Source organism: Phalacrocorax aristotelis, chromosome Z (assembly GCF_949628215.1).
Source record: "Phalacrocorax aristotelis chromosome Z, bGulAri2.1, whole genome shotgun sequence".
NCBI lineage: Eukaryota > Metazoa > Chordata > Aves > Suliformes > Phalacrocoracidae > Phalacrocorax > Phalacrocorax aristotelis.
This window is the reverse complement of record NC_134311.1, coordinates 55,879,409-56,023,587: the sequence shown is the minus strand read 5'-3', so window position 1 is coordinate 56,023,587 and position 144,179 is coordinate 55,879,409. Positions and strand designations below refer to the sequence as shown.

Below are 144,179 nucleotides of genomic sequence, written 5' to 3'. Positions count from 1 at the left end.
CAAGTCTCTACCAATATACAAATCTCTTCTTTCCATTAATTGCACTGCTCTCATCCTGGCCACCTTTGACATCGGAGTTCCCAGTCATTCTACAAGTGTTCTTTCTACCAAGCCACAAAGTTCCACCTCAACTTTAAATCTCATCTTGATCTTTGTATTTTACCTCTAGCTTCAGAATGACTTTATGAGTAAAGCAGTTTGGGATCCTCCACATGAAAAATTATCTACCTTTGTGCTCCTGCTTTCACCAAAGCCTCTAGGATTTTGACACATCACATACTCTTCTGATTACCTGTGTGAATCACATGAGGTGAAAAACGATTTAGTACATTATTCCTGGCTGTGCCTTTTGCCCTCACCTTCTGCCATCATCATGTGTGCCACTCCACTGGTGAACCTCTGTGAAATGTCTTTGATACATCCGGGTCACATCTAGGTCTTTCATTTCCAAACTGGCAGAAAAAAAATCAAATGAGCTGGTACTTGACCCATCAGAAAATAGTTCGGTGACAAAAGGCTTCCTTACTCTACATACTCAGGGCAGTTTTAATTGATCTTGCCTCATATCAGGGTCTGTGCAGCAGCAGAAAATCCTGGAGGAGTCCTGATTGCCTCAGTACAAGTTTCTTGAGGCTCCGAGGGAAGCAGCTTGCATGGCAGATGTAGTCAGAGTCCTGTTTGCACTCTAGCTGAGCTATGGTGGCCAGAACAGCTGTGCATGGGGCTAGGTCATTGCTTCCACACCTTTCAAGAGACTAACATTGTTTTGGGAGTACCTGGATGGGATGCCTCTACCTATGGCTGAGTCTGCTCTGCCTTGCACAAGGACACAACATATGAAAATTTCTCTCAGTTTTGCATTCCTGTGGAGAAATAGCCATAATGCAGAACATTGTGGAGACTTATGCAGGCAGCTGAGATGTTGGCAGCTAGAGTGTTTCTGACTTGTTGAGTTGCTCTTTGACTGCTCTGCTTTACAGCCTTATCCTAGAGAACAAGTGGTTCTCACTTTCTGTGGCTTTACTGAGGGTTACAGCAGTACTCCTGCATTTGCTAAAGGTAGGTTTGTGTTTTCACACATTCCCAGTTGGTTTGTGTGCCTGCATCAATGCAGTTGGGGCTGATTTTCAAGGTGGTGGTACCTGAAACTCCTCAAGCCTTCTGCTGGAGTTGTTGGTGCCCAGGCTCCCTAAATACCAGATTCTCAGGTTGTTGCATGGGTCATTGGACCCTGGAGGCACACAGAAAATCTTCACATACTGTTGAAGGTTATGCTTACAAGCTGAATTCAGGCTGCAGTTTATAGTCATTTGGGGAGAGGTCGATAGGCACAAGGGATGGATGAAAGGCTTTCACAGCACGGTGAAGAGACCCCGTTCCTCTCTGTTGCCGAAGTGGGGACCAGGCTGCAGCAGGCTTGCTCCAAATCACTCCTTGCTGACTTCAGTTTAGATACCATAGTGCATTCAAATGTCCTAAATTTCACCAGTATCCCTGTGCTCACTCGGGGCATATATCTGAGGATTCTAAAGAGTGACAAGAATAAGCCAACAGGAACTAAAAAGCACTGGGCTTATGCTGGATTTAGGTGTCTGTAGATGGCTGGGGTGTGACTCAGGTGCCACTGTGGGACTTTGTCTTGCATACTGGGATCCAGTGCCAGGGCTTGGAGTCCAAAATGCCATCCCAGACATGATTCGCTGGCCTGGGGTTGTACTGGTGAGTGGTAATATCAATTCTAGAATCTTACTATGGTTTATTTACAGGTCATATTAGATATGAGCTGTTTCACATTGCCACAGAAAACCTTTGCTTGCATATGAATGTTATTATGCTATCAACAGCTCCTGATACCTCACAGATTTTTTTTCTATTTTCTCCCTCCTAATCTATTTTTTTTTAGGCCAACAACCCTGCTTCGATACCAGCATCTGCCTTTCTAATAATGTAACTATTTCCTGCATCATTGTGCTCTACTCTCGTTTCATGTTGTCATACTTTCCACGACATTATTTGAAAATTGTCAAAACCCTCAGTGAGAAATTTCTACCAGAGGGAAAATGAGAAACGCAAACAGTGGAGCCTGGTTACCATGAAAAGGCATGGAGACTGAAGTCACGCCATGCCTCTCCAGTGTGACCTCCTTCTGGGCTCAGGCTGAGACACTCAGACTGCATATGCTAGAAAAGCTGATGCTGGTTTTATCTTGTCAAGTGTGCTTTCAGTATAGATGTTGAAGATTGCTCTGAGTCCCTCTGGACAGCTCTGCTCTGTGTTTCCATCATCATCTTTTGTGTCTTTCAGTCGACAGAGTTCACTTCTTTCTTCAGCAACAAATGCCCACGCAGTGATCAGTAAATTATTATAAAAACAGAAATTGCTTGTATTGAGTTATATCTCCAGGACTGAGCTAGCCTGACTTAGGCTAAGTGGCTTTAACTGAATCAAATGCACTAGATAAACGACAAGTGAAAATAACCGAGTGAGTATGATGAATGGAGTGATTGTTATCAGCAGCCATCAAATGTTTCCCTGAGCTTGGTCCCCAGACATGTCTACCTACAACTGCTCTCAGTTGCTTTGTCCTTGTGAAGGTGGTCCTTAGGACTAAAGAAACAGGCAGTTTGTGGTGCTTTGTCAGAGCCCTCCCACTGGGTGGCCTCTGCAGGCTGTGGCAGTCCAGGACATGCTACAGCCATCATGCTCAGGGTAGGGAAGAAAAGGCATTTTAGGAAGAATGGTACTGTTTTCTGGCTTATACCTCACGTGCCCAGAACTCCAGCAAAGTTAGCCCTGAACTACACCATGTTTCAGAACCCCTGAAGGTTGCTGATGAGCGGCTCAGCCACTCTGGTATGGAGAGGTGTGCCTGGCACCATTGTGTCCCTGCCTCCCCCAGTGGCAACATGTATCTCAATTTCCACGAGCTGACTCCATCTGGAATGGATAGATCAGGCGTTAGGCCATTCCATTCACACACCCGGAGGTCAGAAACACTCATCTTCAGGTGTCACACCAGGGTTGTTCACAGCATAGCAGATGCTGCAGAAGATGCCATCACAGAAGGGAGCAGCTCAACCATTGCCAGGATGGCTGACACACGCAAGTATTTGCTTCTCCATGTGCTAGTAGTACATGGACAATATCTTCTGCAATCTGGGAAACAAGATGACTCCAAAACAAGAGGTCTGGAGCTTTGCTTTGTAACCAAACAGTTTAAGATTGACTCAGACAGAATGTTCCTCAGTTGTTCTACAAGATTCTGAGTAGAACAAGGTCATTTATTTCTGGAACCAGCACTGAAAGTACCTGAGGACTATCTGCAGTTAAAAAAAAATTGTAGTGGCACACATTTAAAGTCTCCCTTCTCCTTAAACAAGCCAAATACAAACTGGTACTATAGGCTTATGAGGCACAAAATTGCTGGGTGTCTGCATGTCTTGCTCTGTGTAATAAATATGAAATTATGTCATGCTTTTTGTCCTGTAGTTTGAAAATTTTGCCCATAAAGCTACATATTGTCCTGTATCTGACATGGCTGTATGGAGGGCTTTTCCTAGTGCTGGTAAGAAAAATGTGTATTACTAAAAAATAAACACCACTCCCATCTCCCCCTGCAAAATACACAGCATTTAAAGCTGAATCAATCATCCGAATGTCTTCAGAATAAAGCTGGAGTTATTTTCTATGTTTTGTTTGGCTAATCCACTGAGGCTACTAAATATTGCCAAATATAAAGGATGTGAAGTAAAAAGCTTTTTTTTTCAGCTTAGCTGTGCTGAATGGCAATTGCACATTCTGAACAATCATACAACTTCTTTAATCAAATGAGGTAATATGAAATTGGCTAGATTTTCTTCAATACTTTCAACTTCAGTGAAAAATACAATAATTAAACTCTCGGTACAATGACTTTCAAACCTCTGTGCACTCTCAGCAACCCCCCCCCCTTCTTCTGTCTCTGGATAATAAATCCTTATGAAAGCTGCCACCACGACTGAGACAGGTTGTGAAATTGTTTAATAATGTTGACTCAAGTAGTGACATAATTTGGAGACTTTTGGTTTTCTTGCAACATCTTTAAAGACAACTGTGAACTGCCGGATGTGACAGAGCAGACAGAGCCTCCAGCAGCAGGAAGAAAGGAGGCTGCAGCAACTGGGGCTCTATATCTCCCATGGAGATGGAGGTGAGTCAGCTTTAGGGGGAGGAAAGCCCCTGCGTTGTCTCTTTCTCCTTCCCTGGTGGCCCATCTTACAAGCCTTTCTTTGAAACACTTCTCTTAGGAGAGGGACAGAGACAGGTGAGTTAATGCCACATATTTTGGAGACTCGGGAGGGTGCCCAAGCCACTCTTGACAGCCCAAGCAAAACACTTTAACATGCCTGGAAAATGAAAACGTCTAGTGGAAAGTAAACCCCGCAGAACCAATTGCTTTCTCCATTCTGAGAAGCAACTACCACATCAGGCCCCAGGCACTGGGTGAACCATGCGGAGTTGGCAGCTGGACTCTGGGAACATTTGTTTTACGAAACTGATCATTTCACCAGGGACACAAATCTTCTTTAAGAAGGAGATAAAGAACGAGCTCATGATGTTCCTTCCCACTCTTTTGCTTTTCCATCTGTAGATACCATTAGTTTAAGCCCAGCAAAAATTATCAAGGTGTATCTCAACTGGCTGTATATTGGGAAAAAAAAATTTTGTTTTCCATGCACGGGACACGTCATGAGTCTGATCACCCTGGCTCCAGTGTGAGAACCACACTGTGTTTCAAACAGCAGTTCAACTCTCATAAAGTACTGCAAAATAATAACATGCTCCCCAAATACCTTGTGGTTTAAAAAGTATGTATCAAATAAATCTGAACATTATCTGTTTAAATGGATGCAAAATGTCTGTCTCTCAAAAGCTGGGCTGTAATTCTAAGGACGCCATGGAAAGAAGAAAAAAAATTACTAGCACTAGTAACAGATGTGAAATTACATTAGATAAATATAATCATTAGTTTCAGTCTCACCCTGGTTAATTTGTTTGTGGAAATGTGCAACCCATTATTCATTAGGTAATTTTTCACACATTGATTAGAAAGCCATGTCGAATTGTGACCCAGCACATTGGGGTTTGCCTGTCTTGCAGTGAACTACATCGCTTACAATAGTGGAAATGGGGGACAAAATGTTTATCTCAGGCTGATTTTGTGCCAATAAATAAAGTAAATCAATAGCCAGTGAAGTGTGAACGACATTTCTCTGCTGTATAATATGGTTTTGGGGGCAATTTGACATGCTACAAGGGGAAACAAGGGTCTTGAACAGAAAGGTAATAAAAGCAAATCATGCTGGTAACTGTTACTGAAGTCCTGTATTTTTCTCTACACAGGCAGCTTTAAGATGAGAAAAATAATGCACATAACAGTCTAAAACCACAGAGACACACCCGAGCTTTGTAAACATTGGGGATCAAATTCAGATGTGGTCAAGGGACAAGCAGGTTTCTGGGAAATCAATGATCCCACGGATGCCGGCTCTGCATTTAGATGGGACCCTGAACAGTGTTGGGAGTGCTGGCACTTGCCTGACAGTTTTTGCTGCCAGTGACTTCTTCCCTCTGGTAGTTTTCTTTGTAGGGGGTTAAATTCTGAAGCTATAAATAGTTTTGCATCAAATCTCATTATTCCCATATACCCATGAGACTACTGCAGCACGGATGCAGCTTATTTTAAGTGGCATTTGCAGCCAGTGTGAACTGGTGGAACTTTATCAGCTTCGGCATGTTACACTGGTTTGCACCAGCAAAGAAGCTGACCCTTCATTACTGTTATTCAACTTTGATATTTTGCCTTTGCAAATTTCAGATAAGTAGAAAATGGAGAGGAGAGAATTACTCATTCGTGGCTAGCACTGTTACACCCCGCTCAAATTATTCTTCCCAAAAGACAGTTTGGGCAACACAGGTACATGATCAGTGGTTTTACCCAAGCATCAGTTGTGGGGTATCTCGTTTCATCCACACTGCTTCTTGTCTCAGCTAAATGCAAATGAGAATAAACCATATTTTTTTTTAAATGGCATTTTTATAAAGAAGGAGTGGAAGGGATGTTGTGGTATAGCTCAAGCCAGTCTTCAGTGACATCTCAGAAATTAGTCTTAGATATCACTGTGGCTCACATCAGGACAAAAAAATGAACACATGGCAAACACAGGGAAAATAGCTCCTTTAGCAGATTCCAACACCTTCAATGCATTCTATGGTTGAGTCCCTACAATGCCCTGCACAAACCGTCACAGCATTTGCAGTAGTCCATGTAAGCCAAAGAACAATAATAAACTCAGTCGGGAAGAAATGCAGTGTAATAAACTCAGCCAAGCCCAGCCAGGAACCTTTCTCACCTCTGTGCCCACAGCTTTTTGTGGGTCTTGGCTTCCTCTTATGGACACCCAAGGAGCCACATCTGCCCTGCAGGTGGGGGCAGTGCAAAGGCTGTAGTGAGCCATCTGATTTCATGGCTCTAAAAGCTGGTTAATAATGCTCAGGCTCTATCAGCTAGTAAACTGAATTTTAGTCAGTGCAAACGGGTAGGGAGAGGTTGTTTTTGTATCACCCCAAAGAGGATTTTGTGCTTTCTTGTTCCTTCCTCTTCACTCCAGTCTCAGGGATAGAAAGGCTCTGCAGAGCTTTGGTCAAGCCAGCATAAAAACTGCAGGTAATTAACTGGCTGTGATAACAATGTCTCTTTGCCCAGGTGCTAAGTAGTTCAAGAGAATGTGAGTTGTCTAAGCAGCATGTTGCAGGAGGGAGACAGGTTGCTCTTGAGAAACCCTTGGAGCTGGGAAGTGGGCAGACCCATTTCCTTGGGGGTCCTGGCAGTGATTCACATGTGGCACGTCCCCTCTGAGGATGGTTGCACAAACATCTGCCCACCACAGAGTGGGCAGTACAAAGGTGTTCATGGGTGTCCAGGCATCAAGATCCTTAGATCAAATCACCCATTCTGTCTACTGAAATTAGAAAGGAACTGGCTTCTGATGTATTTTAAAATAACAATAAATAATTGATGTAATAAAAATATTAATAAATCTTAATATAATTTAAAATTGGCTATTAATGCTGCATTTGTGGTTTTCACAGAAATCAAATTAAATTGTCTGAAACAGTTGCTACCTGAATGTCTGCAAAATAATAGAACAACATATCTATTAAACCCACAGGAGTCTCTTCTAACACCAAAGGGCAGGAGCAATATATATCTGTCGATTTATAAGGTGGCTCTGCCTGGCATTTTAAGCCTCAGATGTTTTCTTTAAAATACAGATTAAAATAACTTGCATTTTTCCACATAATGCAGACTGCATTAAGGCAATTAACATTTAATTAACAGCAGGTTTTCCTCGGCAGGTCAGATTGCAAAGGGCTTACTGTTGTTGCCATAGAAAGTGGAAGGCTGGGCTGTTTGGTTTCCAGAAAAGGAACAGCTGTGTTTGAGCCCTGACAGTCTGAAATTCTCCTGCATAGGCTATAATGCTCTAAAGGACAGTGAGAGGAGGAGGCTGTCACTGTCATAGAGATCATCTCAGGCTGCTGGGGAATGTCATCTGCTTTAGAAATCAGTGTGCTGTTGTTAGGGTATTTTTTTCAATTGAACTGACAGTAGAGCTTTAAAACTCCTGTAAGCACTCAGTAAGTTAATTTAACTGTTTTCCTGATATGCTTCTTAATTGCATGAACAGAGCAGTGCAATTATTTCTTACAGTTTTTCTTTTCATCTTTTTTTTTTTGCTGCTTCTCTTCCCTTCAGATTCTTCACTCTTTCTCTTGGTAGCCATTTGGGGCTCGTTATGAATATTATACAAGAATAGATAGACGCTCACATTTCATTAAGAAGTCACATTGTTGCTCTGAATTGAAAGCTGCTATCAAGACGGCGCAAACAGTATTTGTAAAGGGATCTTTAAAAAGGAAAGAAATGCTGAAATGAAGATAACAAGATAGATGTAGTGAATCTGTAGTAACACAGACTAATATCTCCTGGGAAAAAAGAAGAAAAAAAAAAAGCAATCTCAAAGAGAACTTAGAAGAGCATGGGGGCTCCCAGAAGGCTGGTGGAGCTTGCCTTTTCTCTTCAGTAGGTGCAAGACAAGCCTCTAAATGACAACATCTGTGAAATGCAATAGCCATAACAACAACCAACAGTATTTTTCAACAGCATAATTCAAGGCTTCATGTTGCGGAGGTTGTCCTGGTCTGCTCTTAGACTTTGGCAACTGCAGGCAGAGTGACTCCTCTGTCCAGGGCAGACAGAAAAAAATCCCCACAAATGGTTTAGGCTGTGGTTTTACTCTTCACTCCTCTCTAGAGGAAAGCAATAGATCATTCTTCCCTCTTTTGGTAGCAGATTTTAACCATCAAAAGTTACCCATCTGTCCTGGTGAATTCATTAATCCCCATGCCAGCATATATTTGCTAAAGAGTCTGGTGAGGAAGAACTGTGATGTAGAGACGGACCTTAGGGAAATCATGATTCCAAGAATAATATGATATGTATAATACATATTACATAAGTATAATCCCAGTAAGGGCTATGAATCCGGATGGCGATTTAAAATGAGTAGCTTGGCAACTGCTGTGTTGATGCTGTTCCTCAGATTGTAGAGGATACTTAAAGAAACACAAAGTACATGAAGAAACTGGTCTGCTGAGGGCATAGGCAGGAGCAACAGCTTTGCTAGCTCTGAGTAGTGCATCCAGCCTGTCCTGGCATGGCCCTTCAATGGTTTTAGCTAACACTATGGGATGCACTGGCCCAGGATGCCCAAGGCATGTGGCTTACATAGAAGCAGGTAAGAAACCCAGAGATGGCAAGAAGCTGGTGCACTCTGCCTTCATATATTGGTGCCAGGAACTGCAATAAGGAACTGAACCCAGTCTACGGGGACAATTTTGGGCTGCTTCTCCTTGGGAGGCTCTTGGGTGCACAGCAGGGCTGTGGGCATCCTCCTCCCTTGCCCCAGAGGTGCAGCTGAGAGCTGGGACGGGGGCACCACTGTGTTCCTGGGAGCCTTCCAGCTCCTCTCTCTCCACATGAGGGGTTCTTCTTAGTGGAAAAAAGAAAAAGAGGACCAAAGTTATTTAGCACTATATGTCTCTTCACAAATAGCACAGGGTCTGTGTAGCTTCAGCTGAGGGCAGTTAAAAGCGGTGGCTTTGAGTGCCAGTGTGATTGCCTGCAAAGATAGGGCGATAGGGCTATCAAAGCACATGAGGAGTACAACACAGAGATGGAGAGACAGTGGGCTTATTTAGGTTTGTTACTGGTAACTGAAAGATGGTGGGATCCTGTTTACTTAGGGAGATCAGTGCAGAGCCATCAGAAGTGAGGTTTTCTGGAGCAATAGCTCCCCAATGCTCACTTGTGTTAGGCTACTGACTAGAGGAAAAGAGCTTTGGAAATCTTCCTGTTTGGACAGAGAAACCATGCCAAAACTACCCTCTGTGGAAACACCCTTTACCAGGAGGAGAAGGAGGATCGTTGAGATTTCCTGATACCTAGATTTCCTAGTGTCTGCCCTCCCCCTGGGGTTACAGTGGGGTTGTGTCCAGGGTGTAGGGCTCCAGGGCACCCCCAGGGTGTGTAGGGCTCCGGGGCACTCTGCATGGAAGTGAGCCACTGAAAAGAGTGCAAACTGCTCCTAGACAGGTTGAGTTGCTTCTGAGCTGGCTGTGTAGGGCCCAGATGTTGTAAATTGGTTGCCATGCCTTGTCTCTCACCTTCCCATTTTTCTTTTGTTTCACCGTTATTATAAAAAATTGGTAGACAGCTAATATTACAAGTCCAGGGAAAAACTACTCATACGTTTAGTGTAAGGACATTTAAATATTTAAAGCAGATGGTTCCCAATGACCTTACATGTCTCCTTTATAAATGTATGTACTGTCTTATAGAACCATCTGCAACCCAATATGCAGCTCATATGTTTCTAAGTGTTTCCTCGTTAACCAGCAGAAAACTTCATCTTCTGTCCAACATGAGATAAAGGTTCAAGCTCAGTTACAGTCATGCAAAGCAGCACTCCAGTGGGAGCTGTATTTAGTCCAGGGCAGTGAGGTGTTGATGCCTTACACTTTGCATGCCTGGTGGATCCACAAGGGTGGGGTTTGGAGCATGTCGGCAGGCTTCCTCACATGAGCTGAGCCTGGGAAGTCCAACAGGAGGACAAATGATTTGCAAATGCATAGCCACTGGTAATGACAGGGCATAAACATCGCTTGATGTGACTGCATTGCCTCAGTGAGGCTTTTTGTGAACTGCAAAGCAATGCAGAGCAACGCATGGTTTCTTGTCCCCCTAGATCAGTCTTGCTGTACAGTTCTTGTACAGAAGAGCAGAGCCAAACTAGTAAAAGTGTTTTTCCACTCTCTGAGGGACACAGGAGAGATGAGTTCTGATCTTGTGCATGTCTCACACTACCTTGATTCCCTGTACTGGTAGCATTCCTGTGCGAATCTCCACTGTGCAGAGCTGCTCTGTCATTACAGCAGTATGGTTGCCTCACTTCTTTCAAAGAAAAACCCTTTAATTTTTTTTCAGACTCATCCTGTGATTGGCCGTGTGCTACATGCACTTTTTTGGTAGGAAATCATCTTAAAGAATTGTTCATAAAACATATATAAGTGGCAGGTAGATGGGAACTGGCATGCCTCTAATTTAAATTTTGATTAGAAAAAAAATACAGAAATGTATTACATGAGGAACTGTTAAGAGTTGTATGGAATATTGTGTTTTAAGACCTACTGTAGATCTATGTCGGTGCCTGTGAAAGAGAGGATAATTAGTGCCCGTACTCTCAGTCATATCAGACTAAAGGTAATGGGGTGTAAGAAATGGTTCATTAGGCTCTCTCAAGTACTTTTACTGTGTCCATACTATTTATACCAGCAGAAAAAATTCAATGTCTTTAAAATCAAGTCAAAGCATTCGCCTTAGATTCTTCAGTTTAAGAAATAACATTGAGTGATGATCTCTTAAAGTCAAATGGAAAAAAAAATGTACATTAAAAATCCCCTTAAACCAGTTTTATTAGCATTCTGTGTCACTCTAAAGCAGTCTTCATGCCTATGCAAATCCTGCCTTCTTCATTTGCGCTTCCTTCTATATGTTTAGCTTGCAAAGGGGAAAATTTGTGGACACAGGAAGCAAGCAGGCAAATGCATAGTATTTATTTTCAAGAGAAACATGCATATGGAATATAATTTGCTTTCTGGTCTGAACAAAAGAGCAAACTTTGTGGCGAACAGCAACATATGTGAGTAAAGGAATAGAACCAATGACTGATAAAAAAGGGTTAAAAACCCAAAATATGTGTAGCTTGACTAAGTGGGGAGGACAGGATGGCATGCTACAAATGTTTGAAGGGTACAGCTATCAAATGAGGGTGGGAAAGTTATTTAGGCTGACAAAGGAGATATAAGTAGGAGTAATAGGATGAAGTTAACAAAGGAAAAATTTAGGTTAAGAATCAGGAAAAGCTTCCTGACAGCAAAATATATAATACACCTCTGGAGCAATTTCTCATGGGAAGCAGAGAAGCCCCATCACATGAAGCCCTATGCATTTAAATCTAAATTGGAAAAGCATTAGAAAATATAAGGAGAATAAAATATAAGGCACTTTTCTCCTCACCAGAGGCCAGAGTGGATAACTGGGGGCTGCTCCCCCCACCCTCTATTTCCACTTTTTTCTGGTTCTTTGCTAACAGTGTGCCATTTGTACTTTCTAGAAAAGTAACTAGCACAGCAAGGGTAAATTTGGGAGTCAGTCTATTAGCATAAATTACACTATATATCTACAAGATAATAAGGGCATAGCAAAGACACATTGTACTAATACTGCATGCAATTCTTGAACCTCATTTTTTGATTTGCAGTCTTGGGCAACTCTGTTTTGAGAATTTGGCCCTAGGTGCTTATTCTAGTACCCTTGCAGCCCCTGGCAAGAATTAAATGACCTGCATTTGACACCTAACGCTCCACATGTGGAGTGAAAGACACCGCTGAAAACAGGTGTGGAGCACCCACAGCTCCCATTGGCTGGAATGGGGAGCAGCAGTCCTCAGCATCCTTCGGTGGCAGGTCCTTCCCATGGCTTTTAGGTCAGTTTGTTTTGCACCGGGCTACAGAAACACAAGCTCAGGATTTTGAGCTCTGCGTGGCAGGCAAACATTTCACAGGGACAGAAAGTGTGAGTAGGACTGCATGATGCTGTGGTGGGCTAAACTTGTATCTCTTTGCTTTTGGGCACCAGGAAGGGCCTGCATTAATCATTCCCATTCCCCTGGGATGCTATGTTTTTCAATTGACCTATCTAGGGCACAGATTGGCCCAGTGGCTCTATTGTATAAGGACAGGTAGGACACTCAACTCTTTAACATACAGACAATGAATACCTGCACCCAGAGAGAATACACAATTAAGGCATCCTGATTAATCTGATATCACAGAACAGACATACAAGGGGGAATAGGCATAACCTGAAAGAGGTAATTATCTACCTATGCAAAATATATACCATGTGCATTTAAGTGCCAATTTAAACTTGGGCTGTTGCCACCTGTTCTAAAATCGCCCTGTGAAAGGAAAAGCTTCTAACTGCAAAATATTATTGGGAGATTTAGTTATACTAGCATCATAAATTGCCTTTGCATACATTTTAGAAGATGTGATATCTTGGCCTGAGGAGATTATGGTTTCCCTTACACAAAAGAACAACTGCATCTTGGCTAAAAATAGTTTGACATGAAGGTTGAAGTATTTGGAGACTTTTGTCTTTATATATACAGACAAACAAATGTTCAGTAACCCACAGCCTCTATCCAGGCAAGTGTTTATCACAGCATCACAGAATGGTAGCGACCATTTGAAGGGACCTCTGGAGATCATATTGTCCAACCTGCCTGCTTGGGTAGGTACACCTAGAGCAGGGGGCACAGGACCGCATACGGGCGGGTTTTGAACATATCCAGAATAGATGCATAACTTTAAGTTAAATACCATTCAAATTGCAGGGAATAGTTCATATGTTTCAGGTAAGCTTGTCCCCCAGAGTTTCCTGGGTACAGAAGCTTGAGTGTTAGAAGCCAGTGAATCAGAATGTATACTGAGCTCTCACAGGGTGTTGCACAAAGGTGATGAAGATTTTGTGATTGTCATAAGCACGTGTAGGCTTCTGTGATGAGGAAGCCTGACATTTTCCTGCATGCAAATATTGTTCCTTTGCCTCCACAGAAAGAATTTTTGTTTATCCTGAGAATTTAGATTTATTAAAATCACCTTTACAGTCCTTACAGAGACAGAAGAAATGCTGAAAAGCCTAATAACTTCAATGTTTGTTGGATTTCTTTTTTTCTCCTGCATGAGGACCACAGGACTACGCCATAATTACTCTGTGAGCTGAGTATTGAGCTTCCAGCACTCCCTAAGTTTCATGTTTGCTCCTGGAAGACAAACTGAAAATGGTTCTTATGTTTTATATTCATTTAGAAAGCAACAACATCTCCTCTATGCAGAATGCAGAACGAAAGCTGCCCTCATCTGTTAACATGAAAAACATTTATCAAATGTTTAGTGACACTCCAGTGTACACTTGCTTTACCTCAAAACTGTTCTGTAAATCAGCCTGAATTCATATTGCTTTTTTAAAAAAATTATCGTCCATACTGTAGAAGTGCTTAGGGGGACCAGTAATGAGCCATGATCCTGCTGTGCCAGGCCCTGTGCAAAGACAGAACTGAAAGATGATGCCTGTAGGGAGGACTTGACACTGATTACACGTGAGAGCACTAAATGATACTTGCATGGTGTTTACCGTACGAGTTGAAAACTCTGGGGTAATTCTTGCTGGCATCAGGTTTAGCAAAGGTAAGTCAGGTGCCCAGTAAGCTGAAAAAGCAAGGAAAATGCCAATTCAGATGCTGCGCCTTGCGCAGAGGTACAGCATATCTCCCTTCCCAGGAAGCTGTGAGGAGCACAGTACTCTTGTAATCACTTGCACCTGCATTTACAGACATCTTCCTTGCCCTGCCATAACTCATTTCAGTAGAGTGAGGTACTTCTGCACAGAAATGCCCTTTGTAGTAAACTTTTGGACCATTTCTCAATTTCACACAGGACACCTTTGAAAATAAATCACTTCTCATATGCTACTTTGTGGCTTTCTCTAGTTACACTCCCCACCCCCCTCCAAAATTCAGGGGAATTCCAGAACATTTTGCAATTAGCTAAGGATTATATTTCCTTATTTTTATTAATTTTATGTAAAGTGGGATTTATCAGTGGAGCATTCATTGACACTGACTTCAATTTATTCTGATGAAACTGACTGACATCTGTGTGTGCTGTTCATCAGTCATAATTTAAACCATTCTTAATTGCATTAAATGTAAATTAAGACATTCAATTTCAGCCATTATTTTTCATAAAACACTGTGAACTGAATTTTAGTGGGTCATGAGATCTTACATTCAAAATAAATAGGGTAAATTCGAAACTTACCATTGATGTTCATATTTCACCCTTTGTCGGCTGTGTTTCTTTTGTAGCTTACTAGATTGGAACAATTAATTTTCTCTCTGAAGGGAACATGAATGGCTAAAGATGATGTAGCTGAGTTTTTAACAAATGACTTTATCATTTCTAGAGCTTGCTTGTTACCTCAATGTATTAAATATATTAAAAGAAAACACAATTAGCCTTTCATCTAAACCAAATGACAAATTAAAATAGAAAACGCAAACCATGCCAGAATCAGCCCTCTGATTTTGAATTCACAAGGCTACGCTGCTGGATTTATTTGTCGAGCTTCCTCAAGGAGGTTTTGTGAAACCAAAGTGAAACCTGTTCAGCAATGAGGGCTTGGATCCGGCAACGGTCGAAATAACAGGAGGATGAGCAAGCTGCCTTTGCCGTAAGGGAGGGTGGTGTTCAGTGAGTGGGTTGGGGGGCTGTCCAGGAAAGTTTGCATACCTCATATTTGGAAGTTAAGACCAAAGCTCCAGCTTTGTCCAGTGGATCTGGTCCCAAGTGACTAACACAGCAACCAGCAAACCCCAACAGTAAGGACCTGATTTTTAAAAACGAGTGTGTTTTGCTCCAGATCAAGGGACTGACTGAACGCTGTGTGGCTTAGCAGAGGGAGCATCCCTGCCAAGATCCCTTTTCACTGGAGTGCAGCAGGACTTAGCTTGTCCCCAGCCTAATGTGGTGACCTTGGCTATGCTGAACTCATGGCAGGGAAAGCTGTGGCTGCCCCAGGAGCAGTCCTGCCTGACTCAGCCTTTGCTTAGGGGATCATCCCCAGGGTGAGAGACAGATTTTGCCTGTGGAGCTCACTCTGAAAAAGTCCAGAAAGCCAGATCCTGTCACCCAGGCTACTGAGCTGGTTTGCAGCATGGGGCTCTTGGGGAAGGGCTGCAGAGCTTCTCTCTCTTGTTCCTTGCTGTGGATTTGGATGGGCAGTTACCCAGCTGCTTGCCATTTTATGTTGCAGGACTGCTAGTCTGGGGGTGGGTGGCATATTGGTGTACGTGAGTGTCTGCACTGGTTTAAACCAAACGATACACCCATATGGCAAATTTTTCAAGCTCAGATTTAGCTCCTGCCTTGTTGCATCTCTAGATAGTGTGCTCAGAGGGTGAGGAACCCACCCAGTTCCAGCTTTCCTCCCAGCCCACCATTAACGAAGTCCCTGTTACATAGCCAAAGCCCTGGCATGCCCCAAATCGGGGCTCTGGTCCCAGGATTCACCCTTACAAGTCACTGAGTAAAGGCTACTCTTGTGGCTATAGCTTTTCAGGATGGGGCCAACATAAGTGGGTAACAGACCTCTCCTTACACATGTAGTAGTTTTGTATAACTGCTACATACAATATTTCTATTCCCATGCCAGTTCACCTGTTGGAGAATGAAGTGTTGCAGTAAGTCTGGAAACAGGTAGTGATGCAATCATTCTCCCAGTTTCTTGCTATTAATATATGTCTCTTACTCATTTTTAAAGATAGCATAAATGAGAGTACTGAATATAAATGGCTTTTGTAAGTCATTGAGGTCAGTGAAGCATGTCATTGTTTGCAACTTGAATTCCATGAAAGCACTGGCTGGCTGAGAGGCACACTATATATTTTTCTCATAAACAAAAACCACAAACAATATTCAGTATGTTTAATGATAATTATAAAATAATACTGTGTACAATGAGTTTCCAAAGCCAGAACTTGTTGTAAGTGCTTAATAATATGACCTTATGGTGTCATCTTTAGTGTACGTGATGACTATATGCCAGCAATGTATAAATTATTTCTCTGGCTGTACGTTAGCAAACATTTGATTATGATTTATTTTGATTATGATTCTCTGAAAGATGAAGTAAGTTCTTTAATATTAGCATTACTAATGATTTTAATGAGGCATTAAAATGTTGCAGTATTGTAGGAACATTTTTCTTTTTTAATATTATTTCATTAATAGTTTACATGAATGTTAATGTTAAATTGATTATGGAACCTGAAAGAGTAATCCACAAAATGTCAAAGTGCCATTAGCACAGTGAAAGAGCCCTCCAAAGGCAGGGATCTGGTAAAAGCTAATGAGATATCTCTGTACCACATAACACTGAAGCAGCTTTTTCTAAAATTAAGACTGAAAATTAGGTTTTAATATCCTTCACTTTGGGACTCTCCAGCCATCTCAGCGACTGAGTGTTCAGCCTCATGCACGCAAAAAGCCAGCTCAGACCCTGGGCCCAGAGACTCCCACAGAATTTGGTCTTATGTATGTGAGCCTTGGTTAAAAACTTAAAGCCAACTGCAAAAGGATTAAAACAAAAAAAAAAGGTCTTTCATAGGATACAATGACTGCATTACCCATCTATCGACACCTCTGCAGAGTGGATCAGCCATAGGGAATTATGGTTCACATGCAGTAAGTACTGTATTTATCACTCTTCAGATGAAAAAGAAAAAGCATGAGGAACACTTCCAGTAAATTTTGCCAAGCAAGCTTTTCGCTAATGCTCTGTTTTCTCATCCCAGAAGGTAAGTGTGTTCAGGGGAACATGTGGAAATATGCTGTGTTAGAAAATCTAAATGGCAGTAGGGGATAAGGAGGGCTGGAGAAGGATCTGACACACATTTGTGAGGTTCTCCTCTGGTTCACAGATTTGGGAGGTTGGAATGTTTCGAGAGACTTGTCCCACAGCAGCTCTCGCTTAAGCAACTGGTACTTACACAGCAGATGAACCAAGGTCTCACCGACCTTGGCAGCTTTACAGCTGAAAACCTAATGTAAAGATGAAGTGTTCTTGAAAAATTTCATCTATGATGTGTTAGGTAAATCCATGCTATTATGTGCTGCCTGTATATGTCTTGAATTTCCAATGATGGTTTCATTGTGGCTGGGGCAAATAAAATTTACTCTCAAGATCTGATTTCTTTTTATGTTATAAGAAGAAATTAAGAGATGAACTGGGTCATTTTATGGTTTCCCCCTAACTTAGTCCCATGCTATGGAATATATAAGAGTATCCAGGGATACTAATTTGTGTAAAAGCACCATGTTCACACAACAGCGAAAGGTACATTGTCTTTTAAGTATGACCATTAATAAGCATGCCTGCCTGCAGTCTTCTAACAGCCCAACAGCTGCTATGATATTCCACATCAAGCCTTTCCCACAGCAGTTATTTCCAGGATTCCAGTTTCACCACCAGGACCAGCCTTCTCCCAGCACCTTTCAAACAGGCATGGCCAGAGGTTTGGAAATCTCGGGGTCCCAGGCCCATGGGGACAGCCCCAGGACAAGGTCTCAGGGCAGGGGAGGTGGACCTCCTATCTTCAGCCTGAAGCACATTGGAAGTGGGGCAGGGCTTTGGCCCAACACAGCATGCTTTTCTTATTTGAACTGCATCCTAAAAATACTAACTCCTTGCATCTCCAGAGCCAAAACTGTGAGGTGCTGAACTTCTTGTGGTGTCTAAGTTCAAGTGGAGAGGAGGAATTCAGACTTTCTGTGTTATGGGGCTGCCAGACACTGGCTCACTTATGGGCAGTGCAGGGAGCTGAGTGCCCAGCAGCAATCTGGATGTAGGCAAGGTGCCAGCCTGGCAGCTCTGGGTGATGTATGATTTGAACAGCACCAGGTGTCCTTCTTCAAGGTCTTCCAAACAACCACAAAGCTCAATCTAGCCCCAGGCAGCAGCAGGTGCAGGAGGGAAACCCCGGTCCTCCACAGCCCAAATCAGTACTGTGCCACCCTCCTCCCTCCAAATCATCTTCCTCAGAACCGAGGCTCATGCTGAAGCAGAGCAGGGAGCTCAGCCCCAGGTGGGATTGATCTCTCTCTTTCTCTCATCCCTGTAAGACTCTTGTTGCAGTCTGGTAATGTTAATTAATTAGACCAACAACACCCTTAGGAAAAGCACTTCTTTGTCGCAGATGAGGAAACTGAGGCTTCACAGCCTATAGCCTGATGCTGCTTAGCCTCTGTTGGTCAAAACCAGTGAAAATACTTTCCCGGGCTAAATGAGAGGACTACAGTATTTGCCCAAAGGAAGAAATGGTTCCTACAGACAAAACTTAAGAAGTACTTACTATTGCTTGAAACAAAAGGGCTTGGGGAAATTACTCCAAACCCTTGTGTTACAAAATTCCATAGGGGGTGTTGGTTCCTCTACCTTTCCCATAAAATTTCCTTGGTTGATTTAATAATTTATATACTCAGAATATCTTAATTCAATTATTTTTTTTTTTTTGTAAGTAGGAAAACTGGGTTGAAAAGGAGTTGAGTCATTTCCTTCTACCACAGGTTGTTTGTGTCCCTTTGGTTGGAAAACTGGCTTAATATACATTTGCCCAGTAATGGACTAAAGTCAGCAAAGCTGGTCCTGACAATTGTTCCATGGCCAGTTCTTCTGGGTTTCAATTAACCCTTGCTTCTCTAGGGGGCAATGGGCAACAAAACACAGTTTCGAGTAGCCTTGAGAATGCACTTAGCTGTCAAGAGGTAGAATAAGGAGGCAGTGGTCTCTTTCCTTTCCCCTCCCACCTTAGAAATTAGTGGTGGCAACATTAACAGTTGAACCAACAACTTAAAAAGAAGTCAAGTAGTTCATAAAAACATCATTTTTCAATAACAAGAGGAGAGGCAACTGGCTGAGAAAGAGAGGGTTCTGGCTTGTAAGCAGAATTCCTCATTTCTCTCCAAGTCCAGGCCGAGCTCTTCTTCATTTTGATTTCACTTGGGAGTTCTGCGCAGAAGCTGATGGTATGATCTGGTCCATTATACTTAAAAGGGCACGTATTTATTATACCATTTGTTTATGTAATCTGAATATTCAGACTTGCATCTAATATATGGAAATTACAAGTCAGCTCAATATGATGTTCTGAGTGCAAGGAGTATGTTTATCCTGTAAAGATCTGTTTTATTAAAAATGAGCTATAAGATTAATATCACACTAAGCTACATATTGTTACTCCCTATACTGTTGAAGCAAACCTAATGGCCTCTCCCTGAACTTGTATGCAGAAGAAACTTGCACCGACCTTAGTAGGAGATTTTCCCTATGTAGACACCATAGGCTTGGCCCTTCATCTGTTCCTAACATTGGTGAATAAGCAGAGGTAACGTGGAATCCTTTGCCGTTTGCAATCCAGTGTGCTGCTTTCATGCTAGGGAGAGCTTGGGGTGAATTAATTTTCAGCTGAATATATCATTAAGGAACAGGATTTATTAATGACCTATTAATGCAGACAGAGTCAAACTGAGCTCTCGTGTAATTCCTCTAGGATTCAAAGGAAATACACAACTGCTCAGGGGGCACATGGTCTGGATATGGTTATTTCCTGCCATCAGATGTGGATATATAGGCAATATTAGATATTCAGTTTAACACTGTACACTTATTACCACTCAGAATAATAAAAACTTCCCATTTTACCATGACATTTATTTACACCAGGCATCAGCCCAGGCAGAAGAACTCCCAGTTCACTCCTGTATATAATCTCAGGGTTTGCCATTCACATGTAGAAAACTCAGCTCTCTATTTAGCACAGTGTTGGTGAAAGATAGACATTTACAGGGCCCCTCTGCCCTTGAGCTGTTCCATTAGTGCATGGAAAGCACCTTGCAGCCTGTGACAAGCGCAGCAGATCGGCACTAAATCAAAAATCAGTGCCAGCCAGGGATCTAAGCCACCATGAAGGTCACAGCCATCAGCTGCATGCCATCTCAATCCAAACAAAACATGCTGGATACAGGGGGATTTTCACTACTCACAATAGGAGACAAACACATCATGTCAGAGTAATCCCCTGATAGCAGTGAAATGGGTAACTGACCTTTTAAATACTTTTGAGTATTTAATAAAACTTTGAGAAGAGAGAAAGGAGGTGTTGATAATTTTTGGGTGCTTTTTATAGTGTAACTGAAACGTCGGCTCTGTGCCACAGCAACCCAAAATGTTAACAAAAAATTTCTCTCCCTGTGCTGGAAAAGCTTGTATGTTTTAAAGAGCTCATGAATTAATTCTCTATATTCAGTTTTTTCCCCTAAATAAATACTTCCTGTTCAGAATAATTTTCTCTATTGAATGCTAAGAAACTTACCCAAGTGTCCTTAAGTGGTCAATTAATCTGAAAGAGATTTAAGTGAAGATACAGTTGTGCACAGATTCTTTGCTAAAATTGTAATCCAAAGCAATGTCCAGAGTTGCATATTGTAGTAGCAACACAAAGCTAAATGAGGGGAAAATGGAGGGATGGGAGATTAAGAGGCTTAAGTAAGGCAGTCAAGGTAGTCTACTGCCTGAGTTGAAAGGAGATGAAGAGAGATCCAATGGCAGGATCTGAACTGACCAATCTCTGTGCCGTCTCTCAGGCAGGCTGCAGGAGGGAAAACAGGTGTCCAGCAGTGCTATGTATGAACCCTGACACTGGTTTGGACATGTATGGGCTGATCTTCTCAATGGGGTCTGTGCAGGAGGTGCCTGTGTCATATATATCTCTCCATCCTCCCTCCACAGAAAGTAGCATCAAAAACTGTTTCCCTCTACAGGAGTCCTTAGCGTCAAGAGGACAGAGAAGGAAGAACAGCGATGGAGGTGAAAAAAGAAATACTTCCTTCCTGTGTGGCCACCAGTGGCTGATCTCTCTGCCCAGCTCTGGGGGTTGGAGCTCCAGGTCTCCTCTCCTCCCATGAGAGCTTGATCACTGGGGCAGTAGGTTGACCCACAGTGGACCTAAGCACACAGGTTCTGTTTGGGGTGCCCTGGCCTTCTGCAAGTTTCCCCTGGATTCACAGAGAGCTTGGGGAAATTTGGGGGTTTAGGAGCTAAATCCCAGCATCACTCCACTGATTCAGCCGCTTCTCTTTGGACATATTTTGGAGCAAACTCCCTAAGCTAACACTGGAGAAAAATGCCTTCCCTTTCCAAGGTCCCTTCCCTCAGGTTTTCCTCAAGGGGAGCCCGGTCTATTCCCTCAGGGTGAACTATGTGCTCTGATGGACAGAGTCTTTATTTCCCCAACTCTACAGTAACTTATGTTCTGCAGCTAAAAAGGTAAAAATACAAATATACTGCCTGTGTGTCTTTGTGTGTGGCATACAGGGCATGGGGGAGGGCAGGCTGGTTTCCCTTCCTTTGCTATCCTGAATTGCAAAACTCATGTACAACTGTGTGAGGGAAGAATGAGGCCCCCTTGGAAATAAAATGACCAGAAGAGGGAAGGCAGAACTGCTTCTCCTTGGGGGTGTCTACCTTCCGCTTTAGGAAGGACGATCCCTGTTAGAAATGTAGAATGTGTAAAACAAAAAGAAAGGCTCTGAATGTGTGGTATAGAAATAACCTTTATTTCATCTACATGAACAGATCTATTGCAGTATCCAAGCTTATTTTAGCCATGGTATTCCAGCCTTTGACAGACTAATTGGCTGCATCATTAATTATACAGAAAGCTAATTTAAATAAGATACAAACCAATGCACTGGGTCAGATTACAAGTTCGTTGGTACCCAGCAGTGGATACATTTTCTTAAGCAAAGAGTATAAGAAGCAAGGCATGTACAGAAGTAATCCCTCCTGTACCATACTTCCATGGCTGTGGGAATAAGCTTCAGCCAGATGTTGAACTGCACTGTTTAAAAGACACCGATGGACCTACCTTTCATGAGATTGCCTATTCCTTTCCTGAAACTATTTCAATGTACTTTCCTAAATAAAGACAAAAGACCTGCCAATGTGTTTTTGGGAAATAAAGGTTTCTCTTGGAGGATAATATTTGTAAGCAAGAATAGCATTTTGGCATCCCATTGCTGCTGTTAAAAAACCATGTGCATCCATGTACATGTGGCTGACTAACAGATCATTTTATACAAGTTATGTACATCTCATTTGTGTGTCAAAATTACGTATGTCACCTATATACTTGCACACACAAGCACACACAAAGACACACAAGAACTCTGCAACCTGTAGTAGGGTGTTCCAACTACCAGCTGCCAACTAAAGGCAGTGTGTTTGGAAACCAGGTGCTGTGAGGGCATTGCGGACAGAGGGAAACACGACGGCGTTTTCACCCATCCCGAGAAGTTCCCCCGGATGGTGGAAAAACCCAAAACAGTGTCGGGAAAACGTGCGTTGTGGGCGGCTGCCACCTGGTGGCACGGGGGGACGAGCCCGAGGCGGTGGTGGTGGGAGGCGGGACACGAGGGTCCTGGGGCAGGTTATTCCTCCTTTTGGCTGGGACCCAGGGTGAAGATTTTGTCTTCGCTGGGCCAGAGCTTTCGGTAAACCCATGCGCATCTCTGAAGGACATTATTCGATTTAAATTCTCCTTAACGGCAGTTTTCTAGGCTCTCAAGCGAGGGAGGTGCTTGAAAAGGAGCCAGTGTGAAGTGTCCTTTTCTTTCCTTTTTCTTGTTAGTTAACAAAGTTTTTGTATTCATCATTCATCTGCAGTCAGCCTGGGAGTGTGCTCTGTTTAAACGCTCTGGCTTTTCACTTAATGCATCCCATCTGTTTCTGAAATAAATTGCAATAATCCGTGTTTAATGTTAATCAATGTATTACTAAATATGCAAATTATATTAAAAGACGTGGTTTGAAAAAGCTTTCATTTGTAAATATGGTAGCTTAAAACAGGAAGCATATCTAAAAGCCATTTAGATACAGTAGCCTAACTCTAACAGTGTGGCTGATTTATAAAGCGGTTTGCAAGTTGATCTTTCTCCCACAAGGGGATATGTAAAACTGTTGCATATCAGATTTTGTTAACATCTGATGGGTTACTGCTAACAGTGTGTAAGCCTAATATTCACAACCATGTCTCTTATTTAAATTAAAGCAATCTTATTCCAGCTTTCTAATTTTTGTGCTCATCCTAACATATGAATTTGCATGAAGAGTTTATAAATCACAGTGAAAGCAATTTGAACAAGCTTTTTAATCAGTGCTACATCTTAGTGCCTGATTTAGATAATTCATTGTCTAAGGGGCCCTTCTGGCCTCTCCTCCTTTTTGGGGGGCCTGGTCCATCAAACTGGATGTCCCTGATGGTGCAGCCACAGTCTCTCCACTCCAGCACGTCACTTCACAGAAGGGTCCTATGCAAGGCCCTTGTGATGCTGCTTCTATCACCAATGCAGCTCCACGCCGCAGCTCACAGAGGCCCTACAGCATTGCTTGTGCTGCTGTTAGACTTACAGGAGAGGATTGTCTGCACTTCTTGGCTTTCCATGGGGCAGTGGTATTGCACATCATGGAAGTCCATGTGCACAAAGTTTGTAGGCAGGACGACCCCTGTGTCCAGCCTCATGGCCCTCAATGCAGGGAAAGAACCACTAGTGAGGAGCATTGGAGATAAGATCCATCTGGGAAGACGAATGTGCTGAGATGTTCTGCAAACAGAGGTGGCCCTTTGTGGTCTTGGGCCAAGGTTAGCTGTTGCCTCTCTTGTCCCTTTTTGCCTTGTTTTCTCATTCACACTTCTGCTGCCCTCACTGGAAAGACTGATAAAACCATCCCTTCTCCATGGTGGAGCAGCCCTACCTGGAAGCCCTGGGTACTGCAGGCAAGGACAGGTGGGAGAGGGAGCTGTAGCCACTACAGCAATTGTTCACAATAAGGCAGGGGAGAGCCCAGGAGGTGCTTATCTCCACGGCTAGGGCTGCCTGTGTGGGAGCAACTACTGCAAATCCCATCCTTCCCTACAAAATTGAAACTATCTTTTGACAGTTTTTTAGTTTTCCCTTAGCTGGCTGCATTTGCTCAGTCTGTGTTCAGTTTGAAACACATTTTTTTACTTTCCCCATGTGGTACTATGGAAAGTCCTTGATGTTTCAGGATGTAAGTCAACCTCTAAACACAGTTGCTTGAAAGACAACTTACCCCTTACCCTGGGAAATGATCAAGTCATAAATGTGTGTGAGGCAGTTTCTGGTTTGCTTTTCTTTTTGCAGCCAGTGAAATTTACTGAGACATCCCAGAGTAGAAGGACCAGAAGACCTATTTATTGTAAACTCACCTGAGCTTCCTGGGGATCTCTTGGATCCTCTCATATTTGCTGTGATTTCCACACCTTTTGGAAATGTAGGCACCATTTTGAAAGAATTTGGGACCAAGAAGGTGCAAATATGGGACAGTTTTGACTGAACCTTTTTCATATGACCATTTGATGACATAGTATTACGTTTGATGGCTTTGCCACAGCCTCCACAAGAAATTGAGCACAGATGACTTAGTAGCTAAGTTTTGCTAACATTTTAGAGGTCCTGAAACTCAGACCTGGTCTTGTCTATATATGTGAGGAAACCTCTCAGGAGCTAAAAGTGGGAGCAAGGTTAACACAAACCCTGTGAACCCAAATTGTTGAATTTCACATGGCTCTATTTGTGACACCACTGCTACAGCTCAGTAGTCCTGTAACACCACATATCAGGCAGACAAGGAGAGAGAGTGACCACTACTGATATGGTGTTATGCATTTACATTCAAATATACGGAAACATTCCCCTTTTTGACCTGTAAGTTTAATAAAAGTATTTTGGGAAATGAAAAGCTGAGAAATGAATAAAACCTCCTACTTTCTCCTGGAGAAGAAAAAAGAGGGACATGTGTACAAACAAGAGGATACAAACCTGTTAGAGAGACAGCTGGATTATATGGTTGAGGCTATACTTGCCCACATGGCATGGACGTCTGAGGGAAGGTTAAACTGATGAACTAGTCTTGATTTCCCTGTTGGTTCCTTTTGTGTGGCACTTAGGGGATTGATAGCACAGGTTTATGCACTCCTGGGGGTACCCTGGGCAGGGTGACACAGCCCCCTGCCCCTCTTGGTGGGCAGAAGCCATGTGTGAGCTTCTCCCAGGAGCCACTTTTCACTGCCATACCCTATAAGTTGAATGCCCACTTCTGGGTCTGAAGTAGCAGCTTGGTTTGTCTACTTCTTTGCAAAGCAGTGCTCTTCCTTCACGTCACGAAGCCTGGGGTTTGCCCTCAGCCCTCCGGGGATTTCAGTGATGGCACTGTGTTTGGTGACTGAGATTGCCCTTAAGGATTTTTTTTTAAACTTGTCTAATCAAATCAGAAAAGTTAAAGTAACAACTAGGTCTGGAATGAAGATCCCTATTCATAGAGGATTTATTGACAGTACCTTTGAAAGTACTGTTTAATATGCAAGGTAAACAAATTAAAAATCCCAGCTCATGGTCCAAGGGCATTCACAAATTAGAAATGACCCCCTGCCTGCCCTGAGAGTGCTAATGATGTAAAAGCTGAGAGAAGCTGAAGCCTCTCGGGAGAAGAGAGTGGGTCAGAGGGGCTTGTGTTGAATGTACCAATCTGTTTGGCTTTGACAGGCTTTTTGTCTAACTTGGGAGATGACAAAAGGAGCTGAGCTGCCTGGCAAAGGTAGAGATGTCTGTCTGCACGAAGCCACAAGTTTTATGTATTTGTCATTTTGTATTCACTTAACTGCTAGTACCTTTTGACTGCTTGAGACCAGCGAAAACACTCCCCATTGCCTGCAGCTACAGGGAGACAGAAGCAGCAGCCCAAGCTGGTATCAAAAAGGTGACATAAGAAGGGTCTTAAATCACAAATCCTGTAACTCTGTTTTGCTTCCTAGCTGCTTTTATCACAAAGGTGGTCTCTAACCCAGAGCTAAGAAAGCAAAAAGGTCATCATGTAAACTGTGTGTCTACATCTCACTCAAAGGCTGTCATGGGGAGTGCAGTGTAAGTGGTGGCAGTGTTGGAATTCACTGCAGCAATGCATTGGTGAGGTCTGAAGGCTGAACTGGGTGTCTTGGCGCTGCCAAGGACCACATGTAGAAGCCAGTCTTTTCTCCAACACACACTGACTCTTGACCTCCAACCCACATTGCTGCTCAGGAAGGGCTATCCTGCTCTTTTTTTTTTCCCCTCAGCTGGGCTGTTTTGGGGGACATGCAAATCCACTGGGGATTTTTATACCTTGCACAAGAAGGCAAATATCTGTCCCCAGGGATGCATTCACAGTTTTCCTTGACTCTGTCAAGAATCTGCATGAAGTTCTTGCCCAACTGAAATAAAAAAATGCTGCACCATCAATGGCAGATAATGCCAAAATGGATGTCCAAAGGGTTACCCAGATGGATATCTAGGAATTGCAGACAAGGGAGCCTGGTCATTCTTTGGCTGTTGTATGAAGGAAAAAGAAGGATTTCCCTCTTCCTTTTCCTTGGCTTCTCTTGAATTCTTGCTTCGATACAGAGCTGATCCAGCTATGATGCCATGTGGACACAACCGCTGCTACAGGAAAAAAAGAGGTAGTAGTTCCAAGCCCATATTCACAATGTTGCACTTGCAGAAATTGCAATGAATAAAATTGATCAACAATCAAAAGTGATTTAAAAAACTGCTGCTGAAGAAGGCCTTACTGGCAATGCAGCAAGTTGGCTGGATAGTGGCAGAGCTGCTTCAGCTGCTTTGGAAGCCTCCACATTTCAAAAGCTGTTCCTGACTTTTTGATACCTTGTTAGAATCCCCTGGAGATACATTTTTCAGAGGCACTGAGCATTGACAGCTGTGGAGAACCCTCCTTTTGTGGGCAGTGCTCAGCACTTATGAAATTGGACCTAAAGCCTGGCACCCCTAATCAAAGCACACCAAAATGTGTTCATTTAAGACGGAAGCTACTGAGCTTTGTTCTGGAAAGGTCCACTAGTATTTAGAGCTTTGGCAGCTCTTGGTGGGAAACACGTCTAACTGCTCAAGAAGTCTCTAGCAGATGAGAACAAGAGATTGACCAAAGATTTTCCTTTTTAAGCTCTTAATTGAATGAGTCCTTTCTCCTCTCCACCCTTTCCCTAGCTCATGCTCAGGACATTCCCCTTGAGCCTTCCAGGGTGCTGAACATGGGTCAAAACCGCTGGGCCACAGCACCACCTCGTTTGGATCTGCCCAAGAGCACCACTCCTTCTCCATTAGTTTTGAAGGGCCTCAGAGCAGGGAGAGGAGATATAGGCCTGATATTTCCCCATCCCTGGACAACAAGTGATGGGAGCTGTGGCTAGCCCCAGGGTAGGAGCCTTTGTCCCCCAATTCTTTCAGTCAGGTTGGGGCTGCCTGTCTGGTGGTTCTCTGTAAAGAAGCAGCTAGTGTCTATGAACAGGGATAACTGGGCTTTTTCATTTCTTTGGCTGCATGCTTCAAGGCAAAATGCTAAAACCATCTCACTCGGAACAGAAGTATCCGCAAATGTTTCTTGACGGTTTTAACGTAGGTGTCATCATCTGAACTGGGTTATGCTTTACCATGGCTGAGTTCTCACAGCTGAAACAGGAGCCATATTATCTCCTGGTGAATTAATGATATGCAAGGGTCTACCAAAGCAGCTGATCATTGTTTTTTAAAAACTTGTGTTCAGCTGAGATATGAGCTTTAATCTTTATCAGCTGGGCTCAGCAGTCCTCAGAGTCTACATTTTGGTCATCTCAGAAACAGAAGTGGGTTTTTACTTACTTGTATTCCCTCAAGTACAATCCTTTCACAAAATTTCACATGGGTCTGGTAGACATCATCCTCTTGAGTCCTTATTTAATTGAAGATGAGTAGTGAGACAAAGTGAGTCTACGCCACAGGACTTGTGCTCTCACAAGTTTGTGGACAAAAAAGGAGGTATAAACAGGTGTGCAAGCTCATGGTATTAGCATAGTAAAGATGTGAGAAAGGAGAGCCCAGCTGTTGAGGTGGAGAACAAGAATATATCTGGGAAAGAACAAAAAAATATTTGGAAGTACAGGAAAGAACATAGAAGTACAGGAAAGCACTTAGTTGCTCACTTTGCTGACTTGACTAGGAATTAATGAATTAGCAATTGAAATGTAGCAGAAAAAGACACACCATAATCCTGGCGCTGGTGTTATAGTCAGATAAATTTTAAGGTGCTTTTAAACATTTTTAAACAGTGAGGTGAATTGAACTATGGAGTAGCTTAATGGCATACGTGCCAGATTCTGACACATGAGATCCCTACATGGAGCCACTGTCTTCATGAAGACCTGCTGCAGTTTGCATGGAAGCTTGCTGTAGAAAAGGTTGGGTGAAGTTTTCTGGTTTGTGTTTCATGGAAGATGAGAGTTACAGGACATAATAGCTCCTTCTGGATTAAAACTTATTTCTGAAGAGTTGGACTTTTGTAGGAAGAACGCCTAGGAGGAAAGAAGAGGAAATACTTAGAAAGGACTGAAATCCTATTGAAATGTCCTTCAAGCCAGGACACCAGGGAGACCAGTGCACTCCTCAGGAAAGAAGTATTGAAAAAAAAGATAACCTGGCCCAGTGTTGGTATCAACACAACCTATCCTATTCCAAGAGGAAAGCAAGAGAGGAGGAGTATGATTCTGAGGATCTCATTTTAGACAGGGGAACTGATTCTCGTGAAGTTCCTGTTGCTGTTACTTTGGCTTTGTTCTTTTGACCAAGGCTCCCAGTCCTACTGGTCACCCATCTTAACTGTTTTTATGCCCTTTTAAAACCATTATTTTCATCATAAGAACAGTGTAAGAGAAGTCTCTGGGGAATCATTTGTGCATTAAGCAGAAGAGTGCAGCTCTCACCTAACCTTCCTTACAGCCCAGATACAGCATCTGCCTGTACTTGCTCTGGAAAATAACCAAGGCAAATTTCATACTGGAGGAGGCAAGGAAAGACAGCACAGCAACAGGACAAATGACACAGCTGGTTAGCTGGCACTCAAACACACTATGCTACACCATCCAGACTCTTCTGCCACAGAATTAGCCTTGAGAGCAACATTCTTAAGCTTCCAGCTGTACATTGTGCAAGGATTTATGAGATCAAGGCCAAAGAAAATGGGGCCCTCTCCTGACTTAACCTTACTCTTTACTTCAAGGGGGAATTTGTAGGAAAAGAGAGCAAAGGATATGGCCTAAGACTGCTGTCCTTTTGTGGCATTTCAGTAGTTGCATACGGAGAAGGGAGTCAGAATTAGAAAACCATTTTATTTAATGACAGAGTGTGAATTAATATAGTAATATCTTTTAACCATGGTACATGTAGAAAAGAACTGTTCCCTAGCTAATCTTCTAAATCATTATGGCTCATCAATTATAATTTTTGTTTGAACTTATTATGTAAAGTTGAATGACATTTTATTTCAAACTGTGCAGACTGAAACGTGAAAGAAAAAACTCAGTATATGGTGCTCATGTAACCCACACACCAGTGTGTTTCTTAACTGGAGTGCTGGACTTTATAGTCAGACTCAGATATCACCTTTTATGACTGAGCCTTTTCTCCTTCAGATATGTAGTTGCCTGCTTCCCAGCAACTTGACTGGAATGAATGAATGGAATAATGAAATATTTTCAAGGATTTGGCTTTAATCTGTTTTTCTGAGTGGGAAGATTCCTTTTGAATAAGAGAATGGTTATGCCACATGGAAAGCAGTTACCAGCATGTGGCCCACATAGCATTTGGGCAATGTACTTCAACACAAACTTGCCTTTTATTATTTTGGCGAGTCAGTTCAAATGGTGCACATTGGAAATGTGATGGAAGTACTTTGCCAGATTGGACCTTGGCAAATAAACAATAGAATTTCCTCACCAATGCCCCCCTCAGGGAGCAGAACAAGGTATATGCATCTTTTAATCCCATCTAATTGTATAGCTGAAGTTGGTCCCTAGTAGCCTTGCGCCAGCCTGGTGAACCAAGACAGGAGTATAAGAAGACATTTCTCAGAGCAACTACCACCACTGTCCCTACAGGCGCTTTCTGAGGCTGCCTTTCTATGTCATTGCACAGCCACTTAGGGCTTTTCCTGGCAAAACCTCACTTTTAATCAAAAATCATTCTCATTTCCCAGCCACCTTCCAGTAAGTGTCTCCGTAATACACTAGGGAGAGCAGTTCTCCCACTTCCACTTGTGTTTGGTTGAGCTGAATTTCTGGTGTTACCCGGTGAGATCAGCCTTGAGGGTTATGGTGACTGCTCCCTGCTTACATATGGGTGTGAATTAATCTTTTGTGTTTGGGGGACCAGAATTAGACAATTAACAGTAGAGGACATTCAGCAACTTCTTTGGCAAGGCCCCAGAGGACACCAAGAAGTGACATGTCCTCTCACTGTAGTGACTTACTGTGCTGTAGGTATTGAAGGCTTCTGCTGTAGCCACCAGAGTATTCACTACAGCTAAAGCAGTGAGGCTTTTTCTATTTTGGACCTCTTTGCTGCATGCATGAAACTTTACTGTGATCACCTGGCAGGCTATATTTTTTCTCTTAAGAGGAATATTTTGTAAGGGCAAAGGAATCTCTCAACCATTTCTGAATTAAGGAAGAAAGGAATGCCCTGTGACCATTATGAACTTACTGTGAAGGGGACAGGCTGTTAAAGTCTATGGTTAACACTTAACTCATACCTAAATGCCACTAGAAAACACACAATGAAAACTGTGATTGACAGATAGGAAGATAACTAAACAGAAATATGTCGTGTGCACAGTACAAGACAGTCTAAAAAGGGTTATTCTTAAGTCTTTGTGCACAAATATACACCGCTTTGTTTCAAAATCTGTTTAAATTCAGAGTTTTTCATTTGTCCAGCCCAAAGCCCAGTGATACCTCCTGCAAGTGATTCATATGAGATACAGCTTCATAGCTAAAAATATAGTGAAATGACTTTTCAGATGTGTTGTTGAGAGTTTTAGGGCTGAAACAGAACAGGACAGACGAAAATTTGAACTCTAAACTCTTTCTCTGTGTCTTCTGGCTACCCATGGCCTTACATTTCTGCAGCAATTTGGGTTTTGTTCTTTTAGGAAGTGTGGTTGATGATGCTTTCTGACTTTCTGTGTCCTCCTAAAGTACACTCTGAAATATATCCAGGGCACTGTGTAGGTATGTTTTTTATTTATGACCTATTACATACCAATGTATTTTAAGCAGTAATTTAAATTAGCTCTGTTTGCTTTATTAAATATGATTACTGTGTATTTGTGCTGCTGTATCCCACTGGAATCCTAAAGAGGGACAAAGATCCCATTTGTCTGAGTGCTGCACAAATACAAACTAAAACGGTCCACTTTTCAAAGAGGTTGTAATCCAAATAAAAGAGAAGAGATTGTAAGGAGATACAGGTGGGGTGGCCCATGGTGCACATGATTAGGTGACAGTTTTGGTCAGTCCCATAAGGACAACTTGCAGCACATCAGCCCAGTGTTTTCTAAGGGAGTTGTGGGTTTTGTTGCAAAGGCAAGTTGGAAGAAGGGATTCGAGGTGCGGGGCATGAGTTTTTTTGTGGGCATTCTTCTCATACAGTCAATACAGCATGGGATAAAAGCACATTGGCATTCATGAGCAAAATAGCGACTGGGCATGAGATGGCTGAAAGCAAAAAAACACAGAAGTGACACTAGGTCCCAGCCTTTGAACTGTAAGCTGATGAGGGTGAGAAAATACTTCAGCAGGGAGCAACTCGGATGAGGAGCTACCTGGGGTAGTCCCAGTCAATCTTCGTAGGAGCCATTCCGCCTCTGTTGACTGAGAGAGCTAAAGATGAACCATCAGCACCCTCAGCATCTAAACTGGGTGCCTAAGTTAGGAGGTGCAAGTCGTGCTCTTTGCAAAGGGCTGCCTTTTTTACTCCTGGAAGGGAATGGAAATCCACCAGAACCCTGTAGATTTCATGTAGCCATAATTCACATTCTGCCTGGATTTCATTGTGACCCAGCATCAGTTACTACCCATGTGTTGTAAAGTATTAGACATAATTTGGTTTATACTTTTCTCATAAATTTTTTGAAATGTAACTAACTTTACTGTAATTGTGATCTTTAAAATTTGAATGGTATTTTTTATTGAATAACTGTTGCAGGGCATCATCAACTTATGGACTTTAATATCTGGAGTATAGTATAATTTACCTGATTCCATTAAATCCCTATCAGATTTCAAGCTGGGTTTGAGGCTACTGCATTTGAATTACCAAAAAGTATACAAATTGGAAACTGAAAAAAAAATGGGTCAGAGTATGGCTGTAATTTCTTTGTTCAAATCTACCATGAGGGTGAGGAAAATTTATTTTTAAACAAAAGCATCAGATCCATTCCTTATGAAAACAAATAATTTAGAAAAACAAGGTTAGAATGCCACCTGGGGGTTTGTATTGCCATCACAGTTCACTTAAGATCAGAGCAGCTTGTGATTTGTACTGTCAGATTAAAAAAAAAAAGTTCACTCCATTTTCTTCACAAAGTACAGTCAGACTTTTAGGAACTCATGAAACTGTTATTCCATTTTACAGTACCTGTTTCCTTAGTCCTGTAGCAAGAATATAATAGAAGAAATGGGCACTGAAGAAGCAAACCAATTTGCTTTGCAAAGGGGATCATAGCACTACGACTCAATGTAGGATACTCTGCTTCTTTCTACAAATAAATGAAAGCCAAACACAAGACACACAAACACAGTTATTCCAACATGCAGTATAAAAAAAAGAAAAAAAACCCACTAGATTACATCAGTCATATGACAGAGAAAGTGACAGAGTTCGTGGAGGCAGAAAAGTGACCATTCAAGCACAAAACAACTGTGTAATGCAGCAGATCAAAGCATTAGAAATGGAAATATATAGACCACATTTCTAATCCATTAAATTAGTATAAAACTAAGTCTTTCCCTGACTTTAAATGAGGGATTGTGAACCCAGTGTTGCAAAAGTGAGAACTGACCCAAATCTTTGCCAGAAATTACAATTAAACACAAATTCTTGTTGTTAGGAACATGTGGGTGGCCTCTCCCCACTATCAGTATTCATCTGCACTTTTGGTGAGCTTTTATGATTCAGACCAGGCAGGAGAACTTAATACACATTTTGCACAGCTAGATGTTAAACATAAAGCCTAGGGGAGAAAGGGGATCCCATTTCCCTGAGAATTTTTCAAGTTACCATTTACTTTTCCCTCAGCCAGGAACAATGTGATACCCTTCTTCACTCCTCCCCAGTCTCTTGAAATTCTCCATGAAGGGGCACATGGGAGCACTGCACTATCAGACTCCATCTCAGCTTATATGATGAGCTGTGTCACAGGTACCCACTGCTGAATCCTTCCATTGAGCGAGCTGCTCCAGTGCCAAAGACCTGGGAACTTGGCTGTCCTACTCCACATGGTCCTTGCGGCAAGGTGGACTGTGAAGGATGCCTGTCTCTAGGGGCAGAGCTATTGTGTATTTGCTCACATCATGGATCACCTGATCAGCAGGGAAACAAGGCAGCGTGCAATGGGGATCCCAAATAGTTGAGCAACACATGAGTTTCTAGTGTGGCTTCAAGTGTAGCTGAAGATGTTGACTGGTAAGAGTGACAAAGCCTTTTCTTGCATCCACAAAAATCTAGTAAAATGCAAAATTATTTATTTGCATTTATGAATCTGAATCCATGCATTTCTTTGGTCCACGGGCAACTCCAGCTACTCTTGATGGAAGCAGCCAATCACTTCTTCAGGGGAGAAACATTTCTGCTCTCAGAGACAATGCTGTGACTGGCACTGCAGAAACCCTCTCAGGATACATAGAGTCAAGTTAGTTACAACCCAGTGGTTGAACTTTCATTCCCTAACAAGTTCCTAGGGGAGTTTAGATCCAGGCTCACCTAGACCAAGATAATATCCCAGGCCTGATGCAACCTTGACTCAGGATGGGAGGGGGAACACAATGTGCTCTGTTGGCATTGCTGGATGATCTCCTGCCCTACTCCTAAACCTCTGTATGCTGATGGTTAGAGGTCAGATCAGCGGTGATGTGACAAAATGCATCAAATCCTTGAAGGAATGCCCCCGGCTTGCTCTGGTCTACCACAGCAACTTTGAGCTGGTGGGAGATACAGGATCCATTTCTTCCTCAGCCCTTTTCATCACCTTTCAGTGACTAAGAGAGCTGGTTAGGCATCATGGCCTCAAGCAGCAGAACAATGCAAGTGACACTTAGCTGTGTTATCCCCCATCACCCAGGGCCAGGTTGTACCTCTAAGAGGACCTATGGATTGAAAGGGATAACTCCTCTGCAGAAATAATGGATGTCTGAGCATTTGTTTCACTCACCTGACCTGCGGTATGCAACATCATGGCCTGTTAGACATTTCCTAAGAGGATCAGTTTAACAGCTGTTGAATACAAGGAAGAGCAGAATGGGTTTTTAAGGCACATATGCTGGTTGTAGAGGAGTATAATGTAGGCTGTCCATTGAAAAATCATCTGTTGGCTGGACTACTCTGCTTCTAACTGTGTTTAGGCTGTGAAATGTTTTGGGCTGTATTTTATCCTGGCAGAGTGAAATCCTTGCAGGCACTTTTCAAATGATATATTTATTAGTCATAAGGGAAAATACTGTCTGGATTAGGCATAGACTTTGAAACTGAATCACAGCTAACTATATCTCAAAGGTATATAGCCTGATTTAGGGAAGTCATCTTTAAAATAGCATTTTCTAGTACCTTCTTTGTAAAAATCTCTCTAAATAATTATTAAAATAAGGTATTCTATACTGTTTACTTGTTGCTAGCTACTTTATTCGATGAATAAAATCTATAGAAAAATCTGAATGTGTGAGTTGAGGAAACTGTAATAGACTTCAGCAATTTGTAAACAGAGAAGGAATGTCAATGAATTAATCAGCTTTTCTCTCTCTTATATAAAATGAAATTTTTATGTACATATATGTTAGCTACACAGATCTATACCTGTGTGTTGTATGTGTGTGTATACAGACAGATACCTATGCATACATATATGCAAGTTCATGCAGCAAAAGAATTGGTCCGTTTGTTTAAGTGTCTTGATGCTTACAGTAAACTAAGGCATTCTGCAGTTCGCTGGTAGGACTGCAGATGACTCTGAGAAAAGCTTCTTATTGCTAATTACTATTTCAGGGGTAACGTGAGGGGAAAACGAAAATGCCATATATGACTGTGACACAAAAGTGATAGTGTCTGGGGGAGAGTTACAAATGTTAAGCATCCAAACCCCAAACACTGCTGCACAGTATTTTTGCTATGCAAAGCTCATAGGAGCATTGATGTTACCAGTCTAACAAGGTGACTGTGAAATGACTGTTTCTGAAGACTTGGGATTTTTAGAGGTTTATGTTGGTGTATTTGGTTGGTCTAAAAGAACAAGCCAGGCAAGAGCTATACAATTAAAGTGACATATTGGAGAGCACAGAGAGTAAGAGTTAACCTAGTGACGATTTCTGTGCCCAATTGTAACAGCAGAGGCCAGGATCTCATCAGGACTAGTTAAAAGGGAAGCCACCATGCTAGAAGCTAGAAAGAGAAAGTATTTCTCCATTCAGCTACAAAGGCCCAGGGACAAGAAATGCCAAGTTTGTGGAAGCGAGTGTCCTTTTGCAAGTGTACTCATAATATGTGCTGCAAATTTCCTGCAGTGACAGTTATCCTCAAACAAACCTACCATTTTGTTCAGAGCCTTAATGCAACCCTTTGCCAATGGCCAACAGTTGACAGTAACAAGCCATTACATTGCAGAAGGCACTGCATCTTGGCCTGGCAACTGGAAGACTGTGGTGGATTGGACTCTACCTAGAAATCACAACAAACATAGCACCTGTACAAACTATGCTGGGAAATAGAGAAGTTGTTTCTGCTTCCAGGAAGTGTACAATACATTAGATGTTTGGAATAACAACAACAACAAAAACAACTGGGTTTTTTTTTAAAATACAAGATTTCAGTATTTAAGATTCTTCTTTAAAGAAGTATACAGAAATTCACACAACATACAAAGGTAGGGAAATGGAAAATGGAGTAAAAGAGCCAGAAGCAGACTTCATTGTTAGTTTAAAGAAGGAATTCAAAGATGCTCAGAAGCAGAATTTTGAACTGAGGTCTAATTAGCAAGACAAAAGGCACACTCCTGAAGTGCATCAAAGCCATGCAAGGCTCCACATACACCATGCAGGGACCTGCTGAATTTTTAGCTCCTGTTTTGGAGAATCCATTCCAGCACAGTCTTACAAAGACAGTACACCACCTACAGCCTTCCAGACGCTGCCATGAGGTCAAAACTCTAGTTATCTACAAAGATGCTGTTCAGTGTAGTACTGCAGTGCATTTTTTCTATCCTGTCTCTTCCAGATGTGTCAATTGTGCTACAGCAGCACAGGTTAAAGTAAGTAGGTATGGCAGGAAAGGAGAGGTAAAGTCGCAGAGTGTATTTTCCTCACTGCATTAAAGAAGAAAGAAGATCCTTACTCACGTTGCTATGTTGAGTAAGCAACATTCCCTGTCCCCACATCTGGTGTAGTAAGTGCTGTCTCCTCTCTTTTTCATTTTTGCAGGGGATATTAACTATGGATACTGTATCTGAGGATTACAGGTCATACAACTGTAAGTAGTGTTACACTGTGCCGTACTTCCTTCCAATAAATGAGATGCAATGACACCAGTGAACGCTTGCCAGTTTGGAGAAGATACCATATTATTTAAGCAGACTGCCGAAGAGCAGATTGGTGATAACAAAATATTACCATGGAAACTCTAGCAGATGTAGCTACATGCACAAAGTAATCCCACTGGCTGTGCCCTTAGTCTTCAGGAAGAGCACCTCTGAGCTGGGAATCTAGCACAGCTGAACTGAAATGGAAAAGTAGGAGTATGCTAAAATAGAAGTAAACATCTGCTACTTTAAAACTGGTTTATGGTTGTCATCAACTTTAGCTTGCTGAGAAGCTGTAAGAATTCACAGAAGTTAATAAATGGCAATATTCAGGTTGCACACTACCAATATTTGTCGAACTTATGTCAATACAGCAGCATTCATCCTAGACCTAGGACGCATCCCATACTTTCCACACACAGTTTGATTCTACTAGAAGTTCAGGTTTTAGCAAACCACCATTATCTCCTGCTCTGGGAGTGTGAGAAGTCTCAGGTATGCCTCACAATACCATATGGTGTTGATTACTTGAAACATGGTGGGTGAAAGGGCAACAGGACAAGTGAAATATGTAGATTCACATGTATAGAGCAGTGCCTGTTGGACAGGTTTACACACATTAGTGGTTTCTTTGTTACCTGTGCCTGCTCAGGAATGGGGTTTGTGTGGCCTTTTGGGTTGGGTTTTGTAATCTTGCTCCATGTGCACTTAGAATTCAAAAAGGCTGCCAAGATCATTGCATTAAGGACAGAGGAGGAGCTGGACTGAGAATTACTTGAGGCTGTTGTTTAGCCTGATGGTGCAGCCACAATTTGAAGATGGTGTATTTGTACAGTATTTGTTACTCCATCCAGACAAGGGCATCACAGGCGTAAAGGAGGTTCAGTGAAGGATGATGAAAACAGTCACAACCAAGAGAAATCTGTTATAGACAGAGAATTTTGGTTGTTTACTTCAGGAACCACGTAAGATGGTCACAATAAAACGGTAAGTATTCTTTTGTTGTAGCATAAATTTCCTCTGAAATTGGGAAACAGCAAATAAAAAGCTAGTAAGCGTTTTATCTGTGCAATGTGCGGAATTAACATCAATTAATAACACGGAATTAGTTGGAAGTTGATCTGCAGAACCCGCCCACATGCTGACCCGGGCCAGCCGGGGGCTCCCGCCGCCGCCTCGCGCTTCCTGCCTCCCCGCCGCCCCCTCGCAGCGCCACCCGGCGGCGGCACGGCACACACTCGGCGATCGATTGCTCAGGCCCCTCTCGGCCCGGCCCCGCCCGCTGGAGGGCCGCTCTCCGCGAGGAGCTCGATTACGAAGGCCTTTCCCTCAGCGGGAGCTTTTGTCCCGCCGTCCCGCCGGGCGCAGCAGCCGGGGAGGGGCGGCCGTTCTGCCGCAGCCACCCGCCCGTGGCGGGGACGCAGGTACCGCTCCCGATGCTGCGGTGGCTGATCGGCGGTGGCCGGGAGCCGCAGGGCCTGGCAGAGGTAAGGCAAGGCGGCAGGCGGGCGTGGCGGAGGAGGAGGGCAGAGCGGCTCGCCGCGGGAGGCGGGGCCGGGAGGCGCGTTAGGGCCGTTGGCGGGGGGGGTGAGGACCGCTGTCCCCTCAGCCGCCGGCCGGGGCGGGGCGGGGGGGCTGCCTGGTGGGGTCAGCCGCCCTCCCGCAGCGCGACGGCGGCGTCCGTGGGGAGCTTTAGTGGAGCGCTGTGAGCAAGGGGCGTTGGGCGGTGGGCTCTCAGGCGGGCCGGGCCTGCTGTCCCCGTGCAGCGCGGCTGGGCCCTGCGCGGGCGCTGCGGGACGAGAGGCCGGCAGGGATAGCTCGCAGCCCGAGGGGCTTCACGGCTGTTGGAAAGGGATGCAAGTTGCGTTGAAGAGAAAAAGGGGAGGGGGGAAAACACAAAAGCAAACAGCAAAACCCCCAAGCTGAGCTTCTCTAGCATCTGAAGGGCTTGGGAACCGTGCCTGTCAGGCGCATCGCGGCTTCCTTCCTCCTGCTCAACGCGTCCTGGGCAAGCGGGGGTTATGTTATATAGCTTGCAAGCCTATGGAGTCCTGCCTTCGGGGCTCCCCGGTCGATAATGTAAGTTGCAGGCAGTAGCTTACTAGTTATGTGGCCTAGTTGTAGTTTGTACTAGTCTTCCAGCATTTCTTCTCAGTTTCTCATCCATAAGATAAACTAGGCCTATGTAGTGTACTGAACACCGACATCCTTCCTGTTCCCTTACACGGGAAAAGAGTTTTGCTGGATTTGAGGGAGAGATTATTGGGGTTTTCTTGTCCTTAAGACTCTGCTGAAGTTCTTAGCCTGGACATCACAAAACTTAATTAGCACTATTACTGGGCTCCCAACACGCAGTGCTTTTGGAATTTAGACAAATATGAGGAAGGAATTATTTTTCAGCTGCTGTACCTGAGCAAGCCATGACAGTATCATGGTTGATTTAAAATACTGGTAGTTATTTTGGTGGAAATTTGAGTCTGTACCAATTTGGAATGACGATGTCTGGGAGTGCATCTGACCTCTGTCATCAGCCAAAATAATGGTTGCATTGCAGTCATATTTAGTAGGTTTGTGTGCAGTTTTTAAAAGGACGATGGGAAATACACAACAGCTTTCTAAGATGTGCTAGAAAACTATGTTCGTGTGTGCCCGTCTCCATGATTTCATAAAGCACGAGCATGAGTCAAGGTGTGGTCCAGTTCTTCCATTCTTCCATTTGTGGCTTGGTTAAACCCAATCCACAGGACTTCTGTTCCCATTGCTGCCACTGGTTTGCTGAATCATGGTGCTAATTTTGCTCCTCTGTGGAAAAACTGAATAACAAATACAGATAAGGGTTAGTCCCTAAACTCTTTTTGTTCTTTCTTCCTGCATAATGTAATGTTGCTTAATGTAAAGATCATCTTCATAACCATTAATTCCCTCCTTAAATTGATAAGGAAGTCCATAGCGGGGTGTGGGCTATGGACATACTGTGTTTGTTTCATGTGCTGTGGCTTCAGCCAGTCACAAAAAGGACAGATGCGTTAGAGTGACAGTGCACTGGATGAAAAGGGAAAGCCTCTGGCAAAGCTGTCCTAAATTCATGTAATGTAGATTTCTCCTTACCCATTTCTTTCTTTTTTTTTTTTTTTACTATGGCATTGAAAATTATTTGGGCTTAAGCTCCTGTATCTCTTCAGTTGATGGCCATGGTGTACATGTTAAGCGGGGTGGCTCTGGTAATGGGAGCAGTCTGACTGCAGTAGCATCACGGTCCATATAAGCTAATGTGTCATGCTCCATGATACATACTTAAGTGTGCCTGTGTACTCTTGTATACATATTTTTGGTGAATTGCTTTTGAAAATCTGACTTTTAAGTGCTTCAGATCACAGGGGTTGTAGGAAGTTCTGACGCTGAGATGAACGTTGTGGGTTTTTTTACTGATTATCGGGGTGATGCTTACAGGTCCTTCATAAAAACATGCAAGTTGGGAATGGGTTCCATTAGCATCTGCGTCTAGCATTATCTTCTCAAAATTTGGTGTTGCTACAAGAGAGTTCAATTAATAGTTCATATGACAAATAGATTTCTTCAGACAAAGAATGCACGTGTAACCCAGCACTTCAGTAAATACTAATGAATATCTGAATAGAGCATAGCTTGTTGTACGACAGTACTGGGGGAAAGCTGTTATTTTGTTGTTACCTATAGCCCTCATCAGCACTGTACCTTTCAATATGCACAGGCATTCTTAGAATTAAGAAAAAATAACATGAGACGCATTGTTCAAAAGACGTAACAGTGTCTTGTACTCTATAGGAAGCAATAACAGAATGTAGAATTGGGTCATTAATGTTATAAATTCTGACTTTCTGAAAGTGGTGTTAATAATTGTTCTGGGAATGAATGTTTCTATTAGTAAATAAAAACGGATTTCTTCTCACTACAGTATCGCAGTAGTCACCATACAGCAAAGTATGGTGAGATCTGCTTAGGATTCTTAGAACTCTCAATTTTTTTTTAAAGAAATATTTTGATTATCTTTTGGCACCTGAACTCCAAGATTCCATATTTGTCTAACTTTTCTTCATAACCATGCAGATGCTACTTGCAATATTTTAAGTGGGAGTTGCTCTTCTCACATAATCGCATAAAATGAGGAACAGTTCCTTCATGAAATGCATCAGGTAGCACAAAACCAAGATAGAATCACAAGAACTAGCATTTTGACAACCTCTTATTTTTAAAAATAAACACAGATTTCTTTCCCTATTTATTAACTATGTCATTCTTAAATTCTGAAGAATAGCGTCATAGTTCCAATACAGAAGTAATAGAAAATAAATCATTATTCCAGCAAGAAAATGTTGATGTTTCTGAGGACAATGCTTATCTTTCATGTAGGGTTACCTGTCATGTATGCTGCATGTTGTACAGTGTTCAGTAATTACTGTTTTACTAGGTCCTGTTGAAGCCTTCAAAGAAGAGACAGTCCTGGAAGTAAGAAAATGTTGACTGTTGTGTAAAATAAATCTAGAAAGAGGAGAGTGCTGTCAGTGAGTTACTACTGAGCTATTTAGACTTTTTTTTTTTTTTTTAAGTAATGTCTAAGAGCCAGTTATTCCAGAACGTGGAAGATCTTAACCACAAAAAAGTTGTCTTCTATTGAAACAAACTGATGACTGAGGTTAGCAGAACTATTGTGCCTTGAAACTGCAGACCTATGCAATATTTTATTGACCCTGCCTGGTGATCGGCTTGCTCTGAGTGATTGATTGTTCTTTTAATTAATAGTTTAGTTGGGGGTAATTGCAGATGCTGTTCTATAGAATGATTAATCATTATTTATGGTTTTTTAAGTGGTTTGTTTTGGTATTTTGTGAGCAGAGTCCCAGCAGATGATTTATGTATTATGTAACAGAACCGCATTTATTCTTATTTATTTTAAATATGTCATCTTTATATAGGATTTTAAAATTGAATCTTAGATGAGAGGTATGAGAAGTTCACAGACCTCTTGGAAGAGGTATAATCTAATGAAAGAAATGAATGTGTAGTGAATGGAGTCATGAAGCTGGCTCCACATCACAGCTCATGACTAAACTGGGTTTTCATCTTCGTGTGTCGGTGATTAAAGCAGTACCAAATGTTTTTGTTAACAGAAAATGCTATATTATAATTTAAAAAACATGCTTTAGAAAGAAAAATATTTACTTGAAGTAATAAGAAATGCTCTTTTGCAATGATTTTCATTAGAGCAAAATGATATTTCAGAAACTTAATTTAACTTCAAATATAACTACGTTCACACATTAGTCTATATGTAGGTTGTTAGACACTGCAAAGACCTGATGAAAATAATTTTGTTGGTACAAAATAAATTTTATTCCTTTTTTATGAATTTTAGAAATCATCTGTACAGACAATTGGTGAAGAGCAAATACAGAATCCTTACACGGAGCTCCTTGTATTGAAAGGTCATCAAGATATAGTACGATTTCTGGTGCAAATAGATGATCACAGGTATGAAATTGCATTTCAAATTGTTTCACAACATCCTTGGCAATAATTCAGAGAAAATGTAGTAGTATTTTTAATCCAGTCTTTTTATTTTTGGTGGGGAAGTGCAGAAAAATATTGGAGTTAAAAAAGGCAAGGGATGAGCACTCCCTTTTCTTGGTGTGTTACTACCCCTTTTGGCTTCTCTTGTAAGTTATACTTTCCTGAGAAAATAATGGTGATAGAGTTATGTTTCTTGGTACAAATTAATTTGTTGAAAGAAATACCTTCAGCTATTACAGGTCTTCTCTTTCAGGCACTTCCTGCGTTGAACATTCCCTTGTGTACATGCATGCACACAGTTTGTCCCAGGACAAGATGCAGTAGTGTCTGCTTCTGTTCTGAGTGGATGCGTGTGTTTTATGTTTTTGAATTGAGGACAGCTGTCATTTCACCTTTTGGTTCTACAGAATAACGCAATAGACTCCTACAAACAAACTGTAGCAATTGAACATGACATTCTCATCAAGATTGAATGTTGCTGTCCTTTCTTTCCATTTTTTGTTACACTTCCTTGTGAGACTCTAGTGCTTAATTCACTTGAGATTTGGTTAATGCAACTTTTTCATGAACTTCTCAAATTCTGAAAATTTCACCACTTTATTCAGAATGACTACTTAGTAATATTCAACGTATGCCTAATCTTTACATTACATATCTCCTCCATTTTGATCTTGTTCAACTTGCTATACTTCTTCTTTGAAACCTGACAGTATTTCTCCCTTCCAATTTTTAGCTTTGTGGGCTATTTTCATATATGACTTGACAACCTTTAGCTGTTCTGTTCCTTGTAGCTATGTAGGTCCAACTTAATTGTGAACTCTGAGGACAGAGTTATCTGAAAACTGGAAAACTGATTATGAAGCAGAGATGAAGTCACCACATTTACTATTGTCACTTTGGAAGCGTGACTGAAAGAATGAATTGTGATAATTTCATGTTATGACCTGGTTTCTATCCTAGCTTTGTCTAAATTAACCTTGCATGTTCTCAAATTTAACTTAATCCTGCAAGAGAGGAAATATTTATCTGCCTTAAACGTAAGGTTGTGAAGCCTTTAGTCAATAATAAGTGTAGTGACGCTTGGCTGATGTGGAGAATTGAATAGAAAACCTTTAAAACTAAGAATGTAAGTAATAGGCAAGAGTCTGTCTGTTAAGGAGCTGTGGTAATTTATATATTTTATGGATTAGGTACAGAAGGGGATTTCTGATATATTCATCAATACACTACACAAAGTTAACATGGGTAAGAGTTTGGTTTATATCCTTGCAGTGTACAGCAGGTGTTCTGGGAAGGAAGGTTCTCTTCTTCCCCGTGCACATTGATTGGGCAGGTGGTCTCTTTCAAATTTGGAATGCCTGCAGAATCTTATTTTCTAGTAATTTTTTTTGTGTGTGTATATATGTATATAAATTTCAAAGAAGACTCCATGGAGAATTTTTAGTTTGTCAGTTTTCATTCTTTTAATGACATAAATATATATATTAGAAAAGATACATGCATTACCATAAAATTTATTTTGCTATATTATAGTAATCCACCAGAACATTCATATAAAAATAGAAGAATCTTGTGAGGTTTTTTTCAGTCCCTTTTTTTTCCCAGACAGACTACTAAAATAACCTTTCCTCAAAGTACATTTTTCCCAAAAGACATACTCAATAACGGTAATTGTTCTTTATAGAAATACCAGAGTATTCTTAGATTGCACACTCCGTCTGATGCAGAGAATTCTTTTACCATTTTGGGCTTCATTGTATGGTAGCAGGTAAATCGTGGAAGCTAAACTGATGACAATCAGTGTAAAACTGAAGTCTGGATGACCGCACTGAAGTATGTTATGAAATAGCATATGGATAAGGAGTAAGTTATATAGCTGGTTAATATTCTGAGAGTTTGAAGAGTTTAATAGAGTTGCTTCACTGGACAGTAATTCTAAGGCTTTATGTATCAAGAATATGGTAGTTTCTGGATTGTTAATCAGCTGATAATATTTTTTACTTGATTCTTTTCAGTAAAATTACTATTGTTACTCAGCTTCTAAAATGTTTTTATTTAGTTTCTGCAGCTATTCCATTGTGTGCTTTTTGTCAACTATTGTAAGCCAAGTTTCACGCTTCAGGTCTTTAGATAATATCATCTTATTGAGAATTTTGCAGAGGGATTTTCTTGTTTTCTCAGTGGCTCAGCTAAAACCAGCGAGTGGAAAATTTTCTCAGATTGGTTTTTGAAGATACTAAATAAATCCTGTATAAATGTAACAGAAGGCTGGATTTTTTCTTTTCTCTTGTACTTTTTGAACATGAAGTAAGGGTCATATTGATTGGAAGATCACTAAAGAAGGCTAAGCCTCAGCAAGAGTCTTCCAAAAAATGGACTGAGATAAAATTGCATGTAATACTCTAGCATTTGACACATTAAACTAAACAGAGTTCATAACACATTTTAAGAACAGCTTTTTTTTATTGCTCATTTGACCATTCCTTGCTCCTCCAGGAAACAGACAAGGTTATAGGTGATGGTTATCATGACTGGAAAAGAATTAGGTGACCCTTGAATCTCTGCATGGGTGAACAGAATGTAACTGTAGGATAACTGACTCTATGATATACCTTTATATTTAAACAGAAGTCCTGGTTAGAAGATGAGGAGGAAAATACACAAAACAGCACTCTGTTGAATTTCTGTGTTGATTAATTACAGTCATGCCTTCTTTCAAACACCAGTTTTCTTCTGAGAATTTTGTTCAAGTGCCACACAGCTCCAGTATTACTCAAGAATGGAATGGAATTTAAAGGGTTATAGCTGAATTTTGAGAGTCTTACTATTCTAAGTTTTTGATGTCCTGACAAAACGAGGTATAATAGAGCTAAAAGGCAACTAAAGATAAGTTAATGTTATCAAAGGTGTGCATGGAGGATAGCTGGAATCTGTGCTCCAGCTACAGTGTATCTGTGATGGTGATAAAGGTGCAAATGTAGGCAGATGGTTAGATGCTAACTCTAGCCTAGGGAAAAATACTGAATTTAGCTCACACTTTGTTAATGTGAGATGAACAAGCTAATATGAACCTGTTTTTTCCTCATATGGTATGCCTTCCAGCTGGATTTTTAGCAGAAGTCAAATTTAGCACCTTCAATGCACTCACTTTGGGGGTTCTTTTAAGCCACAGTTTAAAGTATTGTGATAATTACTGGGCTCCTCTATTCCTGGTCTGAGCTCAGATGAGGGGTTTGTAACTTGTTAGATGTCTTGCAGTCAGTTGCCTCTGACTAATAGTATTTGGTTTTAGAGTTTGCTGTTATTTGATGTGTAAGATCTCATATTTTTTAAAATAAGAGAGTTGGTTATGTAGTGTGGGATTCTATTTAAATACTATGTATTGGAATTCTTAAGCCTTGTTCTTATATTAAGTATATGTTGATAAACACCTATTTAAAAATACTGACTTCAGTTTACAAACTGTAATTGGGATTTACAAATACATGTTTATTCTTTAAAGCCAGTCTGATATATCTTGTAAATATTTTTCTTGCATAACTGTTTACAGCTTTTTCCATTACGTTATGCTATATTGAAGTTTTCACAGCTTTTTTTTTATTATTTCAGGTTTGCATCTGCAGGAGATGATGGAATTGTATTTCTGTGGAATGCTCAGGTTAGCTCTTTTTTTGGGGTAGCTTGTGTGCCCTGGAGAGGGCAGAAGTTGAGGAGAGGAGTTAGAAATGTCTGGTAGCAAAAAAGCAGAATAAAAAAGAATTGCTGCAGAGCTACTGTTTGAAAAAAAAAAGTAGGAGTCTCAAATCTTAGTTTGCAAAGAAGAGCTAGGAAAGTAAAAGTTGTGTGAACCCAAGAGAGCAGTAAGTTTTAAAGGTTAGACTGTTTTGGGAAGACATAGTGATTTTAGAGAGATTTGAGATGAAATGGTGTGAAAAGCAGAAATGTGTATGAACTTGTGGCTTTAATTCTTCTTTTAAAATATGTTTGTTGTTTACTGTAAACACGGAAATGCTGAGTAGTAATTCAGCAAATACCTAGCAAGGTCCCAATCCTGCCAAGATTTTTATATATATATAAATCTGAATTGCTGTAGTATCCATTAAAAAGGGTGTATGGCCAACATATGCATTAGAATGAAATGAGTTTAATACAGAACTGAGTTCTTACGTGCTGTAAGAGGGTTTTTCTCTTAGAGTATTTTTTATTATTTACTACTCCTATGTTATTTAATATTTATATTAAGTATTACTGAATATTATTAGTTATTAGAGAAGTAATATTTAATTCTGGGTAAGATCTTGAACAGTGTTGAAGGTAGTAGGAAGTAAATCTATAAATTACTTTAGAAAGGGAGATTTTAGACACTTAGAAATTCTTGCTTTCAAAAGTCATTTCATACTTATGTCATACGCTACGCTAGGCATTTTCCAAATTTTACCCTTAGTTTTCCATGTTTTTATTTTTCAGACAGGAGAAAAACTATTTGAGCTTCATGGACACACACACAAAATTACAGCTATAGCATCATTTTCTTCGTCAGATGTTTCCGAAGAAAAAGGCCATTTGCTTTTAACAGCATCAGCTGATAGAACAGTTATTGTATCCTTAGATCTGGAGAGGATTCAAGTTTCTATGGGCTTTTTGTTGATTTTTACTTTTGAAGGTAGCATTGAGACAGGCTGCAGGTTGTTTAAATTTATTGGCTGGTAATATCCAGTAGGTATAACTGGATTACACTAGGATTTTACTAGTTTATTTCTCACAGGTAGATCAGTCCTTGCTACAAAAATGAATCCATAACAGATATTTATTAATATGTCATTTTGGTCAAATATTGAAAAGATAATCAGGGTTTAGAAGACTGAGTCTCTGCATGCCTATTTCCCCATGTGTTGCAAACCCAGCAGTTACATGTATAACACATAAAAACCTTTCAGTTTCCTTAATAAATAAAGTCAGGTTTGGGACTGCACTAGTGGCACACAGTTTCAGAAAATGTCATGTTTCCATTCAACTGTAAAGGTAAGCTGAGGAAAGCCTAGGTATGTCCGTTATGTTGTATACAAGAATCTGTTATGTATGGCTTGTGGGCCATATGGGCACGTGTGTTAAAATGAACAGCAGTGTTTGGTTTAAGAACAGGTACATAGTGAGTGCCTGAGAAGTGGGCACAATTCTCAATTTGATTTGGAACTCTTAGTACCTCAGTTTTCTTTTTGAACAAAGGTCATTTTATAGCTTGGTTTTGTTACTGTGTTGGAAAAGGCAACCTACAGTCAAACTAGTTTATTAATAGTAATAGAAAGAAATAACTCAAAAATCGATTTTTGCATTGTTGATGGAAAATTGTGACTTATACTACGTAACTAAATCTGTATTTCTTGGGAAAGTGACACCTTAATACTGTATTTCATAGTACTTACAGCTTTATCTGGCTAAAGCTTATGATCCTTTCACTGAGAAATTCCCTGTAGAACTTTTGCAGGGGACATATATCTGATTTTTGTTCTGCAGTGTTTGACAGTTCTTCAAAGACTGAATGTATGGTTGTCTGGAGGGAGTGATCTATGTGTTTGGAACCGAAAATTAGATCTCTTGTGTAAGACCAGTCATCTTACTGATGCAGGTAAAAATGTAAATGACTCATTATAGCTGTTAAAGTGCAAGTAGAATGGATCTGTATAATGATGCAAAACCAACTTGGCAAATTCTCTTTAATTCTAATGATAACATTATGTATTAGAGACACTCTCTATTTTTTTAAATGTCAGACTTAACCGTTTTAGAATTAAGACTGCTTTTAATCTCCTGTGCTGTGTGAATTTTAGAATATGTCAAATCTCAGTAACTGTACATGAGTTTGGACTTACAGGGCTAGATCTGGGATGCTGATTTATACACGTTTGCGGTAATGTGGACCAGACCCTCTGGTTGGCTTTCCCTGTGAATGAGCAGTTTTATTATTCCTAAGTAAAGCTTTGTAGTAGTAGAGCAGTAAAGATTTCCTTTTATTATTGACAGTCAGTACTTTTGATGTAGAAAATGCAGGTTTTCATAGAAATACAGTAAATGTAATCATATCTCAGTGTCACTTGTGCTTTTCTATTAGAAAGCTTGCGTATTATCTGTCCATGCAAAGAAAATTGTTGCGTATTATTGCCATACTTTACAAAGATACCTACGAAGCTGTGAATCAAATTCAAAGTTGGAACCAATATTTTCTTTATTTTTGTCGTAGAATGGAGCAGTGGTAGGAAAAGCCTTCTGAATCTTGGAGGATATTAACACTTCTTTTGGTTCAATATGAAATATCATGCCAAATACCAGTTGGAATTGGTGGTGTAGTGCTTAGTGTGAGGTGCTATTGAATCTTTTGTACAAGGGATCAACAGGATGTGCAGCATGGATCCTCTATTCCCTTGTAATCTCATGCTTCCTTTGTGGGGAAAGAGGCACATTGCTTATTCCTTGGGGAATTTTCCTTTAATGGTGTGGCAGCACAGACTGGGGGAGTTCTGTGCAGGATGAAGGCAGAGTAACAGCAAGTGGCACATTTTATCTTATGCCTATTCTTCAGCTGGCTCTGCACAATATTTTAGTATCATGCATACTGTGGTTGTGTCAGTATCTAATAACTTTGGTACTGCATGTGTTTAGAGTCTCAACAATTACCACAGTGCCCTTAATATTGTCCAGCATTAGGATATAAACATCCTAACTCGATTTAAATAAAAAGATTATTGATTTTCAGTTCATCTCAAGTTTGATGTTCAGAATTCTGCTGGTTTCAGGACCAAAACTCCTGACTCTACCTCCACCTGAGGTATATCTCACTTCCAATGCCATTCAGCTTTCACTTCAGGCAACACGCTGTTATTTTGCTAAAAACTTTTAAGTGGGAGGAAGATTATGGAGAACTTCATTAATAAGGAATTATTGCTCTCTGTAATTACCTGAAAGGAGGTTGTAGTGAGGTTGGTGTTGGTCACTTCTCCCAAGTTACTAATGATCGGACTAGAGGAAATGGCCTCAAGCTGCGTCAGGGGAAGTTTAGTTTCGATATTAGGAAAAATGTCTTTACTGAAGGAGTGGTCAGGCACTGAAACAGGCTGCCCAGGGAGGTGGTGGAGTCACTGTCCCTGGAGGCATTCAAAAAATGTGTAGATGTGGCACTTTAGGGCATGGTTTAGGAGGCATGGTGGTGTTGGGTTGATGGTTGGACTTGATGATCTTAGAGGTCCTTTCCAACCTTAATGATTCTATGAGTCTTATTAACAGTTTTCTGTGTTTGCTTGTGGCCAATGAACATCCTTTTCTCCTTTATCTCCTGTATTTTTTTCAAAGGTATCAGTGCTTTGGTTGAATTGCCTAAAAATTGTGTTGTGGCAGCTGTTGGCAAAGAGCTAAGTGAGTATGTTGCATTTCTATTAAATGTTCATATTCCTCTGTAACAGCTGCTTATCAGAGAGATGTGTAAAAAGCACGCTGCTGGAATTGTATAGGAGAAGTAAATGGTATTATGGTCTGATTAGCAGCCTTCTTCCTTTTTCCCTTATTTGACAAAGAGGCAGACAATACTAATTTCATTCAGGAATTTTGTTGAGATCTGCATGACAAAACTTTTCTTTAGTCTTTGTTATTACTGTTATTGCCACCTGTCCCGATCTGATTGTGGCATTTGGACATTTGTCCTTCTGGAGAAGGTCTGGAACTCATTATCTGAACTGTCAGATACTAGGCTTCTCTAGAGCCTTATCCCAAGATCAGCAGTATGATATACTGTTGATCTCATTAGACTGTCCAAAGCTGTAATGAGACAATGTGGTGGTTTCTGTTGCTCACTTGGAGACAGGGTTTTCTATGCATGCAAACTGTAAATCGTGGGCTAGCTCTTGGTGGAGAGTCTTTTAAATAAGTGTGTTTTATAAAATTACTGAAATTTCAAAACATCTAAGAAAATCCAGGATTAAAAGCAGAGCACTAAATCAGCAAAAATCAAACTTTGCTCAATATGATTAAACACTTCGCTGAAAAATAACAATCTTATGTTCTGATCAAATAATCAGGAGCAAATTAAAAATAGTCCTCTTGTGTTTAGACATCAGTATACAATGTAAACTTCCATCTGAACTTCTCACAGTTCTTTTGTAGTGCCCTTTAGACATTATAAAAGAAATTCCAAGACTGGTTAAAATAAAGTCTTAATTCCTGGTGATCTTGATTGCCTTACTAGAGAATATTATATCCTTTTGAGCAATCATTTTCAGTCAGGTGAACCTTAAGGAAGATATTTCATTTTTAGTTTACTTATCCATGAAGATGTGTAATACTTCTTACTTCTGCTTTCTGCAACTACTGATGTTGACAGATTCTCTGAAGTTCAGAGTTACTAAGCTGAAATATTTTATCCTAGAGTTGCTATAGTAAGAGGCCTTAATAATAACACCACTGAAATAATATATCTTTTTTTTTGGCGTTAGGCATGGTCATAAGTGGCTTTGCACATTTTGTACTGTCTCACAATATGTTTGAGTTTATGTCTTTCTGAAAATCATGTTTTATTTAAGCATAGCTACATTTTATTCTGAATGATAAAGTTTATTTAGACAACTTCTCTCTCTCTGAAGTAATTTTTAGGCTGATTGCTTCTAATGATGGGTCTGAAGGTTGGAATATCCTTGAAGTAAAGCGCCTCATTGACCATCAGGATAACATTTTGTCATTAGTCAGTGTCAATGGTAAGAGTTTTTCATGTTACTAGTTCTGTTAGTTACCAGTGGGATATTTAAACTATGGAGTTTTTATTGGGATAAAACTTTAACTGGAATGAAACTTCATAACTAGTAGATGTACCTTCCTGTGTAGCTGCAAAGGTAGTGAAATGTGAAAATATAGTGGCTTTATTTATGGATTAACAGTGAAATGAAACCAGGCAGGTTATGATGTAGAAAAGGCACAGAAGAGGCAATGTCATTGATGGGAATGCAGCTCTGGGTCTTCTTCCTGTTGGGAAAGTTTGAAATGCTATTTTCTCTTGCTCCTTCTGATTCTTGAAATGGAATATACAACGCCATGTCTTTTGCAGTTGTAGTCCCAAGGTAACTGTGAGTTCTGGGTGTGCAGATGTGGGCCTGCATATAGACCCTTTATTTAGGGGCTCTGGAAGATGATGCAGTCTCTGCTACATATTAGGGCTATACTAGGCTATTAAAATTCTATATACTCTACTACAGGTATCAACCCCTCTACTTAGTTCTTCTGTCTTTTTTTTTTTTTTTTGTGGTGCACCCCAGAGCCCAGGGCAAGTTATTCCTGGTGTGACAGAGAGTGTATATTTGTCCTTGGACTTATTTGTGGCAACCTACTTGGCACAAATGGGTTGTAGTACAGGGGTAAGAAGAAGCTGGAAATAAGAAAACTTAGATTCTATGGTGGTTATTCTTGGGTGTTGTGGTTTAACCTGGCAGGCAGCTAAACACCACACAGCTGCTTGCTCATCCCCCTACCCGCAGTGGGATGAGGGAGAGAATCGGAAGGGCGAAAGTAAGAAAACTCATGGGTTGAGACAAGAACAGTTTAACAATTAAAATAATATAATAATAATAAATTGTAATGAAAAGGAAAACAACGAGAGGGAGAGAAACAAAAATTGGGGAAAAAAACCCAAGTGAAGCGACTGCTTACCAATCGATGACCAACGCCCAGCCAGTCCCTGAGAAGTGATTGCTGCCCCCCCACCAACTCCCCTCAGTTTATATACTGAGCGTGACTTCATATGGTATGGAATATCCCTTTGGCCAGGTTGGATCAGCTGTCTTGGCTGTGGCCCCTCCCAGCTTCTTGTGTACCTGGCAGAGTGTGGGAAGCTGAAAAGATATTGACTAAAATAAATACTACTTAGCAACAACTAAAATGTCAGTGTGCTATCAACATTATTCTCATACTAAACCCAAACCACACCACTATACCAGCTACTAGGAGGAAAATTAACTCTGTCCCAGCCAAAACCAGGACAGTATCCACCCCTTATTCTATACCCCCTACATCATGCCCAGATTCTACCTTTTCCAATACATTCCAATTAATGACCACCACTTCCCCTGTCTTTTGATATATATATGTATATATTTGAGGTATGTATATGTATGTATATATAGGCCATCCCTCTAAAATGTCTGTTGAGTTCATTTACTCCCTAACTTTGGGCTCCATCTGTCATAACAGTCTTTCAGGGTAGAAGGGACGATGCGTGTTCTAGTTCCATTGCTGCTGCACTTTGTTTCATCAAAGTTTGTTCTTCATTAACCTGGGTGATTCTTACTGTAATACTATTGATATAGCATATAGCAATGATAAATGTGATGACATACGGTATTGTATAGCAACTAACATCATACTGTTCAGTTCATTGGCTGTTTTCACCCAAAATCGGATCCCCTTGAGGCACACATTGGACTTCTCCATCCCCTGCATCACCCACCAAGCACACCCAGGACCTTGAGTAAAAGCAATCCCACGAATGGGTTTGCCTTTGCCTCAGGCAGGAATAACCCAGACTCAGCATGTTTTCCTCAGCATGTTTTTTACGTGCACTACAAGGACTTCATCCCTTATACAGTACGTAAGAGTTCTGACTGGGCAGGGCCAGCTTGATTGGCAGATTCCCTAGTGTTGACTAACCAGTGGCTTTTGCTAAGCGTGTATCCCAGTGTTTAAATGTCCCACCCCCCTTTACTCTCAGTCTAGTCTTTAATAGTCCACTGTATCTTTCCATTTTCCTGGAGGCTGGTGCATGATAGGGGATGTGATACGCCCACTCAGTGCTGTGCTCTTTGGCCCAGGTGTCTATGAGGTTGTTTTGGAAATGAGTCCCGTTGTCTAACTCATTTCTCTCTGGGGGTGCCATGTTGCCATAGGACTTGTTTTTCAGGTCCCAGGGTAGTGTTCTGGGTGGTGGCATGGGGCATGGGATATGTTTTGAGCGATCCGGTGGTTGCTTCCACCATGGTAAGCACATGGCGCTTGCCTTGGCAGGTTTGTGGGAGTGTGATACAGTTAATCTGCCAGGCTTCCCCATATTTATACTTTAGCCATCGTCCTCCATACCACAGAGGCTTTACCCACTTTGCTTGCTTGATTGCAGCACACGTTTTGCATTCATGGATACCCTGTGCAATAGTGTCCATAGCCAAGTCCACCCCTCGATCCCGAGCCCATCTGTATGTTGCATCTCTCCCTTGATGGCCTGAGGTGTCGGGCCCACTGAGCTGTAAATAATTCACCTGTATGTTGCCAGTCCAGATCCACCTCAGCCACTTCAGTTTTAGCAGCCTGATCTGCCTGCTGGTTGTTTTGATGTTCTTCAGTGGCCCGACTCTTGGGTATGTGAGCATCTATGTGATATACTTTTACAGCCAGGTTCTCTATTCGGGCGGCAATATCTTGCCACAATGCAGCAACCCAGATGGGTTTACCTCTGTGCTGCCAGTTGCTCTGCTTCCATTGCTGCAACCACCCTTGCAGGGCATTTGCCTCCATCCATGAGTCATTATAGAGATAGAGCATGGGCCACCCCACAACAGAAGGGCCCTTTGAGAGACCAGGCAAGGTAGACAGCTGTTTAATTCCCTCCATCTCCAAAGCAGCAATACCAAAAGCGCACTGGTGCCCCTTTGGGTCCTTGAAATACCCTCTCCTGAGGCAGTCTGTGCCAAGGATGCACGGAGCCTCTGGGCCAGTCACAATGGGGTGCTTCTGCCACTCATTCCCAGTTAGGCTCACTTTGGCCTAACAATACAGTTAGGTCTTGGGATCCCCCTGTCGCTCCAGCAACGCTGATGGGTTCTGCCCCTACATAGTTTGATGGCATTAAGGTGCACTGTGCACCAGTGTCCACTAAAGCTTTATACTTCTGTGGGTTGGATTTGCCAGGCCATTGGATCCACACAGTCCAGTAAACTCACTTGTCCCTTTCCTCCACCTGGCTGGAGGCAGGGCCCCTCTAATCCTGGTCATAGTATCCGTTGCTCGCTTCTTGTAAATACAGATCAAAAGTCCCTTTATTAAGATCAAGAAGTAAAATTAGCCCTTCTACCCTGTCTGGGAACTGCTCACTGGAGACTGGAGCAGCAATTTTCCTGGAGGAACCCCCATTTGTGATTGTTTTTACTTGTAACTCAGGTACCCATGCCTCTAGGGCTGAGGTAGATTTTTCCATCCAGCTTCCTCATGTCCTCTTCATGGTGATGCAGGTAAAACCACGGAGTGGCCCATGGTTTGTATCTACTATATCCTGTCTCTTGAGCAGAAGAACACTGACTCCTAATAGGTGAGATACTGTCTGTACAGGTGGAGAGTAGGACCTATGCTCTTTCAGTTGATGGACCTCCTGGCACAGTTCCTCCATAGCCAAGATGAGGGAGGAAGACATACTTTCTTCATATTCCTGAAGTTGGCTAGCCACCTCATCCACCGTTGGTCCCTCTTCATCTTTCCAGGCCAGTACTGTTGATGAGTTGGCATATGACAGTGGTGCGCTCCATACAAACTTCCACTACATGGGTCGTCTGCACTTGATTTCATCTGGATCTTTGGATAACTGTTCGTTGTTCAGGTCACCATAAATAATCTTCACCACGGCTAATTCCCTGACGTACTGGATACCACTCTCCATGGTGTCCTACTTGCCTGGGTGACATACATCTTCCTTGAAGGGATACCTTTCCTTCACAGGTGCACAGGAGATGCTTCAAAAGACTGAGGGCTTATGCCCCTTTTCCAATTGCTTTGCCAATGCCCCTTTCCCTAGAAAGGGATCCCAGTTGTTTGGCTTCCTTACCCTCCACTTCCAGGCTGCTGGCCCCATTATCCCAGCATCGGAGCAGCCAGGTGACAATGTGCTCACCTGGATGATGGCTGAAATCTTTTCACATATCTTGCAGCTCACTCAAGGATAGGGGTTGGGTGGTTTCTGTTTCATTTTTTAGCTCTTCCTCTTTCTCCTCCTTGCCTCCTGGTGGCCCTGCTTTTTCATCAGCTTTCTCTAAAGGAGCTGACTTTCACTTCCAAGATTTCTTCTTGTGTGTAGGGGTGACTGATACGGCACGGGTTGGTTCCCTGGTTCAGCTGCAGTGCATGTCAACACGGTTTGGACTAGCGTCAGAGCCTGTTGCTGGGCTTGGAGGGGCTGCAATGCATGTCGCTAGGGTAGATCTCTGCATGGTGTTTTTAAATAGTTGTTTCACCCTAAACAAGGCCTGAACCATATTCAGGAGACACAGCAGTAGGACCATGCTGGTTTGAACATCCCAAGGATATTAAAAATTCTTAAGAGCTGTTGTAACTAGCCTGGAGGAAAAAAGGAAGGTGAAGGAGCTGGGGAAGTGTCCCCCCCCGTCTCCTCTATAATCGGTTATTGCAAGAGAAGAGGTAAAAAGTGTAACTATAAATAGTTTCTGAGAGATGGATCCCAAAGTACAGGGATCCTGGTGGGATGGGGAAGAGAATCAGAAGGGCAAAAGTTAGAAAACTTGTGTGTGCCCCTTCCCAGCTTCTTATGCACCTGGCAGAGCTTGGGAAGCTGAAAAGTCCTTGCCTAGTTACTAAGCAGTGCTTACACAACTAAAACATTGATGTGTTATCAAAATTATTCTCATATGAAATCCAAACCACAGCACTATACCAGCTACTAGGAAGAAAATTTACTCTATCCCAGCTTAACCCAGGACATTGGGGTTTCCTGTTGTCATTTTTTTCTCCTTTTTGATTGTGAAGGGGAAGCAATATTGGGCTTAAAAAGACAATATGCTACCTGTGTTAAGTGTTGTTGAAGCAGTTCCTTTCCATGTGTGATTAACAAATCATGAGCAGCTGCTTTGATTTTGCCATTATCTCATCCACTTAATTTGTGATCAGTATTTCAGTTTATGGCAAGCACATACTTTGTCTAAGGGGTGCTGGTACACCTACTTATCCAAGGAATAGAAGGGTTTTGTACGTGAGCAACAAATGAACTTCAAATACTTGTCCATACTTCTGGTGGTGTTCCTTGCCTTTGCTATGCTATACTGTGCATTGTGGCCAGTGAATGTTGTTCTTCCTAGTTTTAATTTTACAAGAGAGAGCTTATCTTCTTCTGCTCCTCTGAGCTGTGCTAGGTAATCAAATGAATATTTAGTCCAAGGGAGAGGTTTCTGTGCAGTCAGTTATGTCCTGTACATTCTACATAGCTTCACTTGAAATGGGCTCTTTTAACTTTTCTAGAGTTGTAACTTTATGTGAAATGGATTTTTTTTATATCATGGTTTCTATGTGTGTTGGTTTGTTTTGGTTTTTAATTTATTTTTATTTCTTTTCCTCTAGACTTGACTTTTGTGACAGGTTCTCATGTGGGTGAGTTAATAGTTTGGGATGCACTTGACTGGACAAAGCAGGCATCTGAGTGCAACTTCTGGGACTCCTCTGTCCATCCAGATGTACAGCCGGAAATAAAGTTATCCCAAAGCCCAAACGAAACTTCAGTTAAACACCTAACATCTGATGAGGAGGTAAAAAGCTTTGAACAGAGTACTTCATGTGAGCTAGAATGGCCTTACCACAGAAGGCCAAGTGTTTTGTTTTTTTCAGTTTGCTGCTTTTGATAGGAGAGGCTTCTTTAAAACGTGCACAGCTATTTTTATATAATCAACAGTTTTTGTATAAAATTTTGGTCATTGAGCTAACTGAAGGTTATAATATGTTGATAGTATGGGAACTAACATAATGTCTGTCACAACAGTGTTTCTTTTTGATTGATGAAGATTTAGTTGTTTACAGTACCAGTAGAGAAAAATAAACAGGAGGTGTGTGTTTTGGTGGCATACATCTTCCATATTCCATCGTTCTGGAAATGCAGTTTCCACAATAATGTGCCTCTTGAACAGTTACAGCTGAGGGTACTGTGAACTGAATTAAAGAATAAGAATATGTCTGTGCTTAGTAGTAAATAAATATTGCTGCTTCTGTACCAATAGGCAATACTCAATTTTGAAGAGCACAAATACGTGTGCAATATCCAGTCTGCTGTAATCATGCTGTGGAGGTAATCCAAGAGGTCTTGGTCAGAATACTCAGGCAGAAGCCAGTTATAGTTCAAGAAACACTGAAAATCCTTAGGCTGTTATTTACTTTTGTGAAATGTTACCAACTGTTAGTGGCGAAAGAAAAGATCTTTCATAGCTGGGGTACAGTGGGATTCTATTTTGGGGCCTGTAAGCCCATTGCTGGGGAATGATTAAGATAGGGCTTGTGTAAATAAGAGTGATAGGTGAAGAGCACCTTTTGCAAAGCTGTAAGACTGTATGAAACTCGGAGCCTGTCTCAAGGTGGAAGACTGTAAGGGAGAAAAGGCTGAAATATAGGAGTGGAAGAGTGATATGGAAGGCCATTGAATTGATCCTCACACAAAATGAGGAAAAAATAAAAATGGGCTCAGTGGTTTTTTCCTTGATTTAGTAGAGTGCTATCAGAAATCTGATCTTAGTTTCAGAGCTATTGGAGCACCCACCACAGTTATGCATAATGGGGAGAAAAAAAAGAAACCAAACCAAAACCCAGCAAAATCCTGGACAAAGAGTTTTGAACAGTGTCAGTGAATATGTATAGGAAATCTTAGTCAAAGACACTAAGTTACCAGTTTTACAAAATGTCTCCAAGTATGTAGTGTGAACTGCTTATGAGACATTAATATCTGGGCTGTGTAGATGGAAGCAGGCTATTCAGGGAAAAGATCCAGCATACCATCACCTAAACAAGGTATGTTCAAGAACTGACATGTGTACTGAATGGAAGCATTTTGCACTCCTCTGTTCAGCAGCAAACATTTATTGTGTGTACATACACATGATTGTATGTTTATCCTCTCTCTAAAATCATTACAAGTCATGAGAGGGTCCAGTTCTAATGACCTGTAAACTCTTTGTGGCTTCTTAGGGCCATGATGGTTATGAGGTGGAATCCCTGCATTTTTCTGAAGAGCAGCATTGAATGCAAAGTGGTTCCAGATCTTTGCAGTATTGTATATCTTTCTGTGAGAGAGTTCCTTTTCTACACTTAGTAACAGCCCAAATGCTTGAGCAAGACCTCTTTGTGCAGCTTCAGTTAAATTAAAAAAAATGTCAAAAATGCAGAATAGCTTCCTGTATTGTTAGTCTTTCTTGACAGAGCAGGTGTTCCTCAAAGCACAGAGCATTATTTTAGTGTAATGTTAATGTTTAATTACATAAAAGTGTTGATTTGTTGGTATCCTTAGTTTCTGCTTAGATTGTATAGGGTACAGGATTAAAATACAGAAATGAAATAATTTCTTAGAGTATAGGAGGATGTATTTCATTTCCTCAAAAAAAATCCATATTTTTTCTATAACCTGCTGATTCTCTATGTTTGGGATAAAGCAGTAACATGGGAACAGAAACAAGCTAGATAATGTGGACTAGGTGACATCATAGTACTGCTGGAAATCCATTACACGCAGGGTGATCTTTCAGTATCTGTTTCTGTAAGTTGTTCCATTGAATTTTCTTTCCAGTGTGTGTTTGCTGCTGTTGGGAAAGGCATATACGTATATAATCTTCAAATGAAGCGTGTGATTGCCTGCCAGAGAACTGCTCACGACTCCTCTGTACTGCACATTGAGAAGCTTCCAAACAGGTACGAGTCACGGTACATTTTGTTAATGCAGTAAAGAAATGCAGAACTTGGAAGGGTGGCTAGAGGCAGTCTGCAAAGCTACCTCTAATTTCTAGGGCAGGGACCTTATCTTTAGTTTGATCTGCTTTTATTAGATAGAGCTTGTTGATCTGATTTTTGAAAATGTATTGTTGTAAATCAATGTGCAAAAACTATAATCCAGTATGCCTGATGCACAGGCTTAGAGTAAAATATCTTGGATGTTTTCAAAATCAGATTTGGTAAAGCATTTTTGTCTACATTGTGAAAATATAGCTTAATGGCATTTTACTTCTGTAAAGGAAAGGCCTATGGCATAGTCAGTAAACGTTTTTCACTAAATATTTTGTAACAGTTGCAATGTTTTAACAAAAAATAATAAATTCCAGTCTTTGTTCATTAGTGCTGAATTTCTAGCTGGATCTTATTTTGACAGCCAAGGTGGACAATTTGCTACATATATATATAAAAATACAAAATCTAATAGTTATGTTGTTAGGTCCCTTTGTATTCTTGTTCAACGGAGGAAAGTATGTCAGAAGATAAAAATTAGGGCTTTGATCTTGTAAATGCGTGTGCTATTCTAAACTGTTCTAAACATGTAACAAAAAGGAGTATCTTTCCTTTTGTTATTTTTCCGTAACAAAAAATGTTTTTGCTTAAATGAAAGTAAGCTTACAGAAGCCAGTTCGTGGAACTGTGTGTGCAGTCTCGACTTGTTATTTTTTTATTTTAGGGTGGTATGCTTTTAAAATGGGATTGAAAATGTGTATTTTTTTCCGCCTGTTTTGCAAGTCCATTATAGGTTGTCCTGCTACAAATGCAGCTTGTTTTGTATGGAAAAATTGGATGTCCTGCTACATTTGAGAGTTTAAGCAAACTTGTATAGGACCTGTGGCACCTGCTGTGTCTTTTGTAGAAGCATCACAAGGTGGCTTGTGTGGGTGAGTATCTGTACTAGTGTGCTTATCAACTGTTTACAGGCAGCTGATCTCCTGTTCAGAAGATGGCAGTGTGCGCATTTGGGAGCTCCGAGAAAAGCAGCAGCTGGCAGCTGAACCGGTTCCAACAGGTTTGCTAATAGTTGGGGCTGAAAAGAACATTTTAAAAAGGATAACGGGAAACCCAATATTCACCATGTAGAAACATAGAGGCTTACATGCTTTGTAAGAAGAGATAATGTCTTGTGTTCAACCAACTGATAACAGGTATAGGAGGGAAACTGAAAGACACGGGTGTACAAGCCCTCTGAGATCTGGTATGGGAAGTTGGAAGGTCCAGCTGAAGCAGTTCTGTGCTTAAAGCTTATTTAGAGTTTACAGTTGCTTCAGGTGTTTTAACAAAAGTTATGACCTTTCCTGACAGACCTTGATCTGCATCTTCTTGTACTGTCCAAGTACAGACGTTGCCTGTGTAGTGCTTGCAGCTTCCCTGGATACTGGTAGTTGTGGTCTTGGACAGGTGGTTTGGACAACATAGTATTATGGACTGGGAACAGTAATGAGCTGTTTCTCTTGTAGGAATTTTTTTTTTGAGCTGTGAATAATTTTTTGATGTATCTTGTCTACCTGGCCATTCACTTGCTGATGGTAATTTTTGCAGATTTTTTTTTTGCTGCCTGGGTTGATGTAAAAACACTCTTATCAGGACTACTGTGTCTTCAGTGTGGCTGGTGACAGCCAATCTGCACAGTTCTGCTTCTTATTGTGCCAAGTGGTATTTAGCTTCACATTGGAAATTTATAACTTCTGTGATTGGAGACATTTGAAAGAAACCATGTGCAATATGAAATAGGTGGATTGCTGTTGATTTGCGCTGGTTTTATTCTAAGGAATCCCCTGAGTAGTTGTTAATCAATCCAGTCATCTCCTTTGCACCAGGCCCATGGGCTAGCACACTTCTTGTTTTGTGTGCTGATGGGGCTGAGGGAAGGGTCAGATAGAGCCTGAACTGTGTTGTGTACAGAACCCAACTTTCTTCTGTCAGTATTATTACGTAGTTCTTCTGGAGGCTGTGGCACAGAAGTGTATTTTCTTGCTATCTAAATGGAACATGTGGAGTACTGACTTTACAATCCAGTTTGGCTTGTAGTTTTAAATTTGAAGGAGAAGGACAGCGGGCAGTATAAAAACAGGCAATTCAGCATCAGAAACTTGCTTGTTACCTGTGTGCCAGCACTCTAGTGTGTTAGTGCGGGACACACACTAACTGGCACCTCTTTGCACAAGTAACAGTTTAGGACAGAGCAAAGGTAAACATCGCTGTCCTGCAACTACCTTTGTGGTTCAGGTAGTTCATTAGGCAGTCCTTGGATTTCTTGCTAAATCTGTATATTGTCTCATCTAGGTGAGTAATTCAGTGTTTGCTAAATTATGTCTAGTAAGGACAAAAGACAAAGTAGCTATGTTTCCTTTCCCCCTCAAGATGAATAATCCATATCTAGAAATGCTGCGTAGTATAATGCTGTCATTTTGCCATGCAGACTGTCGTGCTTTTAGATTTTAAGTGTCTCCTGTAGTTCTCTCTTTAGCTAGAGGAAATAGATAGTATTTGTGATTTTTGCCAAAATAAAAGATTTTTGTTTTCCAGGGTTTTTCAACATGTGGGGATTTGGAAGGGCAAACAAGCAGGCAAACCAAGCTGCTAAGAAGATGCAGGAGAATACACCTATGTATTTCTTGGAGCTGGTTGGTGATTTGATTGGTCATTCATCAGCTGTACAGGTAGGTCAGCTTTAGTAAGAGCAGGAAAAAGTGAATTTCACTTACTAATGTAATTTTGGCAGTGTTTCTTAAACAGCTGTAACTTTTGACTGGCGCTGCAGGCTGGGAACACATTGATTGTGTGGTATGTTTAGTGCAGTGTGAAAATAATAATACGTACTGACTGGAAGTTCTAATGAGTACTCAAACATTCACTGACGCTGAAGGATTGTGTGTGCAGATAGTTACATACATGCTACAGATAATGGTGGGGTATTGGGTTTCTTTATAGACTGCAAATAGTGTAGCTGGGAACTATTTGTTTGTTCCAGATTTCATCTTCAGTTTGCAATCTAAACAAGGGCTCATATAAAACAAAACCCATTCAGTAATTTCTTAGCCCTCTGTGCTGTGATCCTTAAAAAGGTCTTTTAATTTTAGGTCAGGTACCATTCTGTGCTTCTGTCTGCCTAATAGAGTATGTTGTTGTTTTAAATGGCATTTTCCCTCCGCATCTCTTTGTGTCTGACAAACCTATTGGGGTAAAAAATTACTTCCTTACAGTGCACTTTTATACACATTCTTGGCAGGAGCAGTGGGAAGGGGAGGTAGAGAGGGGGTGGTGTGGTTCTGGAGTAGTTTTTCTCTCAAGTGTTTGTGAGACTGACTGGATTTCAGAATTGCTACTGCCGAAAGCTGAAAGCTTTTCACTAATAGCTAATGTGAACCTTTCTGCTACAGGGATTTCTGTAAGGCTTTCTGCCCCTCTCTACTATCTTTCTTTCTGAAAAACTCTTGAAAGATGCCCTATTATCAGTATGGAAGATTGCTATCTAAGAAAGAGAATGTAGTGTGTAATTCAGCACAGCAAAGAAGGTCAGAGGCGCATGTTGGGTCTTTGCTACAGAGCCAAGAGTGACTGAGAATGGTGATGGATGTGATTTCCTGCAACATTCTGCATGTGGAAAATTCCATTTTTAAACTCTGGGCGGACTGGAGCAGTTGAGGCTGGAAATGTTGAATAGTGATGAAATGTTATGGTCAGAGTTATTTCTACTGGAACTGCATAGCTAGTAAGTTGCTGTTCCAGAGCAGGTAGACTGTAGCACAGTCCTTGGCCTGAATGCTTCCCCTAGGCAGATCCATTCAACAAGCTGAAGAGTCAGGACACAGCAAGCATGCCATAGTGGCATCATGTGACCTGGTTCCATTGGCTGTTATGTTGAACTGCAATTAGTGGCTAATTTTAGGCAGCCTTGTGGAGGTCTCCAAATTCAGGGATGACTACATGACCTGTCAGGTCCATTGCTCTTACAAAAGCCCTCCACTGCTGCTGTACTTTTCTCCTGCGTTGCTGTTCTTGCTGATTTGGCTTCCTCTGTGTGATCAGGCACATGCTGATGTCTGTCACAGTTGTTCAGTCTTTGATCCTTCCAGGCCTGGTGATGGTAGCCTGAGGTGTTGTGTGGGAAAGTACAGTGTACCCAAGTGAACAGAACAGTGGCTTCTATTCCTAAGAAACCAGGACATCAGAGTTCATGCAAGTCACTCACTCTTCTGCTGACTTGGAACAAGTTTCTTCAATATTCTGTACCTTAGCTTCCCTGTCTGTAAGCCTTTACTGCTTTTTCTAAACCAAGATCTTTCAGTGTGAAGTGCTGTTTAGAAGTTGTTTTCATGTAGGGATTTTATGACATCTTAAAGATACAGGAAGTGTACATTGTAATTTTTTGTACCTGTGTTCAAGCAGAACCATTTCAGACACATTTATTTGTTTAGTCCAGCTGTACACTGAATATTTAAGCAAGCTGACAATCTCATGTGAGCATCATGGTAATGCTAATTGTTTCATGGCAGATGTTCCTGTACTTTGGTGAGCTGGGACTGGCTACGTGCTCTGCTGACCACCTTATTATTTTGTGGAAGGATGGTGAACGAGAATCTAAACTCCGCAGTTTAACACTATTTCAAAAATTGGCGCAAAATGGTAACTCGCAGCTCAAATTTTAAATTGCTTGAATACAGGCTACATATGTATAAACTGGATGTGTGTTAAATGTGAGTGTCTGAGCTACTGGGAATGTGACTACCAGGCAACACTGGTTGTCAAGCAGTCAAACAACAAGGTTTACACTTAATGTCCTCTGTTGCACTGGAATTTTTATTAGTTGCTACTGCTTTTCTCGAAGGAGAATTTTGCATGTTGAAACTTACTTGGCTTACTCTGTCAACAGAAATGGTGTTCTCTTGAAAGACTGAGGATAATGAAAGCTCATTAAATAGTTTCTAATGTTATCCTAACCTTTAAAAATATGGGTGGATGTCAAAATTAAGATTTGTGAAGATCCTTAGATGGATCACAACTAAAGCAGCTGGGGGTATTCCATAGTGATATGTGCAGAAAGGAGGCACAGAAAAAAATTTGAGGCTTCCTGCTTTATGTAACTTATTTCTTGAAGTGAAAGTTGAGTCACTGAGTCTGGCTCAGATGTGATGGCTCAGATTTATGTATCTAAGATAAAAAACCAAAATAAACAGTTCTCAAATAGAATTTTTGGATTTGAAGTTACTATCCTGCACCAAGGATAAGAGCTAGAAAGTAGGCAATACTGGTTTGTCAGGTTTTAGTTTTTGGCAAAGCAAGGTATGTAGATACTCCTCAGCTGCAGTAGCTGCAGTTTTACTGTGGGTTAACCTACACTGCTGGAGTTTATACAGCACCATTACCATGTCTAGCATGAAGTGTGACTCGTTTAGCTTAGGCCTTCCGTAGTGCATTCATCAAACTAATTTGTATCTAATATAAAGCACTTGCCTTACCGTCGATTTTCAGGATGTAAAATACTACTTTAAGCAGTAGCAGTCAATGTGTTCCGTACTAGCAAAACACTTATGTCATATGAATACTAAATTCCTAGCTGAATTTTGACTGCAGAGAAATCTGCACAGTTTGTAAGGATAAATAGTATTTTAGAGTTTAAAAATAAAAATAAAAAACTTCTAAGTACACAATGCCTTTTTCAAGTGTGAGATAGCTGCAGTAATCTGCAAGTAGGAAAAAACCCCCAAACTAAAACAAAAACCCCAAACCAAAGCAACTAAATCCCAAAATCAAAGCTGAACCTAGAACTGATACAAAGGAAGTGGGAGGGAGGACAAGAAAATGAATGGTACGTTACCATTTGGGGGGAGTTTGATAACTTAGTGGTTGTAAAGCCATGTAGAAGAGGGTAGCACTGTCCTCAGATTTGCTCAGAAGCACTTAACAGTTTAGGATTAAGTCTCATGCAACTTTTCAGAGCCACCTCTTCCATTTGAATCAATGAGAACTGTTTTCAGTACAGGAGACTACAGGGCTGTAATTCCAGACTTATGATCCAGTGGCTGCAGTAAGTGCAATTAAAACAAAGGGCTAAGCCGAGCCTGACAAGAGCAGAAGCAAAAGGAGGAAGCTCCAGCTTCCTTGAAGAAACTAAGGAGCCTTTTAGACTTGCTTCCTCTGGCCCCCATGGGGACTTGACTTCCCCCTAACACCCAGAAGCCAAGCTTTGCCTCTTGAATCTGACCATAATATTCCTGGAAGGCGGGGCAGAGGGACAGTGAAATTTTGAGCTGTATTTTTTTTCCCCACTTCACTCAACTTGTACAACTAATCTTATTTGAGTGTAGAGCTAAAAATGACGTGTTTCAAAAACACAAAACAGATGGAGAAATTGTTAAGTTACTCTCTCCTTTCAGTTCAGGAAGGTTAAGTCAGCGTTAAATCTTGAGCTGCACGTTCTTTGCTCAGGGTGGCTGTTCTATAGATAAGCATAGGAAAGGCATTTGGATTACAGCTGTTGATAATGTGCCTTTGGGAATATGGTATTGACTTGAGGGAGGAATGCATGTTAAGCCTTTCTGCCTGCCAGCCTGCATTGGTTCAGCTTGTCTTTATCAGCAAGTGTTGCATTTTTGGCTACCTTGGTACAAGCTGGGGAGATCAGTTTCTCTTTGGTTCTTTTTATCATGTTTCCATTGAGAAATAACTGTGCAGTTGTATATAAAGTGTGCATTTACACATTGTAACTAAAATTTTACAGTGAAAGCTTATAAAACAATCTTTTTGGAGAGGCTACTGCTATCATCAGTTATAACTAGAAAGAAGGAACATTATCTTTTCATTATCTCTTCTTCCTATACCATGAGAACAACTATTTCATTTTTATGTAACTGCTTTTAAGCAAATACCTGGTAGAGAAACAGACCTATTTAATTGAACAGTTCTAGTCACACAATTCACTGTGCATTTTACAGTGATGTAATTCAGCCTTAAAAAGTCCTACATGCATGTATAAATATTTATATCCAAAGTACTCTTGTGCTCGGATACACTCCATTTGTAATAGATCCCCCAAAGGGCTCTTCCTTTAAAGATGGTTGAGTTGAAAGTATTAAATTGAGTTCTTTGTTTGACAAATGAACTTTGAGCATAACAGTGAACACAGTAAGGCTCTACTGGCCACTTCTGTTAAATAAGAGTTTGTCACTTGCTGTTGGGAAGTGCAGCGAGCAGAATTAGGGTGACCAGATTAGAAATTTTACTTCCACCTTGTGTCATTTAAATTTCTTTTTCCACCTCACAGTAATGCAGAATTCCATATATTCTCATCAAGAAAGTAAATATCTTTATCAGACCTACCCTTCATACTTGTACAACTCTGAGGTAGCTGTTTTACATATCTGTGCACTGACAATAGCATGAAGCAGGCAGCTCTTAGCCAACTGGACAGATTAGAGTCTAGGAGATCTGGCACATCTGGCAGATGATGATTAATCTATGCTGATTTCTTTTCTTCTTAACGAGAACGTATCTCCACACAAACTACTTCTTTGCTTTGTCTCTGACTGTGAGAAGAAACACAGGATCTTGCAACAAATATACTGATGTCACATTAACGCCTTAACTTGTGAACCAGAACTGAGGCTGAACTTTATTTGTTAGGTTCCTTCCACCATTCACATTATCTTCCTTGTGACAGAAGTGTGGCAAAAATAATGAATTGAAATGTTACATGGATGTGGTCTTACAGTGTTGCTATGTATAACAAATTACAATGACAAAGCTTTGAATCTTTGCTGTGAAATTCTTTTCTCTAATGCAAGCTGCAGTGAGTGTTCAGTCATAAGAATAGTTAAGGTACAACCACCAAGAGCACTAGCTCTAAATAAAGAAATGGTAAAAGCAAACAATTTACAGTATATGAAAAAAACCCAGAGGTTCAACTCATCTAAATAAAAATCCACTGAAGAATGTTGCATTAAGTAATAAGAAAGAATGAATAAACATACTTCACCAGAAACACCATTCTTCAAATATACACAATGCAGCATTTTAATACACAGCAACCTGCCTTAGCTATGACAAAGTAAGGTTCTATTACAATTCTAACAAAAATATAGCTTATATACATTTCTCTGCACATACAATTTATGAATGTTTCCTTTTGTTTCAGAACTTGGTACAAAACATACAAAAAAGGTTGGCACATTATGTAAGCTACCTGCAGTAAATGACAATCATTGTCACTTTTCTTTCACAGCAGTCTAAACTCTGGTTGGGTGGTTTGGTTTGGTTTTTGGTTTGTTTGGTTCCAAGCCCCTCCTTTACCTTTACTCTTGATATAACGTAGGGAAGGTAGAGGGTATGTCTCAAGACCTTTCCTTTTAATGAGTAGTGGACTGCTTCTTCAACTGAAGCCACAGCTTTTACACTCTTGCCTGCAGTCTGGAGTGCACAGTGTTAAAAATCAGCAGTTCTGCCAGTATTTATTAAATGAATAGTCTGAGAATAGTCTAAAATTTGAACTCATGTTCATGTTCTGCACGTGATTAAAATGAGATGTACAAAAATATGCATTTGTGCTTTGGAAGCTTTAGCATAAATTTCGTATCTTAAAACTGATGAAAAACTATGTTTAATTTCTAACTTATTTACATCTTCTGAAATACTTTTTACATCACAAAACAAACCAGCATTTTATTAGGAGTGAAAAAGCAGTACAAATTATAATGCTGTTATAAATTATAACTTGGAAACTTTTTTTAAAAAGCGACAGGTTCATCCTAGAAGTAAGTAGCACAATATATGGATTTATAATAAAATTTAGATCAGTTTGATAAAAGTGATGACCATGTGTATAAACACCACTTTATAAAAAAGGACATTGAGCAAGTGCCACAACAGTTTTTGTGTAAAATTTGATGAAAAATTGCATGGTAACATCTCTAAGATGACAGAGAAACATGTGGATGGCACCAGTTATACAGAACATGCTTATTTTCCTGCATTATGTGACCAGTTCTAAGGGAATTTGACTCCTATAAAGACTTTGTAAGGAAAAGAAAGAAGAGAGAGCAGGTGGTAATCTGAGAGATAGTCTCTGTAATAAGAAGGTTGTTTTAAATGGTGCAGTTGTTTGTTTTTTTCTTCTTACCATATCATATTTATCGAGGTTTACTTGTTCTAATGTGCATGTTCTTTTTAGAACTATGGTACAGAGAGCTGAAGAACAGCAATAGAGTTGGAGCAAATTTATACTAGATAAGTAGGAAGTTTTTATGCATATTTGTCAACCTATTCTTACTCTACTGGTGACTAGATTACCCCTCTGTCTGAGAAACAGTTGTGTGAAGTGTTAGTAAATGCAGTTTTAATGATTACAAGATTTGACAAATGGAATTCAGTATTAGAAATTAGTTTCAGAAGTACATTTTCTGCCACAAAATGGTATTTCCAAAGAGCACTTATTAATCTGTGGATTATGTAGCCTTTTTGAAAACATTTTTCTGTAGGATTCAGAGAAGCTTAGAAGTGATGAATAGAATATTTCCTTCTTGCCACGCAGTCTTAATTTCACTGGAAAGGAAACACCATCCCTCTTGTAGCCAAGTCAGTAAGTGATTCACAGTGAAACTGGTATATCAAGAGGTCTGTTTTTCTTGCCTTAGTGTCAGTTGTTGTTTTCTGAAGGGAGCCTGAGACTCTTGCACTTTAACTCATCCAATGTTTTCCAGTGTTTGTAGTTATTAGCCAAGTGTTGCATCAAAACAGGCAGATGTGCAAATGCTGAAATGACAGGAGGAACACCTATACTGTGTATACAGAATGGGCAGAAAAACAGCCCAACCTTGTCTAAAATTGGCATTCTCCTACTCTCTCTTGTTCCTTCAGCTGTAAGCTAATGCTAAAATGGGGATTTTTTTTTTTCAGTCTGTTTCTCTTTCAAGCATATCCCTTTACTTAATGTATGATGACATTATTAAATTATGGTAACGTGCAACCACTGCGGTCTCAGTTTCTGCTGCTCAGAAGAAATGCATTGCTAAAAGAAAAAAAAACCTAGACAAAAAAGGTTTCGTTTTAAGCCATTACTCCTTCCTTCTTTACAAAGATTGTCTGGTAACTGCTCAACTTTCATAAAGCTGGTGGTGTATGCAGTGAAATGGGCTTCAGCAGCATCATTGCTTAGATGCTATGCTGTGCTGATTATATGTGGGTACTGCCCCTGAAAAAACTGGACTCAAGGCCAGCTTGAGATTTTTTGTTTTAGTCTGTAGAAATCTCTGCCTCAGAGCAAGGAAGAAGAAACCAGTACTTACCATCCCACGCATCGAACATATCTGTTATAAAATAATCAATGAAGGAAATTTGAGACTTGGGGATGCTGCAGGTGTTTCTGTCAAATACTGGCATTACAACAGGCAGACCCTGTCTCTTCTCTTCATCAGTCTAAGGAAACAAAACTCCAGTTAGCCTGTAGAGCTTTGCTAGCTTTCATACCGGAATAGCAAAGGCCAGGTGATTAGATGAATTGCAGTAGGAGATCTGAGACAAACCTTAGAACCCCTGAGGTGAACTGGCTTAGTTTCATGTGCTTTATTTCATCTGGAACAGGGACTGAAATCAACATCTCTTCCCTTTCATAAGTACTCTATTACCATAGTGCTGCAATTGCTCTTACCTCTGGTGAGACAGAACACTCTATCTGGTGATTAGGGCACACCAGCTAAAAATGGAAAATGGGGCTGCAGAGTCCTTTAGCAGAGGACAAGTTTGATATCTCTTTTTTCCACATCCCTAGTAGCTGTTTCAAACTATTTGTCTCTTAAGAGGGATGTTGCTTGTGTTTGGTTATAAGATATAGATATAAGATATGGAAGTGAGGGTATGCCCTTTAATTCTGTGTCCACAACTGGAACAGGGCTGGTTTTGTTGTGCTTAATATGGTGGAGGAATCAATCACCTCAATAGTCTTAGAACTTAATTACAAAAAAAAAACCCATTTTAAGTAGTGTAGGCAGTACCTAATGCTGGAATTAGCAGCAGAGCAGTCCCCAGAATAACCAGATGAGGTGAATGAAGAGCAGAACAGTTCTCAGCACCTTGCATTGCTGCAGGTAGTCTCGTGCCTAAGATTGGCAATTTAAAGCTAGTTCATGATACCTTGACAGCTAGGGAGATACAACCTAAGTGTATCTTAGACGAGAAAAGGTCAGCCTGATGAATCAGCTGAGGGCTTCACCAGGTATGGACCTTCATACTCTCTTCAGGGAATGTGTTGAGACTAGAAGCCAGAATGGTGACAGTCTTGAACTTCAGCCAATTAAATTGACTAAGATTAATGAAATCATTTTGTTTTGGCCAGATGGAGAAAGTTGAAAGTGTAAAACCTCCTTTCCACCATTCTGTACTGCAGGCTTCATGGTAAGCAAAGGTTAACCTAGCTAACTTTGACTGGGGTGAATTCTTCTGCATGAAAGTGAGGGGCCAGTTCTGACTGGGGACGGAAAGCATATGTCTAGACTCTGTGGTTATGCCAGGCAGACCCCGTGTGGAACAGCAGACCAGCCGATGTGCACTTTTTTTCATAATATAATGTCCAAATTATAAAAATATACATACCTGTGCAAAATACTCCTCTGAAATTCTTCCTGCCCACTCAATACATAGCTCTAGGGGGCGACATGGATTTGCTACATCCGCACATTTAATCATCATGCGCTTGATCAGTGTCTGATTATCTGGAAAATTCTTTATATTGGCTGTACATTCACAGTCGCTGCCTTCACCCTGTAGAAGAAAGTTCGTTACAGGGGCTGGTGGCCAGCATCCCTCTTAGCAGGTGCGAGGGCGTTGTTATCTGCTGTATTGTACTTAGGTGGTAAGTAGGCACCCAGCCTGATGCCTTCTAATCTCACACAGAGCACCAGGAATTTGGGGGAGAAAGTGATGTCTGAGAATTGCAGCCTTGCTCAGTAACTAATGATAGCCCCATTACATATGACAGTTCTGGAGATTCTCAGAATTAATAGCAATGTTTGTGAAATAAGAGAGTCATAGGCTCTTTATCAGCTAGGGTGATTACTCTTTGCTGCATCCCAGCCTTGCCCTCTTGGAACAGGACCAGGAAAAGGGGTGCATCCACGAACTGCAAGCTGCTAAACCATCCTCATTGCTGAGTGTTGTGGGATTGGTGGTGGTGGGCTGCTTCATTTAGGTGAGTTTCTGGAGTTTGGTTTCCATTCCTAGATGAGAAAATTGAGGCAGGCATGGGGGGTGAACTGACTTGCACAACAGACTGTTTCTTTTACAGGCAGAAAAGCAGGTTTGTGCAATTCAGTTCCAGTATGTTTTCAAATAAAACTGCCTTCTTTGTGCCAGATTTTGAACCTTTGGCCTGGAATACTTTTTGGTTTTAGTTATCAGATAGGATTAAGTCTCAGATAATCTGTGAGGTTAACAGTAGGAAAATGCAGGAGTGGCAGACTGACTGCAGAAAGTCTGTGCTTGCTAGGCAGTAAAATACCAAACTGCTTATTGACTGCACTGGAGACCAGGTGGAGGGGACTGTCTGCTGTGGCATCATCTTCTGGGTTTTGAACAACTTAGAAGAGCACAGGTATATTATGTTCCTTATTAAGTAATAAAAAACCTTCATCTCCTGGCATTAACACTATTCTCAGAATAATATATTTGTGTAATTACGGCCTTCTTTCACTGATAAATTCAACTCTTGAGTCAAAAACCGAACATAAATACTTTTTACCACCACGGCTAAATTAATGTCTTTGTGGTTTATGGGGAGATATTTTGCAGTGACTCTTGCCAATTCAGGCATTAATCTTCTAACTTTATGTTGAGCAGTTAATTTTTTTTCAGCATGGGTAGCCCAGCAAAGAGCTGCCAGATTAACTGTGCTCCTTAACTGATGTTTAGGATCAAAAATTTGAAGAGACACTGTTAACAATAAGGAACAGAAATCTAATACTGGAGAAAAAAAACGCAAGTCTCTAGTAGAAGTGGTTCTGTGCCCCACTTTTATTGCTGTCCAACTCTTGTACGTTTTAAAATAGCATCTGCCATAAACCTTTAAGATAAAAGAGTGAGTCAAAGAAAATGTTTTCTATGGGTTGGAAAAGCTGATTGCAGTAGAATGAATGGAGAGCATTTAGAAGTTCTTTAGGAAGTGGTGGAACAAATGCATTAATGGGATAAAAGGGTGATTCCTGGAAATGTGTTCAGAGCTTGGAAACAGTGTGGTTTCAGTGAGGCTTTTGAATCTAAATTGTACAGGCCACTGTGGGGGATGCCAGAAAACTAAAGAGATTTTTAAAGGGTGGAGATGGAGGAAACATTTCAGAAAAAATGCTTAAGCTGTCAGAGGGAGAAATGAAGTACTGTTATAAGCCACATTTCCCAGAGGGTTTTTTTAGAAATTGGTGGAGCAAGCTGCTCCCTGGTCCACATGTAAGTACAGAGAAACCTGAGAGTGGGTCATTCCACACCAGCCACAGATGTGGACCTTCTTTTCCTCTGGGCTGTGATCTAAAGTGGGATCACCACTGTCCTGGTTTAGTCTGCTCCATTATGGCAAACCCATGAAATGCCACGCCAGGCGATGTGCTGGAAATGCAGTGCAGAAACAGTGATACGGGGTCCCCAGCTGTGCCCAAACCACGTTTCCCTGTGCTGTGGGGCTTCTGGCACTGAAGATGATCAGGGAAATTCAAAACCAGTACCACAATGAGTGAGTGAGCCCTCCAGAGCTTGGAAATGGTGGGCAGTAGAGTGCAAAGTGTCCACAGAGCCAGTGAAGCTCAGCAGCATTTGTGATTTCCAGCTCAAACTGTCGGGAGAACGGAGCTCAGTGGTCCCTAGGAGCAGGTCAGTTCAACTGATGTAAAGCTGTCCCTAAAGTTGTAAACCCCACTGGCCCTGACTGGTTTCTGCACCCATGACGGTCTGTGTGCAGAACGTGCAGTTATGGAGAACTGATAGAAGCTACTTTTATTTATTTTTAATATCACAAACCTTCAGATTGGTCTGATTTTTTTTTTCAGTGTTTCTAACGAAGCATTACTTTCACTAAGCTGCGGTAAGATATTTAGGTAACATTGCCCTGGAGAACCCTGTCAGTCATTGAGCACTCAGCCTTGAGAGGCAACAAGAGAAGGTAAAGAGGGGCCTGGGCTGGGAAACTTAGAGGCATCTTATGCATTATACCTTGGCTGGTGGTGGAGCATTAGGGTGTGTAACTGATAGGAATAAAGGCCTGGACATCTCTTGGTACAATCAGGAATGGGGATGGGGCAGAGAGGTGTCAGGAAGCAGTGGAGTTATTCCTCATGCTTGAAGACTCCAGACTACATAGACACAAAACTGTCGGGCAGGTTCCTCAGTTAAAACCCCAGTCTTAAGCAAATTCTGCTGTTTGGAGGCAGGACCGTAGGCACAAGTGTTGCCCTAGCTCCATGCACAGCATTTTGCATGTACAAAAGCACCCACCTACATGCTTTGTGAACACCAGATGGCTTTGAAACCAAGGCTTACAAATGCAGTGTTTAAATGAGCTAAGGGCAGAGCCAGACATAGAAAACAATAAAATAAAAGTGTTTTTTCACACTTTGAGGTCTGAGGTCATAAATCCAATTGTGTGTTTTGGGCATTACTACACTGCAAATTAATACAATGTGAATGAAAAAAATAGTTAAAGTTATCTTGGAAAAAGTCATTGAAATGTCTGAAGGCATGAAGTTCTGCAAGCACTTACGTGTGCGCTGGCCTCCTCAGATGCCATTGGCTTGTTGATGCTGTTCACAAATTTGTTCACATGCTCAAAATGCTTTGTCATCTCCGTTGCCAAAACCATATCAATAATGGCCTGGCGCAATGTCCGGTAGCGATTTCTAGGAAAGAAAAATATTTCCTGCTCACAAGCCTGCCAGGCAGAGCACTGTCCTTTCCTTGTCCCTGCCCAAATAGTGCTGCAAAATGCTGCCTGGGGGCTCATCCACACGAGCTGGGGCCTTCAGAGTTACAAATGGTCTAGGGTTGGAGGAATGGACTAGATCATGCTTCTCTGTTCCTCCAGCTCTGAATTCCTGTATTGCCTTTTTTCTGTTATTTTTACCTAATTAAAACCGATTCCCTGAAGTAAATAAAAATTTACAGTTCAATTTCCTAATGCTGTAATACTAAGATACCTTCTCCAGGAATGGTACCAACATGTTTCCATTTCACTTTATGTTAGCTTGGAATTAAAATCCCAGGTTTTTCAAAAACCAACAGTGTTATGGGGGGCACGTAGACAAATGCATTACCTATTTGGGGTCAGGCCTTTTCCCTTTTTGATCCCTTTCTCTCCCACCCTGTCCCTGCAAAAGCTAGGCTAATGCAATGGGAGTTCTTAGGCTATGTGCATGCCCAGCAGCAGGGTACCTCCAACTCCTCCAGAGCTTCAGCTCCCTCTTCTATCACCCTTTGCTGACCCATGTGAATGCAGCAGCGCCAATGGGCATGGAGCCATGTGAAGACAAAGCATGCAGCATCTGGCTGCTTGAGTGGAAATGCATGGCACAAAAAAATGTAATTTCGAGGCTCCTGCAATGAAAATGCAGTAGGTCAAAATGCAGCCTTGAGGCTGCCAGCTAGACCATGCCAATGTATCCATAAAAGATTATCAAAAATCTCTCTATATGCTTCAAATTGGAGGTTGGGGTATGGAAATTAAAGCCTTTTTTAAAAAATCATGTCTACATAGATTCTGGAAGAGGTTAAATATTAATGTCTCTATTCAATTGTATTTTCTGTTTCAGAAGGTAGGCTCTCAATCTGCCCCCAACTAAAATCCCCAAATAAGCGATCCACATGCACACACACACTCTCTTCTTTTCCAGCAGACCCACCTATCCATATTCTTGAAAATGTTGCATTTGCTGTCTTTAGTTGTAAGCTGAAATGCTAGTGCTGTGTGATGACTCTCTAATACAGCAGTATCATTGTAGAGGACAGCTAATTCACTGCCTGCATTGCACAGGAAAGAGTTGGTCCGTCCGGGATGGTCTACGTCATGAATGGTGGCAGCTATTAATGCAGCCACCTCATCTAGACGGTCAAGGCTTCCCTACAACAAGAGAGAAAAATTATGATGTGGCACAAAAGCTTGAGTGTGGGGATTCTACCTCCTTGCAATTGGTTTCCTTTCACTCACCATGCCCAGAGTTTATTTACTCCAAAACAACCCTTTCCACCCTTACCCAAACCCTCTTTCCTTAATGAAGCTTTTTACTGTGCTGTCATCTAAGCAGTATCTTTGCATTAAGTCCTCTAATGATGGATGGATTGTCCAGTGGTGTCCTTCCACTTTGAGTGCTTGCCTGAATGCCTCTGTACTGACTCTACACAGCTTCTGTGTTTTAGAATGGGATGGGATATGATAGGATAGGATTAGTATTAGGCTAGGATATTGTATTTCAGTTGGAAGGGACCTACAACAATCACCTAGCCCAACTGCCTGACCATTTCAGGGCTGACCAGAAGTTAAAACATGTTATTAAGGGCATTGTCCAAATGCCTCTTAATCACTGACAGGCTTGGGGCATCAATCACCTCTCTAGGAAGCCTGTTGCAGTGTTTGACCACCCTCTCAGTAAAGAAGTGCTTCCTCGTGTCCAGTCTAAACCTCCCCAGCACAGCTCTAAACCATTCCCATTCATCCTGCCACTGGGTATCAGGGAGGAGAGCTCACCACCTCCCTCTCCAAAGCACTGGCAAAGCTTTAGTAAGAGCAGTTACTAACAATCAGTTTCCTAAAGATAGAAAAGAGCTAGGTTTTCCCCCCATTGTTGCTACATAAAAAATGTAAATTCCTTATTTGTATAAACAGATGTTAAAGAAACTGTGCGGGCCTGCAGGCATCACAGGAAAAGACTCAAGGGCAGAGAGACTTTATGAAGCCAGGACCATTATCTAAGTAAACATCTGACTTTTGATTGACACACAAAGAATGGTTAAACACACCAAAATCCTAGCCCAGAGGACTCTGAGGTGATGGTTATACCTTAACTCTGTCCTGACCGAGAAAGAAGGCGGTAGCATGCAGGACATCTGCCGCATGCGTGGAGTTGTGGTATGAGTTGGAGGAGTGGTAGTTGGCTTCAATCACCTGCAGCCATGCTCGCAGCGTTGCTTCTGAACAGTTTAAAAACTCAGAGACCCCAAACCGAGCAAAAACTTTTAAGCCCAAATACACTAATGGCCTGAAAAACAATAGAAGAAAAAAGCAGTGCTGCAAAATAGGAACTTATGGTGTTCTAAAGAGCAATAGTTTTGACAGAGAAACCAACGAGACCTTAAGAATAAGTGGGAGGACCCATTAAACATTTTTAAATTGCACATCTATAACCTCTTGAAAGCCTGGCCAAGGTTACAAGTTATTACACCTACCATCCTTCAGACATTATTTTAATATATTTTGTAGAAATGGTGCAGGTCCACTAAAGTTTCACCAATTCTTGTGGCTTCAGAAAAAAGTCTTAAAAGCTCAGGTGGTTTGTGTTTTTAGTCAATCAATCAAAAATACATTTTTTTTTTTTTCTGGGGAAGAAAAGCAGACTTTGAACATGACATGGGCACAACCCAAAGGCTGGAATTCCCTAAGTCAGAAAACATGTTTACTGTTTTAAATAAGCCTGTGACTTCAGGAGGTCCAGATTTCTACTTCCCATCTCTTTGAAGTTGGCAATATGCAAAGTATATTGATGCTTCTCAGAGCAGCTCTTAGGATCAGGTTACTATTGCATGGGAAATTTCTTCTAGCTCTAGGAGGCCTGGCTGACTTTCTAGAGCTGAGGTAGGAGTCTGCCTCTGGTAACCCCCTCCCCTGCCCTTGAATTCCACATGCTTCAAGTGGTATGTGCTGGACTAAACATAAGTGGCACGTTCTGAATCCTACCAGCAGTGACTTCCTGGCTGGAGAGGGGATTTGAGCTCTGGTGAATGTAATGCTGTGGAGGACACCGACGAGTCTGTGTGTAAAACAGTAAGTAGGGTAAAATCTCTAATCTTGTTCATTCTTAAATCTAAATCCACTTTGGGTTGTCATCTATTCTGTGTTGCCTGTGACAGGTTCCTAGCTATCCATCACATTTTTCACTCCCACAAGATGATCTAAGGGCTCCTGAGCTGAGAAAGGCATAATCAAAAGCCAATATATGCAAATAAAAACCACATAGATGCAAATTCCAAAAATAGCAATTTTCTTCGTACGGAGTACAAGACACCGGGAGTCTCTCCAATTCATTGCGTCTTGGAAAGAAAATCACTTTTCTATGTGGATGACATGTTTATTTGTGTGGTCTGCATGACCTCAAAACTACTGGCATCTTTCATTATAAGCTTTAAAAATCTTAGGCTCTTGATCCTGTCTCTGGTTTACCCTCCATCCCAGTTTTTTATCCCTGTAATCAAAATCCACAGTTGCCTCAGAGCTTCCTAAATAATGAGGTGATTTAGGTGAGGAGGGGGAGAGGCTTGCTTTTTCCAGCATGACCATTTGTGCATCAGCAGGAAGAAGGGGCATCTGTGGGACATCCAACATGTAATAACACCAGATTGTGCCAAACAGTGTCACCTGGACAGAGTGGATGGGAGTCAAGCAAGGTAAAAGTTGAATGGGAAACAATCCGGAAGGGCCGTGGACGCTGCCAGGGAAGACAACAGTCTGCACAGGGCTCTCTGTGGCATCTTGACCATGGTGTGTGCCGGGCTTGTTAAATGGGACAAGTGGTATCAACACACAAAAATAAAGATAGTTCTCACAGATTTGCTGTGTCTTGCTTCAGTTTTCCAGAGCAAAGCACTTTCTACTACAGCTCCTCAACAACCTTTTTGTGGGCATCCAGGGAAAGGAGTCCAGTACCTTTTATTTGTAACAGCCTCCAACTCAAAAATATTGAAGTCCCAGCTTTCCTCATTATCCAGGAGCTGTGCGATACAGGGCGGAACATCATTGATGGTGTTTGGCACTGAAAGGTGACTATGGCTTAGGTTCATATCTGTTGAAATGGAATTTGGGAATGACAACATTTCTGGATTCTCCCTGCCCCCCCCAGAATTCCATTTAGAAAACAACTCTTTCAAGAAAACAACTCTTTTCCTTACATGAAAAAGTCTGTAAAAGCCTATAATATATATATGGTTTATATTATTACAGATGATTTGGACATAAGGCAAAAAGATCAGTGAACATATCTTTGAGTGACAGTTTAGTTTTTTCCTAGTCTGATTTTCTAGATTTTGAAATGTATTATTTAATTCTTTGAACCTGCTTCAACTCCAAAATGGAGGCAGTCTAGCACTTGTTCTGCACTCACTTGGACAACCATTTCCAAAGACATACATCCCACTGCAAATTAGCTTGGAGCTCTATGTCACTAGCATCTACAAAAGAAGTCACACATGTAAAGGGAAGTTTAAAATAGTGGCTTACTCTTAGAAAACATATACTCATTTCCTGACAGTCTTCTCAAACCATCCTGAAAAGGCAAGTTTATAATAAGTTTTAGGCAGAGTATCCATGCATCATTAACTGCAAAAATATGACATGCACTTTCTATTTAGGTACTACTCCTGGATATTAAAAGCACTGCTCATTTTGTAGCACTACAAGAACCATCCTTGTTTTAAGATCTTTCAAAACAGGCATGAAAGGATCCAAGGAACATCTCCAGAAAGCATATTATTGACAATACAGTGTATTGCCCTCCTTGACCCTTTCATTGGCACCTGCAGGATTTCATCATTCAAATTAACCACTATAATTTATTTTTTCAGTTTCTTTATATTATTTTGACAAGGACTAGCTCAGTGTATGTGAAAAATGAGGTAAAATATGATGAAAGCTAGGCAGTCTGTCTCTGGCAGGCAGTGTTGCTGCTGTTACAGGACCAAAGTCAGAACCTGATTAAAGTAACCTCACTCTTACACTGGACCAGCTGTAGAGCATCCCTCTACTCCCATCTAAACTTCTAGGGTTTCTAAAAAGTATCTTCTTGAGACAAATCAGATTGGATGATACAGTTTCTAGTGGCAACCGTGTTCACTTTGTATAAGGATGAATGCACCCAATGGACTGAGATGTGGCCATATCTTAACTACATCTTGGTGCCTACTGTTAGTAGAGAGGCCAAAATACTTAAGTGAAATGTTGGTGAATTATGAGTCGCATTCCCATTGCTTGTGAAGTGTTGGCACAGCAGACCACTAAACTGTGATATAGGACATTGGTAGCAATAATTTAATCTTTACTAATTTTACTCACAGTCATCAGACCTCCAACAAGATCACTTGTGTGAGGATCTTCATCTTTGGTACCTAGCTGAGGGGAGTAAAGTTCTGTTGTCCGCAGGATTTCCAGAACTCTGTCCAAGGCCTCTGCTACTGTGATGGGGCTGTTTTCCTGGGCAGCATTAATTATGTTAATAACCTGAAAGCAGATTAAGGAGGCAGGCAAGGAAGAGCGAATGGCACTTTTGTCTTCTTATTACAAAATCTTTATTCTTGGCTTGATCATGCTACTTCTGTTTAGAAAATGCTATGTAACCCCCCCAACCCTTTAAGTACAACTCCAAAAATGTAAACTTGTGCTCTGATTCCCTAGTATCCACCTGCTATTTATAACTGGCAAACTTCTGGGAAGTGAAAGTAGAAGGGTGTGGAATATCTGAACTATCTGAAAGAGTTGTGTAGACCAAAAAACTAGCCATGTCCCAGTCCTTCAGCATAGCCAGGCTGCTCAGAAGCAATCATTCAGTCATCAGAGGAAAATGGCAAACAAATGAACTGGATGTGACTCAGATATCCTGATACTGGGTGTAAAACCTTAGTTTTCTTAACGTGAAAACTCAGGGCAGAGAGCAACAACAGCTGGGCTGTGGTTGAGGGAGAAGAGGATGGCTCTTCTTTGCCTCCCACCTTGTGTCTCAGCTGCAATCTGGGAACGCAGCAATGACACAGCAGCACCAACGACTACTCCTCACAGTGCCAGGACTGAGAAGGATAAAGCCCCAGTGCAGTCTTCTCCAGCAACCAGAAGCTGCTGTGGGGGCATTACAAGCCTCTCTGAGGGTATGCTTGATGAGAAGGAAAAGGAAAGGAGTCAGCTGCTCTAACAGGCACAGCAGTGCTGGGAGGTAAAGAGCTTGATGCCAGGAAGAAAAGGTGGGGAAAGAGGGAAGAATGGTCTGAGGGTGGGAGATGGCAGGCACCCTGGTTTGTGGGACAAGTGATTGTGCAGCTGGTTTGTGACAGCAGAGTTTGTATAACACAGATAGTAAAGAAAAAGACTGCAGGAAAGAGGGAGGGACAGAGCATGGTGCAGGTGCTTCCTCCTCTCTGTGCTATCTTATAAATACCAATCGTAGAAGCAAAGGTGAGACTGGAAGTGCATGTCCTACACATGCACGGCCCAACAGAGCAGGGTCCCCTTCCTGCCACAAGCAGTGTACCTAGCAAGGACACCCTTTTCTCCTTTTTAATATTCTACCTTATGACTGGGATTTGGCATGAGACGATGAGGTGCAAAAAGTGGTAAGAAAAAAAAAGTATTTAAATTATTCTGTTACATACAACATGCAGGAAACCCCTGGCTGTCCTGCCACAAACTACATACTTCCCTATGAGAGCAACTCCAAACTCCTGAGTTGGTGGAAAAGGCAGTGCTCAGGACCCACCTTTGTGATAGGAGCTTCTATTGTCATTGAGTGGATCCTTGCCATGGAAGAGTACCGTCGGGTCTGTAAACCTGGAGCTGCCATTAAAGAGAGAACTCTTTACATGCTGCAGAATGTATATCAGATCACAACATTTAAAAATTGCAGAAAGCTGTCGGTGGGGAACAGCATGACAGAATCCAGCCTCATCTCCCATTTCTTCCGTATCTCCCCTCCTGCAAGTTCTTGCTTTACTGTTTAATTTCTTGCACTGTTGTCTACCTCCTTTGCAGCCACCCCTCACTTCTGCTGTCAGTTTTTCTGTCCATCGTCACTTCAGCTATACTGAAATTAAGCTATACTTAACCTACATTATACTTCATGCCAAGTACCTGCCACTCACCCTTTGTTTGCAGCTGATTGTCAGACACGGCTCCTCCTGTGAGACTGTGTGTATGTCCCTCATCTCAGTGATACAGCTGCTCTAATGAAACCTGTTCCTGCTCCCCAGAAGCTGTGCTTCTCCCACTACACACTGGGGCAGAAAGAAATCTCTGCCACCACTGTCCCAGCCCCAGCAAGCAGTCACAAATGGGATCAGGAGCAGAAGTACTGCTCTCAGGTAACCAGCAGCAGTAGATCCTTTCATATCCCACACTAATGAAACCGAAATTCTGGTTTGGGAGCAGAAGCTGCAGCTTTCTAGGAGACTTAGATCTAACGCTTCCCCAAGCACTCTTTTAGCAGGCTGCCCCTACTCCTCCTCTCTGTGAAGGCACCGCGTGCTGCATGCATTGTATTGTGATGCTGGTACTCAAACTGGTGCACTGTTTTGCAAATCAGAATGAAGAAATTTTACAGCAGTTATAAAAAAAATGGAGTAATCTCTTGTTTAATCAGCTGTGAATCTGTCTGGTTCCTCTTTCATTCTGAATTTTATTGCCTAGGGCAAGTTTGCTCTTTATTTATAACATCATTCTTGACAGTTTACTTCCTTACCATCACTACTTTGAGATGTTATTGACTTAACATCAGTTGAGTCTTTCCTTCTGTTCTTGCATTTGAAGGAATTGGATTCTGTAAATACAAAATCAAAGCTTTAAAAATGCAATAAGACAGACCTGTACAGACTCTCCTCCTTCTAAAATTCTGAATATTTAATTAAATGATCTTAACAATACCATATAAGTGTGGAAAATAATGTAATCTCTGCACATCAGAACAAGAGACTCAGTGTCTTTCAATTTACAGTAACTTGTCCAAAGTCAGGTGGAAATCTGTTTTACAAAGAAGTCAAGACACCTTACGGAACAGGGGAGTGGCGTCACCTAACTTCAGCTGCCTAAAAGCAGTAGTCTTTGAGGCTGCCTTTGTCTAAGGTAGTTGTCAAAGATCCTGTTTTAGGAGACATGTCTCCTGCAAGTCCCTTTTGCTGTCCACCGACCTCTGAACAAGACTGAGCTTAACTGCCTAGAAATTTAGCCAAGTGAAAAAAAATCTGTTTCAGTCTACACTCATCCAGCCCAAGCATGATTCAGACTCAGACAGCTTTTGCTTTTAATTGCAATAATTGTTTGTAGCCCGTGTTTAAGAAAAATCCAACATGCTGAGAACGATTATAAACAGTCAATTCAGTTGCTGTGAAAATTAACTACGCACCAAGCTGTCATTCTTGAAACTGCCACCATTTGCTAAAGCGAGAGAAATTACCACATCCAGACAAATGCAATAGATGGGTTAAATGCCTTGAAAAAGCCTCAGAAAAAAAATTTGGTACGTTACAGTCTGTATTCTCCCTTAGGTTTACAAACAGCATCTATGCACCTCTTTGAAGAGTCTCTGTAGTATCTGTTCCCAGAGTATCTGAAATGCCACTTGAAGATCAGTGATCCTAGCAAGCTTTCAAAAGGAGATACCCACCATGCAAAGAATCAGAAATATCATAAAATTGGTATTCTCAACATAAGGACCGATTTGCATAACCGTGTTATGAGACAGAATACATGCAGGCTGTCTTTAGCAAAATAAAATGTTAGTATACAATTATCCAGAATTAAAAATACACCCATCTTAAAAATGACTTAAATGTAGTTTCTGCCTTAATTATCTTCTTTACCACAGATTTAGAAGGCAGCTTGGGTCTTTTCATTTTGTTGTAGTCCAGATTGCAGAAACAAAGCATTTTCCTCTGTCAACAGCTAAGAGCGGGGAACAACTAATGCATATTAAATTATTTTATTTATTTATTTGATAGGACTTCTCTTTCAAACCCCTTTCCTGTGTTAACATTTGGAGGAGTTTAATATAAGGCACTTGAATGGGAGTAAGCATTTGCACATAAGCACAGCTGCGCGTGGCAGTAGCAGACTCGACAACTCTGCTTGTATTAAATACACACTAGCAAGTTGGAAACTCTGCTAGTGCCACTTAGAGAGTCACAGGTACATAAAATTTACTCTGCGCTATGCTACAATTTCTGCTGAAAATATTTAAATGCCTAAAGAAAAAATGTTCTTTCACCTCCTTTGCGGAATGTCTCCCCATCTAGGTGTGTTATAAATCACACCATCGCAAACAGCGTGATACACGTGGATTATTTTTCTACCTGCATCATGTACTGGTATATGCGCATGGCTGTGGGAATTTTTCTTGGAGCACAACCATGGACTGCAGGAAAGGATAACCTACATCACACACACGTGACTCTTAAGGTTGCCTGCTTTCACTGCACCACAGTCATCAGTATGGCTTCAGGGGATGTGGCTTCCCAGCCTTGCTGAAATCTCTTGACAATAATGAGCAAGCCTAAATGCACCGCATAAACTGTAAAATGCATTAGTAAGCTAGTATCTATGTGTTAACTAGTAACAAGTGTTCTTCACCTTAATTCACAGACGTTCACACCTTTCCCTGTTTCCAGGAAAGGAACAGTGAGAAAGAAAAACTGCATTTATTACAGGGACACAGGAGCAAACGGTTTAACACACGATGGATCAGTTTTGATGGCAGCAATGGTAATGAGAGCAGCAAATTGCATATATTACCTCTTCTCCCCCCTGCCCATTATAATTTGGCATCACAAAGCTCTCCAATGCTTGCACGTATTCTTATGCTACTTGAAAAAAAAGGAGGATATCAAGCAGTCACTTCCCATGCTCTTGGTATATTTTATCCTCATCCCATGTTAAAGTTAGAAGCTGCCTGACACTGCACAGCAATGCTGTCTGGTGTTTCATAGTGGGAGGGACTCAGGTGCCAGAAGGTAACAGCACAAGAACCTGTTCACTCAGAACAGGAGATCAGTACTGCATTTTGCTCAGATCAGTAGAATCACAAGCTTAAAACTGGCTTTTAGTGCCTCCTTCTTCAGGGAAGATGGTTACTCCAACCATTACACAGCATCGGAAGAAGAGATTATCCCCTTATACTCCACACCTTTAGTCAAAAGCTACCTGCAGAAGTTACTGAGAGCTTGACCATGCTGTCTGCAAGTAAGCAAGCCTGCCCGAGACTCAGGGCAAGGGTTGTGCAGATGGGCTGCAACAGCTCAGCGCTGACTGGACATGACTAGCTCTAGCCTGGACACTACGGACAACTATCTTAACGCCGTGCTGGGTCCAAACCAATGGCCTGCTGACAGGTCGTAAACCTGGAAACACTGGGGGCAGATCTGTTGGCACAAATCATCACAGTTCCATATTAATTTCAAACAGAAAGGGTGCCAAGGTACACTATCTTCAGGATCAGACACTGTTTTAATACAACAAAGAGCAATGCATCTTAATTCTGAATGCACGGCAAGAGCTCTGCACCGGAGATCGAATTATTAACGATGGTTACAAATCCAGTTCGTGGTGTGACATCAGAGCAGCTGGCATCCGTCATTGGCCATCTGCTCTGACCACTGACTTGAAAGAGGGAAGAGACATTTCATACCAGCAAAGCACCCGGCCACAGCCTCAAGCATAGTGATATGTAAAGGTAGATGATAGTATTCTAACCTGTCTGAGAATTGTCTCCTGTGTACTTCTCATCACAGTGACTTCTGTAGAGCTGAAGGTGCACCAAGAGTAAAATACATATGTAAGGAAAAAGAATACAAAAAGATTTTAAGACGGCTACATTCAACATTTACTGTTCAGTTATTTTAAAAAAAGTGTTTGGCAAAGATTCTTCTTTAGGTGTAATTAGATGTAGAGAAATAATACAAAAGTAAACAGATATGCAGGAAAATCACAGAAACAATAGTGCTTTTATGTACTAAATTCCTGTTTTAACGCCGGTGTCTGCAAGAGAACTGGCATTCATTTTTAGATAGTGGTTTACGTGCAGATAGCATGTGAACCCAAAAGATTCCAGGAATAAAACACAAGAAATAAAAGAATTCCAAAATGTTCATTTTTTCCCTGTACAGTAATTAAAAAAACATTTTCTTAGTACTATCTAAGCTAATTTTGCATGCATCCTTTCATGGGCCACTGATAAACTGTACTTCAGAAAACCTAGTTACAAAAACAACTCTCCAGAACGGAGGAGTAGAGGTAGGTGTCATCCATCAGAACTTTCTTTATTTTCAAGTAATTCTTAGTCATTCTCATGAATGAAAAAGTTAAACACAAAATCTTAATTATTTGGGCTTCTTAAATTCTTGGGTAGCTCTGCTGATAGTTATTTCGATCTTTCTTAGAATTTAAATAAAATATTTCCATCATCCTGAAGTTTACACCTATTGCTTGGTCTACAGTAACACAGATGAAATGCTTCTCTGCGTTTCCCTCCTGCTCAGAAACAAAAGCAGTGTCTGTGCTTTTATTATTATTAGCAGCTTAATATCTGCTAATCACTTCACCCCATTCCTTTGTTTCATGGTTACAAGAAAGTTAATGGGAAAACAGCAGAAACTTCAGTTCCTTAATTCCTCCCTGTAAAATTAGCACATGACATATTTAGGTATAGCTAGTAGAGGCACTGAAAAGGACTAAAAATAATGCATTACTTTTTTTACTGTATTCACTAGAGAAGGTATATATACCCTCTAGTTCAGATGAAAAAACTTCAGTGCTTGACACTGCACTTACACATTATTCATTATACATCATATTTAGGAGTCCAGTACTGTCATCTAATCTATGCTGATTAGCTCCTCTGTCCAAATCCATAATCTGCCTATAGCAAAGCATTAGGTTGCATGGAAGCACGAAATCCATGGTTGCAACCTGTGAGTTAAAAGGAGAGTTTGGCAAGGTTGCACTTATGTGCTTTTAGTGCCCTTATCATTGTGTGACAGGGCATGCTGCAAGGTCCTTACAGGGATTATTCAGGAAAGAAAGGAAAGGAATGATACAAATTCTCTTTTCCATCATTCTTGCACACCTTCCAATTTTTTTTCCTTATTGCTGTTGGGAGAAGGTGTGGGAGAGGGTGAAAGGAGAAGACAAGAGAATGGAAAGGAAAAAACCCAAAATTCAGGAGTGGCTTTCTGTAATGAATAATAATAAGAAAAAAAAAACCAAAACCCCAAAAAGGAAAGGGAAATCCTATGATCAGACTTCGTATAAATCTTGTTAGAGGGAGTGTAAGGAAAGATTCTTCCTCCAGAAAACTGATTTTAAAAGCTTAAACATCTGTATTGTAATCATGCAGGAACTCTCAGACAAATCGTCTTGTCCAAATCGAGTTAAGATTGAGGAAGCTCATCAGATATGGTACAGGGACACAAGGCATCTGTACTGCTCATTCTGGTTCCAAACTGGAGCATATCTCAGAGCCCATGGATATGACTTTGTCTACTTCACTACTGGCAGAAAATATTGGCACAGTCCTCTGAGTGGTCCACTAAAACAATAAATCACATCTCAGTTCTGAATACTTCTCTTACCCCTTCTGCAGGCATGACCTGAAAGAGCCATGTAAGGTAAGTTACGAGGGCAGTTACACAGATAATCTTGGGCTGGTATGTTCTTAAGAGGAGAAGCACCACCTCTGTTATAAGTTTATGAATGTGCAAACACTGGACTCTATCCTGCCAGGTCTCAAATTGACAAAGGCAGCATTAATCACTACCTAGGCTTCAGCACATGGGAACAGTCACATGAAAGTCAATCCCCATTCATAAACCTTCACTGTAAGAATGCTTAATACACTCTCAGATATTTTTTTTTTCATGCATAAATCTAACATGCTTAATTTTTGTATGTGATAAATCTGGCACAGAAATCCAGAAAGAGTCCTACACAGTGATCTCTAATCATACTGTGATATCGCTAATGGAGGCTGTCAGTAATGACGTACAACATGTCTACATTTTTTAAGGTGAATCAATGCATAATAACATAAGGATGCTTCTAAGTCTGCATATAGTGTCTGAAAGATGAGATCAAGCTGTTTATAATTACATTGATGCAGTGAAACATTAGACATTTGCATCAAAATTTGAATCATGACAGATTTTATTGCTCTGTAACTAAATAGTTTGTTTGACATCCTTTAACTCTTCCATAAAGAATTATCTGTGTCTTGAAAAGAAACCCAATTTTTTTAGGTCAGAGAAAAGTTCTACTGTTGCAAGTATTCAGGTGTAGATTTTAGGGAAACTGCAGTGTGCAAATGTTGATCATATATATAAAATACTGTAATATATAAATACTATAAATATACTCAAATATATATAACGCTAATACCATTGCATTAGTATTGCTACAAAAATAGCTCTAAGAAGTCTTATGAATATAATATATTATATGAATATAATATAGATATTCCTATACATCACCATCACTGCCCATCTAAAATGGAAAAAAAAAATCCAACCCAAAACCAAAACAACACCCAAACCCCCAAAATTCCGACACTGACAGTTTCATGCAATGCGAGAGCACCTGGTGCTCTACTACAGGCAGGAGGTATTTCCACCACAGAACTGAAACAGAATAATTACCTAGTTCTGTTGGATGCACCTTGGTTTTTTCCCCAGTGGACATTAAATCTCCCCAGACCGTGCTTTTTCTGTTAGGCTGTGCTCTTTAACCTTTGTGGTAGATCTCTACACCTATGGAGAACCCTTCAAAGGCCATATTCCCTGAGCTCACGAAATGCATAAAGCTCCCCAGACCTATAGCTTGTCGTGTTAGTGCTTTAGTCACCAATAACTGCTTGTGAACCAATACTAAAAAATGCCAATTGATGGTGCTTTCCAGCGGTGCCAGTAGTACAGAGAATATGAATGTAGCCTTCGACACAAGTCCCTAACTAAAATTTGTTTCTTAAGTTTACTGGCTTAGGCAGTCCAGTGAAAGGGACAATGAAAAACAGAATAGAGATGAACTTTGACCTATATTCCTACTGCTTTTTTACAGATGGCTGCAGCATTGTAATTGTTTTGTACTGATTATCTTGCACTAAGAGTATCACATCCACATTTCCCTGTACCAGTCTTTCAGCTGTGTGTACGTTATAGAAAAAACCATCAAATTGTATCTCACTTCCAAGTCAACATAAAAGCAGCTATAAACTAAACTATATAAATGGTGAGGTTTAAATAATGAATTAAAAAGAAATACATGTAACTTTAGCACTGCTTCTACTACAAAACTCTCTTGTACTCTAGCCTGAGCACTTTAAAAGATCCTGCTACTGTAAATGATACGTTGCTGCTAATACTAAAAACCCATGTTTAGTTAAAAAATCAGGTCAATTTAAAACATTTTGAGCCTTGTTTTTCAGTGATAGACCTTCAAAGCTCTTCCAAAGGTTGAGCAGATTTCTCCTTTGACTCGTTACTATCTGTCCCCACAAAAACTTGTGCAAGGGGGATGGTTTCAACAGCCAAATTTTGCAGAACACCAGCTATGAACTTCTTCCAGTAGTGGCATTTTTCCAATAATGTGTTAATATTCAGTATTGTTATACTGAAGAAGGGGCAACTAGAAATAGTAGTGACTTTCTAAATACCTTATATGCACAAGTGTCTCTACCCACATCATGAATAAAAGCACATTAAAATTCTAAATAAACCAAATACATAACCCCTCCCTTAAAGAACATGGAAACATACCATGTTTCCCAAGCACATCCTCAGCCTAAAATGTTGCCAGCTACTTCCTATGCTCCCCACTTTCCATCTCACCCCCACAGACCACAGGATAAAGACAGATTTCACTCCTTTGCTCACAAAAGTCCAAACCTCTTCACCCTACAGGCCAGGTACTAAAGCATTTTTGAGGCAAAGTATGTGATACAGTAATTTGCTTCAGACACTTTCAGAGGGAGAGAACCAGGAGCAGATGATAACAAACAGCTCCCCGTGCCACCAGCTTTGCTGCAGGTGCTGCTCGGGTGGAAACGTGCCTGGACCACAGAGACTGGGGTGAACTGCTACTGCTGGTTTACTTGGGTTATGGCTTGGGTTACACCCCTCCACAACACATGTTCTGAGAAGCATACAATGCCTCAGGTCCTGCGTGGAGGCTATACTTTATTCAAGAACCACACATTGGCAAACCCTGTGACAGCTGAGCATAGGTCATTATTAGACATAAGTACACCAGATCAGACTGGCAAGAGCAGCTCTAGAAAAAAAGCAGCTGAACTCTCTTTGGACTATGGTCAATGTTGTTCCACAGTGTCATGGACTCAACTGTCGCATCTGTGCTCCAGAGAATTAAAGCGTTTCTTTCTCTACTCCGCAGTCCTACAAAAGGAGAATATCCCATGCAGATACTGAAGTTTTCTTGCTTGCTCCAACAGTGAGAATCTTCTTGACAATATAGATCACGTCCTCTTGGAAAAACAGCAATTTCTAAACCAAAAATATCAGTTTACCAAAAGCAATGGAAATTATGACATGAAAGAAATACGATACCTGTTTGTTGTTTTCATTGGTACAGTGCAGCCTTTTGAGGGACACAAAGTGTCTTATTTTCCTAGCAACAGAAATAATCACTTGTTACTATATCAAATAGTAAAGACAGAAGTGATACACTGCTGTTTTCTAAAGCGGAGGTCTCTATGCCCTCATGAAACAAGATACCAAACCCAACAGACAACTGGGTGACAAGCACTGCTTCAGCGTTATGGCTATGTTTTTGTCCCAAGACACCTGGTCCCTTTGCTCCTGCAGGGATTCACCTGCACATCTGGGAGCAGAATTTGGCAATGTGCCCGTACTACACTGCAAAGGCATGCGGACATGCAAGCATGCACACAAACAAGGGGATCGCCCAGCTCCCAATCCTTCCAGCTGACTGGGTAACAGTTTGGATACTGTAGAATGACTTCATAAAGAAATGCATGGTAACATGAACCTAAATGTCAGCTTGCAGATACCCTCAGCAGCAACACTTAATTGTTATCACTTTACAGTTCTTTTAGCCAGCATATAACAACATCAAAACGGACAAACGTCAGCAAAGAACATGACCGTCTCAACTTTGCTTATTCTTTCCACGTTGCCTGAAGTCATCAGTTGTATCATCACCCTGCTACTAAATACATGGAGGTTCCTGTCAAACTTAGAGATGGGGAAAGCAGAGAGAAGGCCCTAAGAAGCAGAATGCAATTATGTTCTGGACAAGTTAGTTACCCTCCTTGACCAATCACAGGTGTTATCTTCACATGCTGCTGGATACTGTCTCCTGATTTTCTTCTTGCATAGTAAACTCCTTGCCATTCCTAAGCAAACACACACAACAGACAGCATTTAAGAATACATAGCTTGCAGTCAAATATTAGTCTCCTATTACACAGTCCTTACATAGTAAATAATTACATATTATTTCATGGTTGTATTTTTTAAAATAGTGTAAAGTTTATTAATACAGAGTAGCACCTTTAACAGACAACAGACATTTGGTAATGTAAGGACAGTGTAAATATATTTCTCTTGTGAGAGACTATAATTTTTTTTTACAAAGAACTTGAGGAATCATCTACTTTGAGGGGTTACAAACATTCTTGCCAGGTACCACCATAAGCAGTGGTGGCTGCAACACATCCAGAGAGTATTTCCCTTGGGAGCAGCAGAACCAAACTGCACTGAGCACCATTCACCTTTGAAGTTGCCAGTTGTCAAGTGATATGTGTGCTAATTTTCAGAAGCCCTTTATCTAACGATATTCTTCAGTTAACGTCAGGTAACCAACACCCTATTCTCACTCCATGACTGTTTTCCCGTGACCATGGATATCCGAGGCACTCTAGATCAGCAAAAGGAAGGAACAATTTCTTCGTCGTTCATCCTGTTCTCCCATGCAAATGGCCATTTTCCTGGCCAGCCACTAATTTTCTCTCCATTCCCACTGCTACAGGAAAGCATCAAGAGGACTGCAGGCTAACCAAGAGTCATATATGCACCATCCTTTGGCAGTGCACTGATGCAGAGATAAAAGGTATCCTCTTGTATGGATTGGAGAAGAAAGGAAGATAAAGCAGAAGGTTTCTCTCTCCTTACCTTAGCTCAAAGAAGAGAGATTTTTAAAGAGGGAACTACTTGGCAGCAGAGTAGGATGAAGTTGGAAAATGGGTGGAAGATACCTACTCTGTCACAGACAAAGATGGGCGGATGCAGAAGACACACAGGGCCTTTGAACAGGCAGTGCTAGCACCTGGGCTGCTTATATAAATGAGGAGGAGCAAAGCAAAAGCAGCTTGCAGGTACTGCTAATGAACAAAGGTGAACCTGCAAACAACTCCAGACAGTGACTCCCAGAGCTCAGATCATTGCTGGATGTGACTCAAAGGTTCAAGAACTCCCCAAAATTCATGAAGCAGAGGGTGAGACAGGGAAGTGTAAGAGGTACTTCTGCAACCCATGGGAGATGGGATAAGAGAATGTTGCATGTATTAAGGGAACATATTGCCAGGAACATGTAGTGCTTTTGTGGCCCTTCAGCACCACAACAGGAGTTCACAGTACACTGCAGATATCCTAACAACAGTTAGGATAACAAACCCCACTGGGTGACGATATATTTTGGTCACAACTGGCTATGCCATGTGGTGCTTAAAGCACGCAGTCAGTGAAGGCTCTGCAGTTATGACAGAACAGTTAAACCCTTTGGTTAGATGATGCAGCCACCTGAGAGACTGACTGAGGGACAAATTGTTATGTTCCAACTAACAAAAGCTCTATGGGCTCTAAGCAAAACAGAAACACAGAAAATGTTCTCATATTGATCTTAAGCCAACAGATCAGTAGAGGATTTCAGTCAGATCCTAAAAGCAAAGCTGAAGAAACCTGTAGTCATTTGTCTGAGGCTTGTGCTGTTGTGCTCATAAAACATCTGAGGAGCAGAATTCTGGTCTTCGATGTGCACTCATGAAAACCACAACTTGTGTTCTTAAACCTAGAGCAGTAAAACCAAAACAGAATAGAAATCTAAAGCATTTTTGCATGAGTTGATTTTATTTGCTTACCTTTCCTTTTTTAATAAATGTGTTGATAGTATCTAAAAGATCTGCACAGTTTTTATCACTTTTTGGTAGTTCAGTAAGTTCCTTGCCAATAAGTTCTCCTTTGTGATACCCCATCATCCGTTCAAAGGCTGGATTAACATACTGCCAAAACAAAAGTACTTTAGAATAATATGAAAAAGAATGTACTTAAAGAATAATTACTCATGTACAACTTTCAAATTGTTACAAGCTATACATCTAAAGCCATAACCACACATCCCTACAATTCAGTGTTTTTCATATAAAAATACTACATAAAGGTGAAACATTTAATTCTGAACACAGAAGGCAATATGTAAACTGTTATCAGAAGGCAGATAAAGAACAAAACACTTTACTGTACAGGTTATCTAGTTCTGCTACAGATTTCATGCTGGATTTACCATAAGCAATAGTACTTTACTGAAAATTATAATCTAAATAAAGTTACTGAAGGAAAAGCCCTAAAAATTCAGCAGGCATCAATGTGCAGCATCCAGAAATAAGGCAGTTCATTGTACAGGGCTTTGTAATGGCCAACAAAACTAAAATACTGAAATAGAACAGAAACTACTAAGCAAAGATATTTTGGGGGTTCCTCTGCCCAAGCTCTGCAAAATAGTTATATTTTCCCCCCCCTACCTGAATGACATGATCTTCACTGGTTATTTCTATGGCTTCCTGACAATGGTCTAAAGCCGTAAACACTGCATTACAAGCCCTGAAATTAGCAAATGATTCACATTAGTTTTAGCGTTAGAACAGTTTGCTCACTATAAATACATTATTATATTGTACTTGTCAATAGATGAATCACAAGTAGCATGTTGTTTTGATTAAACCATATCACTATCTGCACTATGTTTTTTTGCCTGGAAATTCAGCTTCAGGCAGCCCTACTGTTAACGTGGTTTTACTGCAGACCACGTTGTAAAATTACTCATGGGTACTGCAGCATCTTAGTAGTATACTTTTTTCCTCCAAACATGCTCTAGAAAGCAGGAACTCACAATTAGCAGTAAAAATAATAAATGGCTGTTACATCAGAATAGCAAGTTTTGTGATCCTTAAAGACAGGGAACACAAAAATCACCACAGTGGATATATACAAAGATTTGAATACAGCAAGTAGATCGATCAAAGAAGTTGGAATACAACATAATTAAAGGAAACAACTTAAGCCATCACAAAGTCCTAGTCAGAAAAATACTGGTTTTCCTGCTTCCAAGTAATAATTCAGTGACTTGATTTCCATACATCGTGATATTTATTAAGCGCCAAAATGATCTTCATTTCCCATTTTTATCATGGCTATTCTTGAACTAATGCAGGAAAACAGAAGTCTTACCTTCTTGCTAAAGAATTTAAATTGCTTAAGTTATGATTTAAACAGCATGTATAATATAGGCTTTTAATACTACAAGGAAAAATATATATACATATATAGAGAGAGTGCATACTGAAAGAAACAACCTAGGCGTACTTACTTTGATAGATGTCAGTACTTCATCTTTGATTTAGACTAAACACAAACTAATTATCTTCTATATATGTCTCATTGAAGGGAACATAAATGCACCATACATAAAGATTCTTGTATACAGTTATTACCTAAAAGGAACATCTTGCTCCCAGACTGCATAGTGGGGTTTGAATAAATACCGATGACTAGAGAATTAAGAAATACAGGACATTGCTAGTTCTGCTCATCATGGAATTAACTCAAAAACTAATAGGATACACAGAGAGATATATACATAGAGACATAGACATGCAGCTGCATGAAGATTTGTAGGAACAAGTGTTGTCTACAGAAGACAACAGCAGTATTTCGCCTCATACAATAAAAGGAGCTCCCAGTGTAATTTTACAAGTGACTTTCTAGCAGTCCAAGCCAGCTCCAAAGTGTGATTTTGTGCTGTGTGAAACAACTAGTTTATCTCAGTGATAGATGCCCGTCTGGTATACCAGCTGCTAACAAATGTAATTATGAAACTTTCTGCAAGAACACACAGAGCTATGTTTGCACTATTCAAACCTCAGTATTTTCATTTGATCTGGCAAACAAGCCAGCAAAATTACAAGTTTAAATGGCCCATATCCTCTGATTAATACACACCTCCCACAAATATCCAACAAAGCTTCAAACCAGAAGCAGCTATGCGGAGAAGCAGAGTCCCCGCTTGGAATGGAAAGACACTTCTGACCACTGACATAACCTTATATACTGTTTTCTTGGGCTGGTCCTACTTTTCCACCAAGTTTCTCTTGTATCTGAACACCTGAAATATTGTGGTTTTAATACCATTGACTAAATTGCTGAAAATATTCTCTCTTCCCTTTCACTGTTACAAAGCTGCATAGAAGACCTACTGAGACAGCAAACAGATCAGAGACCCAGTGGATAGACATACAGTGCAACACCTTTCCCCACTTAATTAAGCCACTCAGAAGAAAGCAAGTTATAATGAAACAGCATTACCAAACACTAGTTCTGCTTAATTTTTAACAACAAATTCATTTAGAGCACCTGCCTAATCAGGCGGAGGTAGGGGGAAATCCTCCGTTGCAAGACATCAGCTTCTCCAAGTTACAAATATGCCTTTTCAGAAAGTTTATCCTTTAAAAGGCTACTTCATGCCCCGAGATGTTAGTACAAATACTGCTTATAAATGTTACTTCTGGTTGTTACATGATGAGGAATATTGAACTATTTAACTATCCTGGGCCTGCATCTCTCAAACTCTTTAAACTACTTAGGTATTCTGGACTGCGTGCGGCAGTGGCAGTACCAAACCCAAAAATACTACTTTTTTTTTTTTTCATAGTATTTTTCAATGCTGCCTAAGTTTCCTAAAACAGACCTGTCCAGAGGTGATGTGAATAAGTATACACACACACAAGTATATATAATGTGTATTATCAATATACAAAAGACATGATAACACAGAATACATTTTATATAATGTTGTTATTTACATAAATTAAAAGGAATTAGGCTCACAGTTTATGTAACTACATTCGCAAGAGCAAAAGCAAGCAGAATTACAAGTGGGTGGTATACTGCTGTTCCCATAAACAATATGGATGAAAGAACTGCCAGTAGATTGAATACCACTGGGGACTGACATTGCTTCCTTCCAATTTTAATGAATTTTAAGACTTTTTTTGGTGATGGCTATAAATAAACTTGCAGAAAAATATGGTAGCAAATATGAATCATGCTCCCTGTGTTACAGTTTTAATTATCTGCATTCATAATTGATACTACTCATGTAGAGATGCTCAAATTGTATTTGCATCTCGTTCTTGAAACATAAACTACAAGCACTGTGTGTATGAGTGACAGCTTAATCTTTCTATATAAAACTGATGTTTCTGATCTATGCTGACTTAATTCAGACATCACTCACTTCAGGTTGCATTTACAACTGAACAACAAACCAAGGCAGGACCACATGATACCTAATTAACTTCTAAAATTTCACAGCTGCTTTATTTTCCTGCTGAGTTTGGGAAAACACCTATTAAAAATTTTGTGAGCCCAAATTCTACTTTTTTCCTCTGAAAATTTTACTGTAATTGCCTTCTGCCTGTATAAACATGTAGTCACATGAACGTGGAGTCACTTTGGGATTGGTTTTCAATGAAAATCTTAGGAAAATCTACTTCTTAAACAGAGACACTGAATTCTGTAGCAAAGTGATAGCATTCTCTGTAGAAGGAACTGGAATTAATTTATGACACTCAGGGAACTATACCTTCTCTGCATGACACTCAACTTCAAGGGCTTTTTGTCATATACTTGTATTGCAAACATTCACATGCATGTATAAGCACTTGTATTAAATATAAAATTAGTCACATAAAAAGTGCTAAGGGAATGAAAGTAATTGAATTTCTCACTAAGATAAAAAACTGCTCCTGGTCCACCAGGTCTTGCCCAAGAAAGAAAATAAAAACTCAGGATATGAACAGCCAGATCAAGACTGTGTTCAGCTCAAGCTATCAAATATGAAATCTCACACACGAGATCAAGAATGACTTTGTAAAGTTTTACTGTCATGTAAATTTGCAGCCCATAAACCTTGCACCCAAGACAGCATTTTATAAACTTTGCTTTTACAATTAAATGAGCCAAAGTAATTGTTCTGCCATATTTCTGCTGAAGGATCTTGCCATGGCTGTGATGCTGGTAGTAGTGGCCACTAGAATGTTGCCAAATCCAATATGGGCACCTCAAGACATATGGGGGACAAGCATGCATCAGAATAAAGGACATTTTCTGCATTTTGCATTAAGAAAAGCCATCATTCAAACCACCAGTGAATGGAACATACACAGACCGAGCTTTCTCAAGGTACCAGTTACTAAGGCACGTAAATTTGTCCTTTAAAAAATAACAGAAGAAGGAAGTAAGGGTATAGGATATTAATTAACATACAGATGCAAAGCACATATATGCATAGCTGGGAAGAAGCAGCAAGTAACCTGATACAATTCTGTAGACCAAGCGGTTGATGTTTGCAGTTTCTTACACTTCTACATACCGTAATTTGAACTGAGATCGCACTTCCCCGTGTTCTATTTGAACCAGTTCATTGTAACAAGCAGTTATGCAGCTATTCTCCATGAATTGCTGGAAGACAAATCAAGAGTGCATGAAATACACTGGAATGTTTTTAAACTGTTATTTCTGTTCCTGCATCTAAAACTCTAACCTTACAAAGAGAGCTGGCACAAGACCAGCAAAAGGCTGCGAAGGTGATTAAGCATCAATCCTGTGAGGAAAAGCTGAGAGAGCTGGGACTGCTCAGCCTGGAGAAGAAAAGGCTCAAGGCGAGATCTCATCAAGGTATGTAAATATCAGAAGAGAAAGTTTAAGAAGACTGAGCCAGCCTCTTTCAAATGGTGCCCAATGGACTAGAGGCAATAGGCAGAAAGAGAAACACAGGAGATTCCCTCTGAACATTAGGAAATACTTTTTTTACTGTGAGGGTGACTCAGCACTGGCACAGGTTGCCCAGGGAGGTTGCGGAGTCTCCGTCCTTGGAGATCTTCAAAAGTTGTGTGGGCATAGTTCTGGGCAACCTGCTTTAGGTGGCCATGCTTGAGCAGGGAGGTTGGGCAAGGTGACCTCCAGAGGTCCCTTCCAACCTTGGCCATTCTGCGATGCTGTAGAAATAAAAAGCTTTAGTTGTACCTTTTGTGTTCACTACTCATCTTTTCCCCAGGAATAATTTTCTAGTTAAGACAACATAGCTATCTAAACACAAAGCAAGTATAAAAATATGCTAAAACCTCAAGTGTGAATTTTCTCATTTTGTTTTAGCAACCCAGTTAGAAACAGATAAACTAAAAAAACCCATACACAATCTCACACAAAACCAGTATTTTCTTGATGTTTTATTTTGAACATCTATCCTTAATTCAGAATGGAAATGGAATACCTTAGAGACATACAAAGTTCATGCTAAAAAAAGAAAAAAATTTAATGATATTTGGCATTTCATTTGTTTTCAAGCAAATATTGCAACTGAAACTCAGAAGATGAAGCAACTTTGCTTCACAAGTAATTTCACTGAGCTGTCACTATGAATTCAAAAGTGCAGTAAAGTATATAAAGTAAGGAGCATGCTAAGAACAGTTAACAAACTTTCATATACTCCAGACCAGAGAAAATGTCCATTCTTTGTTAGGCAAAGGTAGTAAGCTGAAAGGCTTGGTCCTGCTGAAATCAAAAACTTATGTTGGTACAAAAGAAGATTCTCTGACTTCAGTTAATATTTACTGCTCATTAATAAACTTCTGCTATTGAGAGCTAAATCACTCCTTTAGAAATATGTGCACCAACTCTACTTTCCACAGAAAACACCCTGTGTTGTCACTAGTTCTGCCAGCACAGCTGCGTGCAAAGTCAGGAGGCAGACTCAAACCTCCAAGGAACAAAGATGGCTTTTAAGAAATCTGCACTACTCTCCTGTATGAAAAATTGTGTTTTGGGGACCAACAGCTTAATCCCAAGTTGCTAGCGAAATGGTAGCGATAGGACAAGGGGTAATGGTTTTAAACTAAACGGTGGTAGATTCAGACGGGATGTAAGGAAGAATTTTTTTACAGTGACGGTGGTGAAACACTGGCGCAGGCTGCCCAGAGAGGTGGTAGATGCCCCATCCCTGGAAACATTGAAGATCAGGCTGGACGGGGCTCTGAGCAACCCAATCTAGTTGAAGATGTCCCTGCTCATTGCAGCGGGGTTGGACTAGATGACCTTTAAAGGTCCCTTCCAACCCAAACTATTCTATGATTCTATGAGTTAACTAACATATACTCTTAAACTATATTTTACTTCATCATAATTGGATTCCACTGTCATCCTATACAGAACTTGACCCAAGCCACAAGAGTCATCAGCTAGTAGGAATGCATAATTCTTCTTGGTTAGCAAGAAATACTACGTTTAATATTAAAGATTTATTTTGTTGCAAACTAGAAAGTTTTTATAGTAACTGGTCAATGAGAATCAATATTTGTTTAGGAAAAGAACTAAACTTTGAAATACAGGACAAGATTGTAATGGAGTAAGTGCAAACCCTGAGGACCCCTGTTTGCTAATTTAAATCGTAGTTAAAAATCAGTCAGGAAGCCAAATCACTTAATGAAATTAGTCCATCCTAAGTAGGCCATCACTATTAGATTTATGGGACTGAGAGGAAAAAAAAATTAGCATAATAAATGTACTGCATTAACAACATCATTAATATCCAAACAGAAGCTGTTAATGATAAAGGGAAAAAAATATGTAATAAAATAGACTTTCTGGAGAAGGAGGAAGAAAAAACAGGATGAGATTCCCTGCAAATACTTTCTCTCTGTTTGAAGAAGGGTATTTTTAAATATTTGTGTATGTGTGTGTATGTTTGTGTGGGTTTTTTGTGTTAATGGATTTAGTCCCTACTGGTCCTCATCCAAGCAGAAATAATTCCTATGTCCTCCCCACTGTGAAATAGGATCTTTGACATCAGATGTGTTTTAAAGGCTTGAAAGTAATTTCAATAGTGAATTACTATATTATGCAAGTTATCTGATAAATCTGGGACACCTAGAAGGTATGGTTAAAGCAGCTGTTAGGTGCAAAAATATTTTACTTTCCTAGGCAGACAGTGTGCCACCAAGATGTGTCTCAGAGCCTCACAGTGCCTCCTCTGGCTCTACTCAGTACTACACTTACAGTTATAATCTCGCCCACAAAACATATTGCCCTGCATTGTTTTTAAATGAAACACTTTTAAATTAAAGACTTGAGAAGAAATAAAGATTTCTGTTAAAAATATTAAACTTTTTTTTTTTTGAGAGAGAGAGAGAGGGAGAAAACTGCACTAAGAAAACACTGAAATTCTTGGGCTGACTTACTTCTTAGCCTTCACTTTTCCAATTTTCAGAACATCTGAGAGCTTCATAAATGCTTTTGCCTTTAATGATTTTGCCCCCACAGTGCCCTTGCAGGAGAGGCAAGATCTGTTACCTCTTTTAGGAGATGATCTGCAAATGATGAGTCAGGTGCATGTTCTGCTTTGTAAAGAAACTCAAGCTGAATACGAGTTAGCTTAGATACTGGACTCAGTATGAGCACATTAGCATGACATTCTACCTAGGTTAATTCCCTTCCTTCTCTGATTTTCCTTACTACAGTTAATTGTCCTAACTATATATAGTTAATTCTCGGATCAGAAAGGCAGGAGTTCCCAGCTCTGAAAATCTAGGTTCAGTTGCTTACCCTTTTCCAACCTTTTCATGAGTGGCTTTGGATGGATATTAATGATATATGAATGCAATATAAATCAGCTGTAATAGTAAAGTTAGCCATTCATAAGGGAGGTTATGTATTGAAGCAATGGAAGCACATCAGTGGACACTGTATAGTTTTCAATTTGAGGAAGTAGAAGTGCCTGCAACTTACAAAGCAGTCATGGTTATTATATTAAATATGTAGTTTATACATACCCTATTAAAGCCTGCACTAAGAAGGGGAAGAACAGAATTCTCTTCTTGGTCAGCAGATCTACAAAACAAAATGTATGGTCACACAACGTTTAAGAATTAGATGGTGTCAATCTGACATAGTTACCTAAACATAATGAATGCAGTAAGAACACTCTTGCATAAAAGATATACATAAAATCATACTGTTACAGGAGTTGATGCTGCTGTCTTCTTTTGTAGGTATTTGCAGCTATTACTGCAACCTGATAGTTCTTCCTACAGAAACCCGACTCTACAAGATACTCTACAGAAGTCCTGTGTCTCTTCACAGACACAAAAGGGCATTATGAAAAGGAAGCGTGAAGAGGATAAAAGACATCCTGTGGTGTCTATGGGAAAGAATCTAAAAAATGCTATTAAGGAAAGTGTGAAGCAAGTGGTAAAATCTTGCTCAGCAGCAAACAGTCTGTTTTCTCATCTTGGCAGGAAGAGTTCTTCTCCTGCCACTCTATTTCCTAATATTTTAATTGAGCTAGGAAATTCATAAAATTAGAATGAATTCAGTAGTGTGCAGGAGTTTTAACAAAGGCACTTTTTTTGAAGGTATTCGAAAAAATGTATTTAAGTGAGTAAGAATTCTGTCTGAATACATGGGGTATAAACTACTAAATAAGGATTTCGGGACAACATTCTGGTGAGTTTAGTACCAACAGGATTGAAGTTTACTCTATTACCCAGTGAGCTATTTGATCTAGTTATTTCCTTTAGAAAGTAATACATAGCTTGCCTTTATTTTCCTTTTAGAAACCAACACATAGCTTTCTATTTTTTCTTAGTATACTGGCCATTACATTATGATCCTCTGAAGGTGATAGGGATAGTACTAGTCTGTATAAATGGAAAGTTATCAAGTACTTAAATAGGCCACATAAAACATCACTAACCCGTTTCAGGTGAAATAATATTAAACTTACTCTATGAGGCTTGCTAGTAAGATACTTTCTGCTATTAGGTAACTATTATACATAACAGTCCTATGAAGTAAAATAAACATCTTTCACAAAACAGTAATACTTACATGCGTGGAACCACAGCAAGTATTACAGTGTGCTCTGACTGTTTTGTAGCACGAATAGACCTGAGGAAACAAAAATTTCTCAGTTACACCACATGCTTTCTCAATGTTACTCTCGGTACCTTCACAGACAATATAAATGAAAACCAGGACTGAAAGATACTATTGAGGCTAGAAAACAGGATATCACACTGCCAAAACCTACCTGTCCCCACTTAAACAATCCATTTCCGCTTTGCTACCCAATTCCTCAGATTTTGCTCAAAGCAGTGAAGAGGCAACAGCACTAAAAACACAGGGCATGTACAGCAGGTCTTCAAATCCACTCTTATACCCTAGCAAAGGTTTGCCCTGTTTACTTCTGTTATTTGGGGCAGACTGCCCTGAATGCATGGGTTGAGAAAGGTCAGTCTATACAATGCATTTACAATACCCATTAGCTAATTTAAACAAGAATTTCCACCATCTTCTCCCATATTTACCGTTGTCCTTCTAGATATTGTAAAATCTTCTTTAAAGGGTGGCAAGTTCTTTTGGGGCATGCCAATAAGCAAAGAGGGTATATAAAATGTATATGATAGACTATAATTTTTGAAATGCTGAAAAACCAAAATTTTACTGCTTTACATATTATTGATAAACTGGAAAAAACATGACCAACTATCAGAAGAACACTCCGTTCACTTTTTACTGCCTAAAGATAACTTTTTTCCAATTACATCATGCTGTCCTCAATAAAGGGTCTTTATATTTATTTGTTGGTCTTTCAGAAGAACTTCCATCAGCACAAGTATTTGAACTTTAAACTGCTCCTTGTCATAAACATGACAAATTAGAGCTCATGATGTATTGAGAAGCACAGTATGGTATATGGTACAAAATGTGTGCTTCAGCTGAAACAACGTATTTTAGCGAAGAATCCCAATACTAAGCACTTGCAACCTCAGAGCTGCCAAGGCAAAGTAATGTGGACCAGAAGAGGGATGTGAACTTTTGTGAAGATCTGGCAGTCCCTGACACAGTGGACAAACACATTCCTTTGAAGCCCTGCAGCTTCAGCCTCCTGCAGCAGGCACGGACAGCAGGGAATAATTTCACGACAGCTCTGGTTTATACTCTGATAGAAACCCATGACCTAAAGAGACAATTCTATGATTCAGCTTTGCCAAAAGTGTATTTTTCATATTGTTCTCCTCTTACAGATACATGCAAATCTCCTGGCCTCAGTCCCCAAAGTTTAATTCTACTTTCAGTTTTGGAGGTTGGGGTTTTTTTCTTATTTTTTGTTTTTAAAATTAGGAGGTTTTATTTTGTACAATGTATACTCAGGTTCAAGAGAAGCATAAGGGCCTTTAGGTTACCTGCAGATACGTTCCGCATCAAAATATCTGGAGCTCCTGTGATCTATAACAATTATTTCCTGGTGCTTATCAAGAAAACATTCAAGCGCTGACTCTGGAGTCCGGGCAATATTGCACCTGTATCCAGCTCTGTCACAAGCCCACCAGAAACTGTCACTTTGGTTGTCTTCTTTTGCAAAGATCAGCAAAACCTGCAAAGCATGTAAAACAGTGGCACCACATTCAGCATACAAAATAGTTCTCTGCTATCTTAAGAAACAATTCTGCTATACAAAATATTGAGTCTGCCTTGAAAGTGGGAAGATCGAACTACACACTGCAAAACAGCTGGTGCAGTAGCACAACTTTCTTAATAGATAGAGTGGTTATCAGTAGATAATCAATAGTTAACTGCATAGGACTGATAATTAGGACAAAAACAGCTGTCAGATGATGAGTCTGTTCTAACTCATGTTCAAATTTAATCAGCAGCCACCCAGAGTAGGTGGGTAGGTGTTCAAACGTCACGGCCACTCTCATCAGGCCATCCCAGCTGCACACACTTTTAATTGTAATGAACTGTCTGAAATGCAACTGCCTTCACTATCGCTCTTCAGGGACAAACAATTAACATAGCAAGGTTTTATTCACTATTTCTCCTTTGATGTACAACAAAATGGAGTTAACCCATATTATTTCAAAACTGAAAAGAACAGACAAGCAGGTATGGACAGAGCTGGGTAGGGGAAAAAAAATCTGAGTCAACATCACAAAATTGTCCCTAATTATCTAAATATATGAGGTAGTTTTGACAACTTCAACTTAACACTTAAGGAACGGCTCACAAGAGATCAGGTGGGATGTGTGCTGAGGCACTGTTCTGAAAACCAAACTGATGCTGTAGGAAGTCTTTTTGCTAACTGACGCACAGAATACAGGCTGAGAACAGCTGTATTTTTGTGCTTCTTGTGTGAAAGACTGTTTTCAGGAGCAAACAAATTTTTAATCCTAGCTTTATAGTTCATATATTATCTGCGTATGAATTACACAGCTAGGAACAAAAGTAACGTAGACAATCCCCTTCACAATTTGCACATATTTGCCATAGCAACTGATCATTAACTATCCCAACCTGTGTGACAGATGAAGAAAAAGGTTAATTTAGTGCAATATACTGTGGAAAAGAAAGGCCTTAAAAAGTCAAAAGGCCTCAAAAAGTCAAAAGTCTATTCAGCTAATCAAATCGCACAGAAAGGCAGCAGCCAGAGAATAATCTACATATAGAGCAAAATCCTGTTGATTTCACAAAGATAAATCATCCCCTGACTTCACTGAAACAACCTGTCTTGAGCAAAATAAGCAAAACTTTGCCCCAAATTCCCACAAGAAAGGTCAATAATCTTTCATCTGTGCTGCTTTATGCAGCTGTGGTGTCACCACGTGAAATTCAACACCACCAGTCCAGAAGACAGAAAAGATGACCATAAATTTTCTCTTATCTTGAGCTGTCTGAATTGTTGAATTCTAAACAATAAACAAATCAATTAATGCTACTGTGGCAGGACAACCAGTGAAGGTTTAATTAAACAGTGGAAGAAAATTATATGCTTGGAATTTCCAAAAATATTAAGAAATAGCTTAAGAAGTTTCAAGTTTTTAGAAAGAATATTTTTTAATGGCAGTTAACAATAAGCAGATTTGGATTCCTGACACTTAACATCCAAGGTAACTGTTCTCACTCTACCTAATCCCTGATTTTTTCCCAGCATTGAAGTGTTGGAATGCAGTGACATGGTTGAGCTGCAGACTTTGTCTGCAGATACTCAGGTAAAGTCCCTACTCTGGAACAACTTCTGTTTGGTTCCAACTGCTATGAGTTTTATTTTGTTCCTAGTTTGAGTGGTACAATATGTTTCAGAAAACAGGTTTTTTGGGGCACATTTTTTGATATCTTCCTCCTCTTAACATTCCTAGTTTGGAAATAAAGGATTGCAAAATGCAGTTATTTACCAGCTGTAAAATAATGGAACTTAATTAAACCACCCAATCTCCCATGGGTAGCTAATTATCAGTGTGTGAATATTTCTGAGAATAATAACTTTAAAAGGTTTTTTAAAGCATTACTACCATGCTTTGTCATTAACAGTTGTATAATGTTACCATAAACCATCAAAACATAATATAACTAGAAGTATTTTGCAAGATAAGCTTTCAAAGTCAAAATAAAAATATAACAATCCATATAAACAAAACTGTCAAGAAAAAGCTTGGATTCAATCTGTGTTTCTTGGCAAAAAATAACCATGTAACTTTTTTGGTTTTTTGCGTATAATTTGTCAGTGTTACTGTAGAAAGATAATTTTATTCAGTGCTACCCTGGTTTAGGAGCACTGTGGACTTCTTTTGAGACCTTTAAGTTTTTTAGTGATTTGTTGGGATTTTTACTATCTCTCTAAGTATTTGCTTCACACAACTATTGCATGTCTTGTTCCCAGTTTATCAAACAAATACAGAAAATGGACAGAGATTTGCTTTAAAGAGCTCAAAATAAAACAAGAGACACCAGCTGAGTACAGACACATAGGGTACCACAAGGAAACTAAGAAAATTATAAACCGCAACTTAAGAAGTAAAAATAAAGTTACTTAATTATTTTTATGTTATTGTATCCCAGCAGAAGAGTTTTAAGGTGGAAACACATAGTGGCTCTGAATTAAGTTAGGGAGGAGCTTTTACACCGAAAATTAGCATGGGGAAACAGTAAAATACTGTGCATCATCATGCTTCATTTGCAGCTCAACAGAGAAGATCACCATCATCAGAACACAAATGGAGTTTCTTGTCAATGCTGTGAAAGAGATGATGGCTAATGAATGTTCTAAGAGGTAAGAAAATGCAGTATTTGAATGGGCAACACATCCAAACTTTTATCAGCCCTGGTAGGCACTTCTGCAAAAAGATGGCAGCTTTTTCACCTGCACTAAACATTTATAAAGAAACACCTTTCTCCTGTGTCCTCTGGAGAAAGCATATTTACATGTACTTTTATAATTTCTAAGGTCTCAGAACCAAACTGTGCCTGTTTGCAAGCCTTGGTACAAAGATGTGGCAGATGTTCAAGCTGCGTGTGGGGAGGATGTTTGGAGGGTCAGAGCTGGTAGGTAGGTAGGTAGGTTTGCTTTGGACTCTTCCCCTTGCCCCCTAAGTCCAGCAGCATGTGGGTCATGATCTAGTACAAACCAAACCAGATTTGCCCTCCAACACAGATGGTCATAAAGTCCAGTGAGGAATCTATTAAATGGTTTATGGCAGGTCACAATCACAGGTAAGGTGAACTCACAGACAAAAAATACGGGCCACTTTGAGGTTGGCACGGGTGTCCCATAACAGCATAAAACACACACCAGAATAAAATGACCACCGCTAAGAAAAGCCCTGCTGGCAATCGTTTTAACAAACTAAATTGTCTTATCAGACAATTGTGAACATGACTAAGCATCCACGAATAGATATTTAAAATGTGATATTCAGTAGGTGTCTGCACTGCGTGGAGAAACACGTAACTCCATTGTCAAGATGGAATAAAAGATTAACATACAGTTTTTAAATGCGTGGATGTGTGCAATACTTGCCAAATTAGCTGAGGTAATGTGGATTGTTCCACAAACAAAGGAGGTGGGTTTACATAAAGTGTTTTCCCTTTACTGTAAATAAGTTAGTGTATGGCAATATCCTTATGGAAAATTCTTCAATTAATGGTTTTACTCTAAGGTCTGCTTTCTGCTTTACTTAAGGTCTTCTATAGTAGCACCATAGATTCTCACTTGTGTAATGCAGGGACAAAATGCCAAGACACCAAGAAGGTCAATCACTTTTAAAAACAACAAAACCCCCACTTTCCCTTCTTACAGGAAAAATCCTCACTTATAACAGCTGACACCGGTACTATGATATTTTGGCAAATCCAATTTCTACAAAGTAAAATCCTGACATAGGCACTGAGAATATTTGTTAAATATCTACTTGACCCTCTTTCTGAAGATGATCACAGTCTAAAGAACATTTTCCTGTGAAGAGTTCCACACTTTTATGGTGAAATTCCTTAAAAAACCAAAGACTGGTCTACTCTGAAGCTACAGTTTCACAGCCTTATTATAATATAAACAAATAGTTTCATCATACCAAGTCATCATCAAGACTGAATGCTTAATACAGAAATAAAAATGTAAAACTTTACGATGCACATACCCATGATTTATTTTCCTTTAGAATAACATTTCTATCACATCATTGTTCCTCTCATAGCCAGATATGGGGGGAAAAACCAAACCAAACCAAACCAAACCAAACCAAACCAAACCAAACCAAACCAAACCAAACCAAACCAAACCAAACCAAACCAGAAAAGGTCACTGGTGACTAAATGTATTTTACAGAGTTAAGACATCAAAATTGTTAATTCAGATGAATGCTGTATCACTAGAGCAATGTTAAAGATTATTTCCTTTCCTATGATCTGAGAGCTCTAACACCCACTATAAGCTAAAAAAATAATGCTTGTCATCTGTTTACTGGTACAGAAACAGAACATACAGAAACAGAAGCAAGTACGGATGAGGACTGTTGCTCCTTAAGTTGAAGTTCAACCTGTCGTGTTGGAAGTGGTGTGATTTTTTGAACCAGTGACCTGTAAAAGAACAGTTCTCTGTCCTGTTGTGCAAAACCCAGCAAAACTCCCTGGGTACCTCAACTTTATAATGGAGCTCTATGCTTTGGTATATCAGAACTGAACAGTTTTTAATATCCAGAGAGGCAGCTATTTCCCCTGCTAATGCACATACACACACACTCCTACTGACAGGACATATAAAGGGAATGATTTTATGTTAACAGAAATTTAAGCATCTTGTTTACAAAGTTAATTTTCTTGTAGATCTCTTCCCAAGCAATCAGGTAAACCAAAACACCGATTACCCATCTCACAGTCCTTGCACAAGTAAAATGAAAATATTATACTTAACTATAAAGGTTGAACCTTAATTTCTTCACTGGTTAAGACTGAATTGACTGTATCAAGAAACTGAAAGAGCATCTTACCTGAATTGGATCTTGCGTCAGTCTCATGGGCCCAATTTGTACTTCTGTAGTTGAAGCCTGCTAAAGAAGAGTATTACAGATATTTTTTTCCAGTCTGGTTCTTAAGAAGATAGCATTTTACATGCAAGAATGAAAGATCAAATAGAACTATGAAAGGCTGTCAAAGGCAGGCAGGCATATGACTAGCAGCCTTAGTTGCTTTGAAGTGTATCTTTTATGAACATATTTTACCAAACTCCTAATTTTGTTTTATTTGCCTCTAAGTTAAAAAATGTAGAGTTTAAAATAAGGAAACAAAAAACACCACTTCTTTTTCCCTCTTTCCCCAACAGAGTACCTTGGTTACACAGAAGGACTTGTATTTTCCTTAAGAAAGCTATTATTTCTGGTCCAATATCACTTTATTCATTTGAATGTAATACAGAACTTGTATTAAATGTCTTGTGACATATATTCAATAATAATATTTTAATGGGTTTGGTTAGAAAAAAAGTAACTTTTCAGTCAAGAGAACTTGTTTGGATTGCAGATTTAAAATTGTTTTCCAGAACCATAGCCTTTAGTTTGCAGGACAAAACTTTGCTACCGTGTGAGGCATGACATTATCAGAAGGCATGAGAACACATCATAATTTAAAGCTACTGCAAGAAAGCCAGCAGATTGGCTGTGGCTGCTTTGTTGTTGTATTTCCTAGGAGTTGGACTACCTTAATACTTTTTGTGTCTTGATATATTCAATACACTTTTCCTGTACACTACTGATTTGTTTCACTTCAAACCATTAGCTACAGAAGGTTGTTAAGCAACTGAACAATACTTATGTCCTCCCAAAGATGCATGTACTTTGAACCCTTAAAGTCTTGTTCCCCTCATGAACATGGAGGATTATTTGCAAGTTAGCAATCTCCAAATGGATGGATTCTCTGCTTTGCTGCCAGACACCCGGCAAGACATGTAATTTGAACAAAACCCTAATTGTAGGCAGATTCCCAGGACTGTTCCCTGACACTCAGGAATTCTGGAGAGTTATTTCTGCAGCATTTTTCTCTGCAGTGCTTGTTAGTTTGAGCCATTTGTCCAGGTATTACCTTATTCTTAAATGTAATATTTTTCAAAGAAATATGTATAAACATTCAAAATGGATGAAGTTACCATATTCAACTTTTTTCGTTAGAGAATACAATACTATGTTAAGTATTAACAGCCTTGTCTGCATGTTAGACAGTGGTATTATGTATAGCTAGAACTGACACGTTGGACTTTCATGCACCACTGAGCATTGATTCTTCTCGGCCCAGCAACATACGTCAGAAGGTGGTAACAGGCAGTACTCCAAAAGATTAAACTACAAAGCCTGCCTCTGTTTGCCAAATCAAAAATTGCCCCCAATACAAGTGTAGTTAACCTCTCCTTTTCTCACACAAAAGCTTCACTTCCCACTTGTGCTCCTGCCATAACAGAACATAAGTTAATGCCAGTAAGCGTATCAGAACAGAAATGAAAGTTAGCACCCGTCATCAACCATGAGTTATGAGCAAGGTTAGAGAAACAGCTCTCTGAAAGTTCCCAACCCCTCTCTCCCCACACCAAAAAAGAAAAACAGCACACTCACACTCCAATGGTATTATATAGGAAACTCTTAAATACATTTTTCATCATTATTCACTTTGATTAAAAAAAAAAAGTTTTAAAGTAGTCTCATTAGATGAATCTGTAAGAATACACGAAAGACTTGGGTCAGTATCAGTGCAAAAGCTTCTTTTATCACAGTGCATAGCTCTGCCCCAGAATGTATTCATCAGGAGCCTGGGATCCTTCACAAAAGACAGTTAGGACACAGATATTTATTTTATTATCCATTTATTAATGCTACTAGGGAACTGACATTGTAAATTAATGCCTTCTACTTTTCTACCACTTCAGAGGACATCCAGCTTTAATTGCTCTGTTTTGTTCAAGATGGAGTAACTATCCAAGACATAGATCGATGCAGGCAAGTCTATCAATCCTTTTACAGAGATACGTTTTAAGGGTAGCTGTTTCTCTTAGTCTGGGTATTTTAAAAGAACAAGAACAAAAAATCCACACAACTGTAACTCAGGGTTACTCTCCCTGCTGCTTCTGTATCAGCCTTATGAATAGAAAATACCTGAATAGAAGGACCTAAAAATCAGGGTGTCTCTCTCTTCCCCTCCCCCTGTTTCAGGGTGTTCCTGCCTTTGCTAAAGGTAGGAAAGCTTCATGATGATTTGAAAATCTGAGACCCCTGATGTAGGTGAACTTGTCCCCATCCTCCTCTGCGCAGACATGAGAGGGTCAGGACCACACAGGGGTGAAGAAAAGGTGCTGCTGTATCTGAAAGATTGCCATGTATAGCCTTTAAGTTCCTAAGTTCCTCCACTTCATTACTTCTACAATGCACAGGACCCTTGAATTAAGACTGGTAATGAACCTGAGCACAGGAAGGATTAATAAACCTTCTCATCAGATACAGCAAAAAGTATGTCTGAAACCCTCCTTCTTGGACTTGGAGTTCAAGTTTTGTTTTGCAAGCTGAATCAGCCCCTTGCATATATATGACCAAATTGCTCTGGGTACAAGTGACCGTCTCAGTTTTCTCTTTCAAAACACAGCTAGAGGGGGCAGGAATAATAATGACATGAGCTCCTGGCCTTCACAAATGTGCTGTGGATCTCTCCTTGGCCTGAAGGAACTAATTCCATATCTTCCTAACTCCCAGAAGAATCCCATGTGGGTGTCGCATATTAGTGATACCACGATCATACCTCTGCTCATTTCCTGACTTAAGTGAATATCTCATTGTTGATGATTTCCAATTTAAATAAATCTCTCATTATTTGACTGACTGTCAGGAAGGACTGCTAATAGATCTGCAATGTAAACCAATGCAGCAGCTCATGAAAAACTTTTCTGGTAAAACATGTGGAGCCAAGCCTGGTTCCAAAGTGATCAGTGAGAAAATCCCTGATTTCAGTGAGCAGAGGAAAAGACACAGGGTTGGCAGCAAAGAAATAATAAATAAACTAACTATCTGGGAATAATAAAAGCTTAAAAACAGTGAAGAAATTTTTGTTTTAACATTTTAAACTATCCAATATTATTTCCAGTATCATTCTAACTTCTTAGGCAATCTCCATAGGAAATCAGCTATTAATCAAAGAATTAAAGACAAAGTCAATGATACTTTCTTAAATCCTGTGTTTTTATGTAAATCAGTGATCATCAATTACCTTACTATCACAGCAGTACCATTAAGCAAAATGTACTTACCACTTCATTAAAGTTCCGACCTTTTAAATCACCAATACAAAAATCTTTACCCTCCCCATATGTCCACAGACTGACAGCCCCTGCTGTTTGTGAATCATCAATAATTAGTAACAGAACTACTGTAAAAATAAGGGCTAATTAGTACAGCAAAATCATCTTGAATAATTCTTCATTGCCACAGAGCAACAACAGCAACTAGAACCAACCAAGCGGTGAAGCAAAGGTGTTGGCGAGTTCAGTGCCCATGGAAAGCCTCAGGCTGTATGTGCCAGCTGAGAAGCATCACACAGATGCCAAAGTCCCCACGGGCACCCTTTTGCCCTGGAGGCTCCTTCCCCCACCCTCTGTATCTTCTTTCTCCTTTAGTCACTTCCACCCAGATGTATCCCTTCCCTCACCTTTGTAGTATGTTTTCAGACCTCTGTCCTTTAGGTTTTGTGAGGGTGTAACCCTTTTCAAGGGGGACTGTCTTTTCGATCTAACTCTCACTGCATCACTGCATTCCCCATGCTCCATCACCCCACCTTTGCTAGGGCTCATTTGCATTTCTCTCCAGCTCACCTTTCCCCACCCTCATCGCTGGTGAGGGTCGATACCTCAGCCCACCCTTTGGCTGTTACCATTTCCATATTTGATTATACCACTATTTTCAACCTCAGGTCCCTTCCCTTTTTTTCCTGGCCAAACTGCAGTCCTGAAAAGGATTACAAACGTGTGTGACGTCAACACTGGTCTTAGCCTTGCTTGAATTCCCTTACAAGGCACAGGGCCCACAGCTGTTCTCCAACTTTCCTGGCCCAGAGCTGGTATCATGCTACTCTTCCTGCTACAACACACGTGACCAGGGTATCCAGCTCCTCTTCCACTGCTCAGCAACATCATGCCTGCCTCTTCTTCCCCTTTCTTTGTGTTATCTTTCTTAGTGGAACTATACCCCAATATTTGTCCTCTTCTTTTATTTTTTTAATCAATTCTGGACCATTCAACTCCCATCCACTGGCATTTTTCTACAGTTTAACACCTGGCCGCTCTTTCTCTGTTGGTAGTCTACCCATGCTTCTTTGCCAGCTAGAACCGTTACAGGGAATATCACTTGACCTGTCTAGCAATTTGTGTGTATTAAAGAAGGGACAGATTTATAGGAGAAAAATGAAGAGCTCTTTTCACAGAGATGCCAATCCTGGCCCAAGAAGCCCCTAAACGATAAGCTGGCAAAATCTGGGAGAATAAATGGGATAGCTCACTACACACTCTTCTGCTGGAAACTTGGTCCTGAGCTAGACAGCTTTTGACCTGACCTCTACGGCATACCCAGACACCACCGTTCCCCGATTCATTCATCTGACCGGCTGCCTCTGTTAGTCTTCCCCACCCATCAGTACAGCTACTCTCTCAGCTCTCTTTGAGGGAACACTGCCCTTTGCCACCTCTGTTGTCAAGTGCTGTTTTTTCACCCTCCCCTTGCTGCGGCTTCTGGTTGACTTGTGTTTCTGCTTTCCCAGCCCTCATACCCTGCATTTCACTAGCTCCCACTAGAGGCTGCTCCACAAGCTGCTCCCCTCATGCCAGCCCACTGCCACATTTCCAAGGAGTCTGGAGCATTAAACAGTTGCATAACCCAACTCTAAGGTTAATGTAAACTCATGCTATTTTATTAATTGAAAATAATGATCAAGCGCATGCCTTTTAGAAGCAACAAAGCTTCATTGTTGCTGACTTAGCCACTGCAAACTCTGCAAGCATCCGTAACAGAAGTCTGACCGATTAGATACATAGGAACTGGTAAAACAAAATGCATATGCATTTTGAATAGCTAGCCTATTCACAGCATGTGTGACATAACCTTTGTAATAAATTTTCAAAAACAGTAAGTATGAACTTTCTGTGAAGTGTATGGAACCAAGAAACCAGGACCACTGCAGATCCTCAATGCATCCATAACCTTTATGCAGGCCTCCACTTGTGGTAACGCCATGGGAATAACTGGCTGTATGCCATCTACTGCTAAGATCACAAAATTATCTAGGCTTCAGTTTCAGCCTAAGATGATGCTCACGCTTTCCTTCCTTAACTATTTTGAACTCAGGTTCTATTCGCACTCCAGTCAAAGAGAAGTCTCTAGACTGTCTCTCTTTACAGTCAAAGCTCAGCAGTTCTCTATAGTCCTCTTCCATTCCCACATGCTGCCTTTCACACCACTGATCCTTTACTGCTTGAAATCTAGTCTGACATTGGCTTTCAGAAATCTCCTCCACCCTAAGACCCTTTCTACTTCTCTCTTCACCCCTTCAGAAAGTCCTCCATAGAATATCCTCTAACTTTGGCAAAGATCTTGGGTTGTTTATTCCCTCCACATGTATCACTGCAGGGAGTGTGCCTTAGAAATACTGACCTAAAGGCCCATTTACCTGTAATAGGAAACCTAGATTTTCTTCTGGTTTTTTCTTCTTTTATTGATCTCCAGAAAAAAAATTTATTTACTTCAGAAACACCGGTCAACTGAGGACTTGGATCTATACCACTCTGCTTCAGACCTCTCTCCACTTTCAGCAACAGAAATCTCAGCTTTTCTTCATGCATGCGTCTAGGTGTCATTTCAGGTAAACCCTTCTTCCAAATCCATGTCTCCCCCACCAACCTCTATCTGCAACCTTCTCTCAGTCACTGTGAGTACTGCCACCAACGTTCTGCTCATACCCACAATCTGTAAGTTGTCATCCACTTGAGCTTCTCTTAAGTACTTCCACCCTGGCTTTTTCTAAATCTTGCTCATTCTATGATGTTATTCATAAAATGTGGCCTTTCCTTCTCAACCACCTGCAGTTTTTTTCATCCAGCTGTCTTATTTTGCCTGCAGATTATTACAACATCCTTCTCTTTAGATGTGATTTAGGAAAACTTGCCGAGCTTATATTCAACTTGCAGAAGGATGCAGAAGACACAGACAATACCTTGTCTGCAGATGAAAACAACAGAGAAAACAAAACAAAAGGGCTGCAAACAAATGTGTCTTCTCTCTGAAGATCTTTCCCAGCCTATTTCTGGGCAAAGGCTATCATATACCAGATGCACCAGCCCACTGCTGTCCCTGCATTTCCCATGTGCTCTGAGAATACCAGCCCGACTAGGTTCTTCAGGGGACCTGCCGTAGAAATGTCTCTGACTGTGAACTACACACATTCTTCAGGGTGAGGTGTGTACCAAGACTGCATATCTTAGTACAGCTAAGACTTGCAGCAGTTCTTGGGATAAGCAGAATTCCTTATAAAAACATCAACATCTAAAGATCAAATGGCTAAAGACAAATATCTGTGAATTACACAGTTGGTAACATACTGGATGCTTAAGTTGTTTTTTGAGTTTGGTTCTCAGAGTCTGCTCCTACAACTGTTCCTGCACAAAGCTGCAAAGATCTGTTTGATCAGAGTCAGCTTCAGGAACAGATGTTAAGATTTCTATCTTTCTTCCTTCATCCTCATTCCACCCTACATGGTTTTCTGGCTTATGTTTCAAATAAGAAATTAGAAAAATAAGTATTCAGAAACACAGATTTGTTTCTTCTCTATTTCTCGCTCCTTTTTCCCCCTGCGACAAAATTAATCTACTTTTAAGCAGTTACAAACAGTACTGATAGTATAATCTTGCTGTTCCAGTCTAAAATCAGTGGTAAGGGAAGAAAAGCAAATCAATGGGTTGCAAGTAAAACCTTACCCCATGACAGACATGGTGGGGAGAGAGGAGAACAAAGGGTAGCTAGCACAAACAGGTCACAAAAATTGGATCATCCTTATGAGAAAAAGAACTGAGAAAGACAAAATGTACCAGTATCAAGTTGCTAGCAATTTTAGGCAACCTTGCATAAGCAAGCTGGCACTTGTAAAGTAATTCTGTGAGCTCTAATATAACAAACGTGTGCCCAGTATAAAATTATAACTGAAGCAAGAATATTATATTAGGACTTTTTGCATTCTGTTCACATTTTTGTAGCAGTTTCCCTATGAATACATTATCATAATAGGAAGTAGAACAATCAAGTATAAAAAGACACTAGTTAGGCCATTATTTTGTTAAATTTGGCATACAAATGATCCTTGTCAATCAGTCCTCAATTCTGTTCACAGCAGCAGCTGCTTTGAGACCTGGCAATGAAAGGTAGGCTACAAAAATGCCACCGTCCATAAAAAGTAGTCCATGTCCCTTTTATTCCTATAGTTCTCAGACTAAGGCTTCCAACAGAATCTGAAAGCAATCCTGCAAGTTTGTGCAAACAATTTCTTACTTGGATTCTGGGCTCATGAACTGCACATTGGTCCCACTAAGTCCAGTACCACAATGTTAGTACAAAATAGATTTGGAGTCCAAGTTACAGTTGGATGAACACAGTTGATTAGGACATCCCTTAATAAAACCCCACAGATCTCTGGAGAGATTTCTAAACAGATTCCCATGTCCTTTTTAGAACCTCTGCGAGGAACACCAGAAATCGGTCAGACCAACAAATCTTGGCCCAACATCCTGTCCCCAGAAGTGGCCAAAAGCAGAAGACAAATTGAAAAATGCAAAAACACAGCAAGCACAGAATGGCAGTGTCCCTTATACCACCTAAGCTCAATGCTGATAGCTCATCTCAGCTTATGTGTTCCCCACAGAAAAAGCCACAGTAACTCTTCTCCAGCATGTCATACTATTCAATTACCTAGCACATCTACTTCTGCTATGTTTTACCTCTGACATGGTGCCTTGCCCAGTACGGAAACAGAATGTAGTTCCTAGATGATCTTTTGTACCCTCTAAGTAAGACTAACATGTTGTTAACCAATTTTCACTCCTCTGGCACCGAGATCAGTTTAAAGAACGGGTGACACACCTTAGTTAATAGTTCAGAAATTTCAGCTTTAGGTTCCTTGTGAACTCCTGGGTCAATATGCTAACTGGGTCCTGGCAATCTTTCCTTCTCCTTCACCTCCTTTCTACAGTAGAGCAATAAATGGCCCACATCCCCAGATCTACTACCCACATCTCTTGTTCAAGAGCAGATTGCCCAGAGAGGTGGTTCAGATGACTTGTCAGCTATTCACATTGCTTGAGAATGGCACAGTCTCAAAAGATATAGTTATCATTACCAGTGTACTCACTGTCCGTGAAGTTTTTATGCCAATGATATATAAAAAAGTTAAGTATAACAAAAACGTTATAAATTAATTTCAATAGGTAAAATATACACCAGGAAGACATCAAATTACAAAATGCTGCATCACAGTCTGATACCAAACACTTTTTTTTTCAAGAAATCCTATCTTTGACACATCCTGTCTTTCTCACTCTAAATTCATTATTGATATTAAGGAAAAAAATCATATTCCTTAATGGATTTTCTGTTTAATGTTTTACATGCAAGTGTACAGAAACAAGAAAAATACAGCATAGTTGGCTTATTTCCTCCTTTTTGATGAGAAAGTTAAGCATTTATTCCTCCTTACATTAAGCTACTCCTAGGTATTGCAGGTTCCTTGTTCTTGTGTTTATGTAGAAGTTTAGAGGTACGTTTGCTTAAATTGTCTGGATTTCTACACCATAGGAATACAAAATTTGAGAAACCAAATTGGCTGTTACAAGGTATCTTTTCAAGATAAAAGATTCTTATCCACAGATGCTGTTAGTTTGTTAAAAAAGGAAAAAGCTCACCAAATATTCAAAAAGCAAAAAGCACCCTGCAGCATTTTTTCCTAATTAGGGTGTTAAGTCAGGGTAAAAATCTTATGCATCAATTTGCAGTAGTATTTTGACAGGTATTTTGACTAGGTATTCCTGCTCACAATGCAGCAGGACACATAAATTAAGAGCATACCTTTCTCCACTATCTACAGTGCCTCGAGGTCTACAGCAGTAGGAAACTTCCTCCCCTTCCCCCAGGTAGTCAGAATCTGAATAGGAAGAAGGGCCTGACTAATGTCTAGAGATGCTCAGTGAAACACCAATGAGTAAATAACCACAAAACTGTGGGCTTGAAGGGACCCCTGAAGGTCATCTAGTCCCTCCAAGTGGTGTTATTGCAATGTTAGATCGGGTCAACCATGCCTTTGCCTAACCCTTTTCAGCATGGCTGCTGCTCCGGCAATTACCTCCCAGCCTGTACTGACAAGAAAGGAATTAAAATCCATAGACAGGCCAAGTGCTTTCACTTCTGTGAACTACTGTGTAAGAGAGATTATCTGATATCACAATGTGACTCTGTTTACTTCACCCCTTTCCCCCACCTTTAATACTGAGTAATTTCAGACCAAATTGGCACATTTTTTTTTTAAACATGCAAACAAATTTCACTTTGAAATACTTTTAAAAGTGAACATTGAACAGACCCTATGGACTTCTGCAGAGACTGCATAACTGTTGTGGCAAGTTCAAAAATGTTGGCTTCTTTAAGAAAAATACACTTCCACATTTTAATCCAGCAGCACACAGATAACAAAGAGACAGACTCGTGCCACAGAACACAATATTTTTAGCCTTGTGAAAAGAAAACTAATTACAGAATGCAGTCCCCAATGACACTGGGTTTATTTTGAATATTGACTTTGTCAACAGAAGTTTTGCTGAAAGTGTATTTCTTTTATTAGCACACACATCTCATCTCACTAAACGTGCATGGCAGGTCCATTATGTTAATGCCCTTGCGATGTGAAGAGGCATGGGGAAAACAAACTTTTCCAAACACTTGTCAAAGTAAGCGGGATCTGCCCAAGACTTATAGATCTCGGCATGGTTAGACATAGTCCTGTAAAGACAATCGTCATTACTGTCCATTCTTAACTTTTTAAGAGCATAAGTCACCCATATTACTGGAGAACCCAGTAAGATCTCCTTACATCGATTTTAGGGAAAAACACAGCAACTAAGTTGGAATTGTTTCAAAAATACACACACTGGTGTTTAGAAGAGAGCAAAATTGAAAACTACAGACACAGAAAGATTTAAAAATATAATATTTTTTTTAACCTTTATATGTTCAGCTAGTCAAAGCAACCAATGAGAGGATAGGAACGAAGAGCCAAACACAACAACTTTAAGCTGCCATGTAGATTTATGATGAACCCACACTTTCAATGTTATATATCAACTTTTGTTCTCCTTGACAGAAGTTAACCAAAATTAGAAAAATTAAAGAGAAAGCAACAAGAATAATCATAGGTATTCCAAGATATCTTCGTAGGACTAAAAAGACAAGGCATGTTCTGCCAGGAAGGAACAGAACAGGCATTCATGAAATCATGAATGGTGCAGAGCCGAATGACAAATGACTCATCAATAGTCTTGACAGTATGAGAAATATGATGCTTTCACTTAAATTATCAGGCCACTGGAAGGGGTGTTGTTTGAAAAGTAGTTGCATAAAATTTACCAAAGACAGGCCCCTGTGTTTTTGTGAAACATGTCAGTAGGAACATAACTTCAGCTCAGAAGCCCCTTGGTTATAGGTTAAGAGAGGCCCAGGGAGAGATCCTTCTCCATCAGCCCTCTTTTCTATTTGTTGTCTAAGGCTCTTTGCTCTTGCTCAAGAAAACATAATGGGATGGCAGACCCATGGCCCAATACAGTAGATCAATTCTTAGGCATGGCTATTAAAATTGATAGATACAAAGTGAGTTTCAATACTGGAAGATTAAGGTAATATGATCATATAAGTATGAATGGAAACAGCCAGGACATGAATTTACAGAAAGTTGCTAACTAAATAATCCTGATCATCTTCTGTCAGCTCTTGGTCTAGGTAAATATTCATAACTAATGAAGCATAGTACTAGCCTGCAATCAAATAATCATTCTGAAATGTTAAAATTAACTTTGCCTTCCAAAGACTAAGAAAAAACATCTGGAGGTTGTCTGCATACACTTGAGGGGCTGCCAGCTCAGCATTTGCTCTAGAGACTGTTCAGTTCCCTCCACCTCACATAGAAGATGCTGCCAAAATAAACTTCTTGTCCCACTTCTGTGCTGGGTTGTGGGGGGTACACTTCCAGGGATCTGCGACGTTTGCTGGAAGACAGTTATCTTATTTGAAATTTCTCCTGGAAATTAGCAAAGGAAGATGTTAAATACTCTAATATGTGAATATTCAGGAGTTTTCCACAAGTACACTTCTATTAGAAAAGGGCAATCTGTCTCCTTTCTCTTCATTCAGTGTATTGCAGTCTTTGGCTGCTGCTTGTTGGAGGAGTGTTCAGGGAGATTTTGACAAGAAACTGTGTTCTCAAATAATTTAACACTGCTGTTACAGTAGTATATAACCTACCTGATTTCTTACTGAAGGAGAAAATTTTAGTTGTCTTGGCTTCCACTGTTTATCTAACATGAACTATACAGTGTTTTACTGAAAGTGAACCAATTAAGATTGAGCTGAATTCACAGGTACTCTCTTGCCTTCAAAACCACTAAGATTATGCCCCTCAGTAGTCTGAGAACAGTTGGAAGCAGCACCTCAAATATTGGTTTGCAAGTGCACAAATAGGTGTTATGGACTCCACTCTAAGGGTTAAAAGGAAGACAACTTTCTGACCAAAGGTGTGAATTATGTTTTTAGTCTACCATTTCTCCAACACTATTCAATGCAGAAACGACTAGCTATTAGTATCAACCTGAAGCTGGAGTTGTTGCAGGCTGCGTCTTCATAAACCCATGATAGATGCCACCATAAGAGCTTTTGCTTAGTATCACCTCCTCTTATTTCTTATCCCAGGTGGGCATAGCTGGAAAGAATTTCTTCCTGGTTCAACAAGGGCTGTCTATATCTTCCTTTGCCAGCTACTGTAAGGCACCTGCTTATTATCTCAGCCTAAAACCAACACTATACTCCTCCTGCTGGAACACAGAAAAACAGAAGAACAAACCAACAAACCCAGAACAAAGACTGATATCCCTAAGAAAACAGAATTTTTGGAACTGTCTGCTAAAGACATAACAATGGACTATGCGAGCATGGTGAAACAGAAGTTGAGGGCCAGAGACAGAAACTGAGAGATAAGGAAGCACCTGTTTCATGACTCTATCCAGGAGGAGACCTGCAAGACTGGTCAAAGCAAACATCCCATCTCAGAAGCCACTGAGGACAAGGTGCTAAAGTGCATAGTCAAGGAGAACAACTAATTGGGATGTAGATAAGAACTAAACCAAAGTGCCCAGTAGGGGAACTATCCTTGTTATAATACTAAAAATCAGGCCCACAGGCCAGGAACTGTCCCCGCTCTAGTAAGTCCCTTACTCCCTGAGCATGCCTGGTAAATTAAAAGTGAGGTGTACATCCAAGCGAGAAAGAAATTAACAAATTATTAGCTGAGGCATGTGAATATTAGCTGTGTCTGACACATTTAACTGTGACTGACACAAATTTAACTGTATAAATGCCTTGTAGTCTCTCGGTGCGGGGTGCTAGCTTTGTAGCTTTGCTTTTGAGCACCCATCTTTGCAGAAAAATGCCTTAAATAAAATACCTCTGCTCTGTATGTAGTTTTGCGTTTTGCACACCGGTTGAATGAACCTGCTTTTCAGGATAACAAGATGTTCTGATGGGTGCTAGTCACTTATTGACATTTTCTGAATTGTCTTTCACTTATAAAAAAACTCAGCTGCAAACTTTGATCTACATTTTACAAAAATACCAAAATGAGCTCTAGTACAGAATAGGGTATTCCTCACTTTCTCTGAAGACATAACGTTGTCTCTCCCCCACTCCTTCACACTGCCAGTGTTTGCTTTGCAATTCTTCTGTCTTGATTGTTTGAGTCTGGGGACAGGCAACTGAAGCTGACTATTTTGGCCTTTTAATTAAAATTTTAGCATCTACAACATATGTCTTAGAATTATACCTAGAAACTCTATTAAAAAAATAAACAAACCCCAATGACAGCTCCAGATTGCAAGTACACAGTACAACCACCGATAAAACAAAAATTAAATCTTCCCAAGTTTTCAGAATAACAGATACGTATGTGCACTTTTTTCCATTACAATCTAACATTGACTGTAAAATCCAAAAATAGGATTTAAATATATGTCAAATTAACTATTTTGTTGTTGATCCTTTTATCAGAAACCCACAGATACAAGAATTAGTCCCAGAGCAGATCCTACCATCTCAAGTGTCAAGAGTTATGCTGTCTCCTGTAACAAGGCCTCCAGCTCAACACCACCTGTTATTGTGCAGCTACAAATTATCAACATGGAAGTCTGTGCCATGTCTCACACTAAAAATTCTGCAGACAACAAAAATCAAAGCCAAATTCTCATCAAAATAAACAGCTCAGAGACTTTCATGCTGACTGAATCATTCATGATCGCATTTACACAGAATCACAGAATCACAGAATGGTAGGGGTTGGAAGGGACCTCTGGAGATCATCTCATCTGACCCCCCTGCTTGAGCAGGGACACCCAGAGCAGGGGGCACAGGAACGCATCCAGGCAGGTTTTGAATGTCTCCAGGGAAGGAGACTCCACAGCCTCCCTGGGCAGCCTGTGCCCCTGCTCTGGCACCCGCACAGGAAAGAAGATTTTTCTCATGTTTAATTGGAACTTCCTGTGTTCCCACTTGTGCCCATTGCCCCTTGTCCTGTCATTGGGCACCACTGAAAAGAGTCCAGTCCCATCATCCTGACACCCACCCTTTAGATATTTATAGGTATTTATGAAATCCCCTCTCAGTCTTCTCTTCTCCAGGCTGAACAAACCCAGGTCTCTCAGCCTTTCCTCATACAGGAGATGCTCCAGTCCCCTGATCATCTTGGTAGCTCTCCGTTGGACTTGCTCAAGCAGTTCCCTGTCCTTAAACTGGGGGGCCCAAAACTAGACACAGTATGGTCTCACTAGGGCAGAGTAGAGGGAGTAGAGGGTCAGGATAACCTCTCTTGATCTGCTGGCCATGTTCCTTTTAATGCATCCCAGGATACCGTTGGCCTTCTTGGTCACAAGGGCACAGTGCTGGCTCAGGGTCAGCTTGCTGCCCACCAGCACTCCCAGATCCTTCTCAACAGAGCTGCTCTCCTGTAGGTCAAACCCCAACACATGCCGGTGCACAGGGTTGTTCTTCCCCAGGTGCAGGACCTTGCACTTGCACTTGCATTTAATTCATTTTATATTTCTATTTTAATTTTGAAAAAGCCACTGCAGATAATCCAGACAGCAGCAGCAGTGTGTGAATCTAAGACTCCAGTACTGACATCTGGGTATCACCTTCTGGGATGTGCACAGTGCCTTGCTCACTGATGAATCATCTAACTGAGCCACATGGATGTTACCCCAAACCACCATTTTCACCTTCTGTATTTAGTCATTCAAGACTAAAGTGTTTATGAAGCTTGTCTCATCTAGTTAGGTTATAAATATTGGAGGCAAAGATCACCTCTCACTTTTATAATACCTCATATAATAGGGCACACAGGCTGTCTGATCCTATAAGCCCCAAATACAGATGAAGAGTGAAGAAGAGTAGAAGCAGTATTTATACAAGGTGGGTACAGCGGCACACATGAAGAGGAAGTTCTGACCCAGAGGAACAGAGAGGCGGGTGTTAGATGTACCTGAAGGATTCATACCTTGCAAAAGCAAGAATTGCTGTCATAAACCTGGAAACTTAGTTACCCAGTCTTACAAACTTGAATGCAGTCGTGCTAATTTCACTACCCTTACTGTACTTATGTAAATGCTGGTAGGATCAGCATCTTATGCTAGGGTTCAACATTTGCATACAGCTGCAATCCAAATAAGGTCTGCAAAATATGGAAAGAAGGCATTGCACAATCCTTTATCTGGCCTGCTGCACCAGACCATATTACTTATGCAATAAACAATAATCATTTTGGTATTACTCATCACTAATTCCACAGTGTGTGGGGAAATCATTAAAACCTTTCTGGAAAAATACTTTTTTGGACATTTTATTCCAATCTTAACAAGGAGAACCACCACCAAAGTGCCTCTTTCCAGACCCAGCGTTACAAGGGTCATGCCAATGTTCTACAGAGAGCTCGTACTGCTACTCCAGTTTTGATATACTGACATCTATTTGAAGAGAAGACAGTAATTTTAGTCCACCATTAGGTTCATCCATCATTAGGATGTATCACGCAATTCACTACCAACACTATACTGAGGATGAAAAAATTACACTGTTATATTCTCCACAGATAGTGTAACACAACTCTCTCACAAACGTCTCAGCAACAGATCTTCTTCCATGGCTTCTCCATGTGCACAGTGTGAACTTCCACACTCAAGAATTAAAAGCAGAAGTTCCGGCTGATGAATGCAGTGTTAACTGCCACACTTCCTCTCTGCAAGTAGTTACAGCTGGCTATTTTCAATGCATCTTATATTGCAGAAACTAAATTCTGTGCACCACAGCCTCAGTTTGGCAGTATGTTTTATTTTATGAGCAATATAAAATAAGAACGTCTTGTACAGACAAAGGTAGCATGGCCCAAATGCTCAGCATTTTACAGAATTAAGCAATTATTAAGGAACAGGAACTACATACACATAATGAACTGCAGGAGAATATTAATCTCCTCTCCAAGATATCACATGGACAGTTCAAAGCCTGACACTTTCCACCCACTTTTATCTGGAAATCCAGTCTCTGAAAGTCATAAAAGATTTCAGTTCCAATTCACTGAAAAAAATTTCACCAACAAAGCTTTTATAAGGCATGATCTCTTCATTTTAGTGGATAAGACCCAGTATCACATACAGGTCTACTGAAGAACTGCTTCTGCATAAGTTATTCGCAATCTAAGACTACAGTCGCTGAGATTACAACAGAAAAATATATTGCCAGAGTTCTCTGTTATATATCTGTCTTACATATCTCTATTTTACAACTGCCTTTGGATGGGTTCTGCAGAGAAATATGTTATATTTCCCCTTAATATTGTATTTATTCACAAGTGCATACAACAATATAGGAAAGAGTAACTTCTATAAATTTCTTGCTGAGTCACATTCAGTTTTCAAAGAAGTTAGGAAATATTTGATTGACATAAGCTGGGGAAATGAGCGGCCCAAAGAGCAGGAAAAGTGATCTGGGCAGTCATAGGCCCATCATATTGGCATTCATGGTAAAAATCTGTGCCAGAGTTGTATGGATGAATAAAGACATGGAGTTACATTGAACAGAAGATGCAAGTCAATATAATTTTACCAAACTTACTGGGTCACACTAATATGAGCACTGATAAAAACATCTAATAAAAATTATTTTCTAGAGAAATGAAGCTTAATAAACCTGTCCTGTTCAAGACTGCTGAAAGTGTTGGGATGCCACAGGCAAAGTTGTTAAAACAGTCACAGGAAATGGGTTGAATAAAGGAACTGCAAGGTTGGTAGAGTAGCAGAGAACCTTGAGGGTAGGAGTCATGGAAGTGGGCTGTAAGTCAAACAATATGAAGTGCCATGTTAGAAGGTTTTTAGCTGAATACAACAGAAAAGGCAGAGATGACAGCTTTGGACTCCCATCAGTAAAGTCAGAGAGGACAAGAAATAAACTTTTTCAAGGCTTTCATTAAATTAAAGGCGTTATAGGAGGTGGCTTCCTAAAAATGAAAGGGCCAGCTCTCTGTCCCAAGAGTCCTTTCCAGAAATTGCATTTTACTTCACATAGCAAGTTACCATTAAAGTTTAAATGCTTGCCCAAAAGCAAATGAGAGATGTCGGGCTGAGGGCCTCTTAACAAAATATATCTGTAAAGAAATGTCTGTAATTGTTATGGTCATTGAACAAAAAAAGCCCATTTCTGGACACACAGAACAGTCTGACTAGCTCACCAGTACCATCTGCAGAAACCTTGTGATGAAATGATAATGCAGGACAGATAGCTGGATCGTCCACACTGAGTAACCAAAAGCATCACTGATTATTTCAGTTATGGCACTGTAAATATATTAATTCTCCTCCTTACAGAATTTAGGTCCCATGTCGTCAGATCCACATAACATTATTGGACCAAGAAATTTTCACATATGTAGCCCTTCTTGGGGAAATACCATTTCTCCTTTTTAGACCTTTGTAGCAACATGGTGCTAACCAACGGTTCTATATTTAGCTGCCAGACACAGGTTATAACCTCCCTGAGGCTGTTTTAGACTTCTGAGTGCAATGACCCTGCAGAAATGTAAAGTCAAACTGGTGCTCTTGTTTTTCCAGTCAAGCTGGATGGTTCTACTTGTGCACTTAAATATTTTGCTAAGTCAGGCTTCAATGGAGGCCAGGATTGCAAACACATAACTATAGGTGCACTGGGTCATATCAAGACAGAAAACTAACATCATATCTCTGAGAATAGTTGACACTGCATAGTATGTACAAAACCAGGGCAAGCATGTATGATACCTCCTGCATCCATTCCCCATCGGAGTCCTTAGGGATTTCTGAAATACAGGGATGTAATTATTGATTTATTAATCCTCAAAAGATCTCTCTTTCACTTCTTTTTTTTTCCAATGTCCCACTGAACTCATGTTATGTGCTCCATGGAACACTACCTCCTTTTTATGTATATAGCCATAAAGCAAGGCACACATATTCTGTAATCTGTAGTTTTGCTGGTTCTGGCTGGGATAGAGCTAATTTTCTTCACAGCAGCTAGTATGGGCCTATGTTTTGGATTTGTGCTGAAAACAGTCTTGATAATACAGAGATGTTTTCGCTATTGCTGAGCAGCGCTTACACAGACTCAAGGCCTTTTCTGCTCCTCACTCCACCCCACCAGCGAGGAGGCTGGGGGTGCACAAGAAGGCAGGAGGGGACACAGCCGGGACAGCTGACCCCAACTGACCCAAGGGATATTCCATACCATATGGCGTCACGCTCAGCATATAAAGCTGGAGGAAGAACAAAGAAAGGCGGGGACATCCAGAGTGATGGCATTTGTCTTCCCAAGTAACTGTTACACATGGTGGAGCCCTGCTTTCCTGGAGATGGCTGAACACCTGCCTGCCCATGGGAAGTAGTGAATCAATTCCTTCTCTTGTTTGCTTGTGTGCACAGCTTTTGCTTTACCCATTAAACTGTCCTTATCTCAACCCATGAGTTTTCTCCCTTTTACTCTTCCAATTCTCTCCCCCATCCCACTAGAGGGAAATGAGTGGGTGGCTGTGTGGGGCTTAGTTGCCAGTTGGGATTAAACCACCAGAGTCCTTTTTGGCACCTGCTGCGGGGCTCAAAGTCTTCGAGGTAATGACAGATTTGATTGGAATGTGCTAGATCAAATCTGTAACTTTTATTTCTGTTTAGCTATTAATTGGCAGGCTCCTGTGCTTGCCATGGGACTTGCTTGCCTTACTGTATATTAAAGACTAGTGCTCATTAGTGGCTGCTTTTGCTTTTTCTGATTGCTATACTGCTGGTCACCTTACTCTGCTGTGGCTGGGAGCATTCTGATAACAGCCATGGTGATGCGCCTGGGCTGGCAGATGGCCAGGGCCCAGCTGCTCTTTCTGTGCCGCTCTACTGGACAGGCTGGAACTCCAGTGTAAACTCGAGTCAAAGGGACTGTGACCTGTGGATGAGTCCACGTGGGAGCAGGACACCCCAAAGCATGTGTGGCTGTGGATAAGCCCATGCCAGAGCAGGTACACCTCAAAGCATCTGTGGCCATGGTCATGTCTGTGCCACAGCAGGTATGCCTCTGAAGGGATTGAGGCCCAAGGTTTAAGTCCACACTGGAGAAGGTACACCTTGAAGCATCTGTGGCTGTGGATAAATCCATGCTGCAGCAGGTACACCTTGAAGCATCAGTGGCTGTACATGAGGTCATGCTGGAACACCTTAAAGTGTGTGGCCATGGATAAGCCCACAGCAGAGCAGGTACATCCCTGGAGGGACTGCAGCCATGGCCAAGGCCATGTTGCCGCAAGTTGACTCTTGAAGGGACTGTGGCTATGGGTAAGGCTGCACTGAACAGGTATATCTCTGAAGGCACTGTGGCCCATGGAGAAGGCCATGCCTGGAACAGGTGCACCTCAAAGTGACCGTGGCTGTGGATAAGTCTATGCCACAGTGGGTATAGCCTTGGAGAGACTGTGGCTCATAGATAAGGCTCCACTTGGAGCAGGTACAACCCTAAGGGACTACAGTCTGTGGGTAAGTCCAAGCAGAAGCAGGGGTAAGGGGAGGAGTTAATTGCAAAGTTAAACCCAATGGTCTGGTCCAAAGGGACCAGGGGTGGAGACTGTGATGGAAACACCTTAAATTGTTGTAACCAGGATTTGAGCTGCATGTTTTGGGGATTACTATAGCAGGAAGTACATAAACCAATGGAGGACAAGCCTTAACAAGAAGCAGTGCAAGTGCAGCAGCGTCCTGGCCTGAGCTGGCTTTGGTGCCCAATAATTCCATGGAACACACCACCTCTCCTGCCCTAAGTGACCACTGTAACAGATGGAGCCCAAAGTCATGGAGTAAATGAACTCAGCAGACATCTTGTGGACATTTTTTTGACTTTTCATAGGAATGGTCCATAGACTAAGGTAATGACATCTGTGTATTATATGAAAGGATGGGAAGGGGGTGGTTGTCAATAGGATGTATTGGACAGTGTGGGACCTGAGCATGATGTAAGTGGAATGGAATAAGGGGTGGAGAATATTCTGGTTTTGGCTGGGACAGAGCTAATACTCTTCACAGTAGCTAGTATGGGCCTATGTTTTGGATTTGCAGTGAAAACGGTGTTGAAAATGCAGAGGTGCTTTTAGTGGTTGCCGAGTAGAGGTTACACTAGTCAAGGACTTTTCTGCTTCCCACATCACCCTACCAGTGAGGAGGCTGGGGGTGCACAGGAAGGCGGGAGGGGACACAGCCGGGACAGCTGACCCCAACTGACCCAAGGGATATTCCATACCATATGGCGTCACGCTCAGCATATAAAGCTGGGGGATCAAGAAGAAAGGGAAGGATGCTTTGAGTGATGGAGTTTGTTTTCCCAAGAAACAATTAGATGTGATGGAGCCCTGCTTTCCTGGATATGGCTGAACACCTGCCTGCCCATGGGAAGTAGTGAGTGAATTCTTTGTTCTGCTTTGCTTGACTGCATGGCTTTTGCTTTACCTGTTAAACTGTCCTTATCTCAACCCTCAGGTTTTGCCACTTTTACTCTTCTGATTCTCTCCACCATCCAAGTGTGGGGGACTGACCAAGCAGCTGTGTGGTGCTTAATTGCCAGCTTGGTTTAAACCATGACAGCAGTCATTATATTTACCACAGAAACTGCTGTATACCACATACAGATTACTCAGAAAACTTTCATTAAAAACCAAGCAAAGCCATTTTTAAGTTCCCAAGGTAAATAAAATCATATTTTCAAAGTTAGTGTGAATCAACATATCCCTGAATCTACAGTAGGTGTGAGATAACAGCTCTGATAGTCTTTAGGGCAATTTAACAGTCACCATGGTGACCTTATCTTGCAGAGACATCTGTTATGAAATGGAAGTTTGCCTTGTGTACTCTAAAAAAATAGTGGCCTTGACGCACCACTTACATGCATCTTGTCCAGTGATTTATTCTTCCCTGCAGAAACTGAGAATGCTTCTTCTCAGATCAAATTAGGATAATTTGATTTTAGGGAGACCTTAGGAAAGCAGCCCCCAAAAAAGACAGCAGGAAAAGGAGAAAGAATGTGAGAAGTTATTTCGCTAGTGACAAGAACTGTAGGGAGTTTATAAAAGCATGCATTGTTGACCTATTTCAGTATCTATTTCTTTAAAAAAAAAGTGCAAAGAATACATACAAAATGTTGGAAAAGTGCCATTCCCCCGTAAGTATGAGTGCTGGGTTATGCTTAATATTTCATGTTTTAAAAGTTTCTTGTGTTTGAATTCCTCTTGCAGCTTCCAGTAGAAGGCACATATGTTTGCAGATACAGTTCTTCCCATAAAAGTTGTAATGAAATATATTTGCATTAACTGGCTTTTTTGTACTTCATTTTATGAAAAGTGCCCAAACAAATATCCTTTGCCAATAAAAATAAAAATTAAAAAAAGGAATTCCCTAATCTGGTATTTTGATTTCATTCATGATGTATGCAGAAATCTTTTTAAATGATTCAGTCACACTTACCACCTTTAAAATATGATTGCCTCAAAACACTTACCATGAGCCAGCTAGGGAATATACATCTGCAGGTTTTCAGAGGATAACTAAAAGCAACTCTATGCGCAGTTCCCATTTTTCCCCAGAGTGGGATCTTCATCTCTGGATTGGAAACTATCCTTCCAGCCAAGGAGGAGTCAGCTAGGATCTTCCTCCCACTTGGTGACACTGAGACAACCTCTGCGATGGCACAGAAGTCCTCATCACAGAGCAGAAACTCTCTCTGCAGCCAGCCAGGCTGGGGGAGGCAAAAGGCACAGCATTAAAGCCATCAGGCCATCTCAGAACATGGGACTCAGAAGTCTCAGGCTGACTTTGCCTCTGCCACATGGAAGTTTACCCTATTTTTACATGTAACAAAACTTATTATTTTGTAGCTATTGATCATGTTATCATATTAAGAAAGTGAAAATATGTTAGAATAGAACCCTTACCTATTTTCACAGCAAATAAGAACTATTCTTCCATTTCTCATGCATGCCAGTAACTCTGAGTTTTTGTTTGTTGCATAAGACACTTGCTCTAAATTGCAATTAAATTTTATGCAGGTTCAAGTAACTAGATTATACTATGAACAGAGTAATTTCACTGGTACCCACAACAAATTATTTTATCCTTGGAAGACCAGTGAAGATGTGACGACACCACACAGAAATAGAATAAATACATTCTACTTGGCAAGGATTTACAAGTGACCTCTAGTGAAAAGACTAATTCTGAGAAAATGAAACAGCTGCAAGAGTGTCTATCTTATTTAAGATGGCTTGGTTTAATGATTGCCTATGCTGCTGTTGAAAGGTAGACTGCAGACATTTCTGTCTGAGATTATTACTTATCACGGAAATGTGTACAGCATGAGTAGTACAGAAGTCTCCATGAATTTTTATGTACAGCAGAACACACATGATTGACTGTCATTCACTCTAGCTTTCTTTTGCTGACAGTACTATCAGGTAAGCATTTCATTCTTATGGTTCCTCATACGACAAGGTTCTCCATGAAAAGAAACATAGCGACAACAGATCAAGTAACATCCTACTAGTCCCATTTAAAACCTTGCTTGGCTTCTTCCGACTGATTTGAACTCAGATTCAAACTAAGTCAGAAACCATATTTATTTAAAGATAGCTTGCTAATTCTTCACCTTAGCACTCCATTTCATGTTTTCCTTCAAAGGGAATGATTTTCCATTTTCATATGTGCTCACTGAACACATCTGCAAGCATTAAACACAGACAGCAAAGCAAAATCTGCAAAAACACAAATGATGTCATGGCTGATAGTAAGAAGTGTAAATAATCACTAATTTTATTTTTTCCCCTGAATTTTGATCTAGCAGTGCAACCTCTACCAAAGATGTAAAATACACCATTGCAAAAAGTTAAAAAAAAATCAAGTCAGTTACCAAATGAGGAGGAACAGCAGTAGCAAGCACTGTAATCCCATTTGTGGAGCCACTGGGCCTTTGTAGATCTGTTCCAGTTGTCCAAGGCTGCCTACTTGTCCTCTACAATAGTGGCACAACTGAGGTGTTTAGGCACCTGGTCAGGCCCCTTAGTACAATGATGGTTCTGTCTCAGCAAGGACTATGAGATCTTGGTCCTATGCTTTCAAACTCAAAACATACATCATTGGGGTGTGGTTAGCTGCAGTCAATGCAGCCAGCTGCTGAAGCATATCCAGCTTTACAGTTTTACACCTGATATTGCTGTAATCACTAGCCCTCAAACTTTAGTAATTTAAAGTTGGCTTTAAATGACTGTGGGCACCTCTATGGTAATGTGCCTTTGGACCTCCCAAGTGCAGCATGAAGTGAAGTTATCACAGTTAGCATTGCCAGACAGTTAGAAATTTTCTAGCTGGATCCTCCCAGCCACCAGAAAATTTTTATTTATTGGAAGTAAAGCCTTTTGAAGAAGCAGTAGATCAGGTGGATATTTTTGTCAAAATAAAAAGAGAATCCAAGATTGATTATAGTAAGTTCTGAATGACTTGAAATATTTTTCCAGAATTTTATCTTTGAAAAATTTCTCCTGTTCAAGTGGTATTTCCACATAAGCAGGAAAACCGATTCCCACTAACTTCCCATCAACATATAAGCCAGTTGCCAAGCAAATTTCTGAGCAGAGAAGCAGCAAAAGTTTGGAAGGAGTTTAGAGAGAATGCACAGAAAATTATCTTTCCTGTTTTGTACTTAATCCTGTGACAGGCAGCAATGAAAGTACTGTTTTAAGTCCACATCTGTGCAGTGATTTTTTTCCTGTCCATGGCATACATGTTGGTAGCAGAAAAGAAGATATGCCTACTATTGTCAGATACTCATCAGTTTTGATAATACTTGGAACAGACAGATAGAACTGGTCTCCTTCAGAGTGAGAAACAAACTGATCATCAAAGAATGAATTAAGATATTTGAAAGCTGGTAGACACAGGATGTGAACTGTGGCCAGAAAGAACATAGCAGTACACACATTTAAAGGTATCCTGCCTTCATCCCATTCTTAGCAATGGCAACACCTCTGCAACTGGTCAAATTGGAGTGGTGGGGGGAGCCCAACCGAAACTGGAGGTGAGAAAGCAGAAGATGGTTCACCCAGCCTGCAGACATGCATGCACCAAGTAAGCATACAAACGTACAAAGAGACTGCCCATCATCCAAAGAGGGAAGACTACCCTCTTCAGAGATCCTATGCTGAAATAATGAGTGAAAAATAAAAATTCTGTAAGAGGGAGACTGGCAGATCAACAAAAGGGGGTGGTGCTAAGAAGCACTGCTGACATCTCCAGGTGATGCAGATCTGGTATGTTGCAACTATGTCATGCCACTACTTCTTTTATTCATCAAGAAATGTTGAACAGTTATCAGGGAGAGTTAGGAATGAAGCATTTGGAGAAGTAGCACTTCCCAGCCCAACTATTATCTACAGATAAAATAGCTAAGTGCTGTGTGGGAGATATGCTGCCAGCTGTTTTGGTCCCTGATAGCCCATTAACCAGTGAGGAGATATCAGGGCCCAGTCATTTATGTCTATTGAATTAAAAATAAATCATGGGGAAATTTTCAGAAAATTTGAATAGCCTTTTGCCCATTGCTCTCTTCCTATCTGAAAAAAAGGCCAGATCATCTCACTGATGTCAGTGGAGTCTTTGCAGGAGCATGATTTGCATCTTAACATATGGTCTGGTGACTTCTGAATTTGGCCATTTTTTACCAGACTGTATATACGAATTGCACGTTCCTGCACTGGGGCTGGAAGTGCAAAAAGGTACAAAGTTTTTGCTGTTTTGTATTTTAAGCTCTTTCATTAGATTTCAAAATAAAATGTTTTTCTTCCTTCAATGATAAGAAGTAATACAGAAAAAATCCAGAGAACTTTAAGGTAAGGACCTTAAAAAAGAATCACATTTATCTTCTTCATGTTCTGGCGTTCAGTTACAAAGCTAGCTCTGTTAAGCATTCTTACAATGTGTGCCCACAATCAGAGTTAACCTGATCTCTCTACTAAAAGTTTCTGAAGTCCACAAAAGTTTACTGCTGCTCTTTACAATTCAGATATTCCTAAATCTTTCTGATGACAGCAACTTGTAGGAGTAGCTCTCCAGCCAAAACTCAAAGATGATCATATATGTCTAGTATTCATTTTACAACATCAGATCAGTAACAAATTGAAACATCTTGCAGCTGGGAGCAAGTTGTCTCCATTTTCCTTCATTTTGTTCCAATGGAACCTGTGCAGCTATCTGTTCAGTGTGTACTACTTGAATTCCCAAATAAAACAAGGGTACCTTGAAGACATCATTTGCTCAATTCCTGTGTAACATGTTATATGCCAAAACCAGTATGTGTATCTTAAAATACCAATTCGTAAACATACACATATCTCAGACTTGGATAGGTAAACTGCATTATATATTGACACCAGAGAATAAGCCTGAGCATGGTAATTAAGGGTCATCCTTTCACAGGTAACCACCTGCTTTAACCATGCAGGAAACCAGTGTTCTCTGATAAGACTTAATATGTGAGATACAGAAGTACAGGCCCCTTTTCAATTTTAAGCTATCTGCAGATTATTCGCAATCAAATGAAAAATAACAATAAAGTGAACACAAAAGGATGGCCTTAAAGGAGTTACTTTCAGCACAGCAGGTCTTTTAAATCTAAGGTGAGGCCACAGATGTCTCATAGCTCTAAGGGGAACAAAAATCCTTGGTCTAAAAATAGCCTCTTGTATAAATCTGGTAGAACCCATGAAAATGATTCCCATTCATTTCTTTGAAAATGATTCATTACAGAACTCTTTGAGCTCTATGGATGGTCCCTAAGCCACTAGAATGCCAGAGGGCCAAAAAAGATCTGTATGTGTATTGGCTCTTCTAACTGATGCATATCTGCAAACAGACAACAAAGGAACCTTCCAAGTTGATAGGGTAGGAAAGAAACAATTGTAAGCCTGAAGTCTAGAACTGTTGGTTCGAACTATTTTTAAAGAGGGTTTCTCACCACTTGCTAGTTTAAATTCCTGAACTCTGTAAGCACGCATTGGGACCAATTGGTGGGGCCTGGAATGTAGGCGTGCATGCTGTCATTTCACAAAATTGTACCAGAACTATCTCCATATTACAACAATTTTGATTGTTATGCCCTGCTTGGTGGTTTGGGGGGGTTTTGTTGTTTTGTTTTTGTGTGTTGATGGTGGGGTTTTTGTTGGTTGGTTGGTTGGGTTTTGTGTGTGTGTGTGTGTGTGTGTGTGTGCGCGCGTGTGTGTGTGTGCGTGGTTTGTTTTTTGCCTTTCTTCTCTTTTGCCAAAGCTCTCTTCAGGACAAGACCCTCCCAGCAGGCTGCCTCTCCTGTCTTATAGTAAAAGCGCTGATTTAGCTACCAACATTCTTCCCCCACCTATCATGACACCACAACAAACCAGCGCGGTTTGTCTGGAACAGTACTCCAGAGAAGGAGAAAAAACATTTGAACCTAAGAACTTTTTCCTTTCAAAAGCATAGAGCTTGCACTGGCAAGCAGATTGCTTAGTAGTCTTCAATTTGCCTAGACAAATATTAGATGCTTCACTCTTGCTCTTAAATATTATATATCATAGATTTAGGAGTCCTCTGCTGTTGTGATGGAGTGGAAATAAAACCACAGAAAAGAATAGACTATTAGGTGACTTTAGGCAGCAGCAGATACATTATTACAACTTTGTAAGAACCTCATCTATGCACTTCTTGTTGCAGTGAAACCGACGTATGATTGAATTCTTTTTGAAGCTCATTAGGAGTACCACATATAAACTCTAGAAACAGCATGTTCAAGATGATTCCTACAGACCACAAAATTTCTTAGCACTGAGTTGCAAGATACTTCTTTGTCATGTAGCTATAAGATCTGGACAGAAATCACTAGATTCAGACATCACATCTCCTTAAGTCTTCCAAGTATGATCAGCATCCTGTGCCACCAAGACAAATCTTTTTTTTCTCAAAAACACCTCTCTACCCATGTGCCCTTTTAGCCCCACTCCCTTTGGCTTAAGTGTCTGTCCCAGCCTCCTTCAACCCATAACAGATGCTCCTTCCACAACCACACCAACTTAGGCTAGATTGATAACTTTCTTTTCACTCAGAACAATGATGTCTCAGTCTGCTTTGCTTGTCTCAGACCTTCAGTTCATTTATCTCTTCTCTAATCACCCCCTGAACCCTCATAGTACTCTAGTTGACTTTTTTAATGTCCGCAAAACCTCCAGAACAAAGATAGCCAAAGATTTTCCAGGTTTCCACCAGTGCACTGTGGCCTCCATCCAGAGCTCTGTGGGGACAGGAGCGCTGTCCAGCAGCTGCAGCCCATCGCACCACATCCACAGCCCACTGCACCATGGCTATGAGAACGTAAGAAATCAAAACCTTTGAGACGTCTTGCTGTCCTGGCCTCCCTCTCTTTGCAGTCCTCCATGGCAAGGTGTTCAACATGGCAGTTACTCACCTTTTCCACAAGTCACAACACTGCCTGGCACATAAACACCACCCTAGCCATTTAACACACGTGAATGGTTTTATTCTGAAATGGAATAGACCACCTTTACCTGAAACCTTGTGTTATTTCCCAATTTAATTAAACAGCTGTTTAGGAAATGGCTTTCTTTGCAACAGGAGAAAGTAGTGATTCATCAAGACAGGGCTCTGGAATGAATGGATTTCAGGGAGGTGGTCTCATAGCCAAGAGGAAGGGAAACCCACAGTAGCCAACAGTCCAGGAGGCAGGGAACTCATGTAGGAGAATCTCCTCAGACTCTTTCAAAACAGAGGATTGAACTTGGGTGTCTCATCTTCAGAAAACACCCTAGCCACCACATTACCACCTACCCTGGGGTGTCTGAGTTTCAAAAGAAATTTGATTCACTTTGGAAAGGAACACACACAAAAGTTAAAGCCTCATTTTCCCCCTCGTTTTCTAAAAGAGTTTTCTTGGGTTGCTGGCTACAGCACAATGGGTTGGTAAGTTGCATTTCATAAATGGACACGATTTTATATTAAACATAACTGTAGGAGAGGGAGAATCATTAACAACATTAAAGTTCACAGTGCCTTCAGACAGCCTTCCAAATCTGTGATTGGGGAAGAAGAAAGCCTGTTTTGCTGTCCCTGTGGCGAAATAGCTGGCCTAAGAGGAAAGGGAAAACAGAATGCTGGGAGCAGCTCCAAAGCTAGCTTCAGAGACCTCGTGCCCAATTCCACATTTGATTAAGTTGATTTTTTTAATAGCACTAAAACATATGCTGCTGGTAAGTATGTCACTATTTTGATTAAAACATGCATAAAACAAGAAAGGAATCAGACCCCGCCCCTCCAAATATAAACAAGTAAATTGTAATTAAATCTAACAGGTTACAGCTCTACATGCAAACTGGCTGTGAGCACAGTTTGTCCTAGGCTTATAAATAGATGTTTAATCGCTTGTTTTCTAACAGCTACATTGCTTCAAAACTCCATTCTGCCCATTTCAGCTCATTGCCTTACCTTGCAGTGGACATTACTGACCCTACTAGTGCAGAGCCCCTCAGCTAACTGTTGTTTCTTTAGATTTCTTATTTAAACACAATTTTATAGTACCTATACACATGCTCACATGTGGCTGTATTCTCTGTAAATTCTGTGTGCTGGAGGCTAGGCGGCTCAGATCTTTGGAATTCCTGCTCCACTCTTTCATGCTGTGAAACCAGCTGACATTGGTCCAGTTTTCCCATCCTTTTAGAAAGAAAGCTGCTTCTTCAGATGCAGTATTAATCCAGGGCAAGACATCAATGAATTGTAAATCTACATAAAAACTAGTTCTGTATTTTCAAATTGAGTAACTCACCTAATTAAAAGTTTAATATTAAGACTGATTCTAAAGTAGCACTATTTAGCTGAGGGGCTCTTCAGAATAAATCTAAGCTCTATCCTTTCTATATTCAAGATATGAAACACTTGGTACTGGATGGCCAAATCAGTGGGTAGAGATATATAGGGATTTTTTTAAGCAGTTCTCCAGAGTAACTCTCTATTCAGAGTCAGAAGGAATCCAAAGGAACAGAATGTCTCTAACACATTTTGTTCTTTTATAGCTGAGAATACAGGTGGGAAAGACATTTATAAGTAATTGGATGCTGAAGGCTGGGGCAGTGGTTGACACAAAGGGGTGACCTGCAAGTGAAAAATAAAGCTCATGAGCAAATAAGACTAAGAGTCCTCTCAAGTGAAGAAAGCTACCTGCACTAGACACTACCTCCAGAAGGGTGTGCAGCATGCCATCTTACTCAGAATTAATGTATCTCCAGACAGCACTTCTTCCCCACTCAAAAGGAAAGGTGACTCAAGCTTCACAAGCCAAAAGCACCGGTGTTTTGGGGGAGTCATGGGAGCTCCTATAGAATGAGCTCATCATACTTTATGGTGTGTGAGAAGTGCCCTAAAGAAGATGCTCTCAGAGAAGCAAGGGGGCAGTCAGCTGTTGCTGCCCTGCAAGACCAGTGACTTACTGGGCTAGAAATGCACCTGCTAAACTGGGCCAGAGGGATATAGTACTACACAAGAGAACATCAGGTGGCAGTTGTTACTGTAAGCTCATGCCCTCAACCACAAAATGAAGCACTTCAAAACACATGCTGTGTTCCAAAATGCTCCATACAGAATCACAGAATGGCAGGGGTTGGAAGGGACCTCTGGAGATCATCTCATCCAACCCCCCTGCTTGAGCAGGGACACCCAGAGCAGGGGGGACAGGACCGTGTCCAGGCAGGTTTTGAATGTCTCCAGAGAAGGAGACTCCACAGCCTCCCCAGGCAGCCTGTTCCACTGCTCTGTCACCCGCACAGGAAAGAAGTTTTTTCTCATGTTTAATTGGAACTTCCTGTGTTCCAACTTCTGTCCATTGCCCCTTGTCCTCTTGCTGGGCACCACTGAAAAGATAAATACATTTGTATGCATGTGTATGCATATGTAAATATACACACATTTATCTTTACATCAGTAAAGATGACTGTCGATTTTCTGAAGCGATAATCTTGCTACTATTGACTTGCTTTGAAGTCCAGAAAATACTGGCTTTGGTTACCATGACAACACTCCCCCAAAAGATTTAAACTCTGCTACACCATAAAACACTTCACATGCTATTTCCTAGCAACCACACAGGTATGAACGGCCTTTGCTGAAGGCAATTTTAGAAAAGTTATGTGTATGTTGAAGACAATTCTACAAATTTCACACACACCATCCATCTTTCACTTTGGGCTACACTGAAAGAAACTGTAATTGAGGCAGACTTGAATTAAAAAAAAAAAACAAAACCAACAGCTAGACAGAAAATACAGGCAGAGAACGATCTACATGGAAAGTAAAGTACCCTGAGATCTGGCAGCAGTGCAGGTGGTGCAAGAGAAAAATTAAACCCAAAGCAGTTTCTTTTCCATTTCTGGTTCACCCTCACACCACTACTTACTTTCACCAAAACTTACTCTCCTGGACTTGACTTTTCAAGCAACAATGCTTTTAAGGGAGTAGACATATAATCCAAAACGAGAATACAGTAGTCAGGCAAACAGCACGTCTGCCTTTTACTGTGAAGATTTTAATTTTAAAAAACCCCAAAACAAAACCCCAAACAATAAAAAAACCCCTCAACTCTGCTTCTTTTTTGCACGTGGGACTAAGGTTTATGAATGCCCCAGATCTGGCTGCATTAATCTGACAAGCTTACCCATGAGTACACAGCAGTTCAGAAATCTAGGGTCTAGAAACTACACTCCTTTTAACTTCTACAGGCTTTAGGTATCATTACATAAAAATCAGGATTACTTCACAGAACATTATGAAGGTATTGAAAATATGACTCTCAGTGTCAAAAGTGTTGGGGCTTACTGTTGTCTTACAAGCTTCCAGCACTTGCCTTTTCCTATACAAACTAAGGGGTGGGGTGGGGTGGGGTGGTGGTGAAGATGCATTTTATATTTAATTATATAAATGTCTATCACCCAGAACAGTTTTGGAAGTCCAGAATGCTGTGTGACTCAATACAAAGTAAGTTTAATCTACTAGGCTGCTCTGTTTCCTTTGCTAAGTCGTTTATTATTTTCCAGAAAAATTATTTTCTCCATTCTGTAACACTTCTTCTGTCTTGCACTGCTTAAGAGCACAGCTACAGTGATTGTTGAAGTTTACCTGCACTGATTGAAGGAGGAATGGAAAGGTCAGATACAGAGCAGCAAATTTTTGCAAAAGCCCTTTTAGGGTATTCATTTAAGAAGTACGGGCTTAATCCAAGAAAAGCACTTCCCTACTAGCAATTTTCTTTATGGTAAGGGTTATTCAGGCCAGCACCTCTCAGGACTAGCTAGCCTAAATTAAAAAGGCGCTGCACTGTGACATAGTGTAACATAGTTCAATGCTTCTTGGCCCACGCAATTTTTTTCTTCTGCCAGCTTTGCAGCCCCAAAGTTCAAGGGGACTCTGATGTCTTAGGTGTCCTACTGAGTTGTGAAATGGACCTTCATCTTACTAAGTTACAGAGTTGGGAGGTTTATTTTCCAAGTTTCCCGTACATCTGGTATGTTCCGCATTCTACAGAACATATTAGCAGCCAGTTAAACAGTAGCACACTTCAAACAAAACAAGAAGTGCAAGAAGTACAGTGAATTTTCTTGCACATGATACTGCTTTAAAGAGAACAGCTGTATCTGAAATCAAAGCAATGCTTAGGGTTGCATTTCTCCAGGATCTGTGGACCTGATGCAGCTGTCTCAGTACCTAGATTTCTCTATGTTCTCCTAGCACTTTGTGTTTGTATTTGGCAGTTATATCCTATTCCCCCAGATTTACAAAACAAAACAAAAAAATCTTAAATGCAAGGTTCTTGCCATATTAGGGCGCATCCTTCTCCTCAGTGCTTCCGCCTTGGAACTTAACACAGACCAACACTGGTAAGAGACACTGTCCCATTGTATTTCTTTATATTGCTGAGCTTTGCTTCTAATTATGTTGCTATAGAAAAGCCTGAAGAGACTGTCAAAACCTGTTCCTATTGTGAAGTTCATAAACAGGTTTTTCTCTTCACAAAGAACACAGTTTAAGAACGACCAAACCATTACACCTGCTGTTCTTGTCATTTCAAGAAGAAAAATAAGATCAAGTAATCAATAGAAGACTGCAGAGGGGTCCATGTCCCACCCCCACACCAGGCTGTATGTTAGCAACAAGAGCCTTAAAATGTATTTGTTCTCATAGTCTTTAAGTTTGGCTAATGTTTAAGTATCAAGATGTTCAAGTAAAGCTTATCTATATGCACTTTTCCTCAAGATTTGTATCCGGCCGTAATTACAAGATGTATTTGTAAACATAAATCAGGTAAACTTTTGTTATCTTTTCAAATCCCCAAGGAAGTGTTCAAGAAGCTGTTTAATTCTTGCTAAACAGCTGATACTGTTGCACTTCAGAAGTGGCAATAGTTGAGCAATGGGTCAAGCAGCCCTTATACACTCAGTATCATCTCATGTTCAACGTTCTCCTTAGTGACGTAAGCTAAATGCCTTGTATCTTTATATAAAGCTGATGTAGGGTTTGACATATTAATACTGCTTGCTGTTGTGATACTATTTGGTTTTATTAAGGGGAGAACATGAGCATGGAATGCCTGTTTTCTACTTGAGTTTTTCTGCCCAAGTACTTCAGTAACATAGCGTATGGCTGGGCATCAGAAATTGTGTGTCATTTTCCGAATCAGGGCACAGGTGCCTCTTATAATACTTAACAAGTCCATTTAAGATCTTTGCCACGTAACCAGTAAATATTTGTTACCAAGGGTCATGCTTTAACCCCGCTGGCAACTGAGCCCCACACAGCCGCTCGCTCACTCCCCTGGGATGGAATGGGGGAGAGAATCAGAAAAGTAAAAGTAAGAAAACTCATGGGTTGAGATAAAGCCACATGCGTTAGCAAAGCAAAACAAGGAATTAATTCACTGCTTCCCATGGGCAGGCGGGTGTTCAGCCGTCTCCAGGAAAGCAGGGCTCCATCACACATAACGGTTACTTGGGAAGACAAATGCCATCACTCTGAATGTCCCCCCCTTTCCTTGTTCTTCCCCCAGCTCTATATGCTGAGCTTGACGTCATATGGTATGGGGTGTCCCTTGGGTCAGTTGGGGTCAGCTGTCCCGGCTGTGTCCCCTCCCGCCTTCCTGTGCACCCAGCAGAGCACGGGGAGCTGAAGAAGTCCTTGACTAGTGTAAGTGCTACTCGGAAACCAATAAAAGCATCTCCGCATTATCAACACTGTTTTCACTGCAAATCCAAAACATAGGGCCATAGTATCTACTGTGAAGAAAGTTAACTATTCCAGGCAAAACCAGGACACCAAGGTTTTGACATCCAAAGAAATGCACACACTGGAACTGCTGAATGGCTACTCATAACCAGTGTAAGCAGGATGCAACCCACACATCAGAATGCTCTAAACAGTTCAGAAGTTTTTATTAAGGGAAGGAGAAGAAAAGAAAACAAACAAACAAAATTGTCTGTGTAACACTGACCTCACCCCAATGAATACAGTTTAGATGGACTTAAAAATTAAGGTTGAGGTAAGCCATATATTTTAAGTGACATGGGATCATCTTTGGTTTTTCATTTGAATTGCATCAGGTTGAAATCATTACAGGTTGATTTCTTTTCATGCCAGTTTAATATTATGGTATGGATGAGTTTTAAAACATTGTATAAAGATAGGGCCAAATGTAAATAACACAACACTTGATTGTGTAAACAACTAAAGAACAGTTTAGTACAGAAAACTAAGACAAATGAAGCAGCATGGTTTAAGTGGATTGAATAGTGAGACAACTGGAATATTATACTAACATATAATAGTGCAAACAGCTATTTGACCTGTGTATTTTTTTGTCCCCTAAATAGTTAGATGAGATTTCAACACAGCTAATAGAAGCAGATAAGCACTACATCAGTTACAATCATGGACTATCACTAGACATTTTTTCTTGTACTGAAATAACTAATATTTTTCATCATTTTTTAAATCCTATGGAAATAAATATTTTTATCATGTAGTATTGGAGAACTGTATTTCCCTGCTTTTACAATTCTTGTAGCCCAGCAGGTATCAAGTACTATTTTGCCTTTATAATAGTTCCATAATATTCCAACTTTGCTTTAGTCAGACAAATACTCAAGTACGATACTAACCTGTAGGAAATCGTGTTAAGAGTAGCAGCAAGAATGGAGGCTTTAACTCAGTTTAAAAATCATATATAATATTTTAAAGATATTCTTATGAGAATGGAAATATTTCTACTACACCATTGAAGCAGGTGGGGTGGGGTGGTGGTATTTAATAACAACACCCCCCTTAGGTGCCTGGGACTTTAAAATTGTAAAAAGAACTGAAACTATCCAAAATTACATTACAGCACTAGTTATGAAGTTCAAAAACATCTGAAATATGTTCACTTTTAATAACTAGAAAGTTAACAGATATATTTGTATATAAGAGCACATGATGTAATAACAAATAAACAAAAAGAACAGAAAGGGGCATTACCACTTAAAAAAAAATAATCTTTTTTTCAAATCTCAACGTAAAGAATTGTGCAAGAATTTCTATTTTGCTCTCCTTTACATTAAAAGAAATGGTATTTTGCCTTAAGTATTCCACTCCAAAAAGTGAAAAGAAAAAAAAATATCTCCAAATCCAAGAAATATAACAGGTATTTTACTCCAGTCCTGCTCAGACTTTGTCCCTGTCACTGATTATACAGGTTTTGCTGCTGAATGAGTAAAATCGTCAACGTAACCGCAGACAATTCTGCAAGTTTCTCAGAATTTGAACAAACTGACAATGGGTTGTGGTGGTGGGTTTTTTCTCTGTGATCTCTCTCACTTATGTTTTCCTTAGAGGATCTCTGGATTTTTTTAAATTATAGAAGATTATATAATATTTTAGTTTCTTAATTATATTCTAACAAAATACCAGGATCTATTTAAGTTCATGGAATTACTTTGTGACATGATGTCCTTCTTTATTAGTACAACAGAAAAGTAATGTAAGGTGCAGCTGGGATCACAACACTATTTGTTTTGACAATAAGCTTTGGAACACGGCAGCAAAGCAAAATTCAATTATTAGAAAACTTTCAGGGAAATGAATGAAAAAACTACTCTGATATTAAGAAAAAAAAAATTCAATTCCAGAGCAGTCATCTGTCTTAACTGCTAAACTTAAGTGAAGATGTTGGCGAGCAGCAGTGCCTGCCTTAGCCACTGAGAGGGGGATGCAAGCCTTCCAGACTTGGAGCGAGATGACCCTACACAGCCCCTGCCCGCCCCTCCCGGGAGCATCCACCTAGCCCTACATCAGCAAGGCGTATTTGCCTATGTTTGCAAATCATAGTGGTTCGGTTCTCAGCTGAACATCCATGCCTAGCAGCAAGAGTTCATTTTAACCAGATACGGGGGCAATAAAAAGAGATGAAGAAAACCCAACAGCAAGTACGGGCTTCTCGCTGTTCAGAGTTAAACAGGGGAGATTTTATTCCGGCATATTAACGCCCCTTCCAGACGCCCACTCCTGCCATCAGGCACGAAGCTCGAAACAAACCCTTTCACCCCTAGCTCTGACTCCAGGAGCGACCCCAGAGCGGGGACACAGCGCAGGGACCCGTGAGCTGCGGCTGCGGGGCGGAGGGGGCCCGAGGGGCCCGGCGGCCGGTCCTCGCCCCCTGGTGGGGCTCCGGGCAAGGCGCGGCCCCCCCGCACAGTGGCGGCCCGGCCCGGCCGCCACAGCTGCGGTGAGTCAGTGGGCACCGGGGCAACCGCTCCCCGCAGCTGCATCCCGCCCGCCGAAGCATCACCTCCCTACCGGCGGAGGCGGACGACGCGCTGGCTCCGTCCTCCCGCTGCCGCGGCCGGCGGGGACCCGCACCAGCCCCACCGGGGACCTCTCCCCCGGAGCGGCCGCCCTTTACCTGGACGCTGGCGTTGCTGGTCTGGGTCTCGGCCTCGATGCCGCAGCAGCGGGGAGCCCTGGCCCGGGCGGAGGAGCCGGGCTCCCTGCGCTCCCTGCGGCGGGGGCCGGCCGAGGGCGGCGGCGGCTGCTGCCGGCTCTGGTAGGCGAGGACGGAGGGGATGGAGTCGGCCGCGTCAGTCTTGATGAAAAGGCCGTGCAGGGTGGCGGTGCCCTGCGAGACGGTGGTGGTCTGGTGGGGGGAATTGGACTCGTCCGAGTCCCGGCAGTAAATCACGCCGCTCTGCGAGACGTGGATGCTGGGGGCGCAGCCCATCCCTTCCCTTCCCT

At 40.7% G+C, this 144,179-nt stretch overlaps 2 protein-coding genes across 12 annotated transcripts; one reads left to right on the top strand and one right to left on the bottom strand.

Annotated features, from left to right (window-relative positions):
• The first annotated feature begins 38,288 nt into the window (after positions 1 to 38,288).
• WDR41 (WD repeat domain 41) lies at positions 38,289 to 126,274 on the top strand. Of its 11 annotated transcripts, none has more exons than XM_075079245.1 (15): positions 38,586 to 39,085; positions 41,593 to 41,678; positions 42,399 to 42,514; positions 46,163 to 46,211; positions 47,021 to 47,152; positions 47,513 to 47,575; positions 48,068 to 48,179; positions 49,898 to 49,960; positions 51,181 to 51,291; positions 56,915 to 57,099; positions 59,118 to 59,239; positions 60,241 to 60,329; positions 61,847 to 61,980; positions 63,817 to 63,946; positions 91,296 to 92,409. In XM_075079245.1, the coding sequence occupies exons 2-15, from the start codon at positions 41,670 to 41,672 to the stop codon at positions 91,412 to 91,414; spliced, it is 1,434 nt and encodes a 477-aa protein (XP_074935346.1). In that variant the 5' UTR covers positions 38,586 to 39,085; positions 41,593 to 41,669; the 3' UTR covers positions 91,415 to 92,409. The 11 variants fall into 11 exon arrangements, with proteins under 11 accessions (XP_074935348.1, XP_074935342.1, XP_074935341.1 ...); XM_075079246.1 differs by lacking the exon at positions 38,586 to 39,085 and adding an exon at positions 39,133 to 39,842; XM_075079247.1 differs by lacking the exons at positions 38,586 to 39,085; positions 41,593 to 41,678; positions 91,296 to 92,409 and adding exons at positions 38,289 to 38,493; positions 119,941 to 120,085.
• Positions 64,797 to 101,751, bottom strand: PDE8B (phosphodiesterase 8B). Its single transcript, XM_075079239.1, has 20 exons — positions 101,685 to 101,751; positions 101,483 to 101,542; positions 100,426 to 100,483; positions 96,972 to 97,060; positions 93,064 to 93,142; positions 92,404 to 92,544; positions 90,572 to 90,660; positions 89,852 to 89,912; positions 84,993 to 85,044; positions 81,991 to 82,068; positions 81,013 to 81,089; positions 79,602 to 79,766; positions 78,771 to 78,816; positions 78,201 to 78,336; positions 76,341 to 76,539; positions 75,187 to 75,404; positions 74,052 to 74,187; positions 70,904 to 71,071; positions 69,601 to 69,730; positions 64,797 to 69,067 (listed from the first exon to the last, which is right to left on the bottom strand). Exons 1-20 carry the CDS (start codon positions 101,705 to 101,707, stop codon positions 68,952 to 68,954), a joined length of 2,121 nt encoding a protein of 706 aa, XP_074935340.1. The 5' UTR covers positions 101,708 to 101,751; the 3' UTR covers positions 64,797 to 68,951.
• Positions 126,275 to 144,179: the final 17,905 nt, after the last annotated feature.

Excerpts from the sequence above, each read along its gene's own strand:
- PDE8B (XM_075079239.1), bottom strand. The coding sequence starts at position 101,707 with ATGGATTGTTTAAGTGGGGACAG. Across the intron at positions 92,545-93,063 it reads GTGAAGATCATGTCATTCAG|TATGTTAATCCAGCCTTTGA; the intron begins GTAGGGGGGGGA and ends TTGTTTTGGCAG. Across the intron at positions 89,913-90,571 it reads CCTGTGATTGGTCAAGGAGG|GAAAATAAGACACTTTGTGT; the intron begins GTAACTAACTTG and ends TTCTGTTGCTAG.
- WDR41 (XM_075079240.1), top strand. The coding sequence starts at position 38,443 with ATGCTGCGGTGGCTGATCGGCGGTGGCCGGGAGCCGCAGGGCCTGGCA. Across the intron at positions 47,576-48,067 it reads GTTTCCATTCAACTGTAAAG|TGTTTGACAGTTCTTCAAAG; the intron begins GTAAGCTGAGGA and ends TTTGTTCTGCAG. Across the intron at positions 49,961-51,180 it reads AGCTGTTGGCAAAGAGCTAA|TAATTTTTAGGCTGATTGCT; the intron begins GTGAGTATGTTG and ends CTCTCTCTGAAG.